The 144,179-nt window shown below is 44.7% G+C and overlaps 1 protein-coding gene across 1 annotated transcript; it reads right to left on the bottom strand.

Annotated features, from left to right (window-relative positions):
- Positions 1 to 37,851: 37,851 nt before the first annotated feature.
- Positions 37,852 to 132,313, bottom strand: LOC144820077 (uncharacterized). The gene is made up of 4 exons (XM_078677730.1): positions 132,259 to 132,313; positions 131,013 to 131,098; positions 53,860 to 54,357; positions 37,852 to 38,345 (listed from the first exon to the last, which is right to left on the bottom strand). The coding sequence occupies exons 2-4, from the start codon at positions 131,056 to 131,058 to the stop codon at positions 37,852 to 37,854; spliced, it is 1,038 nt and encodes a 345-aa protein (XP_078533856.1). The 5' UTR covers positions 131,059 to 131,098; positions 132,259 to 132,313.
- Between the last annotated feature and the right edge of the window lie 11,866 nt (positions 132,314 to 144,179).

Raw genomic sequence — 144,179 nt, 5'->3', positions numbered from 1 at the left:
AAGTGACATTTCAACTTGTCCTGAGGTGGTGGGTGCAGTGGTTGTCTCAGGTGTCGGGTTTTGTCAGTTCCAAAGGCCTCAGAGTTTTCTCTGTTTGGAGTTCTTTGGAACAGGTCAGCTGTTCATGGGAGGTCTTGAATCTTTTTTGAAGGCTGGCAGTCCTCCCAAGTTACTCGAGTCAAAGCTGAAGGACAAGTTGACTCTAGCACAGTTTTTGATGAGAGCTGCTTACAGACCGACAGGGCTTCGGCAAAGTCAGGTGTTCTCTTTAGGCTTTTCTACTTTTGCAGCTCTTCAGTGTATTCTTTCTTCATAGGTGCCAGTCTCTCCCCTAAGTACTGGATTTAGGGATGTTAGAGTAATGTAGGGTAGTGGAGTATGGGCTACTGACCCTTGGGTTCACTACAAACCCTCTTAAAGAACACTTTTTTTGTGGGAAATGGGCATAACCCAGACCTAGAATTCCTAACTATGCATTTGCAAAGATGGCTACCTCTGAAAAACAATTCCACTTTTCAGCAGCCCACCTCAGGGGTGGTTCTAATCTGGAGGTGGCACACTGTTGGACTTGGCCCTTTTTCCTGGTTTTGCTTGCCCCCCCTTTAGAGGATATCTCCCCAATTGTAGAGGAATGTATAGGCATGTGTGGTGAGAGATGCAGTGATACATGCTGGGCAATGACGTGCGCAGAGTTATTTTCACCTTTTCAGAACCGATACTTTTAAAATGGACGCCATTGTTGTGTGCTTGTGCCAGTCTCCCGAAGCTGGGTTGCCAGTTTAGTTGTTTGTTTCCCAGCAACCCCAGCTTTTGGAGGGAAACCTGGCTGACAGGGTGCTGGACACCTCCCCCTAGACCAGTTAGGATCAGTTTCCCCAGACACACCTAGAAGCTTCTGGCACTGTCTGGTAGGTGGGGTGAGGGGCGTATAAATAGCGGAGCTGGGATTCCATGTGCTCAGTCTGAGCGGGGACTTGACTGAGAGGGGACATACTGCCAGGAGGTACCGCCGAAAGGGCCTGTGTGCTGGTCCCTGGGCCTATCTGTTCCCCCTCTGCTGTCCACAGGGCCAGTGAGAGCCTGTACTGGATTGCAGACTGTATGCCAGGAGGAGTGCCACGCCATGAGGTTTGCCTGGTTCCTGGAACAGCTGTCCTGTACTGATGAGGGCCCCCTGACTGCTGATCAGACCCAGCATTACCTGCCTGCTCTCCCTCCCTAGCGCCTCCTGACCTCTCTACTTTGTCCGCTCCGCCTGACTGGCCAGGAGGTGAGGAGCGTGGGCACTACACTTAAAAAACTGTACTCCCTGCCTGCACCCTAGCGCCTCGTTGTACCCTGACTGCATGCCCCGCGTAAGGAGAGCGCTATAGTCAAGTTGCCAGGGGTAGGTGAGCGGTATATTTGGGGGGCGCTATACTTTAATTGACTGTTTCCTGCCTGCTCCCTTAGTGCCTCGTGGGTTCTGCCTCCAGCGCTGTGCTGACCAGGCGCTATATTTGAGTTCCCTCCTTATCCCTGCATCAGGAGAGTGCTTTGGAGGCACTGCCCAGGAGAAGAAAGAAGCTAGTGCCTGCAGCTTGGGGCTGTGAAGGAATCCCCAGTGAGTGGGATCCCCTCCTGAGCTCTTGGAATTAGCTGGAGTGTTGCCTGGTGGAACTGCCTTCTTAAAAATACAGCGGGAGACTACCCTGCATGTGCCCTAGAAGAGCGGGAGCCCAACCTATTTCATGGTTAAAGCGTAACGGGAGCCTACCCCGTATGTGTTTCTTCAAGGGTGCCCACCCCGCAAGTGTTCATTCACGCGGGTGCCCACCCCGCAAGTGTTGCATCACGCAGGTGCCTACCCCGCAAGTGTTTTTAGTTGAAGGCAGGAGCCCACCCCGCACTTCAAAACTGCCACGGAATCACACCACAACCCGGGTTGCACAGAAGAGCAGGGCCGCCGCGCTGCCCGCGGCAACCCGAAAGAAGACAGGACCTCGCCCGAGCCGGCTGGATGTGGGTGGGGGCTCTCCGTGAGCAGAGGAGGGCCCCGAGAGGAAGCAGGATCGTTGTAGAAGTCCCGGGTCCCAGGATGGGGCCTGGGTGAAGTCTGGTGAAGTGCTGCTGGTGGCGGGGCTCTCATGCGCTGAGGAGAGCCCTGTGTCTGCTGAACCTGCAGGAGGAGACCGGAGCGGTAGAGGTGGAGCCGCCCGCCTGCCTCCTGGGCCTGCCTGGCAGGACTGCTGGTGAGTGGGGCGGGGATCCAGCTGCCACCCCAGAGTGGGGGTGTCAGTGCTGCATTCTTCTTCAACGGCAACACAGTTGCAGGCTGCTGCAATGAGGGTAGGATGACTTTTGCTTTGTAGAGCAGGGCTATTTTGCACCCCAAGGCACCAGTGCTCGTGGTTTCCACAGCGGTATGCTGGACAGTGACCGGTGCAACGGTGGGCATTTCGAACTTCTGAGTTTCAAAGGGGGAATTCAACGAACCAGTGGTCTTTTTGGGGCATATTTTGAGTAAAGAGAGGCCCAGAGCAGAGCCTCCAGAAGGGGAAGTACTGAGTTTGACAGCTGCACCCCGCAGGACAGTGGGGAGCTGCAGCGTTGGGGGCATTGGTGATCTAAGGGCTCCAGGAGGGGGGCTCCCTAGGCGCCGCAATGCCAGAGACTGGCCTGCAGTGTAGTGGGTAATTTATTATTTTTATTTTTATTTTTACAGATTTGTAGAGCGCATGGCTGCCCGTGAGCGTCCCAGCCCTAATTGACAAGAACCAGGTGGGAGGTGAGTCTTATGGGAACAGCCAGGTCTTAAGTACTCTGCGGAATGAGAGGAGGGTGGGTTGGTCTCTGATGTCTGGGGGTAGAGTGTTCCATAGTTTTGAGGCGTTGTATGAGAACATTCGACCACCCGAGCGGGCTTTTTTGATCCTGGGGACAGAGACTAGGTTAGAGTAAGAAGATCGGCGCGTTCTTTTGGTGATATGAGGTGAAATGAGGTTTTGTAGGATGGGAGGAGCCTTGCCATGTAGGATTTTGTAAGCTGTGCAAAGTGCCTTGAATTGTATTCTCTACTGAACAGGCAACCAGTGCAAGGTATTCAGGGCAGGTTTGGCTGAGCAGCGGCGATGAGTTCCTGTAAGGAGGCGGGCGGCGGTATTTTGTACTGTTTGGAGTTTTGACAGTACTTTTTTAGGGGCCCCCAGATAGAGGGCATTGCCGTAGTCCAAGCGCGACAACACAAGACCATGAATTAGGAGTTTTTGGGATTGTGCAGGGAGCAGGGGCAAAATCTTCCTAGCTGAGCATAGGAGGCCGTGGCACACCCCAGCCGTTTTCCTAGCTTGGGCGGAAAAATTGAGGCCCTCGTCCAGCCATATTCCAAGGCTCTTGATTTCAGACTTCGGAGTGGGTGGGGTGCCCATGCATGATGGCCATAGGGATTTAGGATGGTAGAGGGATTTGTTGCCCAGGATCATTATCTCTGTCTTATCGTTGTTAAGCTTGAGGTGCGAGAGATTCATCCATTTGGTTATTTCACCTAGACAGGTTTGAAGGTTGGGGAGAGAGTGGTCTTGCTGGCTTAGGGATACCACCAGTTGGGTGTCATCGGCGTATGTTAATAGCTTGATCCCGAAGGAGGTGACGATTTTTTCAAGGGGGGACATGTGAACATTAAAAAGGGTCGGGCTCAGGGATGAGCCCTGGGGGACCCCACAGCTGATGGCAGTGGGCTTGGATGTAAAATTGCCATCTGCTACCTGGAAGGATCTATTCTCAAGAAAGGACTCGAGCCAAGCCAAAGCCATTCCTGCGATTCCAAGCTCACTGAGCCTGAGTATCAGTGTCGAATGGTTGACGGTGTCGAAGGCCGCACTCAGGTCTAGGAGGATCACTGCCACTGATCCTCCAGAGTCTATGATTTTCCTTGCCTCTTCGACTACCGCCAACATCGCAGTTTCTGTGCTCTGGCCCGGTCTGAATCCCGTCTGGGAGGGCTCCAGGAGCCCATTGGTCTCAAGATGGTGGGATAGGCTGACGTTGACGTATTTCTCAGCTATTTTACTTACGCCAGGTAGCAAGGAGATCGGTCTGTAATTGCCTAACTCCGTTGGGTCTAGGTGAGGTTTTTTGATCAATGCTTTTACCGTGCCTTTTTTCCAGCTGGGAGGGACAATGCCGTGGGCAAGTGAGGTATTAATCAGTTTTGTGAGGTGTGGAAGGATAGTGGGCGCGACTAGTTTGAGGATATTGAGTGGTGCGGGATCAGTAGGGCTACCACTTTTGATGGAATTGAGTATGGGAAGGAGGGTGTCAGTTGTCAGAGGGGAGAAGTGTGTCAATAGACACCCGGTGGCATGTTGTGTGCTACTGGGCTGGTCGACGTCAGAGGATGCGTTCAACGCTGGCGGTGGAAGGGAGTTGATGATGCTTTTTATTTTCAGATTAAAAAAGTCTGCAAGTTCATTGCAACGGGTGACTGATGCTTCAATTAAGGGGGGAGGCTCCGGTACTTTAAGAAGTTTTTTAGCAATTTGGAATGTTCCCCGGGAGGAGTTGGTAGATGACCTTATTTTCTCCTGGAAATAGTTGGCTTGAGCGGTTTTAAGTGCTTTTTTGTAGTTGAGAAGAGTTTTTTTATAATCGATTTTTTTAGTGGGGTCAACATTTTTTCTCCAGTCTCTTTCTGATCTCTTGCATGCTTTCTTTAGAAGCCGCATTTCTTGGGTGAACCACGGGGAAGTAGCTTTAGTCCGGGGCTTGCCGGAGGGTTTTTTAGGAAGCGTACTTTCCAGTGTCTCTCCTATCCAGGTTGAAAACTCCGCGTCGGCGTGGATGGGGTTAGCGTCAAGTTTAGGGGAGGATCGTTCTAGCTGGAGTTTCCATTTTTCTGGATCGAGTTTAGACCAGGGACGTGTGGCCTTGTAAGGTGGAATAGTGAGACGTGGCGTGGGAGTCAGCTGTCAGTTAAGTGGGATTAAAAAATTATCCGTCCAAGGTACCGGGATGGGATCCAGGGTGGTTAGATTGTTAATGTTGGAAAAAATCGGATCCAGTAAATGGCCCAGTGAGTGGGTGGGTAGTCGACTTAGTAGTTTTAATTGAAGATTTTCGATGTCGGCTAAGAGGTCTGCGGCAGGTTTTGCTTCTATGTTATCGAAGTGAATGTTTAGATCGCCTAGGACCATACAGGTAGAGTGCGAGGCGGCCAGTGTGTAGGTGTGTTCCATGAGGGATTAGCAGAACTGGCCTAGGGGTCCTGGAGGGCGGTAGATGAGGAGGCCCGACATGGATTTGCATGGAGAGACTTGGATTGAGAACAAGACATTTTCGCAGTCTAAAAGGGGGCTGCCTTGCAATCGGCATGAGAGGTGGTCTTTATATATTATTGTGACACCTCCGCCTTTCCCTTTAGAACGATCCATATGGTGAATTAGAAAGCCCGGGGGTAGGGAATTAACAATGTCGGGGGCAGAGTCTGGTCCTAACCATGTTTCGGTTAGAAAGAGCGTGTCAAGCTCATAGTCTTCCAGCAGCTTGTATATTTCCACGGAGTGCTTGGGAAGGGATCTACAGTTGATCAGAGCCATGCGCAATGGAACAGCGGATGGGTTTACCGGCGGGGAGGGTGTAAATTTATACGGGCAGTGGGAGCAGCCGTTGAGGGGGTGATCCCCTGGAACGGAGTGGAGGCAGGAGGCCTCCAACTTACTATTGAGGTATAATAGTGCATCCCTCGGGTATCTGCGTGTGGGATAGATGACGTTGTGTAAAGTATCTGGCTCTGAGCTCTGCCTAGCGCGGACGAGCGCAGACGAGCTTGCCTTAAGCGCGCCTTCGGCGCGCCATCGTCGCACCCGCTGCGCTCGTCCGCTGCGCTTCCGGCAGAGACACATAGTTTATGGGAGATGGTATGGGCGTTGGAGGGGGGGCGTGGCCAGCCGAGGTGGGCGTTTCTCGTGGCTCCCTCGCAAGCAGGAAATGGCGGCAGAAATGGGGTTCTATCCGGAACAGCTTTAAAATCGGCTGCTCGGGAAGAATCAAGTAAGTGCCAGGGGAATTAGTGCAGCTTTAAAAACACAGTATTTCACAAGTTAAAAATTAGTAAAATCGGTGATTACAGCTCCCGGCTTTCCGCCTCAGGAGGTTCTCGGTCAATCAATGCAGCGCTAGCGTTCAGCGCGCTCTGTTTATACCTGGTGAGGGGGGGCGTGGCCAGCCGAGGTGGGCGTGTCTCGTGGCTCCCTCGCAAGCAGGAAATGGCGGCAGAAATGGGGTTCTATCCGGAACAGCGTTAAAATCGGCTGCTCGGGAAGAATCAAGTAAGTGCCAGGGGAATTAGTGCAGCTTTAAAAACACAGTATTTCACAAGTTAAAAATTAGTAAAATCGGTGATTACAGCTCCCGGCTTTCCGCCTCAGGAGGTTCTCGGTCAATCAATAATACGGTTTGGGGTTACAATGGATGCACCCCTACGCTAATTTTCTGCCCTAATGTTCGCAGTGGTGAGATGCACAATGTGTTAGGTGATGCCCAATGCCCATATCCATGAGTAATGTGATGTATGCTCACGTTTATGCCTGCTGATAATGTCTTTAGGCCCATAACATTACCTACTGCTTTCCCCTCGGGGTTGCCATGCTAATGTATTCCTAGGTTTAATCTATTCATGCCTAATGGCTTCCTTAATGGATGCAGTGCTGATTTGATGCCTGACATCTTGGTTATGTTCGGTGGCCCACTAGGATTCATGCATTGCTAGTTTCACTCGAGGCCTAATGCAATTGGGGCTTTTTTGCTAATGGCATGCATAATGTGTTGTTTATGCTGAGGGAATGCTCACACTGCTAATGCTTTTATGCATAATGTACTAGGCCTTATGGGTCCTGATGCATAATGGGTTTTCATGCCTGCTGTTATATGCCTACTGTTTACCTGCCTACTGATAAGGCCTGAGGTGTTCGGGCTCATGGCAATGCCTACTGCATGTAATGTTGCCTATTGTGATGCCATGATGTTTTCTTGCAGATGTTCCGGCCTAATGCTCTATGTTAATTATAATGTTTTTCCCCTAAGGCTGACTACTGATGTTTTTGCAGTCCATGTTAATGCTTTTTCCCCACGGCCTGACGATGTCTTTATGCCTAAGGTGAGGACTCCTGGCCTGCAAGCATGTTTTCCTTTCAGGTCTGATGCCGATGTGTGCTAATGCTGATGGACTTTCGGCATACGATACTTATCTTTGTACCTTGTGATGATGCTGGCAGTGGCACGATTGGCCCTGCCTTGTAAATAGTCCCCTTTGTAAATGGCTACCTGGTGCCAGTTGGCGCCGTGTTCACAACTGTGATTGCATCCTACTGTGTTTGGTTTAATACACAAGTTATTTTGATGCAACCTGGTGTGGAGTCTTTTTTTGTAGTGTGCCTTGTGGGTCGCCTGTGTGTGCTGCGCGGATTCTTTAAACATTTCCTCCAGAGTTTGGCCCGCCCACTCTGCACCACGCTAACCCGTTTCTAACACACACCTACTGGAATAGCTAATATTCCTGCCTGTCCAGGTGGCAAAGGGGCTTTGGACAGGGGGTGGCATCCTCTCTTGTGAGGGGAGCCATATATGCAGTCCAAAGGCAGCAGCTTCTTTGAAGCTTACCGGCACAAGAGGTTAATGAGTAGGTCATCCTGTGTGAGGCACTCACCCTAGAAGATCAGAACAGTGTTTCAGGTGGCAAGCTGGCAAAAACCAGTAGGCAAGGACACCAGAGGCTGGTAAGTTTTCAGGGGGCACATCTCAGGTACCATCTGGGTGTAGGTATTTGTAAATCCAACACTGGCATCAGTGTGAGTTTACCAACACGAGATGTTTGATACCAAACATCCCTAAGGTCAGTGAAATCATCATGTATCTGGGGTACTCATTTTCACCAGTGTCCAGCACATGTCTTAAGATGGCTTCCCTGGTCATTTAAATGGGCAATAATAGAATTGACCAGTACAGGGGCATATCTGCCCTCTCATGTAATATTGAGGCCTAGGCATAGTTGGCGGGGTTCTGCTGCATAGATCTCTGTAAAGTAACAAAAAAACTCTGCAGCGTTCTACAATTGGACATAGTGCAGTGCTAACTGCAGTTCGCACTGATCTTCCTGGAGCTCAAGTAGAAATTCTACCCGAGTGGCAGCTCTCGCTCTATAACATACTGTTGATGAGTACAAACAGGGAAAAAACTTCCCAGCACTATGGGGAGCAGAATTTTCTGCACTTTGCGAGCTCTGCAGAGCACGGAGTTCAGAAAACTACGCAAACTCCGTGAACGGAGTGGTGTTCACTGCCTAGGCCTAGTAATATTTAGCAACTTGACTTAGGGCCATCAGGCCGGATGTAGGGATGACTTACAAATAGTACATGCAGTGGTAGAGGACATGGCACATAGGGATGTATGATATATCATTTTTTCACTTTTGTCTACACCAAGACAAACAGTCTGAAATGGCAGTCTTGCCTGTGCTGAATAAGGGGTCCCTTATGGGTGGCACATTTTAAACTGCAGCCCTTAAGAACCTTCTTTAATATCTCAGACCCTCGGTACTAGGGTACCATTTACTAGGGACTTATAGAGAATGTTAAAGGTTTTGCCAATTGGGGGGACAATTGTACAGTTTGGGGGAAAGAGCTCTGGCAGGAACCCAGTGCACTTTCAGTCAAAATCACATCATGTACCACGTAACAGGTGGGGGTTACCATTCCAACAAGGGGCCCTTTCCTACACTGACGTTGACACTACTTTCTTTGTTTTACTTAGTTGCATATTCCTATGTCATTCTATGGGGGGGGGCTTCTTGTGATATAAGGTACTGAAAGCTGGGTCATTCAGTGTGCGTGGGGGAAGCGTATGGTTGGATTCACCTCTGGGGGACTTATTTGCAGCTTTGATGTTAAAGCTTGTTGTATATATATATTTTTGAGATTTGTAGAGCACCTGGTAATTCTCATCAGAGTACCCGGGTCTAGTTCGCACTGCATAAACCTATGCAAAAAAAAAAAGTTTGAATCTTTAGTTTAGTCGCATGGAGTGCCACAGCTTGGTGCCCATAGTCCGAAGGAGCTGCCCCCAGACACAGTCTGCAAACTCTAGAAATCTCTGCCATAGCTGCTTCACGGGATCTAAGATGTATGTAGGGAATATAGGATTGAATCAAGGGTAAAGGCTAACTAGTACCCCTCCCAGTCAGTATCCTGTTCATGCTTGTATTACCATTTCTTTTAGCTGAATCCGGTAGGAGCCCTAGAATCTTCCACAGTAGTCTCAGCACACCAAAACAAGTGCCCATCATCGCCTTGATCTGACCATCAAAGGCTAGCTGTGCATCAAAAAGGATGCAGATATTTTTCACTTTAGGTTTAGGTATTGGCGTAGGGCCCAGAACACAAGGTCACCATGTGGTAGCTCAAATTGAGGGTTACCTTCCCACCACCAACACCTCGGTCTTGTCTGCATTTAATTTCATACAACTGGGCTGCATCCAAACTGCTAGTTTGCTGCCACACTGCCATCATCTTGCACCAGTGTGATGATTAGCTGTGTGGCATCAGCATTCAACACCATTCTCACGCCATGGTGTTTCAATCACATCCGCTAGAGGATTAAGATACTAATTGAAAAGAGTAGGACTCAGTGCAGAGCCCTGTGATACTCCCTGTTGAAGGGGGATAATGAGAGGTATAGGGCTTCTGAATCAGCTGGAAAGAGCATTTATGAAGTAAATTTAAAAAACAGTCAAAAGCTTTTCCACCTAAACTCTGTGCCCACAGACAGTCCAAAAGCACAGCATGTGAGACAGTGTCACACGCTCCACTTAGTGTAGAACATAGAACCCTTCTCAGGGGTCTCACTGATAAACCTGGTTCTTTTAAACCAACAAAGAAGAGATTGGCGCAGAAGCTGTCATGTAAAATACATATTTTAATAAGCTCAGATGCGGAAGACTATGTCACACAGTACCCTCAGGAAACTGTATGAAGCAGTGTAAGGAGTACAGAAAACAGGGACCTTATATATGCTTAGGTAACATTAGTCAGCATAAACTCAAGGGGAGGTCCTGGCACATGTAAGCATGAAAAATGACTAATATGGGTATTCAAGATTTGCTTGCTCAACAAAATGGGAGGAGAGTTACTTCTCCTTACATCAGCAAGAATAGCCTGACAGTTCTATACTAGGAGCAGGTGCATTCTACTACCTATGCCCCTCTGAGCATGTGCCAGGCTCTGGAAGAAGGAAACAGCACATGGCGAGCACATGGCTACCTAAAATGGCTGCCAAGTACAAAATGGCTTTCAGCTCATGCTAACAAATACCTGCAATCTTCAACCGATAGTCCTTTTAGCATGAGCTAAAGACATTCCTATGATCCAGTAGGAACACAGAAAATATTTTGCACATTAATTTTTAATAAATTTATCAATATCCTAATTCATTGCTAGGTGTGCATTTTCCATTCTAAACATTTCATTAAGCGGCTATGTATGAGGTATAAGCAGGAATGCAAAGGGAATGGAGCATTGGGTCATAATTAACATACAGATAGTAGAAGGGAGTAATCACTTTTATCACAAACAGAATTATCATCATAAATCCCTAAGCAAAAAGCAAATCCTAGAACCATCTAGTAAAAACATTTTCAGGGCTCCTATGCAGTTCAGTGACCATCCATTTCAATTTCAGAATAGCCAACAGCACATATCTAATAAAAACATTTTCACTAGACTTTTCCTGTGTTCCCTTTATGAGGGCTAGAACATATATTTAATACATTCAAGGAAAGGGCAAAGTCACATTTTTCAATTGCACAGAAAAACTTTTTTCGTGCAGAATGAACAAAACTAATGCGAATATTAAAGCAGCTAAACAGATTATTACAAAAACAATCTTGGCTCCAAGGGACCAGGAGGACCAACACAGGGCCATAGGAATTAGGATGAAGAGCTGCAAAGGGCTGCTCCTCCTTAAAAACGTGAGTACCAAAGGGGTACGTTATTGATGAAAAAGAAGTCCTTGGGGAAATTGAAACCGCTGTAAACCAACCAGAGGGGAGTCTTCTCCCTGTGTCCGTTTGAGCCTCACAGGCAGGCTCTTGTTGTTTCCACGGTGGAGCTGCACAACTCGCAACTCAAGAATCACCGCCCAGTTCCAAGGAAAACGTTTCTTCTTTCAGGATAGGGCAATCCCCCGCCCCCCCATGCAAATGGCATCAGCGATCCTGTCCAGTGTCTCTGGCAGTGCACCAGTTTTCTTTACTTCAATCTAACAGGCAGCAGAGACACAGCACATGTACCCTAAACTCAAGTCCTTCCCTAACTCCTATATTGCTCTGCTGCCGCACTGCTCATTCGTTGGGGCCACACAATGCATCCAGTGTGCCCACACTGCCCAGGTACCTCTTGACGAACAAAAAAAGGAGCAAACTTGCACTCACTTTGGGACTAGGATTCAGAGGCCTGATGCTGGGATCTCTGAAGCAACACTTGTTTCAAAAGGGGTCACCTCAAGCAAAGCCTCCTCATCATTCTGGTCGGTCTGTGACTCTCAGCTGGGCATAAAAAACTTGATCCACGATCTCTCCTTTCTGGTTTGTGACCCCGTCTTTCACCCAAGACAGTGGCTGAGGTACACAATTCATCCCAGGGCTTCTGCCTTCACTGAAGTCCTAGTTGCCAGCCGCGCATGTGCTGGTGACCTTCACCTTGACTTCAAGCTGGACTGGTGCTGATTCCCCAAGCTGAATATGATGTCTGAGCCCCTCTGGCAATGGTTGTAAGGCAGCAAATATCTACTGTTGGACAGAACAAAAGGTCTTTAGACAAGGCACAGAAACAATCTATCAACAGAGAGGATAGTGTCAGAATACTTCCTAGTCTTGGGACGCCCCATATATTAGCAAGGCACCCAAGAACCACTTCATGAATCTATGTGAGAGTAAAAAAAAAACACGAGCCTGGACCTATTGGCAAGTATAAAAGGAACTCTTTGGTGAACTGACAAGATTAAGACATCACCCAATCCCAAGCAGCCAATACAATATGTGTACATTTACTAAATTCTGAGAAAAAGAGAAAAACAACTCAGACATACCCTAAATCCTTACATTGGTGTATTCCTGTGACCTAATATGAAAATCCTCAAGAAAAAATTAAATGTTCTACACTTTTACTCATAGATTTTAAACTACTTGTACAGGACTGCAGACACTTCTAAAATGATTCTTCTTAATAAAAGCACCTACATTGTACGCTTAGGACCATGCTCTCATTTTATTGGAGCAACAGGAAAATCTAAAACTGCTAATTTAACAGGGATTACATGTCAGTTTATTTACACAGACTAGCTAATAAAAACTAGCAATGCCCTTGCAAAACGATGTAGCATGAGAATAACATACAATAATGATGTTATCACCTAAGAATTTTAGAACAAAAACTACCCACATCTAGTTCCCCTTAAAGGTCAAATAAGGGAACAGCAATCTAGACTACTCACCCTTTCATAATTTCATCAAACAGGATGGGCAGTAACATAACATATATACTTATTCATTTTATTAATAATAACAATGTTTAAAACAGTATTACTGAATAGCCAATTAAATGTCTCATTGCTATTTCACAGACAGCTTAGACAGGCTAAAAACATGGACAAAAAGAGATACAAACATACATTTTGCCTACCCTTAACTTGTAGAGGAGCCAGCCTACTTCCCCCATTTTGACAGTAGGAAACCTGAAACAAGTTTCACTTCTGTCAACACTATCAAATCCCTATTTGTAGCAACTGGACATAAACAAAGCTATAGGAGGTACCTAGCACATTTGAGCGAGCTAAAAAACATGAATGACCAACCACCAATCCCTTTGGCAAGTATACTAATTATAACATGAGGGCACATGAATTCAAACTAAATTTCATTGCCTCAGCTTTTTACAGTAATCGCCAAACTGAAAGCATCAGTGCTGTATATATATCAAAGCTATCTCTTAATCAAAGTTCACATATACCATTATATTGCCTTTTGATCAATTGAGTGCATAACCTGCTTGCTTTTGCCAACAAAAGTAAGTACAACTTCTCCTTCTCTCCCCTGTCGTCTTTCAAAAAGTTTTAGAGGTCAAAATGTCAAAGCAAACCTTACTCTGGGAGCCCTGCCAGGCTTCTAAATATAGAACTCAACCATTAACCAATTAGCAGCTATCCCATTTTGTGTGCGAGGGTTTCCATGCGGTTCTCCTAATTCAAAGTCACCGTGGAGACAGAGAGCTGGACAGCAAACCTATTCCCCTATTTGCCAGTTTAGAGGTAAGAGAATAACCTCGGCTTTTTTCTTTATTTATTTTCAATTGTAAGCAGTGTGCAGTATACTTTTCTAGCAATATAGAAGTCAGCTGTTTGTGTTATACCTAAATGTGTGCATTTACTGAAGCCTAAGGCTTCAGTAAAAGCTAAAAACTCAGTTGTTTGACAACTAGAACAGGCTCCCCATGTTCCCTCATGTGCTTTTTGTCTGCAGCGCTAGGTCGCCTCAGGGTAGCTACCGTGATTTATAAATGTTCTTTTCATTTCATTTCATTTCATTTCCTAAGGCAGTTTAAAAGCTGCTCTGAGTGGCAACATTTGTTTTCAAAAAGTGAATTTTACCCAATTTCGACTTTGATTTGGGGCATTTAAAAATTAATATTCTACGATGTTTTTGCATAATAGTCATCCCCAGAATGTTCTCTACACATTCCAGAGATGGGGCATCAGAAATATATAAAGTATACCCTTATAAAAATGAGTTTTTTACACCTGCGCAGAGTGACATTTCACATGCAAGTTTCCTCATTACGCGGTACAACACTACTTAAATTTAATTTTAATGCTAGGAGTCACAGTATGATTATTAAGCTTTCCTCAGGTCTAGTTCCGCAATTTTTCAAATCTGCAATAGTTCGCCCCATCCTAAAAAAAACTGGCGCAGACCCCTCCCTTCCGTCCAATTTCAGACCCATCTCTATCCTCCCTTACCTTGGAAAGATACTGGGGAGCTATATTACCTCTTGTCTCTCCTCCTTCATTGAGGATAACCATCTCTAGGCCTCCCACCAAGCGGGTTTCCGCCCAGTTCACTCTACCGAGTCAGTGGTCCTGTCCGTCCTAGACGAGCTTAAAAGTAAGGCGGATTCCAACTTGCCTCAAGCCCTGGTGCTCCTTGATCTGTCCGCTCCGTTTGACACGGTCGACCATTCCATCCTTCTCGACCGTGTCAGCGCGGCGGGCGTTCGGGGCACCTCCCTCTCTTGGCTCGCCTCCTTTCTTAACGGGCGGACCCAGGCTGTCCATCTGTCTGGCCACATTGCACCTACCCGCCTAGTTCCCTGTGGGGTCCCCCAAGGTTCCTCCCTGTTCCCTCTTCTTTTTAATCTTTATATCCGTCCTCTTATCCTTTCTCTCCTTGACATGGGTGTCTCCGTATACAACTATGCGGATGACCTCCAGCTTGTCTTTGACCTTTCCTCCCCCCTGCACTCCCTACCTAAATTTCATTCCACTCTTGTTTTCATCTCGGAATGAATGAACTGCAACCAACTTAAGCTCAATCTGGACAAGACGGAATTGGTCCTGACTGGCCATTCCATCTCCCCTTGGTCGTCTGCCTTTTGGCCCTCCACCTTTGGCCCTTCGCCCATACCAGCGGCCTCTGCAAAGACCTTGGGTATTAAGGTCAGTGGAGACCTCTCCATGCATGCCCAGATTGGCTCTGTTGTCTCCTCATGTTTTTTTCCCTCCGTATCATTCAGAAAGTGTCCCGCTTCTTTTCCACCGATGCCCTCAAACTTATCATGTTAGCAATGATTCTTTCCCGTCTTGACTACGGGAATAGTCTCTACGTGGGCATCCTGGCCTACGAACTGCGCCGATTGCAGGCCATCCAGAACCAGGCTGCACGAATTATTCACCACCTGCCCAAATCTTCCCACATCACGCCTGTTTTGAAATCCCTTCACTGGCTTCCCATCTGCCAGAGATCTCTCTTTAAGATGGGATGCTTGGCCTTCATGGCCCGCACTCGTACTGCCCCTGCCTTCATCCATTCACTCATCATCCCTTACACTCCCATCCATGCCCTCCGTTCTTCCAACCAATTCCTTCTTAATGTCCCATGGTTTCGCAAATCTAAAACGGGAGGCACCAGATTCTCTGTACTAGCCCCCCGTTTCTGGAACAGCCTCCCTTTGTCAATCAGGTATATCCCAACCTTCCCCCAATTTCGTAAAGCCCTCAAGACACATCTGTTCTCCATAGCGTACTGCGGCTGATCTCCTCTTGGCATCTTCCATCTTCCATCCCCTTTTTTAGCTTCCACTCTCAGCGCCAGGAAGCCGCTTGGTCGCAGTGCGCTTTATCAAAAACGTTCTTCATTTCATTTCACTTCATTTCATTTAATTTCATTTCATTATAAAGATTAAAAAACTAATTTAATGCACATCTTTTTAAATATTTTTTTCATATAATTTTTTTATTTCTTATAAAACCAATCATTTTGATAATTCCACATATGAAAAGCAAGCTTCATTCCTTGCCTATCATATTTAGACGCATTAATTCATAAGCCTAAGCACATAAGCCTAACTTGAAACATGAAACATTTTGCGCCACTTTTTAAAGGACAGTCATTTTTCAACATCAGAACTACGAATGTGCTTATGTAAAAAGGCATTAAGAAAGGAAATCCTTACTTTAAATGTTTTCCTGTTATCCAAAAAGATGAACCTGATTTTTGTAACTTTTTAAAAGCATGCAAACCTCTATACCATTTTGACACTGACTTAAAAGCCTAGCTGAGTCAGCATACCTTTTTCTCCGTGGCCTACAGTCAAAAAGACAGCTGCTCCTCAGCGACAGTTAAAACACAGCTGTTGGAAAGCTTCTTTTTTAGTGTTGAAATGTAAGCATGGTGACAGTCTATTTAAAACTGAGGCATTTCAATGTTTCGTTCTATAATGTGTGTTTATTTCAGCAACAACCAATTTACTCAGATGATGTGAAATGCCTTTTAATATCTAATACAATGTATCTAAGGAAAATGCTGTAACATGTTATATTTTAATCATAATCATTACCAAATACACAATTTTGTTTTTGAGGGTTATTTTATTCCTATTGAATGTGAATTCTAATTTTATCTTTAGCAATTTACACACATGTATAGTGTCTTACTCTGTCAATTTAAAAGTAACATGTAGCTATTTAGCATGTTATATAATTTAATTCTGGATTTTTATTTAATATTAATTAAATGACATTTTGCATAACAGAATAACGACAGCAAAAAAAACCACAAACAAACACATTGAGCTCATTCCAGACATTTACAGAATGGGATCATACACTCAGAACACATAATACAGCGCGCTTAAGGCTAGCCATTCTTTCACAAAGAGCGCAATTGCTATTTACTCACATAAGTACCATCAATGTGAAATCACAAACCACATACACATTTAAACACACATTTAACCCACAGATCAACACTTGGGACAGAAACAAAGGACAGTGCACAGACTGTACCTAAACTAAACCATTTGTAAATAGTAGTTGTAAGTCATATTTACAAGAAGGACTTCTCATTAGTAGCCCAAAAAGATTGCACAAAAAACAGCCTGTTACATTTTCACAAAGCTAAAATACACCAAATTCACTAGTTTTGGCTGGCAGAACACCCCAAAAAATGCTCTGCATCATTACTAAGTGCACAGAGCAGGATCCTCGTAAACATTTTAATACCATGGGGTACTGAGTCACCAAGGAAGAAACACATTTTTTTTATACCTAAACCTATTTAGGTATCCCCTCTAGGGGAGCCGGCTAATTCAATTCACATCACATTATGGTACCTCCAAAAAGCAACACATTCTTTGATGTGTGCTTGAAAAAGGGATGCCAAAAATATTGTAAAATCTACAATACTATACGCAAAGTAGCACTTACGTAATGTGGCGTTCAAATTTTATCAAAAGTGGAGAAAAGTCTCCTCTTTACCTGCCTACACAAATTGCAATTTATATATTTCCAAATCCCAAAATTGGCCAAGGCAAATACCAAACCAAACAGCAAGCGTCACATCAAACGACCTTACCAATCCCAAATGTTCAGATTCCAACTGCCAAGTTCTGAATGACCTAGCGGTAATTTTTAGAATACTCATGCCAAAAAAAGGTCCTCAGTCAGGAGTGGTAAACATGTGGAGGATCAAAATCAGGAAGACCAGAAATATACTGGGCTGCAGAGACATAGAATCCCCAGAATCTCTGTGTACAGAGTACCTCTTTAGTAGAGTCCTGTCCTGTCCTCCTCAGTAGATTCCTGTCTCCTGTCAAGATCACTCCTTCAGGTAGCCACTACTCTGATGAGGTACACATTGGAGCGCCATTTGTAGAACATGGAAACCTTCTCAGGGATCTCACTGATAAACCTGGTTCTTTTAAACCAACAAAGAAGAGACTTTGCACAGAAGCTGTAATATAAAATACATATTTTAATAACCTCAGATGAGGGAGACTACGTCACATAGTACCCTCAGAAAACTGTATGAGGCAGTCTAAGTACAGAAAGCAGGGACCTTGTATATGCTAAGCTTACATTAGTCAGCATAAAACCAAGGGGAGGTCCTGGAACAGGTAAGCATGCCAAATGAATAATATGGATATACACGATTTGCTTGCTCAATAATGTGGGAGGAGAGTTACTTACATTAGCAAGAATAGCCTGACAGTTCTATACTAGGAGCAGGTGCATTCTACTAGCTAGGTCCCTCTGAACATGAGCAAGGCTCTGGAAGAGGGAAACAGCACATGGCGAGCACATGGCTACCTAAAATGGATGCCAATTACAAAATGGCTTTTAGCTCATGCTAACAAATCCCTACAATCTTCAACATTAGGTCCAGCATAACAAGAGCAGCAGTTCTCCCTTCATCTGCCACTCTTTGCAGTGCCTCAGAGGCTAGAAGCAAGGTGCAGTCAGTGCTATAGTAGGGCCTAAATGCAGATTGAGTCTCATGAAGGAGACTATTCTCACCAATGAATTTCATAATCTGAGAAGTAACATGCTTTTCTGACATTTTCACCATGATTGGAAGCAGGGAGATTGGGCGAAAGTACTCCGGTTTAGAGGGGTCCAGAGTTGTTTTTTTTTATCTTGTTTCCACTTAACTGGACTTAGACCAGCTTTAAATGATAAAGTAAGGACTGTACCTAGAGTGGGAGCAAGGGCAGTAAGAAAAAGCTGCACAATAGCCAGGGCGCCTGGTCTAATGGAGATCCAGATTTGATTTTAGCAGCCAGTGAGCATAGGTTTTCCACTAAGATGCTCTTAATCATAAAGGAACCATCTAGAGCGTTTTCTCTAGTCCTTATTGGTGGGGTAAAATTGTAATTGTTATGTTATGTTAAGCTCCATTTATAACGCGCACGGATACTTGGAAGTGTTCCGGCGCGGAAGCCAAATAGCGGAGACAGAGGGGCGCTTGCCAGGGCTATATGGTTACGTGAAAAGCAAGGTTTTAAGCTGCTTTTCTAACAGCCTGAGGTCGCCGATGTTCCAAAGCTCAATGGGCAGGACATTCCAGGCCTTGGCTGCTCTGACAAAGAGGGAGCTACCTCCCATTCTGACAAGACGGTACCTGGGTATAACAGCGAGGCATTGTCCCTTGGAGAAGAGATTCTTAGCAGATTTAGGAAAGGAAGAATAAAGGGATGAGATATCCTATAAAAAATAGTCAATCCCATTTCAACTACTTGGCAGCCTGGGGGCATTTTATAGGCATTGGGAGAGTTTCCTCAAGGCTGATGATAATGCTTCCTTGCTGACCTTGGTCCTATTCATAGTTTTGACAGAATGAGCAGGTAGCAATTTCAGCTGGGGATGGATGTCAAGAATATGAAACGGGATAAGAAAGTGGTTGGACCAGACAATAGGGACCAGGGAAGCTACTTTAACTGGGGCAGAATTGGCAGAAATGGGGTCCAGTATATGCCCCAGAGTGTGTGAGGGTTCCTGAACTAGCTGTTGGAAACTAAGCAACTTTAAGCCCTCCATTAGGCCTGTACCAGTGTGCGAGGAAGGATTATCAAAAATATGCACATATGCTGCCTGAATTATACATAGTCTGTACATTTCTGTGTTTCCTTGGCACCATGTCCCACCTTAGGAAGTCAATGACTTGGATTAAATGGCATATTTGGGGTTGTAACAATCGTCCAATGGCTAACAGGGTATTATCTTATTTAGATAGACACCAAATTGACAGCATTTTTGCAAGAAACCCACCTTTTCCCAACATCCAAAAGCACATTTTCCCTCGGATGGGCCCTACATAGGTATGTCTCATCATACAATTCCAGAAGGGTCTATATATTGATAGGAACACACTTTCTGTTTAATTGCAATCGAAATATGAAGAGACAGAGGGTACTACATCCTTTTGCTAGGTACCCTGAATTCACTTTGATTTGCGTTGGTTGATGTCTGTACTCCCAATATTGATGACCCAGTCTTCTTACCAACTATATTTACCAAATTGAGAAATCTTAAAATCTTAGCATAGACATGGAGAGGAGACATAAATCAGGTCTCGGCTGCCTTGCTCGGCTGCTTTGGGACCAGTTGTTCCCACCACATGCAAACTGCAAAGGCACTACATGACATCTTTTTTTTTAGAATCTTTTTATTTAACAGTTGCTCAGTGGACAGAGATTGATAGTCATGAGTGAGTCATTTGAAATATCGTGAATACATTTATTGCATTCCCAATTAATAATGAACAGCAGCATAGATCATTTATTTGTAATTCAAATCCAAAGCCATTACTATCCCGCTAGTCACACTCCTAGTCCCCAAATTCCCCCCAGCCTCTCCATGGTAACCATTCATGTTTCCCTGTAGGCATACCATTGGTTCATGTTTCCTTGTAGTCACACCATTGGTTGCAAACTTTCCTATATTTTTGGGACAGCCCAGACTTTGAAAGCTTAGCTGCTGTGCTCTCTGGCACCAATCTCAGTCATCTTCCCAATCTTGGTCACTCTGCCCGCTCGATATTCCTCTTAGCCACTCCGGCCACTACTACTTTTGGTATTCACAGAAGTTAGGTTTTTGTCTTAAGTTTGTCTTAAGACAAACTTAAGACAGCCTTAAGACAGACTTAAGACAAACTTAAGACTGTCTTAAGTCTGTCTTAAGTCTCTCTTAAGTTTGTCTGTCTTAAGAGTGTCTTAAGTTTGTCTTAAGACAAACTTAAGACAAAATCCTAACTTCTGTGAATATCAAAAGTAGTAAGTTTAGGATTTTGTCTTAAGTTAGTTCTGTGAATCGGCCCCTAAGACTCTGGAGTGCCTCATCCAAATCGGTGTCTACAATAGGTTTATGTCGCCCTCTCATGCTTCTCACAGGGAATGCAGGGGGTCAGAGGAGTAGTTCATTTATTTTTTATATGCCAGGGTGGTCGGTTTGACTGGCATACGGCCTAACTGTAGTCAGTCTTCCAATGGGGTAGACTCTGCTAATTGCTCTCCTACCGTCACATGGCATTTTAAGACATGTCCAAACTGTAAATGCCTAAACTGTTCCATTTTTGCCATCTCGTGTTCCTCTTTAGTTCATAGGTTAGGTCAACAAGGACTTTACACAGTTCACTACTGATCTTGCGAAAAAAGTTGGGCGGTAGATTAGGGGGGCTATTTTGGAGGACATGTAGGAGCTGAGAGAGTGCCATCATTTTAAAAATGATGGTCCATACCATCAGGGTCACCAGAAGCATCTGTCAATGTGCCACATCACTGTGGAGGCATTCCAGCTGAGTAAGAAGATACCACCCAGACGTTCCTAAGCTATTCGCGCTACATAAATGCCAATATATTGGAAATCATTTGTCACGACCAGGGCCACACACCTTTAAGACAAGGAAAGACTACCCCCACAAACAGGAAAATAAGGGACTGGTATCCAGAATAACTCCCAAAAATCTGAAAAATATGAAGTATTCTGTCTACTGTAAAACAAGGCCATGTAGCATACAACAGGATGTCATCAGTATATAGGGAGGTTCATTCCTCCTAGTCTCTGCTCAATTGGATATCCCACAGAAGAGGGTCCTATTGAATCTAGGCAGCCTGTAGCTCTAATGCCTGAGCAAATATCTTTGGACAGTAAGGACATCCCTGTCTTCTGCTCTTATGAAGGGTGAAAGAATGGGATAGCACATCATTTACCCTTAGCAGAGTTTTGGGTCTTGGAACAGAAGTTTAATCCAGTTATTCTATTGAATGCCATCCTGGCCTCTCAGTAGAGCAGAACGGCATCCTCAGTATGTGGAGTCCCTGTCATGTGTTAGACTCCATAGAGTCATCCCAGATTCAATCTAGTAGCTGTATGTGTGGTTAAATCCAGATTGGTCAGGATCGATCATTTTAGTCATCACTGTCTGAAGTCAATTATCCAGCACCTTCACTAGTACATAGGCCTCCAGGTTCAAGAGAGATATAGGCCTATAGGAACTGCAGGCCGAAGGCACCCTGTCTTTTTGGGGAATTACCTCAATAGTAGCCACTGTTTGTTCTATTGGGAGTGTACCTTCCTTCATAGCTGCCTGGAACATATCAAGCATGTGCATTGCAACTTTGTCAGCTGTTCATTTTTATAATTCTGCAGGTAGATTGTTAGGCCCAGCAGCCTTTCCAGATTGCAACTCTTGGACCGCCTCTTCCAACCCTTCTACAGTCAAGTCCTGGTCTAGTGAATCCCTATCTCCATTGGAAAGGACCCAGAGAAAGATCTTTAAGGAGATCTACACAGTTAATAATAATAATAATAATAAAACCATTTTTAAAGCGCCTGGTTACACTCAAGACAGTGCGTCCCCGCGCTAGGATTACTGCTACCGCCCAGGAGACAGAAGACCAGAAGAATGGCCTAGGTCAAAGGGACTTTAGAGGCTTTATTCGCGTGGAAAAAGATGAGTTTTCAGTTTCAGTCTGAATCTAGTTTCAGAGTGTTCCATGCGTAGATCAAGAGGAAGCTTGTTCCAATGTTTACTTGCTAAAAGTCTGAAGGAACGACCTCACATCCTGGCTTTGCGAATGCGGGGAAGTTGAAACAGCATCGCTCCGGCAGATCTTAAATTGCGGATAGGGCGATGGATGGTAAGAAGTTTTCACAAGTAACCTGGACCTTTTCCCTGGGCAATGCGATGTGCAAAACAAAGCGCTTTAAACTTAATACGTTCCTCAATAGGGAGCCGGTGAAGTTTAGCTAGTGCTGTCTTTCCTGATGCTCTACGTGGAAGGTTCAGTACCAGGCGAGCGGCAGCATTTTGAACGCACTGTAGTTGATGTATACCTTTTTTGCTTAAACCTAAAAGTAGGGCATTACCGTAGTCCAGATGTGGTGTAACTAAGGCATGGATAAGTGTCTTCCTGGCATTAATGGGGAGGAGGTCAAGATCTTTGCGAAGGGTTTTGAGCATGCCAAAACATCTTCCCGAGATTTTGCTGACATGTTGTTTGAATGAAAGCTGCGCATCAAGCAGGATTCCCAGATTTCTGACGGATTCCGCCGGGGAGGGAATCGTGCCCAGTTCTTTGGGCCACCATGCATGTGACCAGGCAGAGGGAGATTTGCCAACCACCAACAGTTCAGTTTTCTCACCGTTTAGGCGCAGGCAGTTGTTGTTCATCCATCTTGCCACCGCTAGCATACAGTTGGAAAAATTGGTGGCATCTTCGATCTGATTGTGCGTAAGTTTGATTATCAGCTGGGTATCGTCAGCAGATGTGACGATATCCACTCCGAAAGCTTCCACAATGTGGGCTAGGGGTTCCATATAAAGATTAAACAGGGTAGGGCTCAGACTAGAGCCCTGTGGAACCCCGTGTCTCTGCTTACGGGGGGAGGATTTATAAGGAGGGCAATACATTCGAAAACTTCTGTTTTCTAGAAAAGATTTTATCTATTCATAGGCAGATCCCTCCACTCCCATATCTGGGAGGCGAGACAGCAGCGTCGCGTGCAGCACGGTGTCGAAAGCTGCACTAAGATCTAGTAAAACCAACGCTGCTGTCTGCCCTTCATCCACTAATTGTCTAAGGCATTCTGTGGAAAAGAGAACAGCCGACTCCGTCGAGTAGCCTGCTCTAAACCCTGACTGTGTATGATGGAGAAGGGATTCCTCCTCCAAGTATTTTTAATGAGTTGGCTGTTATTACCAGATTGCTTTGTTGTGGAGGGGCACGTATGTTCAAAGTATGTTGCTAAGGCCTCCGCTATGGCCTCCCCAGTGGTATGTAGTACCCCCTCAGAGTCTAGAATTTCAACTACCCAGTTCCTACACCTGTCTCTCTTTTCCAGACAAGCTACAAGCTTATTGGGCTCATCACTAATATCATAGAGGCACCTCTGTGTTGTCAGCACGTAACCATCTGCGACATCATGTAGCTTCTGTGGCCGGAATCTGAGTCTGTGGCACTGGGGAGAGTAAGGTGTCGCTTCCCCCAGCACCTCCAATTTCAAAGAGACGATTTCCTTTTCTAGTGTTGTATTTTTGATAATTTGTTCCTTTCTCAACCCCCATTTTGGAAATGGGCATGGCCATGCAGTACTGTCTTTAACACACCCCAAAGGGTGCAAGCGGAGTGTACTGTCCATATATTTTCCTGAAAGTATTGGTTAGTCCAATCTTGTATTTTGTCTTGGAAGTTTCTGTCTTTTAGATGGCAAAAATCTATCCTAGGGAGCTGTGTTGAGTGCCTGGTAGGTCCAGTATGCATACAAAGTGTTGTGCACTGAAAAAATGACAAACATGCCTGTGGTGGGTAAATATGCATTTAAAGCAGGAGAAACTACCATGTATACCCAATAAATATTGAAACTTTTGCAGTTGGGTTATGTTCGCACCAGAAGTCCACTAAACTTAATGAATCTGCAAAAGCCCTGAGCGGACAAGCGTTTGTGCGGCCCATGATGTTAGACATCCTATCCTGCTCCCAATCCTTTGTGGCGTGCATATTCCCCTGAGTATCAGAGTGCCACATGATATCTCCAGCAACAATGCACTAAGTGTTAGAAACACTTCGGCGTGTAGTCTCAACAGAACATAGAACAAACAAAAGTTAAGTGTACAACCCTCCCAGGTGTCGGTCCTTGTCACAAACCTAGCAAATGGGTCAGTCCATGTTTGGCTTGGCATGTAGAGCATTGCAGATTTAATGAAAATGCTTCTACCTCTGAAATTAAAAGGGAAACCTGCTTGTGCTAATAGGGAGTATCCCAATCAGCCTAGTATTCTATACTGCTTGTCTTTCAAATTGGTTTCATATAGGAGGACAAAGTTGGGGCATGTCAATGGATATATTGCAAGACAGTGCATTTGATTTTGTTGCCCATACTATTGACATTCCTTGTCATGACCTTCAATTCAGAGTGATTGTGCATCCCCATGCAGTGTCGCGCTGTGTGTCCATCCCACTTAGTGTGCAAGAATGCAAAGGTTGCATCCCCTTCTAAGCAATCCACATTCCTGTCTTGCATCACACAATTTTGCAGGGCAAGAACACATCACACTATGGAATACCATGCAAATATAACAAAACTGTTGATCCAAAGAAAATTTTCTACACCTTGCTATCCTGCACAGTAGGTTTCAAACCCCAACTTACAGAGTGCCTGTTGTGAGAAGGTGGCCTGGTATATCCTGTCCACTAATTAGAGTGGGCACCTTGTACCAGTCCACACAACCCTTATGATGTATGAGGTCAAAGATAACCTTTAGAAATCTATCCTAGTGGTAGCTGTGGAGAGCAGCCTTCAGGCTTAATCTTGAAGGAATGTAAAGCAGCTTGTTTTACCAGAATATCACCTCCTAAGTGACTAAATGAAAGGAGAACTACACAGTAGTTATATAAAATATGTATGTATTACAATACCACTGTCTACTAACCTCTACATGAGATTAGAACATAAAGCACACAATACTGCATTAATAGAACATTCGTAAGTAGCACTATGCACAGCGGGCTCAAGGGGTGACCAAATAATATACAAAAAAAATGGTATAACAATCACAACTTGATTAGACACAGGACATAGAGCACGTAGAATTGCTGGGACCCCAAGGAACCACCCAAAGTAGTGACACAGGGAGCCCACGGATGACGGGTGCAGTGTGGAAACACGACCGCATGCATTGTACAATGCTACGGGAAAGTCGCGTTGCAAAGTTACAGTTTAAGGACACGCAGGGTCACCCTCTCACGTAAAACCCAGCACCCTGCCTTCGGGATTGATAAGGCCTGCCATTGCGGTGACGGATAGGTTTTTAAGTCTAGTCATTTAGATAGATATAGTGAACCTATATCTAAGTAAGTGGTGCAAGCGCCCGCTTACACAGGTTGCTGCTGCGGGCCTGTTGTGTCATTTTGAATGGACTCTCATGGGTGGTGCTTCAGCCCATGGGAGGCCTCTGAGATACCTATGCCCTAGGCAGATGGTGTACCATATATTATGGACAGATAAGGGTACCCCAGTATACCAATATGGAGTGTACCTAAAGTACATACATAGCAATTTAAGGGAGAAAGCAGATAGCCCGGGGTCATGGATAGCAGGATCCCAGTCAGACTAGTCCAAAAACAGTGAGACATCAACAAAAAGTGGGGGTAGCTATAAAAAGCAGATGCTAATTTTCCTACACCTGTCTCCCAAACTTTAGCACATACTCCGTTAAGGGTTACCCAGCACCACTAAGACCAATCAAATAACTGTATTCAGTATGCATAACCCCATATCACTAGAAAAAGTTAATCACATCAGTAAAGTTTGAAGCATGCAAGATCTGTACTGCTCCTCCTTCCTAGGAGCCACCACAGGGTTTATACATTTACTAGGGGTACCCAGGCTTATACATGCTCACAGTTGCATGTTGTAATATTCATGGGGTTAAAGCTTGCAGGGTGATAAAAATGTGCTATCAGACACCAGTTGCATCACCCTCAGTGATTTGTTTCAGGGATTGCACAAGCAGATCATCTTCTTGCCGGGCCAGAGGCACGTCTTCCCCTCACCTCCCTGTGGGCCCCCTATCCAGGAGTGCACTAGCCACCAATTAAATCCCACACCTCTGCTGGTGTTGTGAGGTAGCAGGATTTATCTTTTGCCACCACACATAGTTTTGCTGGATAGATCATGTATTTGTGTTCTTTAGTGTAGAGTACTCTCTTAACTTCATCAAAGATAGGGCGCTGGCGCAGTACCTGCAGGGTGAGATCTGGGGAACATTGTATCACGTTATTTATGTTGGTCAGTTTCCATTGGGTGTGAGTCACTTGTAGAATAGCATCCCAATCCTGGTGATTAAAAATCCTGGCGATAGTAATCTGTGGAGGAGACTAATACTTTGGTGGCAGTGCTGGTGCCCTATGTGCCTGCTCAACAGAGACGAAATTTAAAAATTGCTTGAGACAGAGGCTGCTGACAGTAAGATTTTCGCTAAGGGATCCATACTAGATGCCTGTGCCCCCTCAGGGACCCCAACAACTTCTATGTTGTTTCTGCGTGCCCTGCCTTCTTGATTTAAGAGTTTAGCCACCATAGCCATGTGTTTTCTCTTACATTACTGGAACTGTTCCTCTAGCTTTTTGGATGTGGATGGCAAGATTTTCTTGAAATGAGGCCTTGAAAGATTAACGTCCTTGGTTGCAGCATCTATTTTAGGTTCAAGAGCAGTCTTAAAGACACAAATGTCTGCCATAATGGCTCCAAGGGAGGGTTACACTGACTGTGATGTCCCTTCCCCTTCCCCAGCCATATCAGGGGACTGTTTGGTCATGGCATATTCATCCTTATGTTTCATCACAGCCACAGGAGAAAACAGTGAAAGAGAGGTTGGGGCATCCCTTCCCCAGGGGAATCACTGGTAGACCTCAAGTACCCAACAACACACAGCAGAATAGTGCAGAACCAGTTTGGGAACAACCAGGTCCTCACTGTACAGCTGGCTATGACAGAGGCCCATGCGCTGAGACACGCCATGGTGAATGTGCCCTCTTCCTCCAAGCCACCTTTAAGGAGCACTCACACAGCACCGCCATGATCAGGAGGCCCACTGAGAAGTATCTGGCTGTGACCCAACAGTAGATGAACACATTCAAGAAGGGCCTGCAAAGTTTCAGTTCTCAATGTATGGGTCAGGTTTCTGTCACATAAGTGAATGGAGATCATAGCCCCGGCTGTTGAAGCCTATTTGCACTTGCTCTCCTGCTGCCCAAAATAGATACGTGCTGTCAAGCGCCCACCTAGTCAGACTCAGGTGGTATAGGCCACACCCAGGGCAGTGTCCACAATGCTAGAAGAACCAGTGGGCAGCATTCATTCAGAGGGTGGGAACTGACCCCTTATTATCCGTCTCAGGTCACTGTTCCCAGGCACCCCCAAGATCCCAAGTCTCAAACTGTCTCTAAGGCCCAGGAATAGTGACCCAGGGTGGTTGATGTGGACTCGGAAGAGGCTCTGAAAGCTTCCATTCGGCATTTCCGAAGGCTTCTTATCGGAGTATCCAGTCGGATTCAGAGTAACTGAGACGGTCAGTAAGCAATGTTTTTTTGGCATCATAATACGTTGGTCGTGAAAAGCGAATCCGTGTTGGTCGGAAGGTTCGACTCCGAAAGGCTCTTAGATGGTCTTCCTATAAACATCATAATAGGCCCCAAAGTATGTGTATTATGTCCCTGGGTGTATTGAGGGTGTTGAGTTATTGGGGGGCAATTGACATCCACTTCAGGTGATGTTCACGGACAAGTGAAAAAAAAATTAAATATATATAGAGATAGATATATAAATTTACTGTAAAAACATAGGTTTCAGGGATGTTACAGTGAGAAAGTAGCATTTAAAAAACCTTAGAAATTCACTGAAAAAAACACAGGTTTCAGGGACATTATAGTTAGTTGGACATTTTACTTGTACAAAACCAGAGAAATTTGGCAGTTATAGTTAGTTGAGCTAACTGTAACTCGTGGCCCCGTAATACACTGCTGATTATGTCACATATTATATCACTCAAGACATGCTCAGTGACATCACTGATGACATCAATGATGACATCTCAAATGACATCACTGATGACATCATCCAGCAACTGTGTTTCTCTAAAGATTAAATATGTTTTGCAAACACTTTTATCAATGTATATTAATGAATTCAATGAAATTTGTATTGGGATTCGGTATTTGATAATGATGTGTATATATATAATGAAATATTGGCCCTGATTTTACATTTGATATAGCGTTAAATGAAAAAAGGTATTATTTAATATTTGTTATTGTATTATATATATGTGTATTTATCTATTTATTGCAAAGTTTGCACATCGAATGACTGTCGCATTTAATCTGGGTTGACAAACTGGGGAGCATTACAAGTGAAAAAGATGCAATGTATATATTTTAGCAATGTTGCTGAGTATGCTTTGTGACGCTGTGCACATAATTTTGTAGTTTGTGGAGTAGGCAGTAGTCTGTTGTTTAGTTCTACAGGCCCAGGGTCAGGTGACCCATGTATGCACTTTAAAATCACGAGGTGTAAATGACTATGTCATGTGATCAAGGGCTTTAGGGCCCGAAACACGTCATGGCGGACGAGAAGTTGCACTAATAAAAATCAGCAAATTTACCTGATTGGGTCCGGTTCGTTCTTGATATCTAGCAAAACGGTATGCAGATGCAGTTCCTGGCATGGTGATTCATCAAGCGGGGGCCGAAAAAAAGGGGGGCACAAAATGTGTTTTTCCCATGCAATTTTCCATAGGGACATTTAGCCGCGGCTACAGCCCGAACTGCTGAACGGAATTACACCAAATTTGGCAAAAAGGTGAAGTTTGGTTCACAGATCACGCTTTTTGTTAAATGTTGTAGATCCATGCAGTAGTTCCTGAGGAAATCAAAAGTAAAATCATAGCATAGATATATCTATGGCCGGAGTAGGGTACACGTATCCTAGGAGGATCATGCGCGTACCCTTACGAGCACGAGCTGCATGTTAATTGGCTGTCAACTGTCTGTCAAATTTATTTATTTATTTATTTATTTATTTATATTGTCAACACTCCGAACCAGGAAGTGTTGGCAGCCATCTTGTGTCTCGGTTGAACTGAGGCATGCGTATCGCGTGAATAAAATAAAACCCCAAAGGTCGCGTTGGTGCTAATTGTAAATGTAAATGTAAATGTCCATGTATTTATATAGCGCAAATCACCGACACGGTATCTAAGCGCTTGCTTAGGGAACCCGTCCTGGTATTCCCCTGTGAGATTCCCCGGCAGGGTGTCCACAAGGTGAAAGCCAGGCATCCTGCCGCAAGGGGCCATAGTGGAGATTAAGCAAGCTATTGCCCAGAGTCGCAGAGTGTGACCCCATGAGTCGAGTAGGCACCGGAACAAGAATTATCGAGTCCGTGGAATTTTTGAGCCCGAGACCCGCCGAGGCGGGGAATCGAACCCTGGTCCACGGCCGATCTCAGCTTCCGGGTCTGCCGCCTCTAACCACTGAGCCACGCTTCTCCACGGAGGGGCCAAGTCCCGTGGGCAATGTGGTTTATTATAATGGGGGGCCAGAGGGCCCCCCCAGCCCCGAGGACCGCCACTCCATGGGGATTTTTTAAAAATATATGTGGGGGGCTCACGGCCCCCCTGCAGCCCCGGGGACCCCCTGGACTTTGGTTGAATAGGTGTGGGGGCTCAAGGCACCCCGCAGCATTTGTAAATGCCCCCCAAGCCCCACGGACATCCACCCCCCGGGGATTTTTTAAAATGTATATGGGGGGGCTCATGAGCTTCCCCGCAGATTGGGGACAGCCATCCCCGGGGCTTTAGTTGAATGTGTGCAGGGGGCTCACTGCCTCCCGCAGCATATGTAAATGTGTGGGGGGCTTAAAGGCCCCTCTAGCCCCCAGGACCGCCACCCCCTGGGGATTTCATAAAAAATATATGTTGGGGGGCTCACGGGCCCCCCCACAGCCCCGGGGATCGCCAACCCCAGGGCTTTAGTTGAATATGTGCGGGGGCTCATGGCCCCCCACAGCAAATGTAAATGTGTGGGGGGCTGCAAGGCCCCCCCCAAGCCCCGGGGTCCGCCACCTCCTCGGGGCACTAAATATTTAAATTAAGGGCAGATTATTTATTTTTATTTTTGTTACGGTAAAATTAGAATGCGCGTACCCAGAGCCGCGCTCAGAGCGACCTCTGGTGTGCACACATTGGGTACGTATATCGTACGACGTATGTTACGAGATTTCTAAGGTGTTGGGTACGCGTACCTAAGCAAGAAATACAAAATATATATCTTTTTCAGATATCTATCAAGCTTATGTGTTTTATGTTGGTTGGTTCTAAAAAGAGCCTTTGTGTTTAATGGTACTTATAAGTAAGTACCTATGCAGAGTCTAAACTTGTTGAGGAGGATTGTTTTAGAGTGTGCTGAACTTTTGACCTCTGTGGTCAGTTGAGTTTTGCATGATTTGTTACTATGGCTATAGGAATTCCACATCCCTGTACTTTTAACCAGAGCATCTCTCATCCATTACCCTTAGCGATATGTAATGAGGGTTTCTTGGCACTTCTGGACCAAGTACATGGCCTGAGTCAATAATGTGTCAATGTTTCAAGATAAGGACTCTCAATGTTTTGTCCTGTTAGCTATACGGAGTAGTTAATCTGATCCCACTATTTTTATTTTTGCTTGGTCTCTGTGCAAATATAACTGCATCCCTTTCTTTTTTGTTAATAACTTGTGTGCAAGCTAATAGCTTACTATGGTATCCTCTTTTGCTTAATCTAGCTACGATATAATTCTGGCAAATTAGTGCATCTGCATTTATGCTACAAATTCTTTTTTCACAGAGCATCTCTCCATAGGGTATATTGGCTATCAAATGCTCGGGTGAAAGCTTGAAGCATGCAAAACTGTGTTACCAGCGGTTTCCTTTCCTAATAGTTTTGATTATAACTTGTTGTCTCTAACAAAAACTTCCAAATCTAGAATATTTAATCTGGTTTTGCTAATTTGGCTCTCAAAGTGCTCAGTGATAGTGATTTCATTCACTAATCTACAATTACTCAAACTAGAGCCTCTTTACACAAAAAATAAATAGTCAGTGAACCATATCCTTATCACAACATGTTCATTGCAAGCAATCTTATAGGCATTATGGAGCACCTGTTCCTTGTGGGAGCTCAATAGTGATGTGAGAAGTCTCATGTGGGCTCATAAGCGGTCTGAGAGCCTTGGCGCTCAACAGCAAAAGAAAACTAGAGTGAGCAAGCGGAAAAAAAAACTTTGCGGCCAAATGATGGAATTCAGGAACTTCAAGTTCCTCCATGGAGCGTGGTGTACCGTAATTCAGCAGACTCCACAAGCAGAGTGGAGATTACTGCCCAGGCCTTATTGTGGTGTAAGGACGCACATACATGCACAAGTTGTTTTTAATGGAGTTGATCTGGGACATGAGCACGTTGCACATGGTACTCTTGATCTGTACAAATGTTCAGAACATTGATTTGTTTGTAATTACTCCTGATTAAGGAGTACCCGGAATGCATTGGGTGGGGAATGAAACTGGATGCAATTGAAGAAAATGGGTAAATAGCAAAGGTTGTGCATCCAAGCAAAGAATTTGGGTATTGTGGATATTTACATTTGGAATCCAATGGATCACAACAAAGCATTACAAATTGGAACATTGTTAGATATCAGCTCCTTTATTCATTGATAAATTGTTTGAGCCCTTGGGCCATTAGTTGTGCATCTTAGGAGTGCGTCTAATGAGACAGGAACCTTTAAAATAAACCCATAACTTTCACAATTCTAACATATAGATGTAACTGCAGGAATTCAAAAATTCTGTTTAACTCTGATGACCTACTGTAAAGGTATTAAACAACTTCACACAGTGGCAAATCTCACGCAGTCCCTCGTCACAAAGTTTTTGGTGCACGCACTATCCTCAGCATATTAATTGGGGCTTTAAATCAAACAAAAAAAATATGACAATACCTGTACATATATCTTCGAAGAAAGCCCCAAATTTTGAAAGAAGATACATATTCTGATACTAATATATTTCTCCATGTTGTTGGCATAACATTGCTTCTGCTCACTGGCAACAAGAACTTAGCCTTTGGCACAATGCAGCCCTAGTCACTCACTCAACTAGCCATCGTCTAATAGAAAGAATTTCATAGTGCATATTACTATGCGAACCAAGGCAAAGCAACATAAAGACTCAGAATTCCTGATACAAGCATTAAAATTTAACAGGCATTGAGCCCTCAAAGATTTTTGCAAGAAATCATCAGATCCATTTATAGCCTATCTCAGTGCAGTGGAATTGCAGATAAGGATCAAATGGCAATAGTTAAGTATTCTGGGATGAGAAACGGTCCCTAATGGTCTTTAGCAATATTTATAAAACCATAACATTTTAGACACAAAGTCTAAATTCAATAGCTTCATGTAAATATCATTTTAGTTTAAAAAATAAACAAAAGGTTCGTTTTCACAATTTTTTTTAAAATGAATACAGGATTGTGCATCTTTCCCTTTGAAATGTCTGCCCTTGCTGCAGCTAGCATGTGTATCTGATGAGCAAAGTGAGTTTAAAATATAAACAACCTGGATGAAACTTAGGTCCTTACAAGGCAATTAGAGAAGTTTAAAATAAAATTGACACATGTTCTTGAAGTAATTTTTTATAATTTTAAAGATGTTGTCTTGTGGGGGCCTAAGCTATCAAACCCGCACAGTGGGAGTGTTTCATCATACACAAGTCCTGACAAGGAGAGTATCACAAACAAGCAAACGCACATACATGCACATAGATGTCATTTTTTACAACCACAGTTTCAGTATCAATCTACTGCATGGGAAACTTTAGTCCTAGTATAACACAATTGTTTTCTCATTACAGTTGATGCCATAAATACAGATTAAAATCAGTTCATGGTGCATCAGAGAATGTGCAATTTAAACAATAACTGTTTTTGTTTAATAAACAATGGCCAGCAGAAAGAAGATCGTCATGGTACTACTCATTTTAAGCTCCAACATTTTCTGTAATCTGATTTATATTAAACCAATTCTAATATGTTTTGAAACATACTACTAACTGTTTTGATGGGTTTTGTTCATAGAACAGATTCTGCTTTTATTCATCATCTCTACACCATACTTTCACTTTCACATAAAGGAGCCTGATTAAACTAAGGTACACAATTTGTGAAACGATGATTGTGTGACCTAGAATTATAAGGAATAAAATACATTATGTCATATGTTGAAATTATATTGCATGTCACATCTGCCTTTGGCCTCCTTGCTTTATTGGTAACAAAACTCATCAGTGACCTGCTATAGCCTAATAATGTACAGCAGACATTATTTTAATCCATCTATAATTCATCTCCATTCATATGCATGTATAAGAATCTTTGTCTCATACGCATTCTGGCTTCTCTTTATAGCACTGTATATCACACTAGCCCCTCAACTCCGCCATCTTCAACCCTTCAATTACAACCAATAACCAAGGTTGTTTTATTGTTGATGGGACAGATTTGAAGTGAGGTATAAATTATTTATCCATACCACATTTTTAAGGAAAGAGAGAGTTTAATCTGATGGTGTCAGATAATTCTTTGCATCTGGCCTTTGACACATGTTGCAGCTGCATGCCATCTCAGCCTTTGGAGTCACCAAAGATGAATTGCCCAGTTTATTACTGGCAAAAGTTAAATCATATGCATTATTTTAAAAGTTTGATATTACCCTATGGGAGGCATTTCATACACAGTCTGTTATTTTATCATGTATTCTTTCTACTTTTCGCTAATTATTCGTCCATTTCAGGTATTTTCTTCATTGTTATGTTATGTTAAAAGTACTTATTGTGCCCATGTACACCAAGCGGTTTATTTTCTTCATAAGATTGGTTCTTCAATTTTGTCAATGTCAGAGATTAGTTCTGGACTTTGAAGCTTATCTTTTGTCATTTTTGTACAGCATGACCAATTTTTAGGAATGTGCTTCTTTGCTTCATTATTGTTTTTATCTTTCTATGGAAACAATCATTTAAACCAGAGACTACTTATCTTTGTGTAATTACAAGGAAGTAAATCCTCCCTAGGACCCATCGTAGACACTTTTTCCAGGTCAAAGGGAAGTTCTGTGCAAATAATGTGAAGAATATGTTTTTATTTATTTTTCTTCAGTAAGAAGCTTGTGGACTCTTGATATTTTCAAAACCATTCACGTTCCCATGTGTAATACATGGTCCCCTTGCGAGTTGCAGAAAAACAGCATGTTTTCATACTACCAAAATAATATCTTATTTTTTATTTAAGGCTTTCATGTTGCTCATGTTGACAAAATGAATGCTATGCAGTATATCGATATTAGAATAATAAAGGGCTGAGTAGGAGCTGCACTGACTTTATAGTTTATGAGTGAAGGAACAGTGTGGGTTAATATGCTATTTTATAACAGTGAAAATTAGTTACCAAAGTTATAGAAGAGACATTAGATAGTATACAGTCAATTATAAGACAGAAAAGTGCTAGTCACATTGGGGGCAGATATTCTGTGAAGAAACTCAATGGCATCATCATCAAGAGGTATAAATTACATAACAAGAAAAAAACATGTGCCACATTTAATTTGGATGTATTGGATCATTAATTAAGGTAAACGTCCATGTGTTTATATTAGGAAAGTGGCCATGTGCAGTGCATCATACAGCTAATATGAGATTCTAATACATTGAAAAATACAAGTTAGTGTGTGAAAAAGTCTAAATACCTTCACACTAGTAGGGTAAGAATTACATACCTTCCCTGGTCCCTATCAAGGTTAGTGGATGTCTTTCAGGTTGGAATCCTAAGAAAGCTTAACAAGGATCATTGAATTCACAGACTTTGCTCAAGTGGATCACCAACACAAAAACCCTTTCCTACTACTACATCTGTGAAACTTCAATCTTACAACATACCTGCTTATAGGCTGATCACAGTATAAAAACAATCCATCTGTACGTGGCTATTGTCTTTAAAACACAATACACATAGTTTGGGCCTGCTGACTTTGTCACATTGTTTCATGATAAACAGATGAAACCTATGATATCTGTCATGACGTTTACCTTTACCCTTTGTGATTGCTTTGCACCTTAACCTTGACATTCTTATTCAAGTGCTCGTAAACTTGCAACCATAATCCATACAGATATAAAATTGCAAATATGTTAAGAAACACAGATGCAAAACAAGAAACAATCCCTAGGCAGGGTCTATAAAGGATCATCACCTCAACATTTGCCAGACTGGGCGGCCAATGCCATAACCCCTACCCACTATGGTAATCGGTGAGATTACATGGAACTAAAAATCAGTCTATAGCCTGTAACACCATGTGATAACCAACTACTAAAAGCTTCCTGGCGTAAACATATGCTTTTCACAATTAATAAGCTAGACCAACTACCTTTGGCCTAATGTTTCATAATAAGAAGATCAGACCCAAGTCATTCGACATATAATTTCCAGTGCACCCAACTGCTGTATAGTTTGTCGTCACCCTAACCATTTTAGGCTTACAGCATTGAAAGTAAGCTTTCCCACAATATAAACATTGGACACAGTCCTAAAACTGGGAAGGTATGCAAAATAATGTCTGTCCAAAAAACTGCTAATAATGATTCTGACACAGCGAGCCTTCTATATCAACAGTTTCTTACAGCGAGTGATCAGCACAAAAACCATTGCCTACTATGGCACGTATGTCAGATTCCATATTATATCCCTAACTGCAGGCTTTAAAAGAGAATAATACCATTCCAACCTTAAATGTCTATCAACCTAAACGAATGCTTTTCACAATATATATGTCAGGCCTAGTGCCTTCATCATTATTTTTATTCATAAGCAGCAGTAGTGAGTATAGATTTTGGAATACCAGTAGTGTTTTAGTGGAAGCACACATATTTGGCCCATTCAAATCCACAAGTTATGAGTACTATGATGTGGGTGGAGCCTATGCCCTACTCTCAGTAAGACTTCCAAAGCTCTTTTACGATGATCATATAAGTTCAGGTAACAGGTGCACTTTCACGCTGGAAAAATTAATCCATGTAGATTAGTGAAGCCTTGGGTCTCAAACACAAAACAGAAGTCAGACGGGCAAATGTAATAACCACACTCCTCCTCTGTGCTGCTGCCCATGAAAAACACTGCAAATTATCTTGTTATCTAAAACAATGTCATTTGTGTGTCCATGAACGTTTAAGCTCAAGCAATTGTCTTCATAAACAATTATCACAGCTCTTTGTACTGCAAGCAGTTTTTATTGTAAAAGCACATATCTTTTGCCTATACAAAATAAGTCCTCCAGACTACCAACATAAGGACGGAGTCAAAGCCTCTCACCTGTTAGTGCTCCTGAAAGTCTGTTTTTTAGATTGACAGCATAATGTCTTGCAACAGCTGCAATATCAGCCAGATCCAATGATCTTGCAGATGAATACAGATGTGATGGATTGAAAGTTGGTGAGGTCATCAGTGTCCAATGTAGGATTCATTACGAGTGAGAGTCCTGTATTGAGAGCTTCTGAAAAGATACCTTGAGTGAGGGAAGCATCGGTAATGGAGAGTATGGGTAAGAGGGTGTTCCCAGAGTGAGTTTTGATGAAGGGTGAGGGTAAGACATTATAGGCTTCATTTACAAGGTCCCTGCACTGCCAGAACGTCACTTTTATTGATGTTCCAGTGGCACACTTTTCAGGCCATAGCTACAAGGTCATGTAAATCCACCCTTCTTGGCTTTTCATGGCATTGTAGATATGGTGTCAGGCAACGCAGCGCAAGTTACTGAGTTTTCTCGCACTGGGATAGGGAGGCTTAGCATCGGCGTTACTGTGGGTGTTCCCAGGTAACACCTACGGCACTTGACAGATTCCCAGATTTACAATCTTCTGTAAACTTGGGAATGCGCCCGAAGCATACGCATGGTGAGGGGTAGGAGAGGCGTAACAAGGAGAAATAACTTTTCTCCACATTTTTTTCCACTGCATTAAGCAGATCACAGAGGAGGAAATTGCCTCCATGGATTGCTTTTGTACAGGATGATGTCCTTTCCTGCATAATAACAATTCCCACAACGCAGACACCCTTACACCACGGCGCATGGCAGTCACCTTAGCACCAGTACAGAGAAAGAGGAAAGGAATGAGCTACATCTGATCAACAAGGCACATTCCTGCCCTTTTCTTTTGCTGTAAGGCAGTGTAGCAGGAAGACCTGCAGTGCTGCCTTTCAGCAAAATATTGTAAATGCATCCCTATTTTCATAAGGAGTGCCTTTGAGGGAATATGATGGTGAGATAGGAATTTGAAGATTTATTGTTGCTGGATTTCATGGCAAGGTGCAGTTTCCAGAGATGAAGCAGGGTTGGTGTTGGTGATGTGCTGTTGGATGTTCAGGATGCATTGACTGAAGACGAGGTTCATGGGATTTCACTTTTCTGAGCAACAAGGAAAAGGTGAGTCTGACAGGGGGTTGATGCTGAGCTTGATTTTATGCCTTCATTAGGCAAGAAGACCTGGTCAGCCAGCAGCCCATTCGCATATAAGGAGAGGAGCTTAGGAGATGTGAGAGCTCCACCCAAAGGTATTGCGTGGCAAAATGCATGAAAAGAAGCAGATTACAGGGATTGCCACACACTGCAGTGCTAGGAACACATTGATTTAGGACGCTGCAGCTTTCTTCAACCTGCTGTTCGCCTCTTCCAGCTTATGTATAATGTTTGGTAATCTAGCCGTGACCAGGAGTGAGTACTCTGTGCTACTTTCAACCAGGGGGCGTAAAGTCTCTGTGATTTCATTCAAGGCTCCCAGCACACCATCAAGCACTCCACTGAGATCCAGGTACATGTTGTCAACACGGGTCTTGCCAGCACCAGTGCTGAGGAAACTGGTGCATTTCCTCAACGAAATGAGGAATGCATTAAAATTTTCATGCTGTGCCCTTTCTGAGCTTAGATCCGTTTCGGTGACTTGAATTTTTTGTGTGTTAGCTGCAATGGCCTGTTCCGTGGAAGCGATTGCATTCTCATAGTTTCGATACAGAGATTCATAGCTCTCCACAGTTTTCGTGTTTTTCGTTCTCATCGCTATAGCATAATTTGCGTCCTCTAATGCCTGTTTTATAGCTTCTGTGGCCTTAGTGATCATGATAGCACCTAACAGAAAGCAAAAAAGTAGTACATGTTTATTGGTACACTGTAACACTGAAGTGCATGAATACATATAAATTAAGAGATTATTCAAACAATTCACTTACCAGTGGACAAAGCATATCATTGCAAATGTTTAAAATTTGGATATGAGGCACCTTTTTAAGAGGATTTCCTGTTTTGCTACTAGGATAACATGCTTACTATTAATACTAGCTCCGGACGGATCTTTAGGTTACTCTTGTTATGCTTAATTACTGATAAATTCTGCCACTCCACTGGCTGAAATAATCTGCAGTGGTTGATTTCTAAACTGGGCAGGTAGAAGAAGCAGTCTCTCTATGGTTAAGGTCGAAATTTAATCTGCTATGTTTTTAAACAGAGGGACTGATCCCTCTTCCAGCCCTGTTTGGATGCAAGGGTGTTTTTTGCATTACGAAAATATGCCAAACGCCCACTCTGCCCTGCCCGAATTCCAAAGAATCTCACCGAATTGTAATGGAATTCTGCAGAATCAAACTCTGCCAGTTCTGCCCGCTGCTTGTTATTATATGGAAAAAATCTATCAGGTCCTTGAAAATAGTGATGTTGTCCCGGTCTAGTTTTATTCAGCCTGCCATCACCAGACATGTTTCTGGATCCCTAGGAAGAGAGCTAGAGTTCTTCAGATCCAGAGACAAGGGCTGCTTTGGGAAGAGGTGGTCACACCTACTCCCTGAAGGATCTGCCTCCGCAGAAGAGGGTACTTCAAGGGACATGCTACCTTTGAACCCTTCCCACGGACCTCTTCTGTTTGAAGTAGATGGTGACTCCCAGTCTTGCTCCACTGTTGGTGAGAAAATTAGGCACAGTAGGGGGTGGGTATATCTTCACCCTGTAAAACCCCTTAGGTCGGGCAGGCAAGGTAGATCCTACTTTTCAGTACCCGTCATCTTAATATTGGGGATTATAGCTTATTAGGAGTTGGGTAATGACAACCCCTTACTGGGGAGAGCATAAAGAGGGTGTAGGCACCCTATAGTTAGGCGGCCCATTAGCTACTACCTGGCCCACCCTAAAAATACCCTCAAATTCATTATTCAGGTGGCTCCCCGAGAACTAGACTTCAAATTTGACTGACCTATAAAAGACAATAGAAGAATACCGCTGGCGGACCAGGAACTGAGCCCTACTGCGGAAGAAACTGGAGCAAATGCCTGCCAACTTTAAGCAGACTTGACAACTGGGAATTGCTCTCCTTCCTGAAGCTTGCAAGGCTTCCAAGAAACCCTAGAGCCCCTGCAGACGTTGTAAATTGCCAAGATCCTCCTTTTAGGCTAAAGACCATCCAAATCTACACCAGCCATCCAGCAACCACGACCGCTGAGATGGCGGTGTTCCGTATCCACAGACCTACAGTATGCATTGACCTGCTGCCAGCGACCACAATGGTAACTGTGTTGATGGTTGTGAGAAAGTGCCCTCTTTCTTGCATGGTATGCCCCTACTTTTTGCTGAATTGATGATGTGCTTTGACTGAGAGTGCCCTGGACTCCTGCTAATTAGGTACCTAGGGCCTCTGTTCCTTCCCTAAACCTGCATTGAAGCCTAAATCCAATTGGCATCTCTGGCCACAGGTAAGCCCTTGGAAAATGATACCATAGGTACCCAGGGCACTGTGACCAGAGAAGGCCCCTAAGGGCTGCAACACTTATTGTGCCACCCTTAGAGGCCCTGTACCCTGACACACACACACTGCCTTTGCAGGCTGCATGTCTTTGTGCAGAACAAAGTGAAGAGTCGACATGGCACACATCCCTGTGTGTTTGAACTGCAGCTTCTGGTGCCAGCCGGAAACCGCAAATCCAGCCCACTCTGCACCCGCCGAGCCCGGCCCGTGTGTGAGTGAACAAACACCAATAGGAGGTCCCCCCAGCGATCCTGAAACAAGATCCGGTGACCCCTGACCTGCCTCAAGCCTCCAGATGCCACCTGCAGCCTCAATCTAGTAGACCCCCTCTACCGCAACCCTAGAGGGTAAGAAAATCCGACGTCCCAAGGCACCCCTGCACCCAACGCCCCACGGCCTTGTGTGCCCAACCCAGCAGTGCCTAACCAGTCCTCTAACTTCCCTACTTTCCCCTCAAAGTGTTAGTCACTCCAGGAAGATGCTCGTCCCAGGGCCTGCAGTGTTTCTTTGTCCCAGAGAATCTCCATTGAAATCAACAGGGCTCCCAACCTCAAAACAGCACCTTTTGAAATGCAATAATATTCTTTAAAAATCGTGCCTTTAACCTTATTCCTTAAATATCAGCCGAATAACAAAACTTATTTACTCACCTGTTTTCAGAATATGTCCGAGGGCTGAATCTAGGATTCAGTCCTGTGTTAGCAAAAGTAATCTGAAAAGTAATTAACTGCATTTTACTTAAAAAGCCCATTCATTCGAATGTGCAATACCTGCAATGCGTTGCAAACTGCTTACTTAAAATTGTAACCAAAACCCATACAAGTTACACTGCAATTTTGAACTGTGTTCATACAAGTAATTTACTACTGAGAAGTATTTTTATGCTTACCTGTACCAGGCTTGCTTAGTTCTAGAAATAAAACAACAGTATATTTTTTTATACAAAACAATTGGCCTAGAGTTCAGTTCTTAAGTGTGTGAATCCATTTGCTGACTGTGTGTGTACATCAAATGCTTTGCACAGTCCTCTGATACTGCCTTACTTCTCGACCCAGCTACCACTTTAGAGAATAAGGTTCTATCTAACTTTAACCCCCACAAACCTTTGGAGACCCTTGGACTCTATACACACTGTACCTCACTTTGGTACAGTATATGTAGAGCCAGTTTCTTACAATGGTCTACTGAACTCCATTCAAGCTCTACTCTTCGATTGCTTTCTCTGACAGCAGCAATGATAAATATCTGATGGTATCAACCACCGAGTGCCTAGATACTGAAAGTACTGCATATTTTGAACTACACTGCATAAGTCTCCATAATTAAAAGTCTACACATATTTATTCAAGTTACTGGAATTGTATACAATAGATTTCTTATTTGAAGTCTTGTGTTTCAAAAACATATATAAAGAATCTTGTTATTTATCCTTCAGTATGTGTCTCATTTATTGCCTCTGTGACTACAAAAAATGCTTAACACTGTTCTCTGATGAGAATAACTGCTCGCCCACATTACCACAAAAAGAGAGTTCATATTAGTTGATTGTTTTCTCCATCTTCCTCTTAGAATCTCTCACGCACTCTACATAGTTTACTTAATTTGAGTAAACTGTACAGAGAGGCAGTATCTTACATTGGTGGCTCAGCGGTGGGGTGTACAACTTCTCATTTATTGGACTACTTTGTCAATGAGTGAACATGTGGGTAAAACCAAAAATTGCATTTAGATACATTAACTTGAAATTGGCTTATTTTTTCTAAATTTCTGAAATATACTGCTATGGCCTTTGTTAAGTCCCTGAAACAAGCATTTAGAAATGTAAACGTCTGTACTTTATTTAGGAGAAAGTAATTTAGCTATTTTTTGGTAAATCTCTAAAAAGGTCAGAACGTTAGTGAAATAATGCCTGAAGCCAGTAGCCATGATCAGGAGCTTGACAAGACCCCTTACCTGGACCTGAATGATGTACATTGCTGAAACATCTGTAAGGGCTATGGTATCAGAATGGGCCCAAGTCCTAAAACTGAATATCCCAGACAACTGTTAGCTCAATTTGAGAAAGATCACCCAGGTGTAGTAGCCCAATCTAAGGATGATGACACTATCACTGATAATGATAATGAGAGCGGACATGAGGCAGTCCCCTCAGAAACAGCTGAGGTCCCCTCAGAAGAGGACCTCCAGCTTAAATGATTGGCCAAGAGACTGTGGGTCATTGATAACAGCAATGCATCCCTTCTCAGTGCGCCCTCCTTGCAACATGATGAATGCGTCATTTACTGTATGACGCATCATATTGCATGGAATGACAGATAGGTCAGTATTACTGAAGTGTCTGTCGGTGCAAAACTGACGCATTGCTGGAGTTGTGTCAGAAGCGTGACACAACTCCAGTAATGTGGCAGCCATGAGGCAGGCGTAATTTTTTCAAACAATGGCGTCTTAGAAGTTGGCGCACTAAAATCTTATAGAGTACAATTCGCCACTTTTTTGAGGATTGGATGTGGGGGAACACCCACCCTGCATCCATTATACCTGACACACGTATAATGTAGATCAGGGGTTTACAAAGTGACGCATCTATCTATATATGTCACTTTGTAAATAGGGCGCAATATGGTGCATTTTTTACGCCACCGGTGCATCACACAAAGTGCTGCACCCGTGGCGCAAAAGTGTTGCAAAGGCTCATAAATGAGCCCCCGAGTTTAGAAACCTAGCTCCTCAAAATAGAAAGACAGAAGGAAAAATTGGCATATGACCTATCGCTGGTGATAGCATACAAGTAAACACTGAGAAAAATATTTGAACATAAAACTCCCCAAAGAAGATATCCCTCAATATGCAGAGCTTTGATGTTATCACCAAAATGCTGGAGATGTGTGGCTCAATGGCTAGAGTGGCAGACCCTGATGCAGAAGTCTGGCCCGGGACCAGGGTTCAATTCCCCGCCTCGGCGGGTCTTGGGCTAAAAAATTACCACGGACCTGATAATTCTCGCCTCGTGCCTATTCCAATCATGGAGACCCACTCTGCAACTCTGGGCAATAGCTTGCTTAATCTCCACAACGGCTCCCACAACGCTAAGGATGCCTGGCCTCCACCTTGGGGGTGCCCAGGATTGGACACCTCACAGGGAAAGCCAGGATGGGTTCCACAGCGGTATTTGTACAAGCGCCTTGAGACCCTTGCGGGTGAGTAGTGCGCTATACAAGTATCCATTTACATTTTACATTTACAATGCTTCACTGCTTTTAAGAGAGCTTGTGTAGCTAGGGAAGTAGAAAAGAAACATTGAAACTCTCTCTTATTGGAACTGTTCTCAGGAAAATATCAGGATAGACTCTTGACATTGAATGAGGCAGATGTTAAGACATATGAACTCCTGAAGTGTACCCTGACAAAGGGCTTTGGTCTTACCACTGTAGTGTACAGAATACATTTCTGGGAGAATCTACCAACCCAGAGTCAGTTCTGGGTCAAATTTGTTGACTTTTCAGTAAACACACTAGATGGTTGGTAACAGGTAACAATGTGAAAGACTACGAAGGAACATTTTTTTAGTAATTGTTACAATGAGAAGTTACATCAGCATCTGGTAGACCTGGGTCTACTTACTGCTCTAGAGCTGGGGAATAAATCAAACTACTGGTTCAAAACTAGCATGACCAGAACTACCATTGGTAGGGGGAGACCAAGAGCCAGAAAGCCCCACCCAGGAAAAGAGGGTAATCTTAAGAACAAACAGTCTTCATCAGGCTTCAAAAAATATGTTCAGAAGGTTGCGCCCTGAGACAATTCACAGCAAATTGTATTGTATTGTATATGTGCTTATATAGCGCTACTGCCACCCAAAGGGGTGTACCAGGGGAATAATTAGGATCCTTAGCAGGCTTGGTGTAGGACTGTTGTCCCTTTGGGTACCAATACGGACACCCTGGCTGTAAAAACACGAAAAATGCCTCTAGTTTTTCTGCAGCAAATGCAGTGGCCAGTCTCCAGGTGGGATATCAGGAGGGCCCTGACCATGTCAGAAAGCTCACTGAGGTGACTCTCATGGGGTATGTGGACTTAGCCACCTTAGTATTCTGTCCTAAAACATTCTTAAATACAGACAGTATCCTGTTGTTAATGGGGTTAGGGTGGAAGGATTGAGAAACACTGGGGCTCGTGTCACCATCCTGACTCAGAATCTAGTGTCCCCTGATCAGGGCATGCCTGGAAGGTCCTATCCAGTCGCAAATGTTGACAATTTGATGAGAAACCATCCCATGGCAATGGTGTCATTTGACTAGGCGGGGTTGCTGGTGAGTAAGAGAAAGCACTCTACGACACACACAGTTGAATGTTTGCTTGGTAATGATTTAGAGACCTCACCATGGGCTGAGGCAGCACTAAGGATTCATAACAGAATCATTGGAATCACACACTGGGCGTGTGCAAAAACCTGAGCAAAGAGCAGAGATAGAGTGCAAAATAGGTGCTGGAGTGTGGAAGAATGGCCTAGCTCTCCAAGAGGGAAGGTAGGAACACAGGGGAACCAGCTTCTGAACAGACAAAGGACCTCTTTCCTCAGGAAGAAGAAGAGTCAGCCCCAGAGTGAACTTAGCCACAGGAGTTGGAGCCTTACCTGCCTGAGCTCCTGGGCCCAGGGGGACCCTCCAGGAAAGATCTGTGCCAGGGCAGAGGACCTGTCCCACTCTTGAAAGCCTGCAACAGCAAGCTGCTGCACAGGAAAGTGGTGATGTCAGTGGTTCCCACAAAACCTGGTAAGAGAAGGGGACAATTTACACTGAGGCCAGAGACCCAAAGCTTCCACAGCCTTCAGCAGTAACAGTGGCATGACTGCTTATTCCATGATAGTCTGCTCTGTATCACACCTGTGGGCTGTCCGCTGACTGTGAATTTCAAAACTCCTTCGTCAAGCCCTCCTTCCAGTGACTGTGAGGACATCTGAGTCGGTGGTCCTCCACCATCTAAATTACACCAGCTGTCCAGTCACCAAGACGGCCGGGTTGGCATCCATAGACCTAGAGAGACCTGCTGCCGGCACCCACAACAGTAACTGTGTTGTTGGTCTACTGCATTCAAGCTATACATTTCCATCTTTTTCTCTAATGACCGCAATAGTAAATATCTGATAGTATCGACTGCCATGTGCCTAGATACTGAAAGAGCTGCATATTTTGAACTGCACTGCATTTATCTCTGTAATTAAAAGTCTTCAAAGTATTTATTCAAGTAATTGATACTGTATAAAGTATATTTCTGGTTTGAAGTCTTGTTTCTCAAAAAACATGAATAAAGCATAGCGATAATTTTGTACTAAATTGATTTTGGACTTATTCTTGAGTGTTTGTCTCGATGAGTACAACAAATGATTAACACTGTCCACTAATGAGCCTAACTGCTTGCCCACACTACCTGAACAACACAGTTAGTATTATCTGCTTGTAGCCTCTTTCTTTCTATGAGGATATCTTGCACTCTCTATATGGTGTACTTCATTTTAGTTCCATTTACAAAGAAGCAGTATATTACAATTAACAAAGCTACTATGCAAATCAGGACAGCAAGCAAAGATGGTGCAATGCACTGCATCTCGTAAAATGGATAGAGCAGAAATGCCTCATATTTACAAAGATACAGATCCTTCATGCTCTCTTCTTGAGCTGGTTCACTGTATGCAGCTTAGTGCAAGGGGAACATCCTTTTCAACGCAACTTTTACCACGCAGTGCCTTTACGACGCAACTATTACAACGCATGTAATTACAACACATAGCGCTGAGGGGCGCTCTAGGATAGGGAGTAGATTTAATTTACTATCCAACACCTTCCCTACTATCCACGGGGACTGGAGTTGGAATAGTAAATTAAACTATTCACTATCCAGCACCCCTTAACGCTATGCGTTGTAACAGCATGCGTTGTAAAAACTGCGATGTAAAGGCATGCATGGTAAAAGCATGCGTTGTAATGTCATACATACTAGTGCAAGGGTGCCTGCATTACAGGCAGGATTGTTTTGTGCAGAAAGGGTAACCTTCATGCACAAAAGCAATGTTTAGAGGTATTCTCCTCTTTCTCCTTGTCACAACTAAATTGGGAAAGTGAATTATTCAGATGCAATCCCAGTAAATATGGGATAGTGTAAAAATTCATAGTTGGATCCATGGAATAATAATAATAATAATAATAATAATAATATTAATATGAACATTTATAAAGCGCCTGGTTACACCCACTGGTGTGTCCCAGCGCTATGATGGGGAGCTGACTGCAGAAGAACCTGGACAAATCAAAAGACCCTAAAGGCGCTGAAATAGATGAGTTTTCAGGTCTTTCCTGAACCTAGCCTCTGAGACCTCTCAATTCTGAGTATTTATTGAAAGGAAGTGATTTAGGCTATGACCTTTTTGTCTTTCTGTAATTATGCCTAGAGAGTTGGTATTTATCCACTTTGTATGTGTGTGTTTGTTAGTGAGTTATGTCTTTCCAACTGAGCCTCTTTAAATGTATGTATGTGTGTGAGCATGGTGAGATTTTGTTAATAGGTCTTCCAGAGTGATGTACCTGTTCATGTGAATATGTACGTGTTAGAAACCAGGGCCAGATTTGCACAGGTTTTGCAGTAGCTTGTGTTGCTTTTCAAACACAAACCTGGATCAAAATCCAGGATGGCATTTATAAACTAATGCAAATGGTGAGTTGTGTTGACATATGACCAAAAGTAATTCATCAATGAGAGTTCAATAGATGATGCACTGGCACTCCTGTGGCTCCACCCTTGGATCCTGAAGCAAATGTATATCTATCAAGACTTGCATACATGAGTTTACACCTCCCAGAGGCTGGCACAATGAGAACCTTGTTTTTATGTAACCTCCTTTCTTCCTCTCTGCATGTGTGCCGTATTCTGCAGCACCCGTTCGTTGTGTTTATTATATATTTATTTGGCATATATAGCCATAAAAAGAAAGAGCTACAATACATACTATTAAAATCTGCTTTGTACAAGCCCTATAACGTTAAAACAGAATAAAACACAATAAAATCTAGATAAAATTGAACAAATAATCTCATGCAAACCATAGGTGGTACCTAATTCATCATCGGCGAGGGGATCACTTATATTGGGTATACATTTGTGCATCCGATATAGGAAACACGGTCCCGGAATTTCCCCTAGCATAGGTAACGTCACGTTTCAACCCCACTCCTTTTAAATTATACAACCAGGTCCTTCAATGACTCCTGTATGGCAATTGAAAATCTTCCTATTGCACATGTTACATTTAAAAATCTCATTTTTATCATCAAGCTAAGCGCTTGATCCATACTAAAAAATTCATAGACAATAAAAAGAGGTTTCAAAAATGTTTTCTGTTCTTCTAAGAACCACAAGCAGTCCAACAAAATGAGTGGGCCATTGCATTTGACTTGCAATCCACATGTACATAGACCTTGCTAATTCGTCATTGCAGATTTTATCATCCGATCCGTGTTGCATGGGTTCAGGCCCACTCTAAATCTCAAGATTGTATTTCTAAGTGTTGGATTGGGCATGGCCTCGATATAGGGTTATGTTTGGTCATTGGTCCACCCGTTTATCAAAAACCGGGAGGACGATTTGCTCCTCAAATAACGCAAAATCTTCCTCTTGGGCCTTCAAGTTAACTTAGGGATCTGCTGCCCCGACCTCCATTGGTCTGAATGTAAGGGTAGTGTCACACACAACTTATCTTGCCTGGTTCTACCTTGGGATGCCCAATTTAGTTCGCTAGCCTCTATTTCTTTTTTGCAGAGTTTTGCTATTCTGGCAGGCCCCTCCCCATTCCTTCTCTGCCAAAAATTCAATACTGCTTGCATCCACCGGAAGTTCCAGGATGTAAGGTGGCATTCCACTCGTACAGCCTGGATCATTGTTGCCGCGGGGAGTGGTAGCAGCTGTTTGACACATTTACTAACTATGTGCAGGAAAATCAGTTCAGCTCGTGGAATGTGCGGGTTTTCGGCAATTTCGCGATCCGCGAATCTCGCGAAATTGCCCAAAAATCCGCACTTTCGCTCGCGGGCAGATTTCAGTTAAGGCGGGTGCAGGAGTTGAAGAAAGCTAACTTTGCAATCATTTTAGAATGGTGCCGGCAAGCTGCCAGATTTGCAACTTGCAAGTAAGCCACTCTGGCAGTAGGCGGCGCCATTCTAAAATGACTACAAAGTTAGCTTCAACTCGGGCACCTGCCTTAATGAACTCTGTAAGTGCTTCCTGTAGGCCAAAAATTAAACCTCAACAGGAAGCACTTACAGATATAAATAAAGCAGGTGCCCGAGTTGAAGCTCAAATTCAGTAACATTTTAATCAGCCCAAAACATTAGTTAGCACGGTCGATGCTGGACAAGTGTGCTTTAACCCCATAACTTATTAGGCGGTAGTACTGGGGTAGTGTTGCATCCTCTTTTTTATAAATTGGCCTCACAATCGCCCCTTCCAACTTTCTGGAAAACCCCCCGAAGTTATAACATGTTGAAAGGTCGTATTTAGAAACCTTTCCCACCAATCTGTACTATTTTTTAAAATAATTGCAGGAAGGTTATCTGGCCCAGCTGCTTTAGTTAGTTTTAAGGACTGGATATTTTTTTAAATATTTTGAATGGAGAAGTTCAACCCTTGCAGTTCTGACTCCTCATACCTTATTTCCAGGGTCTTCTCCCTTGGCTGGCCCAGTTGTCTTCACCCTCTAAATACCGCATTTCCTCCTGTATGTTTCCCTCTTTTACCAGGCGCCAGAATGATCTTATATTATTTGTGTTAATCACATCAAACATTGTATTCCAATTTCTGGCCATATATTCGAATTTACTGTCCCTCGACTTATTTTTGTATTCCTGTTTTGTCCCTCAAAGGCTCTCTAGCGTTCCATTATCTGGCCTTTTCCTTAACTGTCTTTCCCATTTTCGTACCCTCAACTTTAGCTTCCTACACTCGTTATTGAACCACCCATTTGTTCTTGCTTTCTTCTTGAAGACTGGCCCTGCCTTTATCTGTATCCTTAGGCAGTTTACGATCTGCTCTATTGTGTGCTCGTACTTGGTTAAAAATGTATCGTCTTGCACTGCTTCCCCCACAGCCTTATAATCGATCATTACAATATTAACCAATTCCAGGCTGTCCTCTGTTATGCGTGTAGTTATACGTCTGGGGTATTCAATCTGTAAAGGAATCACTTTCTCTCTTCCCAACTCTTGTTCAATCTTTATTAATATTTGTAAAGGTCAGTGGTCACTACCTTCGTACTGCAGTACTCAAATCCTTATATTTCCTTGATGTACCATGCATTGATAAAAGCGTAATCAATTGGGCAGTTCTGATTTCCAATACGGAAAGTCTTCCTTGCAGGCCGGTTGGAATTATACCATCCATTAGCAGTGAATAGACCTATGGATCCTAGAAATTTTACTAAATGTTTGTCTCGTACCGAATTACCTATGCCACTTGCTGCAGGTATTTGTGCGGTAGTTAAAAGATCTTTAAAGTCTTTATCACTATGGGAGGGAACTAATTTATGATTAAAATCACCTAAGATTATTATCAGATATGCTGCTTTTGTTGTGCTAATAGCCTCTAGATCCTTCTCTAACAGATCCAGTTGCTTTTCATAGTCTATTAATGCGCCTGGCTGAATATATACATTGATCACGACTATTAGTTCCCTTGTTTGCATACCCCTATACAATTCTACCTGGCAGGCTAATAGCCACCTATATTTGACTTTTAAATTGGTTATTTTATTTGCTCTTTTTGATGATACCAATGTTAGCAGCCCCCCTGAAGGTCGCCCTAGATTCATTCGTACTGCCTCTTTAGTAAGCATAAAAAATCCATCAATGGGTTCTGGTATTTCACACAGCCAGGACTCTTGAAGACACAAAATATCATAACTACCCAGCATTTCTCTAAAGGTGTCTTGGGTTAGCTGCCTTCTGTACCCCCCTATATTCCATGAAAGTGTCCGTAGCTGTGTGAAAACCCCAATTCCTAACCCAGCTCACTCAACCCTTCGTCCATACTATTCCCCCAACTTATTGCAGATTCAGGCAAAAGATCAAATCGATTGCTCAGGGCAGGTCCCTGTGTGCTATTTGTTATCGTTACTTTTAGCCCACTTTGGTTTTTATCTGTGCATATTCTTCTATATTGAGCGCCTAGTGTATCATATTGTATTTGCTCTGGATGTAAACCTGCGTGATAGGTGAGGGTCCCAGGACTCCGCATTTACTCTCATCTCTACCAAGTTGGTCATCATACACAAGACTTATTCCCTCCTTTTCCAGGTCTCCCTCTGCCGTTATCACTATCTGCTTTACAAATTCAGTATAAAAATGCACATTTGTTACCTCATTTCCATCAGGAGTAGTTATAAAACCTATTTGTCTAATATCATCAGAGATAACACCACCCAGTGTTGGGCATTTAGCTAGTTTTTCTAAAAGGTTGGAGCGATTTAAGGGGTTAATTTTCCTTTATCGCTTACTCCCTACCCTTTGCCCCCATGGTTCCATATACACAAAATGTGCTTGTTATTCTTGTATTTCCTGGAGTTCCTACTGCCCCTCCCACCTTCAGTTGCAAGCTTTGGCTTTGGGTTGGTTCCTATCCCTAGTTGTTCTAGGGAGGGCTCTCTCCTTATTCCCCTATTGGTTAGACCACGCTCCACTCCATGCCCCGTTCTCCTCTGACTCTCCAGTCCTTGGGGTTGCGAGCTTCCACCGAGGGTGTTCGTACTCGTTACTATCCTTGTAATTTTTATATGTTGGTTTCCTCCTACCCTCGTTTTATTTCTTACTCCACCTCTTGGTGACTTCTTTTGAGCCTGAATTATCATAACTTATTTATTGCTCTTTCCAGACTGTAGACCCCTTACCCTTTTCAACTTTGGCTCGGGCTTCCTTCTTTTCATATGTTTGGGTCTATGCCTCTGAAAACCCGTATGATCTCCCTTTAATTACTAACATAGGGCATTTTGAGATATATTCTGTCGGGGGATTTTCGCTCTGTGTTACCTCATCCTCTCTCCCAGTAAGTGTTACACATGACTCTTGATCCCTCTTCTCTGCTACTGGGCGGACTATAGTTGGCATGCAGTTATTGATTTGTTTTAATTCGTCTGCTATCTGTTGTAGTTGGGTTTTATGGGTTTTCCCTTGCCCATTATTCTCGACTAGAGCTTCTAGTATGCCTGCAGAGTCTTTTGCATTAGAAACATCTCCTCTAATAATGATGAGGCCGGGGTAGCTGTCATTTCAAATGCTACGGATGACTGGGGAGAATCTAATAAGATAGGTCCCCGTGGGGTAGTATCATGTCCCTTCCTCCCCTGATTAGCTGTCTGTTGTAATACTTCATTATCTACAGAGGGACTAACCCTTCCACTATGGGAAAGGCGGGGTGATGACGATAACCTAGGTTCCAATGGGGACAGCTCCCCTTTGATAACCCCCCCCCCCTTTGCTCACCCAGGTCTTGGTTCAACGCTGGGAGTAAAGAGTCATTTGTTTCATTCATTACAGTCCTTTGGCTCCTGATGTGGTCCTTATTATGAGACCCACCTAGCACAGAGAAATTGTCACTAATGTCCAGATTTAAAAAAAAAAATCCCTACAATTTTTTTTATAGATTGGCCCAAGGAAGTTCCACTTGTTTCTTCTACCATGAGTAACAGTCTCTCTTGCCTGCTAGGTGTTGTCACTTCTTCTAAAAATTCAGTGCTAATATCGGCCGATGTTTTTTGAAACTGGTCCTTTTTGCGTTTTCTTAAGACATCGACTTTCAATCCCTTTTTTACCCTCCATGCTGTTGTTTTTGGTGGCATTTCCCTTATGCCCTTATTGCCTGGCGTAGCTGTGGAAGAGCAAATACGGATTCCAATGATAGATTTCTCTAATCCTCCACACTTTGCAACTCTCACTTTCACTTGGATCTCCCTTCTGTCGTATCAAAAGCAGGATTCAAGTTCAAAAGTCTAGGTCTAGAAGGAGGAGAGCCAGTGGCAAAGCAGCTCAGCGCTTCAACCTGAACAAGCCAGGCCAAGACTGCTGATGGACTCCAGTAATGGCTGAATGGCTAAATAACTAGATGGCCAATTGGCAAAGAGCAGGCCCGCAAACCCACAGAACCACAGCCCCCGCTTACCGCATACTGCTACTGCCTTACGCTCATTCTTTACACTACCTACTGTAACTCGGTGGTCCGTCGGTCTAGGGTGTATGACCACAGGTAGCAGAAGTGTTTAGGCTGCAGGCAGCTAGTTGCGGATAGCAAGGTGATGAAGTGGTGATGGCGGCTGTGGAGCATGAAGGTCAGGTATGGAAGTCAGGGGTTGCTCAGCTCGACTGGCAAACTCCGAGCAGCTAATCAAGATGATTAGGTAATTAGGCAAATTAAAGAGTGGCGGACCCACTCAGCGGTGGTAGACCGCGGCCAGTTTCCGTTATAGGGCCCCTAGTGCACTGAAAACCACTGATAGCCAATGGGGATATCGGCCCCCGGAGTGGGGGGGAAGTCAGTTGAGAAATCAGCAGGGGAGCGGGAGCGGGGTCCGGAGCATTCAGCAGTTTTTGGTGTCCTCCCGCTCACTCGCATCCTCCTCCTTCTGCTCTTGCCCTGCTCCGCACTGCTGCTGGTCTCCGCAAAGACATGGCATCTGGATTCAGGACCCATAAATAGAGGACGTTGCATTAAAACATAGTTTTTGTGCAGGAAGGAAAGCGTTTCTGCACAAAACTATCCTGCCCACAGCTCACTTACCCTTGTCCTAGGGTGCAAGAGTACTTGCCTTGATTCATGGCCACAGAAAGCATGCCAGAGATAGCATTATTGTGCCAATCCTTTGTAGCTATGGCACATTTCAGCTCTCGCGGGTTGAAGAAAACAGCGCAGCAACTGATTTTGCTGCGCTGCATAAAATCTTTTACATTTTGGCCCTAGGTGTTCATCTGGGTTCTGTCTGGGACTAAGTGAAATAAATGTGGGTGTGTTACTTCTTTCCAACTTCGTGCATAGCTACGGCACACTCAAGACATTTTTCCAGATCGGGTCAAGACGACTATTTCATTCAATGTGATTTTCGTCTGCCACGCTACAAAAGATTTCAAACAACTAGTTTTCTGGGAAATTGTGATAAGCGGTGGAGTTTTACACTACATATGGAATCGGATTTACACGAGAACTACTGACGCTGCCTGCCCGTGGTTACCAAGCCCTTCATTTTTATGACAGAGGACGGCCGCCAAAGAAACTCATATTGGAAATAAAATCCTTCTGTACCAGTGATCAGTCTGCCACTCTGGTGGTAAACATATAAAGGGCTTTACAAATATTAATTGATCCATCCTGAAGATGGTCTCAAAGAAACATCCGTAGGAGACCGAAACGTCAACCTTCACCCTTATCCTATGATAGTTAATAATATTTTAAAATAGGATAGGTGTGTTCAGGTTTTACAGAGAAGAAAATTGAGATTGTGTGGTTCTTCCTGTATTCCTGTCTGTATATTTGTATTTTAAATCCCTTTTGACTTACTTTTTGATAAAATTCAATTTTTGCATATGCACCTAGTATTATTGTTGTTTTTGTTTATTGTTTATTGTTAAATGTCTTTACGTGTCAAACATTCATTGATGATCAAATACATATGATTGACTAAAGTAATTTTGATTAGGACCATTGAACCGTCAAAATTTTGATTTAAATATTGAAATACTTTTGAAACAAACTCCCTTGGAGGCACTTTCTATCCCTTGTTTATTTCTTTTATGACATTTAATATGAGGCAAGAGCAATATTTACCTAATTTTGGTCCAGGTACAGGATAAATTTGCATGGCAATACCTTTCTTCCTTTCTGCATGTGCATCTTGCCATTTTTTCTTTGCTCTGTCTATTCCATCAATTGCATTCTTGAGATTTTTCTTTGCTATTTTTAGTTCTACGGACTCCTGGTCTCGATGTCCATAGAGTTGCACATTAAGAAATTGTTCCTTATCTTGTAGCATCTTCTTATCGTTATTCAAACGGTTTAAGTTGTTTGAGAGCGAGTTCACATTTGCGCTCAATGACTTCACTTGTAGCGCGGATGACTGCTCTGCCTCTGACAGGCTTTGGTGGGACGAATCTAGGAGTTGGCGAACATTTGGAATGACTTGCGGAAGGTTGGTGCTGGTCAGCACGGTATCAGCAACATACGCCAAGGAATTTAAGCCATCCACAAAGGGTGGCAGAATTTTCTGTTCAAAACTATTTTCTGTAACAGTAAGGACTCCCAAAATGTGACCTGGAAACACTGTACCTTAAAGGTGAGAAGAGAAAAAAAAAGGTTAGACATGTATTCAGGAGGAGGCAGTCATGTTTTTCAATATTTTTAGACAGGGAGAATGTCAGAATACAAAAGGTACTGCTTCAAGCTCTAAAGCTTGACAATATTTTACAACTAACAAAGCTAAGACCTTTTAGGCTTCAAAACAGCGCTGGAAATGCAGTTAATCCATATGAATCTTGGATCTGGCTGCTAATCAATCGATCATGGGTTTGTAAAGCACAGCTACTCATGCATCTCAAGGCGATGGTGGCGGCTCTGTTGGATGCTGGGTCATCTGAAGAGCCAGGTCTTGAGGTCGTTCTTGAACTGGAGCCGTGTAGGGCGTTGCCGAAGGTGGGGTTAATTTCAGGTCTTAACTTCGAGGTAGGAGAAGGACTTTCCACCTGTTCAGCTCTTATGGACGGGAGGGATGGCGGCCAGTAAGAGTGCGACTGATGGGAGGTTATCTTGGTGGCGTGGAAGGAGAGGCTGTGTTTAAGTATGCTGGTCCGATGTTGTGGAGAGTCTTGTATGTGTGCTTGAGAAGCTTGAAGGTTATTCTTCTTTCAATGGGGAGCCAGTGGAGATCACAGCGGTGTTGGGTGATGTGGTTGTGACGGAGCTGTCTAGGATCAGTCTGGCTGCAGCCTTCTGTCATGTCTGGAGCTTGCAAAGGAATTTGTTGTTGATTCCGGCGTTGAGGGCAGTGCCATAGTCCAGTCTGCTAGTGATGAGGGTGTGTGGACCATTTTTCTGGATTCTGCGGGATCCATCTGAAAGTTTTTCGGAATATGAGGAGGGTGGAGAAGCTGTCCTAGGATACAGTGTTGATCTGGCAATTTATCATGTGAGAGGAGTCCGGTATGATGCCAAGGTTTTGTGCATGTTGGTAGGGGTGGAGGTGGGGTTTCATAAGGCAAGGGGCCACCATGTGTAATCCCCTGCTGAGGGGCTGGACCCAACGATATGGACTTCAGTCAGCTCTTCTCCATTCAGGTGGTGATGCCTTTCATCACTTCTTGGAAGGGTGCCTGGTGATGTTGGATTCCTTGGTGAGGGAGAGGATGAGCTGGTTGTCTTTGGCTTAGGAGACTATGTTGAGCCCAAGGTTTCTGACAATGACTGCAAGGGGGTCCATGTAGATGTTCAAGAGGGTGGGGCTGAGGGAGGATCCCTGGCATACTCCACATCTAGTCTCTGTTGTTTCTGAGTAGTAGGTCAGGAGTCCAATTCAGTGAGCTCAGCCTGTGAGAAATTAGCATGTCCAGTTGAAGGCCTTTCCTTGGATGCGTTGTAGTGTCTGGTGGTTAGTGTGTGGTGGGAGACGGCATCAATGGCAGCTGAGAGGACCAGTAGGTTGATGCCTTATCGATGACCTTGGCTGCAATTAGAAGCAATGAAATGGGTCTCAAGTTCTTGAGGTCTGTCGGGTCTGCAGAGGGTTTCTTTAGGAGGGAGTTGACTTCAGTGTGATTCCAGTAATCGGGGAATGTGGTGGTCTTGAGGGAGAAGTTGATTGTCTGGCATAGTTAGGGTGCAATGGACGTGGTGGCCCTGTGGAAGATGTGATGGAGGAGGTCAGGGTTGTGAGGGTGCTCTAGAGAAGATGCTCTTCATGGTCTTTAAGTTGTCTTCTATCCTGAGCAGGGTCAAAGTGAGAAGAGTCTGTTGGGTGGGGTCACTGGGAGCTGAAGCGGTGCAGAAGTCTTGGTTGTCGATGTGGTTATAAGCATCTCAATCTGGAGGTGAAAAAAGGTACAAAGTCTGTTGCAGAGGTCTTGGGAGGGTGGGACATCTTGTTTGACTGCCGGGTTTGGCAAATTCCTGGATGATGGAGAAGAGTTCTTTGGAGTTGTGGGTGTTGGGGAGGATTCTGTCTTGGAGGAAGTTCTTTGTGGATTTGAGAAGTTAGTGGTATGTTGTGCAGGCTGTTCTGTAGGTGGTGCATGTGTCAGGAGTTTTGTGGTTTCTCCATGTCTTTTCAAGTCGTTGGCAGGAGCGCTTGGATTCTTGGAGTGCATAGGTGAACCAGCTTGCTTTCTTTTTGTGTTGTCCTGTAGCTTCTTGAGGGGGCAAGGTTGTTGGCGCAGTTAGTGATCCAGCAGCGGAGGTTACTTACTGCGGTGTTGGTGTCTTGCGTCGTTGGAGGTGAAGTGCTGGTGAGGGTGGAGGTGAGCTGTTCTTCAGTGACTTTGTTCCAGTTTCTGTAGGGGAGGCAGAGCGCACTTGTGTACGGTGAGTTTTCTGGTGGAGAAGTGGATGCAGTGATGGTCTGTCCAAAGAGGTTCCATGGTGTGGCTGTAGGAAACACTGTTTCCTCCTGCGAAGACAGGATCGAGTTTGTGTCCTGCTGTGAGCAGGGGGCGGTAACAAGTTGCTCCAGTCCTATGTTGGCGAGGTTCTCTAGGAGGGCGGTGGGATTGGGGTTGTCCAGGTGGAAAGTTAGGTCTCCGAGTTCTATGTAGTCTATGGAGGTGAGAGCATGGGGTGCAATGAAGCCGGTGATGGTGTCCGTGGCAGGAGTGAGGGGGCAAGGTAACCTGAACATGAGGTTTCCGCGGAGAGTCTTTTAAGGTTGGTCTGGATCTGGAAGTGAAGATGTTTCATGGGGGTAGTAGTGTCGTCTGGGGCTGAGGTTGTCATGTGGAGGGAGCTTTTGTGAACAATGTTGATGCCTCCTCCTTAGCTGATCTTGTATCCACCAGGAATAGCAGTTGCGATGTCGGGCACAAAGCTGGCGTCGGTCCAGGTTTCTGTGAGGAAGGTGATGTGGGGCGTGTGGTTGTTGAGAAGGTCCCACATCTCTGTGGCGTGCCTGTGTAGGGAGCGCACATTGAGGCGGATGTAGTTTAGTGGTTTGTTTTCAGTGGTGTCCGGTAGCTGGGGGCTGCTGCTTAGGTTCAGAGGTGGGGGAACATGCAGTGAGAGTGTCGGCAGGAGATCAAGCCTTGGGTGTTGCTGGGTGTTGAGAATTGGCATTTGGTGCTGCGTCTGGGGTTTAAAGCATGGAGGGTGCTGGGGTCATGATAGAGATGGGTCAGGAGGACCAGGGTCCCTGGCACTGGTCACAGACAGGCACAGATAGGCACCATTAAGTAGAGGTCGGGAGGAGTCTAGTCAGCTGGACGGTGGGAGTGGGAAAAATATTTGTAGAGTAATATAATTGCACACAAATTATTGAATACACGTTTTCCCTCCTTTGCATAAACCAGAGATCTGAAATATGAAACTCTGGCATACACCACAACCACACCATTACTGCCTCAAGGTGCGTACCTCTATGATCTCCTACAAAACGTCCTCTCTTCCCCACTGGTAGCTGAGTCAGCGGGAACATGTTGTTTATATAGTTGCCGCTTGTTTAGTAAACGAGGGTAAATTGGGCTTAATTTGCAGCATGCATTGCCTAATTAAGCAGCTCAAGATACGGTGTCCTCATTATTACCAAGATGCTACGTGAGATTTTGATCAACTGCTGCTTTTGTTAGCAGGACATGTGACCGCATAGGACAGAAGCCTACCGAGAATGCAACCCAGACCTGCAGGCTGCGTCACTGCCACAGATGATTAACGCTCGGGTGTCCCGTTTTGGAAATACTGTACAGGAGACCCAGGGAGTGGTTCAGGTTTGTGCATGTGTGTTACAGCACTAACTGAACTACGGGGTTCAGAAATAATTATTAGGGTGATTCAGCTGTGGGAAAAGCAGGTGAAGAATGCACACTGTGGGGCATATTATCAAGGGGGTTTATCTCCGCTTTTTTGGCTTTAAAAGCCAAGAAAGAGGAGATAAAATTATCTCCCTATTACCTAGCTGTCGCTAACCCCAGTTAGCGACAGCTGGTAGGAGATAGCGACCATCTTGGGCCCCACTTTGCATGCCAGTGATATTTATCACTAATGACATGCAAAGTGGGCGTGCCAAGATGTTAGCGACTGGAAACAGTCGCTAACATCGCTATCTCCTATCTTTTGGAGATATTCGCGCTAAGCGCGAATATCTCCAAAAGCTAACACCTGCCCCTGAGCATTTCTTAGCCATGTTATCCAATGGGAGATGGATAACATGGCTAAGAGCATTTTTCAGCGATATTCATGCATTGCGGCCGTTTTTTATCGCATTTGCGATAAACCTTGGTAATACCAAGGTTTATCTGCGGTAAAAATCGCCGCAGCTTAGCGATAAAATGTTCTCTCTAACCAAGCAATAGCGATAATTATCGCTATTGCTTGATAATATGCACCTGTGTTCTTAATTTTTTACAGCATTTACACAGTACAGTCAACTGAGAGATATCCGATTTTTGGTATGCACTTGATGGATTTAAGCACAAACCTTTGTAAATGGTTTTGAATGCCGCTGCTGAAAATAAACAATGATATTTTATTTATTAAAGAATTGAAGGGCATTATAAAGGATATAAATGAAGGAGCCATGTTGATGGACATTGATGGCTTACCAAACTGAACACCCCATGTTGAAGTTGCCACCTCTGCGTGACGGAGGCGCCTGTGGTCCCATTGACGCTCCTGGCTATGTCCTTAAGCTTTAACTGTGTTCTTGATGTATGTGCTATGTCAGTAAAGTCATCGATAAACATCATGTTTGTATCATTGCCAACAAATTAAAATAAAATAATTATATTAAAAATAAATGTAAGCCTTACACTGCTATGTTAGGTTTTATCTATGCGAGACTGCGTGCAGCAATCAGGGCAATGTACCGAAATGAGACGGTATGATTGGGGGACATGTTGTGCATTGACTGGACACATCGCGGCAAATTGCAATCTCAGGATAATTAACTTTATGTTTTTTCATCAGATGTACTATACCCCAGAGCAGCTACACCGATATGGGCTGTGGGATTCGAGTTGTGCAATGTGTGGGGTAGTGGGAGCAGACTTTATGGGCCTCATTTATGAAAAGTGACGCATCGCTGCGTGAAAACAGCGATGCGTCACTTTTCACTGCGACCTCCTTGCGACACCAATGATGCGTCATATTTACAGTATGACGCATCATGTCGCAAGGAGTTACAGATACGTCAGTATTTCTGACGTATCTGTAAGCCCAAAAGTCACGCATTGCTGGGGTGTGTCACAAAAGTGACGCAACTCCAGCAATGCGTCCTTTGCACCTGCCCTGTGAGGCAGGTGCAAGATTCTGACATAACAGCGTCCTAAAAGTGTCATAGATTTCACTGCGTCACTATTACGAGGTTTTTTGCGGGGGAACGTCCCCTCTGCATACATTATACCTGACGTTGGTATAATGTAGCACAGGGGTTTACAAAGTCACTTTGTAAATAGTGCGCAACAGGAGGCATGTTTTACGCCGCCGATGCGTCACAAAAAGTGACGCATCGGAAGCGCAAAACTGACGCAAGGCCTCATAAATGAGGCCCTATGCATCTTGCCTGGGACTGCAAGTCACTATACTGGGTCAGAGTAATGCAACATCTTTCTCAGGTGATTACGGAAGTGGTTGAATGTGCTTCGTAAGTATATTTGCTGGTACTGCTTAATGCTTAAATCAATACAAATTGGTAGCTATCACGTTATTACTGGCCAAAAGACTAGTAGCAAAGAATTGGGGTGGTAAGGCTAAACCCAGAGTGACTGCCTGGTTTAGAGTTGTTTTGTACTGCAGAGAACAGCTAGACACATATGCTGAGGCATTCCCGGTCTCCTTTAGGACAAAAGATATTTGGAGCCCTGTAACTTTATACTTTATGGAACACCCTGATGTGTTAAGATAAGTCAAGAACTAGGCTTGTTTTTGAGGATGGGAGAAAAGACGCTAGGTGATGGTATGAATGCTGAAATGGTCACTGATACCCCAGAAGAGTAGTTCAAGGCCCAATCTCAATTTAATGTACTGTAATATATGTTTGCCTTATGTACTGTAGGATGTTACTCATGTTGCAATTGTTGTATTGAGTAGTTATACTAAATACATATGTAATATGCAATGATGGAATGAAAACACTCACTATTAATTTGTTTTTAACCATCTAGCAGGCACATCTCCATCCTGGGTATGGGTAGAGGTCAAATGCAAGACTAAGGGAAATGGGGCAGGAGAATTACCAGCCGTGGTGGGTCTGAAGGGACCAAGAGATAGAACAGATCGAGGAAATGTGTTCTGCGTGATATTCAGGTGTCGAGATTGTGAACAGTGTTTGTATCTGCTGTGTCTACTAAAATGAGGTTGAATGGATAATTCAAAATTTGTGAACATACGTGACAAGAATTATGAATTCTATTAAGGTCACAGAGGCAATGATTATGCTTCTCATTTCTTTACTAGAAAAAACTCAGCAGCCAATCAGATTACAGTAAAATAAAATAACACTACAATACCCATGAACACACTGGGTATCACCTGACAACCATAGAGTATCCCCTATAAATGGTCCACAAGAAAATACTACATCCTCTTTCTTTGACAATCACAACAGCTAAAGTGAAGAAACACAGTCCAACATTTGTGAAGAACTTGAAAAACAAAGCAGCTCGAACACTGGAACAGCAGACCAACGGGCTGGAAACATAAAACTTAATGCTTGCATCGTCAGAAAAAACTGGAACCTGCAGGTATCCATAAGACAGTCCATGGAGACAGAGCAACGCACCCACTTAGGATTTGAACCTGCAAGGAAATATAGAGTCGTAATACACCATTCTCTCATGGGAAGGGAAAAAACAAGAAATATATCCATAGTATTTAATAAACATATGTAATAAAGGCAGATAATGTAAACAACCATATGAAATACAGAAAAAGGGTGGGATAATGCTTGCCTCCGTGTCCTTAACAGAATTGAAAATTCTTGTCACGTATGTTCGCAAATTTTGTATTCTATTTCAGGATCGGAGGCTCCGATAATGCTTGTTCAAAGCTGCTCCACCACTACAGATGCAATATCCACAATCGGTTTATAATAAAAAGTATTAAACATAGAATAAGTTGACCAATCAGCTGCCATCATAATGTCCATTAAACTCACTCCCATAGAAAAAGCATTGGAAGCCATAGCTCCATGAGCTGAATGTGCACCAAATGTTGTAACATCAATACCTGTCTCACCCATGAGCCATCTCACCCATCTAGCTATGGTAGCCGAGGTGTCCAGACGAAAAGGTTTTTGCAGAGCAATCAACAATTGACCATGCATATCCTGTCCAAAACCAGCAGTACTTACCTCATAATCCTCGATACATTGTACTACACAAAGTTTTAGATTATTAGGAAAACTTGGGTAAGTAATAGTGGCAGTATTTCATTCAGATAGCAAAAGTGACACCTTCTGGTGGAAATCTACGACCTGCAAGATCCAGAGCATGGATATCAGAAGCTCGCTTACAAGAGACCAAACATAATAACATAGTTAATTTTGCCGAAAGCAGTTTGATGGATAGATTATTATTGGTGGGCCAAGCGTCCAAGAATTGCAAAACAGTGGAAACATCCCATGAATCCATGTATTTAGGGTGAGGCAATTTTACCAACCTGATACCCCCGAGTTACTTCCACACCAAGAGGTGCTCAGCAGCAAGTTTGTCATTGATGGTTATATGGCAGAGATGGCAGATCGAAAATTATTAACCGTTCTCTAAGTGAGACTAAGTAAGAAGCAATTGAAGCAAGAAAATTCACAATCAAAGAGATATCTGGCAAAGCGGGATCCACCTCCCGTTGTTCACACTGTTGGACTTGGCCCGTCTGGCCGGTTCGCCCCTGAACTTTTTGCCTGGTTTTATTAAATAATTAATAGTGATGTCTTGGTTTCTGCGCACTTTCACTGTGTCCCAGTGGAAGGTGCGTGCGCACTCTGAGTGCGCGGAGTATGGCTGGCCTGCCCTCCCATAGGAATGCATGGGGAATGTGTGTGTCCCTGGTAGTTCCTGATGTGTGGGGAGTGCAGGCTCGAGTTTAGTATGTGTGAACTCGTGAGGATGAATGCTGCGCAATGGTATGTGCGGCTTGTATGTGTCTAGTTGGGAAGTGCTACTTCTGGACATTGATATGTGTGTGCAGAGAAGGTGCTGGAGCGTGATTGGCTGGAGCTGGCTGGCATGCCAGGCTCCAGGAAGTCTGGATGGGTCTGCCCGGTGGTGAGTGTGAGATTAGCATGAGTGATGTGTGGGAGGAGTGTACCTGGGTCCTGGATGGGCTGGGTTTTCCCCACACAATGCTGGCTCCGCCCCCCTGTGGTGTGTCTAACGACCCTAGCCTCCCCAGTGAAAGAAATGGGTGGTTGGGCCATCAAGAGTGCTCCCAAGCCAGCTGCAACTGATTTTCCCCCCACCCTGCACCTTGAAACAAAGGGTTTCACAGTATAAGAAGGGGCTGTGTCCCCATGAATGTTGTTCTCTGTTCTGCTTCTGTTCCTGCCAGAGTGGGCTGTTGCTGCTGCTGGGCCAGAGGACCGCCACTTGGATTGTCTCCCTGCCTGGAGACCCAGTGTGCTGGCTCTGGGCCCAGCCTTGCCCCCCCTGCCTGCCTCCAGCCCTTGCTGGAGCCTTGTGCTGTCCTCCAGTGCTGGGGAGCACTGAGGATTCCTTGCCTATGGTCCTGAGAGCGCTGCTCTCTGCCCTTCAGCGCTGGGGAACGCTGAAATCTCCTGCCTAGCGCTTGAAAGCACTTTATTTTTCCCATAGCGCTGTGAGCGCTGTATTTTGTCCTGTGGCGCTTGGGAGCGCCTGTCCTTTGTTGCTAGCGCTGCTAGCGCTTGGTGTGCCCAGCCGGTGCCCACCCGGCATCCTTTCACCCCGTGAGGTGACCGAGCGGCGCGGGTGCCACCCCGCTCATTTGCCGCTTTATTTTGCCCGTTGTCGTGATCTAAGCACGGAGGGAGCCCACCCCTCATGAAAGTCCAGAGATCACCGCCGCAGCACCGGGCCGAGACGCATGAGCCGCCCGCGTCATTGCCAGGCCACGCTGGGATTGGCCCAGCCAGCCGAGCCTCTGCCGCGTCATCGGGAGGAGGAGCGGAGGAGCCGGAGAAGCAGGCAGCAGCCTGCGCCGACTGTCCCGAGGCTCCTGAGATCAGGAGGAGCCCCGGGGAAGGAGATCAGCCCAGCGGCAGTCCCGGAGAGTCCCCAGGAGCAGGAGCTCTCCTAGAGCCGTCGCGAGACACCCGGTGAGTGCCGAGGTGGGAGAGGGGCCGCGGGACACATTGCCGGTGTCCGCCCCTCCCCCGTAGCGCGATCTCGCGCGCGCTGCTGTGTGGAGCCTCGATAGGCTCCTGGGGGCATTTTTCCAAGTTCAGAGTCCCCAGGGGGGGACTTCACCATAACGGTCGCATTGTCTGTCGAGTCCGGAGAGGCTCGTGGGGAATCTGTTGATTCTGAGTACCTAGAGAGGGGACTCCACCGACGGCCATAGTTGTTGCAGAGCCCTGAGAGGCTCAAGGGGCGCATCTTGCTTTCAGAGCTCAGGAGAGGCTCCGACCCGGCCCCATTGTTCTTTGAGCCACCAGTGCCGGGGCCAGCGCGGAGGTGGGCATTCCAGGGTCGGATGCGGTGCAAGAGCCATCAGGAACTGCTGTGGGGGATGCCACGGGAGTGGCAGGCAGTGGTAAGCAAAGCTATTATATTCCGTTACTTATTGAGATTGCAGACTGCAGAGTGGGCTCTCTGCAGGGGTGTATATGTTGTACAATACAAGTACACTGTACTGTTAAGAAGACTGACAAATTTAGAACTAGGGGGCATATTATCAAGGACCGGTGTTAAAATTATTGCCGTTTTATCAGCAGGAAACTGCCGATAAAACGGCGATAATGGGCTTGATAATACGCCCTTGTTAATTCCCATAGAAGCCCATGTTAACACAAGAACATGGACTTCTATGGGAATTAACAAAGGCGTATTATCAAGCCCATTATCGCTGTTTTATCGGCAGTTTCCTGCCGATAAAACTGCGATAATTTTAACACCGGTCCTTGATAATATGCCTCTAAGTATTTGTCAACCAGGTAGAAGACATTCACCCTTGACTTCTCATTAGCAATAGCATTAGTGGCGGGAGTTGACGAGTAACCAATGGCCTCCTCTAAATTTGACTTCAACTCAGCTGTGAAAGTTTTATTGAGTAGCCAAGTCAGATCAGAGATGAACTTGATGGATGGGATGATGCGAAAAGGGAAAGAAGGGTGTAAGGAAGGACGAGCGAGTTAAAAGTAATGACTGGCAAAGAATGATACGTGTTTTTGAATGTTGCCCGAGGTGGCTGGGAATATGATGCATGGCCGGTTGAAGGCTGAAGTAAGGATGGGTGGAAGGAGAAAGGAAAGAGGACTGCCTGGGTGGGTGAAACAGAAACTGGATGTGTGCGCATGATATCCTTTGGTTCAAATTCAAATGGTAATCAAGCATGGATGCATGGATGGCGGTTTCCAAAATAAAATAAAAAGATTGTTTTTCCGTGAGAAAAAGTAAGGTTTGTCCAGTTGAGACATTAAGAAGAATGATTGACATTTACTTTGAATGGATGGATGCCTGGATCATGGTACTCGGGTGCAATCGGGTGTAGATCCTATCTTCTCTAACCTCACCACCGTCTCATGTAAACCTGCTATCCCCATTCTTTAGTCCGATCATTTTGTGGTCGAATTCCAAATTAAATGTGAGCAAAATTCAAAGAATCCTTTATACCCACCTGGGTCTAGGAATGGCAGAAACTGGAAAAACCTGGATGTAAATAAATGTAACCTTTTTCTAGCAAACGCCAGACCGGTAGCCTCCATTACTACCCTGGATGATGATGCGCTCATCCAACATTGGCTTACCTCTTCTATTGACGCATGTCTACCCCCGTCTAATAAGAAATACAACCACCACTACCCTCCCGCCCCATGGTTCTCTGAAGCACTCAAACAAGAAAAAAACAAATGCAAAAACTTAGAGAGACGCTGGCGCAAATATTACGATCCTAGAACTAAATCATTGTACAAATCAGTCCTAAGCAAATATCACTTACAATGTAACAACGCTCGGGCGGAGCACACTAATATAACCATTTTAGGTGCACAAAACTGCCCCAAAGTACTTTTTAAAGTTGTCAAAGAACTCTCAGGTGCCACCTGTCAGCCAAAACCCCCTTGCCTTGACTCTAAACAATGTGATTATCTAGCTGATTTCTTTGTCGACAAAATTGTTAATATCTATGCTGATTTTGATAAACAGATGCCTACTTTAACAAATTCACATGCCAACAGCTTCCTAAATCAACATCCCCCTCAGGAAATCACTCTAGCCAATAATGGCACCGGCTTAGATGAATGGACTCTACTTGACATCACTACGTTTCGCAATATCCTTAGCAGTATTAAATCAGGGTCCCCAAACGATCTATTTCCCCCCTCGGTCCTTCAAACTTTGAACTATCCCACACTTAATCTAATTATGGAGTTACTTAATACTTCTTTACTTGCAGCTAAGATCCCTGCAGCCAGGAAACATGCCATGGTTGTGCCCCTGTTGAAAAAAGCTAATTCTGTTCCAGAGGTACCATCAAACTTCCGCCCCATCTCCCTTCACCCAGTCTTTTCGAAAATTCTGGAGAAACATATCAATGTTCAGCTCACCAACTTTATGGAGACTCATAATTCCCTTCACACTTCCCAGTCCGGCTTTAGGGAAGGTTTTTCCACGGAATCAACACTGTTGGGTGTCACTGAAAACTTCCGTCTACAGGTTGATAAAGGAGAAACCGTGGCACTTATTTTACTAGATCTAAGTGCTGTGTGCTGTGTTTGACACTGTTTCCCATACCATCCTCCTAAACACCCTTCACTCCTGTGGTATCACCGGCCTAGCACTCAAATGGCTATCCAGCTTCCTATAGAACAGGACTTTCCAAGTCTTTTCCCCTACTGCTAATTCCAAAACTCATGTATCTCAGTATGGAGTCCCTCAAGGCTCCATTCTGAGTCCCTTGCTCTTTAAACTTATATGTCAGCCCTCTGGCTAGAATAGCTGAGCAAGCTGGGCTCACGATATATTCCTACGCCGATGACACCCAGATAATTTTCTCACTTTCTTCCAAAACAACTTTCAATACCTCAGTGCTCTGATCTGGGCTAATAAACATTGCCGACTGGATGCATGCCAATAAATTAAAACTTAATGGTGGAAAAACTGAACTTCTTCAGTAACAATAAAAGCCTCTGGGGCCCCCAACATTGGCCCGAAACCTTGGCGTCATTTTCGATGACCAACTGACAATGAGGCAACAAGTGGTCAAAGTAGCCTCCAATTGCTTTGCCATTTTAAAATGGCTTAGGAAAATCCTGTGGATGCTTCATTTGTCCACGCAAAAAACTGTAATCCAAGCCCTCATAACATCAAGACTGGATTATGGTAATGTTCTGTACCTGGGTGCAAGCAAGGAAGTGCTGCACAGGTTACAGGTCATACAGAACTCTGCTGCTAGATTACTCTGCAAACTTCCCAATAGAACTGCTACTTCAGCTTCACTACGTGACCTTCACTGGCTCCGGATTGACAATTGTGTCAAATTCAAAGCATTGTGCTACATGAATAAGATTAACTCTGGTGATGCACCTCATTATCTAAAGGCCTTAGTACACCATTATCGCCCACTCCACCTTCTTCGATCCTCCAACCAACACAAATTCCAAGTCCCTAGGATCAGACGAGCCAGAATGGGTGGACGCTCCTTTTCCTATCTGGCTCCTGCACTCTAGAACTCTCTCCCCTATCATTTACGTACTGAACAACACTATCTCAAATTCCGTAAATATTTAATAACCTGGCTCTTCAATCAATAGTCCCCTTACCTCTTCTATTGCCTAGCCTTACATCCTTCTGGGTTCTCTAGCGCCGGGAAACCTTCGGGTAGCTGAGCGCTGTACAAATGTAATAATAATAATAATAAAAAAAGTTGACTGCGCTGGCATTATGCCGGCTTCCACAAGATTACGTACCAATTTTGCTAAACAAGAGTGAAGAAGAAGAAGACTGGTGTACTGTCTAATGTAGTGATTCCATATAGTGCTAGTAGAATTCCTGAAACTCCCACTAATGTTAGAGCAGAGGCAGATGAAGTGGGAGGTTAGATAGATACAGACCACGAATGTTATGTACTGTGCTTGAAAGTGGCTAGTACTACTGTGACACAACTTTCTGCTGAATTATTTTGTGTTAATCTTAAAGAGCATTGGTTACAGTATGTTTTTCTTTCTTCATATAGATGCTCCTTCCAAACTAACATGGAAGGAGCTGGCTAGATGGGCACGGCAACGGAAGCTGGAGGACATGCAGTCTCAGTCGACATCTACAACATCCACGACAGCTGCATCCTCCTCTGCTCACCCTGGGTCATCCAGTCAGCTCAAGCCTTCAGCGGTACGGAGCCGTGGTACCGCAGCCACCCGCCACCGCCAAGCATTAAACAAATCAGCTGCCCCCCACAGTAAGTGCAAGGCTCGTCTGCACCGCTTGACCCTCAGGGTGTCCAACCTTGAGCAGGAGGTGGAGAGACTAAAAACCCTGCTCAAGGACCTCCGCAGGGAGCATCGGGACCAGCTGGCCAAGGATCACCGCCGGTGGCAGTAGAGGAGGAGAGACTGTCCCTTGCCCCTTTTTTAAAGACTTTTGGGGGGGTGGGCATTGGGCGTTGGGGTTTTGGAACTTTTCTTCGGGACATTTCATGGACATTGGTTGGGGTTAGGGAGGGGTGTGGGCCGGGTCTTGTGGGTTAGTTTATTTTTGTTAGGGTGTAAACAATTATTTATTTTCAACTTAAACATAGAATATGCGTTTTTACTGTTTTGTGGGGGAGGCAGGGGGTTAACTCAACTGTAAGTTTGTTTTCCTGAAACTTAACTGGCTGGTTGATTCAAATTGTCTAATCGCCCAAATTTTTAGAAAGTGCCACTGACAGAGTTAGTGAATTCAATTGTCCTACTACTTTACTAGTACTACCGTCAGTCTCTCCTCTCCTCCTACTCCATTATTCTTCCTCCCCCAAAATGCTTATCTTACCTGTGATTCTTGTTTAAGAATAGGGCAAGGCACAGGGCTGGGTGCATGGCAAATGGTGATTGAGGTTGAATCCTGGACAGATGAATTGTCATCACTGTGGTGGTGTAGGAGTAGTGGTACACTACACACTGGCAGTAGCAGCATATGAAAAAAAAGGAAATGAAACATTGAGTGGCCCGAGCATAGCTTTAGAACAGTACGATAGATAGTACAGTACGCAGTAAGAACATATCCTCGGATTCCTTCACCATCCTTGAAATTTATTTTCTGTTGCTTTGTCCTTATCCTCCCCAGCAAGTGTGTGGAATTATTGTTGTCATTTATTCACACCTCAATGAAAACCACACAGCCCGGGGGAAGAAGGTTAGGGTTTGAAAATTGGATGAGAATGGGGGTTTTTGGGAACGTTTTGTGGAGAGAGGAAAAAAACAACAAATGAAGAAAAATAAATCTTTGGATACGAAGATATCCATAAATCTTTTAAGGGACATAAAGAAAGTGCAGGCACTACTGCATGCATGTAGTTGTTTGCTAAATGGATTGTTAGGTTACTGAAAAGTAGTACTACAACTTACTAACTGTGAAGAAACAATGTGACAGTATAGGTGTTAGAAGCGGCTGTCTCTAGTTGGCAGAGGTATACACTTCTGACAAATAGGGACACACCTTTTCTAGTCAGGGCAAGGGGATCACACACTTAGATAACCCCTGCTCACCCCCTTGGTAGCTTGGCAAAGCAGACAGGCTTATCTCAGAGGCAGTGCGTTAAGCATTTATGACCACATACAGTAATAAAGTGAATACACTACAAATGGACACGACACAGTAGTATTATAAATATAAGGATTTTTATATAAGGCTTAGCACAAGACCAAATAACGACAAAAATATACCACAGTCTTAATAAATACTCTTGGAAGGAAAAATAATAGTTCAAGCACGGTTTCTTCTTAGCACAAAGTCTTTAGTATCAAAAGCAACTCTTCTTCTCTAAAACACAGTTCTTGGCAACAATGTAACCCACACTGGAGTCACACGACGTCGAGGCAAAGTTGATCCAAAGGTTCGGCGTCGACCGCGAGGAGCGCTACGTCGAGCCCGGAGTCGCACAGACCCCAACAACACAGTACCTTGGAAAAGTGAAGCACTCGATGATCAGCGGCGTCGAGATGTCCGGCGTCGCGTCTTCGATCGGGCCTCGGAGTCGGGGCGATCTGCAGCGGCGTCGACCGAAGTCAGGCAGGAGCAGCGCTCACGAGATGAAGCAGGATACGGCGTCGTCGATGTCGATGTTGCAAGAGTGAGCAGCGCTCACGGCGTCGAGAGGGCTCGAAGTCGATGCGATCAGCAGCGGTGCAGACACGAGGTCACTTGGAGCTGGAGCCGAACTCACTACTCACTGGCGTTGTTGCTGGCGTCGATCGGGCCCGGCGGCCGGCGTCGGGGAAGCTGGACACTGGAGCCGTTACTCACGATGTCGAGCTGTATTCGGCGGCGTCCGTCGGCGTCGAGATTGCTGGATTCTTTCAGAGGTGCTGGATTCACAAATTCCAGCAAACAGCACTTTAAGCAGATGAAGTCCTTTAGCCCTGTGACTTCAACAGGAGACTGGCACTCTTCCAGCCCTTGGAGATTTTCTTAGCAAAGATTGAGAGTACACACACAGTTCCTCTCTCCTGGTTCCTTGGCAAAAATAAAGAAGCAATACAGGATTCCCCCAACAAACAGCACTCTGGCAGAAGGGGTAGGCAGTCCTTAGATCAGCAGGCTTCTTGTCCTTGGTTCAGGTTTCCTTGTCAGAAGTGATCTAAAATCTTGGTTCAGGGGTCCTTCTCTTATACCCCTTTTTGGCTTTGATCCCTTTGTCCATGCAGGGGAATTTCCCCCCATCTTGGGTTTGTTGTGGGTGTTGCCAGGCCGAAGCACCTGGCCTATTCACTGTGCAGGGCAGAGTCTTCAGCCGCCCAGCAGGAGCGGAGCCAGCATTGTCACAGGCAGGGCAGGCTATCAGGAGCTACTCTTTCCCTACTCTCAATGCAAATGCCCCACTCACCCCACACTGACTCATTCAGACCTCTGGAGCCACCCAGCTCCTGTCACACGCACACCAGAACCAGCAGAGACCGGTAGACAGTTAGACAAGAAAATAGCTACTTTCTAAAAGTGCTATTTTCAAACACAGAGTCCAAAAACCATCCACCCAAACGGATGCGTTATTAAACCCTGAGTTCAGGGATACCAAACTCGACATTGCACCATGTTTCCCGAGCCCGCTAGGATTATAGCATTAATAATCCTGGCAGCCCATTCTAACTGATGGAGAGCAGGTTACCTTACACTAGTGAAAAACGAATATGGCTGTAATTCACTATTAGGACATGCCAACCTTGTCAGGCTTGTCCTACCTTATGCTTACAATGCACCCTGCCCGTGGGCCTACCATAGGGGTGACTAACATGAAGTTAAGGGAAGGTTTAGGGACTGGCAAGTAGGTGTACTTGCGCAGTCTGCGTGACAGTACCAGACTGCACGTGGTCTAGCAATGGTAGACCTTCAGACATACTTTTACTAGGCCGCTCTTGTGGGTGGCACAACACGTGCTGCAGGCCCACTAGCAGCATTTGTATTTACAAGCCCTGGCACTCCTGGTGCACTCTACTAGGGACTGACAGTAAACCAAATAAGCCAAACATGGAATTCAATCAATACAGCAATTTCACATAGGGAGCACTTGCACTGTGGCACTGATCAGCAGTGGCACAGTGCCCAAAGCATATACCAGCAAAAACATCATAAACAGAGGAGGCAAACAGAAAAAATGGAGGAGAGACTCATGCCAATGATGCCAGGTCTAACACGTGTCCCCTCCAGCTGAAATGTGGGGAGAACTACCCTTACCCTAGGGAGTCCTCATCACTAAGGCGGAAAAATCTGGACAGACCGTCAGCATTGGCGTGATCTGTGCCAGGGCGGTGTTCCACCGTGAAGTCCATCCCCTGTAGGGAAATGGACCACCTCAACAGCTTTGGATTCTCACCCCTCATCTGCATCAACCATCTGAGGGGCCTGTGGTCTGTCTGAACCCGGAAGTGAGTCCCAAACAGGTAGGGTCTTAGCTTCTTCAGCGCCCAGACCACAGCAAATGCTTCTCTTTCTATCGCACTCCACCTCTGTTCCCTGGGAAGTAACCTCCTACTGATGAAGGCTACAGGTAAGTCTCGGCCCTCTTCATTCACCTGAGCTAGAACAGCCCCCACGCCATGCTCTGAAGCGTCCGTCTGGACAACAAATTCTTTAGAAAAGTCGGGTGCCTGGAGTATGGGTGCTGTGCACATTGCAGTTTTCAGGGTGTCAAAGGCCGTCTGACAGGCGTCAGTCCAGATCACAAGTCGTGGCTGCTTCCTGGAAGTCAGCGAAGTCAAGGGGTGCACAATGTTACCATAATCCTTGACGAACCTCCTGTAATAACCCGTGAGACCCAAGAAGGCTCTCACCTGAGTCTGGGTTTTGGGCGGTGCCCATGCCAGGATGGTATCAATCTTGGGTTGCAGGGGGGCCACCTTGCCGCTCCCTACTTGGTTCCCCAAGTACACCACTGAACCCTGCCCAATCTGGCACTTACTGGCTTTGATTGTGAGGCCTGCTCTGCGCAGGGCCAACAACACTTCCTGGAGGTGGCGCAAGTGTTCCTCCCAGCTGGCGCTGAACACTGCGATGTCGTCCAGGTAGGCGGCACTGAAATCCTCCAGTCCAGCCAAGACCTGGTTGACCAACCTCTGGAAGGTGGCAGGGGCATTCTTCATCCCAAAGGGCATAACCCGGAACTGGTAGTGCCCATCTGGTGTGGAGATTGCTGACCTCTCTCTTGCCCCATCAGTCAAGGCGATCTGCCAGTACCCAGACGTTAGATCAAACGTACTAAGGTACCGGGCAGCCCCCAACCGATCTATGAGCTCATCAGCTCTGGGGATGGGGTGCGCGTCAGTCTTGGTGACTGAATTGAGTCCTCGGTAATCCACACAGAACCGAAGTTCCGGTGAAGCACCAGGCGCTGCAGCCTTTGGGACCAAGACCACTGGGCTGGCCCAAGGACTGCTAGAGGACTCAACCACCCCTAAGGCAAACATTTTGGAGACCTCCTCCTTGATGTATGCTCTGACCTTGTCAGTCACTCTGTAAGCCTTGTGCTTCACAGGAGTGCTGTCCCCGGTGTCCACATCATGGACACACCACTGAGTGACACCAGGAATCAAGGAAAACAGATCAGGGAATTGTCCCAACAATTGGCGACAATCCTGCTGCTATTCAGGGGTCAGTGTGTCAGAGAGGACAACACCATCCACTGACCCATCTTGCTCTTTTGCAGACGGGAGGTCAGGAAAAGGCTCCCTCTCCTCCTCCATTCCAGCATCTGTAGCTAGGAGCATGCCCACTTCGGACCTTTCTAAGTGGGGCTTTAAACGGTTGACATGCAGGACCCGCAAGGGGTTCCTGGGAGATTCCAAGTCCACCATGTAGGTGACATCGCTCTTTTTCTCCACAACCTTAAATGGTCCAGTCCATCTGTCCTTGAGCGCACAAGGTTCCACAGGGGACATGACCCAAACTTTTTGTCCAGGCTGAAGCTCTACCAGAGTGGCCTTCTGGTCGTACCACCGCTTCATCTCCTCCTGGCTGGCCTCCAGATTTGCCTGAGCAAGATCTCTGAAGCGCCTAGTCTGGTTCCTAAAGGCCAGCATGTAACTGTATACATCCTGGGGAGGTTTCCTGGGAGATTGCTCCCAGCCTTCTTTGACCAGACTCAAAGGTCCTCTTACCGGGTGACCATACAAAAGCTCAAAGGGGCTGAACCCTAGAGACTTCTGTGGCACCTCACGGTAAGCAAACAACAGGCATGGCAAGAGGACGTCCCATTTACGCCTCATTGGTTCTTCAAGACCCATAATCATGCCTTTAAGGGTACGGTTGAATCTTTCAACCAACCCATTACCTTAAGGGTGGTAAGGAGTGGTGAACTTGTAAGTTACCCTACACTCCTTCCACAGAGACTTCATATAGTTGGAAATGAAGTTGGTGCCCCGGTCTGACACCACCTCTCTGGGGAACCCCATTCGGGAAAAAACACCCATCAGTGCCCGTCCCACCACGGGGGCCGTCACTGTTCTGAGAGGGATGGCTTCCGGGTACCGTGTGGCATGGTCCACCAAGACCAGGATGAACCTGTTGCCCAGGGCTGTCTTGGGGTCCAGGGGCCCAACAATGTCAATCCCCACTCGGTCAAAGGGGGTATTACCACGGGAAAAGGTTGGAGGGGAGCCTTCTGCTTCCGCCCGCTTTTCCCACTTGCCTGGCAAGTTTGACAGGTCTTGCAATGGATATCTGTATCCCTTCTCATCTGAGGCCAATAAAAATGGGTGACAAGCCTGTCATAGGTCTTGTCCTGCCCCAGATGTCCAGCTAACGGAACGTCATGAGCCAAACCCAGTAGGAAGGCTCTGAAGCGCTGGGGTACCACCAGCACACGGGCTGACCCAGGCTCAGCAGCCTTAGGCTCGCTATACAGGAGGTCGTTCTCCCAGTAAACAAAATGTGACCCTGACTGATCTCCTGAGGTTTGGGCTGAGGCCTGCTGCCTCATACCCACAAGAGAAGGGCACACTTTCTGTTCTGCACAGAATTCCTCCCTGGAGGGACCACCATCCTGCTGCCAATGGGTCAGCTCGGGCAGGTCTCCCAGTTCAGCAACTTGTTCACCTGTGGGTTCCAGGGCATACCCCTCAAGGTCTGCCTCCTCCTGGACCACGGGAACTACGGGGGACGGTTTCCCGCGCCCCCTGCCTCTTCTCTTCACAGCTGGGTCCTGGGCCATACTTTCAGGCTCCAGAACCCCATCAACACCCTTACTTGCTGTCATGGATCGAGTGGTTGCACACACCCACTCTGGCACACCCAACATTTTCAAATGTGTCTCCCTCTCCACCTTAGCCCAAGGGGAGTCTTCCAAATCATTGCCCAGGAGACAATCAACAGGCAGGGCGGGCCTTACAGCAACTTGAAGAGTACCTGAAACTCCCCCCCATTCAAAGGAAACTTGAGCTACCTCACACTCTCTCTGGGAGTTGTCAGCAGCTATCACAGGGTAGAATGCGTGGGGAACAACCTGCTCTCTGGACACCAAGTGACACTTGACAGCTGTCACACTCGCTCCGGTGTCTCTAAGAGCTTCCACTCTATGGCCATTAATGGTCACCCACTGCCTATATTTCTTAGTGTTACTAGGCAGAGGGGGTGGAGGGACCAATTCCATGTCTCCTAGAGAGACCAGGGACATCTCTGCGGGACCCTCCCCACCATGGGCAACCATCTCCTCCCCTCCCAGGGCTACACTCGCCAACTGACGGGGGGCGGCACGTGGTGGTGCACTGGGTGGTGCACTAGAGTTCTTCAAGGGACACTGAGGATCATAAAAACGGTGTCCCACCTGCTTACAAGCGAAGCAGGTCATGGGGCCCCTACGAACAGGTTTACCTGTCGGGGCCTCTGATTTCTTATCTGGGGGAGGCTGGGAACCCTTCCCTTGGTTCCCTTGGGGATTACTTTGGGGCCCTTTCTGGAACTCCCTCTGTTTACCCTTGTCCCCCCCACTCTTCTGCTGGGGACCCTGCCCACCTTTGGCTGAGTCTCCCACTGGACCCTTGTGGACCCTGGTACTGACCCAGCGGTCCGCCTCTTCAGCAAGTTTTCTAGGGTTAGATATCTTGCTATCAATAAGGTGCTGGCGCAGCTCTGGAAAACAGTTATTAGACAAGTGCTCCCAAGCAAACAAATCATAAAGAGCATCATAACTTTCCACTTTGCTGCCCTTTACCCAACCATCCATGGCTCTGCAAAAATATGACACATATTCCACCCACGTCGTACCAGGCAACTTCTTACATTCTCTAAAGGCCTGTCTGTACTTTTCTGGGGTTAGGCCATACCTTAACATTAAATCATCTTTCATATGAGCATAAGACATCCTATCCTCAACAGGCATGTCTAACAGGGTATCTCTTCCCTCATTCACAAAGCGACCCCACAACCCCGCTCCCCAATCCTTCTCAGGGACCCGGTGGGCCAACAATGCTAACTCATATGCTTTAAACCATTGACCAATATCCTCATTCTTCTGAAAATCTTTGATCACATCTTTGGGAAAATAAAACCTACTTTCTGCAGGCACAGATGGGATGCTGCCACCAGAGGGATTCAATTCTAACTTTTTAGCTTGGAGCTCCAACTCCCTCAACTTGGTATCACGCTCAAAAGCTAACTTCTCTCTTTCAAACTCTAACCTTTTGATCTCCATATCAGCTTCTCTCCTGCCTCTTGCATTCTCTATTTCCAACTGCCCATCTATCTTAAGTTTTGCCATCTCCATGTTGTATGCTCGCTCCTTCGCCCTTTCTTCTCTTTCTTCAGGAGAAAGACCTTTGGAGGAAACACTGCTGCCAGGAGGGGATGGGGGCCTATTCACCGGCACCCTCTCCTCCCCTTCCCCTTCCTCTGTCGGTACCACCACCGGATCAGAGGGATCTCTGGCCTCTAACCAGGCCATCAATGCTTTAAGGTAATCTTCTTTCCTTGAGATGCCTGGAGTAGGAACTTTAAACTGCTTGCAAAAGAATTTCAGCTTCTTTAACGGATAGTCGTTGATCTTACTCCTATCAAATTCCTCCTCCACAACAGGGGTAGTGCTTCCAGCATCACTCATGGTCAAAACTGGCAGTTTCAAAAATCAAGTTCCAGGAAAGCGGAGAACAAAAATAGGATATCCAACCAAAACAGATTGTGGTTGCGCTATGGTCTGCTTTCACTATGTAGCGCACACTATTCACTGCACATGGGTCATAAATGCAAAGTTCAAATCCCACCGCTCCCACCAATGTTAGAAGCGGCTGTCTCTAGTTGGCAGAGGTATACACTTCTGAAAAATAGGGACACACCTTTTCTAGTCAGGGCAAGGGGATCACACACTTAGATAACCCCTGCTCACCCCCTTGGTAGCTTGGCAAAGCAGACAGGCTTATCTCAGAGGCAGTGCGTTAAGCATTTATGACCACATACAGTAATAAAGTGAATACACTACAAATGGACACGACACAGTAGTATTATAAAAATAAGGATTTTTATATAAGGCTTAGCACAAGACCAAATAACAACAAAAATATACCACAGTCTTAATAAATACTCTTGGAAGGAAAAATAATAGTTCAAGCACGGTTTCTTCTTAGCACAAAGTCTTTAGTATCAAAAGCAACTCTTCTTCTCTAAAACACAGTTCTTGGCAACAATGTAACCCACACGGGAGTCACACGACGTCGAGGCAAAGTTGATCCAAAGGTTCGGCGTCGACCGCGAGGAGCGCTACGTCGAGCCCGGAGTCGCACAGACCCCAACAACACAGTACCTTGGAAAAGTGAAGCACTCGATGATCAGCGGCGTCGAGATGTCCGGCGTCGCGTCTTCGGCGTCGATCGGGCCTCGGAGTCGGGGCGATCTGCAGCGGCGTCGACCGAAGTCAGGCAGGAGCAGCGCTCACGAGATGAAGCAGGATACGGCGTCGTCGATGTCGATGTTGCAAGAGTGAGCAGCGCTCACGGCGTCCAGAGGGCTCGAAGTCGATGCGATCAGCAGCGGTGCAAATGTGAGTAAATTACCCAGGCAAATAACCTAAACCAACTAACACATGAAAAAGTAAATCAGTACGTATTTAGAGAATGACACTACAACATTGCATGTATATCTAAAGATACAAATTTAATAACATAATATTTGATAAAATTGATGCATAATTATACAAAAAGGATAAAAAGATTTTTTAGTAGCATATAACCATATGCATATTTTCAAACAGGTAAATAGATCATTTAATATAAAAAGTTAGATGGTTTCCTGCTTTTTTGTCAACGCGTTTCGACACTTTTGTGCCTTCCTCAGGACTGTACCATCACACTGTAAAAGATTTTAAAAGAACGATTTTACAATATTGAATTACTGTGTACATAACAATTAGTGTCAAGACTTTTCTAACATGTGCTCATAGTTGGTTATTTTCAAAATTGATAATACCGCTTTTCCAGATATCCTAATCAGCTAGATACGACTGCCCAAAAACTGAGTATAATGTATCATTAGAGACAAAATCCATTAAAACAAGTCTCTAATGATACATTATACTCAGTTTTTGGGCAGTCGTATCTAGCTGATTAGGATATCTGGAAAAGCGGTATTATCAATTTTGAAAATAACCAACTATGAGCACATGTTAGAAAAGTCTTGACACTAATTGTTATGTACACAGTAATTCAATATTGTAAAATCGTTCTTTTAAAATCTTTTACAGTGTGATGGTACAGTCCTGAGGAAGGCACAAAAGTGTCGAAACGCGTTGACAAAAAAGCAGGAAACCATCTAACTTTTTATATTAAATGATCTATTTACCTGTTTGAAAATATGCATATGGTTATATGCTACTAAAAAATCTTTTTATCCTTTTTGTATAATTATGCATCAATTTTATCAAATATAATGTTATTAAATTTGTATCTTTAGATATACATGCAATGTTGTAGTGTCATTCTCTAAATACGTACTGATTTACTTTTTCATGTGTTAGTTGGTTTAGGTTATTTGCCTGGGTAATTTACTCACATTTGTTCTATGCCCTGACCCAGGAAATTTATCCGTATCAGGGGGTCCTTTGTTACTTCACATTATCAGCAGCGGTGCAGACACGAGGTCACTTGGAGCTGGAGCCGAACTCACTACTCACTGGCGTTGTTGCTGGCGTCGATCGGGCCCGGCGGCCGGCGGCCGGCGTCGAGGAAGCGGGACACTGGAGCCGTTACTCACGATGTCGAGCTGGATTCGGCGGCGTCCGTCGGCGTCGAGATTGCTGGATTCTTTCAGAGGTGCTGGATTCACAAGTTCCAGCAAACAGCACTTTAAGCAGATGAAGTCCTTTAGCCCTGTGACTTCAACAGGAGACTGGCACTCTTCCAGCCCTTGGAGATTTTCTTAGCAAAGATTGAGAGTACACACACAGTTCCTCTCTCCTGGTTCCTTGGCAAAAATAAAGAAGCAATGCAGGATTCCCCCAACAAACAGCACTCTGGCAGAAGGGGTAGGCAGTCCTTAGATCAGCAGGCTTCTTGTCCTTGGTTCAGGTTTCCTTGTCAGAAGTGATCTAAAATCTTGGTTCAGGGGTCCTTCTCTTATACCCTTTTTTGGCTTTGATCCCTTTGTCCATGCAGGGGAATTTCCCCCCATCTTGGGTTTGTTGTGGGTGTTGCCAGGCCGAAGCACCTGGCCTATTCACTGTGCAGGGCAAAGTCTTCAGCCGCCCAGCAGGAGCGGAGCCAGCATTGTCACAGGCAGGGCAGGCTATCAGGAGCTACTCTTTCCCTACTCTCAATGCAAATGCCCCACTCACCCCACACTGACTCATTCAGACCTCTGGAGCCACCCAACTCCTGTCACACGCACACCAGAACCAGCAGAGACCGGTAGACAGTTAGACAAGAAAATAGCTACTTTCTAAAAGTGCTATTTTCAAACACAGAGTCCAAAAACCATCCACCCAAACGGATGCGTTATTAAACCCTGAGTTCAGGGATACCAAACTCGACATTGCACCATGTTTCCCGAGCCCGCTAGGATTATAGCATTAATAATCCTGGCAGCCCATTCTAACTGATGGAGAGCAGGTTACCTTACACTAGTGAAAAACGAATATGGCTGTAATTCACTATTAGGACATGCCAACCTTGTCAGGCTTGTCCTACCTTATGCTTACAATGCACCCTGCCCGTGGGCCTACCATAGGGGTGACTAACATGAAGTTAAGGGAAGGTTTAGGGACTGGCAAGTAGGTGTACTTGCGCAGTCTGCGTGACAGTACCAGACTGCACGTGGTCTAGCAATGGTAGACCTTCAGACATACTTTTACTAGGCCGCTCTTGTGGGTGGCACAACACGTGCTGCAGGCCCACTAGCAGCATTTGAATTTACACGCCCTGGCACTCCTGGTGCACTCTACTAGGGACTGACAGTAAACCAAATAAGCCAAACATGGAATTCAATCAATACAGCAATTTCACATAGGGAGCACTTGCACTGTGGCACTGATCAGCAGTGGCACAGTGCCCAAAGCATATACCAGCAAAAACATCGTAAACAGAGGAGGCAAACAGAAATAATGGAGGAGAGACTCATGCCAATGATGCCAATCTCTGCCCCTTCCACTTCGGGGAGCCACTAGCTTATTAGCCTTCAGAAAGGACCTTAAAACCTGGTTGTTCCCCCAGTAGGCCTCCTGTGTTTGTTGTTTTCTTTTTATCTGTGACTCTTTCTCTTTTAATGTGTTATGTTAGTTTACTGCAGCCTTATTCAATTAAAAGCGCCGGGACACTCTTTTTGAGTAGCCGTGCGCGCTACAAAAGCCATTTTAACATAACATAATATAACAGGTCTAACAATAGGGCTTCAGTAATTACGCAATTTCACTTGCCTATCTACCCTCAGAGAGAATAAACACTAAGTAGTACATTAAATTAGTTTTAAAAATAGCAAAGAAAAACTTATCAAATAGCTGGAGGGATGTATTTGAAGCAGAGAGCAAACAAATGCAAAGAGTCACACTCATAGAAGTTCACAACAATAACAATATTTAAAAGATAAGGAGAAGTGAAGAGGATAATGTAACTGTATCTTGTAGTTGTCCTGTTCAATTTGGGAAGTTGCATGCATCCAGCCATTCCTCTTCTTTGTGGTACTCCTCCATTCCATCTGATGCTCCGTCGATCAATCTTGGTGACCGGACACACTGTCCACTGCCTGCCTGGCGGATGCGGAATTGCGGATCGCTAATGGTAAGCCTGAGTTAATCGTTTTTCCATCGCACAGGGTAAAAGCCAGCCTGTAATTCTTGATGGAAAAACAGGAAGTGAAATTAAAACACCACGGAGAAAAAAATATAAGGTATGGTGTGCTGTAGTGCAAAAATAACACTTTCAGTTTCAGAACACTGCACTGGCTCGACCACTCCATACCACGACTAGACAGACATGTAGTTCTGCTGTAGTTGTTGTTGACTGGTTTACCTGTTTGCCACTCATGAAATGGCCATAGTTCTTCCGTAAACTGACGATGATGATCCATCCATCCCAGTGAGTGACTGTAAAGAAAAAAGATATTATGTAACTTTGATCATCAAGACTCATCAAGACTCATCATCATCATGGTATATTGGCAAACTCATTGTTGTTCATGCAGTCGCAGTCTACACACACAGTGAGTCCAAAGACATTTTGCATATTAAAAAATGCAACGTAGTGGCCCCTGCAGTAGAAGAATTTGAATTAAACAAGGTAAAATAACACAGAGTAGACTTGAGTTACATTTAGTGTGTGAAGGATTAAATAATAACAAAAGACATATGATTCATTTCATGCACAGCAAACAAACACCAATTGCTTTTATCAGAGCCAGACAGCCAGTGCCATCTCATTATTCATTACCTGTTCCACTTTTTGTCCGCATCTTGTTGTTCTAAAAGTGGAGGGCCACAGGGCAGCCTCTCGTGTGTGTCAATCAATTTCAGAACTAACTGTCAGCAATCAGCATATAGTCAGTAATTCCAGTCCCACTTCTTTTGAGGAGACTCGTCTACCAAGTGAAAGTTTCTTCATTCTGCGTAATCCAGCCATCTGCCTTGAGGGAAATTAATAGTGGGAGTCTGGAGGAGGGGGATAGAGTAGCATGACTGAGTTGTGAACTTGTGAACTTCAGGATTGCAGACAGCGGCACCTTCAATAAGGAAATAAGATGAAAACAGTGCTGCTGATGGATTTGTTGTGATTAGAGTTTTGTTGTGGTAAAAGTTGCAAAACAAAGAAAGACACTAAGGAGTAAAAGTAAATAAGGAGTCAGGACGGAAAAAAAGGAAGTCAGTTTCAGGCCTAGGTGTCAGGGAAGTAGAGATTGTCCTCAAACTCTGTGAATTGAGACGGGAGTAGGTCAGCTAACAGAGAAGAACTTCCTTCACCTAAGTCGATGTCCTCTTCGTCTTGCGAGCGTTCACATATTTTTTAATCTGGTGGTATGAAGTGCTGATTCACCTTGATCATTGTTAAACTCTCCGCATTTTTGGGCAAGAGGCAGGTCCTTTTGAAGTTACAATGGCACCAGCAGCACTGAAAACACGTTCAGAAGACACGCTTGCGAGTGGGTAAGACAAATAATTTAGTGCCAGGTTGGTGATCAGTGGCCATATGTGCCTTTTGCCATACCAATATAGCAATGGGTTCTGATTAACGAACACCTCTGTTGGGTCATCCAGATAGGCCTGCACCATCCACTCAAGGTTCTCCAGGGGTGCTCCACTTTGCGTACCATCTGTGACCTTTGCATTACTGGAACGAGCAAACCCTTGATGAGTTAGCCAATCCGCTTCCGACAATATTATGGCTGGGCCTGGTGCAGGTGAGGATGATGATACGGTTGCTGGTGTCGTTAACGGCTGTGAGGGAGAGTGACTGCCTTTGGCCTCAGATTCAGAAGTGGACCTTGACGCCAGATGGCCTGCTGATTCAGTAGTACTTGAGGTGGTTCCTTCAATTTTCTGCTGCTCTTTTTTTAACCGAGTGGCTGACAGAGCAAGCCAATGTTTGTACTTTGAAACATCTGCTTCATTAAAAGGAATGAATGATTTGCTGACCACAGCCTTTTTGTACCGTGGATCCAGAATAGTGGCACAAATGTAATGTTGTTCTGTATGTATCTTTTTTACGCCTTTCATTGTCACAGACAAATGATATGCGTCTTGCTTGTCAGTCTCACCTTTGAACTTGAAGACACCGCCTTCAGTTGGTGCTCTAGCATGCGCAAAAATGGGATAGCTTTGCCCAAAGTACAGTACTCCCTGCTGACTTCACGCGTGAAGACCTCAAAAGGACGAAGCATGTCTGTCATGCTTTTAACTAGCTTCCATTCCCCCAACTCTAGCCTCATGTCTTTCATAGTAGAACCCTGTGCAAAGACATACTCATTGATTACCAAGCACTGCTCAGACAGATGCTCAAGCATGTAGAAGGTTGAGTTCCAACATGTTACCACCTCCTGGATGAGTCCTCTGACTGGCAGTCTACGTTCACGGTGCATGTTCCTCAGCTGCTTCCGGGCTTTAAAAGGATGGCTCAAATGTGTGCAGATTCTTCGGCTGGTGGTCAGTATTTTGCTGACTGTGTTTTCATTTTTTCAAGAAATCTTGCACAACAATGTTAATACTGTGCGCCAAATATGGTACTCTGAAATAGCCACCATCATGCATGGCCTTTACTATATTACTGCCATTATCCGTGGAAACATAACCAATTATGCGCTTTCTTGGATGCAGCCATTCATAGACCTTACTCTGAAACTCATCCAAAAGGTTTAGTGCAGTATGAGATTTCTCCATGTCAAACATGGTTACTGTTGCATGTTTCCGAGTAGCTTGAAAAACTGTGTCCGGGCAACACCTGCATATAACTTGTCTCTAACCCCTGCAAAAGAGACCCAATGTGCGGTTATGCACATGTCATCAAGGGCTTGGCAACTGGTCCACATGTCTGTTGTCAGGGGGATAGTGTGAACAGCACTCTTCTGCAAAGGTGCCCCAATCACCTCCAGCACATCTTGATGTATTGCTGGAACCGCAACTCTGGCAAAATAGGACCGGCTAGGAACCTTCCATTTAGGGCAGACTGTTGCCATAAATTCTAGAAAACCCACCCCTTGCATGAAAGAAAAAGGGAGAAGGTCCAACGCTAACATTTTAGCCAGCATTGCATTATAAAGACGTGCTGTAGGGTGGTTGCGTTCAAATGGTGCATCCGACCAAAACATGCTTTAAGGTGGCCCTGACCGTTTTCATACATGATGATGATGATGTTGCAGACCCAGTTAGGCTCATTGATGTACTTTTTCACATTGGTGTCTCTCCCAGACTCTTAGTGTGCCTCATACATGTTGCTGGGGTGGAGGGTGTGGGCGCAACCACTGCAGTGCTGCTGCCAGGGGTACTGGGTGTACCAGAAAAAATGTCTGTCGCATCTTCACTTCCCCCCTGCACGATCAGCCCTCGCCATCATCATCAGATGCAATATGAATGGATACGTTTGGATTTGTTGTACTTTTGGCTTCCCGGATCTTCCTTAGGTGCGCTTCCCAAATGATAGTCTAGTGTTTTTGGAGATGACCTCTCTGGCCTCCGGTACCATAGTTGGTACAAGCTTACCCCGATTAACTACAGTTTTACAAATCGAACAAACGACCACGTTTTCCGCCTTTTTGCTAACATTAAAGAAGTCCCAAACTGGGGACTGGAGATGTCTGCTGGTGGTGGAGGTGCTACTTTCAATGGCAGATGAAGTGGAGGATGGGCGTGGCTGAATTTGACTCTGTTGTGCACTTACAGCATCATTACTTGCGGTAATGGAGGTTGAGCTGTATGGAGGTCCCTGCCGGCCCTTCTGTGGAGAAAATATGGAAGCTGTAGGTCATGTTGGTGTAGTAGTTAACTGCGTTGGTGGTGGTAACAGTGCCATGCTGCCCATATCCCGCTCAGTAGCAATTCGGGATAGGGTAAAAATGTCTGTCTGCTGCATGCTCGCTGGTGCTGGAGTGACGACTGTGATGACTGGGTCATTGTCAGACTGTTCATCAGCAGCAGAATACACCACTTCTTGTTCGTCGTCATCACCCATAAGTGAAAGCCTTGCGGAAACCTTCCTTTTAGGCTTGGGTACCTTTTTCGGCTCATGGCGCACTTCACTCTCAGACTGCATTGGTGGGTTCCAATCAACATCAAGATCATGAGAAGGAAGGGGGCTTGAAGAAGAACTTGTAGTAGCCCTCGTTGACCTTTATGTTCCCGGGGATCTGGAAGACAATGGATCATCATCAGGAGGAGTGGCTTCCTCGGATGATACCTCCGCTTGAATCTCGATTTCCTGATGTGCCCCTACTTCTGGAGGAACAAGCATTGTGGGCAGTTGTGCCGCTCCATGCACCTCTAGTTGTGCCTCTCCATGTGCCTCTCCATGCGCCTCTCCTTGCGCTTCTTCTTGCGCCTCTCCTTGTGCCTCTACTTGCGCCTCTACTTGCGCCTCTACTTGTGCCTCTACTTGCGCCTCTCCTTGCGCATGTACTTGCGCTTGTACTAGTTGCACCTGTGGTTGTCGTTGCGGCTGTGGTTGTTGAACACTCGTCAGATGAGTAACACCCTGCGTTGATTGGATGCTACTTTCTTGCGATGAGCCAACATCACTGGTCGATGGTGATTGAGCAATTAAAGTGGCTGCCTCTGCAGCACTCATGGTCTTGGACCTAACTTGGCATGGTGGCACTGAGCCCAATGAAGCGGAGGTGCTGCTCCCAGCTTGGTCCGCGGCGGACCCCGCTGATGCAGGCGTAGTTATTTTTTTCCTGAAAAAAGTGTCTTTTGGCACACCAGTCTCCTTGGTAAGTGGAGCCACTTGCTTCTTCTGCTCCTTCTTACTGGCAGTGGCACTGGCAACGTTCTTGGTAGAGGAGCTACGGCCACCTTTTTTTGGGCCCATCTTCTACAGATGTCCGAACAGCAGGCCACAGTTGCACGAGTTGCAGAGTTTTCTGTGGCCACACGTGACGTCATGTGACGTTGTGCTGCACACTCTGCTGCAGGACTTCTTCCTGGCAGTGATGAATGATAATTGATGACTGATGTAATTCTCTTGTGCACCTAAAAGCAAAGGAAGCCAGAGGAACATCAGTTAAATAAATGTTGCATATGTCGTGCTTCAATTAATATTTGCAACTAGGCATTTATTATTATTATTACACACCCAAAGACCCAAAATAAAAATTGCAATTCTAATCAAAAATGGATGTTTACATAAAAAGAAGAGAGACCACACAGAGAGAGTTGTTTCATGCACCACTCACTACCCCTGGGCATAATGGATGAAAGCAAGTCAAACTGGTTGCAGGTCTGAGCACACTGCCTGGCTTCAAAATGGCCCCTTGACCCCCAGCCACATGGCCAGGCCCTGCCTGGACCAGGCCTCAAAATGGCCCCCACCCACATGGCCAGGCCCCAACAAAACCCCAAAAAGTTAAAAAAACACACACAAATCATCACAATCCAATGCCATCCATGCCCTCAATGATGTTTAAATTCAAGACACCCCACAGAGAGACTTGGTCCATGCACCACTGAGTACCCCCGGGCATAATGGATGAAAGCAAGTCAAACTGGGTGCAGGCCTGAGCACACTGCCTGGTTTCAAATTTGCCCCTTGACCCCCAGCCACATGGCCAGGCCCTGCCTGTACCAGGCCTCAAAATGGCCCCCACCCACATGGCCAGGCCCCAACACCACCCCAAAAAGTAGAAAAACACACAAAAATCACCACAATCCATTGCCATCCATGCCCTCAATGAGGTTTAAAATCAAGACACCCCGCAGAGAAAGTTGTTTCATGCACCACTGAGTACCCGTGGGCATAATGGATGAAAACAAGTCGTACTGGGTGCAGGCCTGAGCACACTGCCTGGCTTCAAAATGGCCCCTTGACCCCCAGCCACATGGCCAGGCCCTACCTGTACCAGGCCTCAAAATGGCCCCCACCCACATGGCCAGGCCCCAACAACAACCCAAAAAGTAAAAAAAACACACACAAATTACCACAATCCAATGCCATCCATGCCCTCAATGATGTTTACATTCAAGACACCCCACAGACAGACTTGGTCCATGCACCACTCACTACCCCTGGGCCCACTAACCCCAAAATTATTTTTTAAAAATCCACATATAACAGTGAGGTAAAATTCCATGACATAAATGAAATTTAAGTTCAACAAAACTCAAAGAAACAGTTGTATCATGTACCCATGACTAACCCTGGCCCTACTACTGATACTGTGGCTACCCACAATATATTTCTTTTAAAGTTGTGAAAAAGTTTTAAAATTGTACTTCAATGCCCAAAACAAACAACACCAACGTACTTGTAAAATGAAATCTCAAATCCAAAAGTGATCCAAAGTCCAAAAAGTCCTCAAATACAAATATCCAGCAGCAGCCACAAAAAGTAATCCTTCCTGCTCCAGATCCAAATGAATAGTGACCAGGACATGGACAAAGCAAAGGGAGGAGCCTGCTGGACGAGAACAGGAAGTGGGAGACTCTGGGGCACTTTGTGCAGCCAAATGTCAATCTGAGGAGTTATTCTGATCCAAATGATCATTTTCAGAAGGTTTATGCTGCCTGCGGTAGATTTCCTGTGCAGAATTGCAATTTTTGCTAGTTCTGGAAAGCGAGCTGTTCAAATCTCCCGCCGGAAGTCAGCTGTGCTGCGCATCTACATGTTCGCAATTCTTAACTCCCACGATGCGTGATCGCAGGCCCTTATGAAGTAGTCGCATTCTTAAACTCTCGCAGTGCAAGATGGCGGATCGCTATGATGTACTCGCGGTCGACTAGTCTCACGCGATCACACTGCAAAATCCAAAATGGCACAGCGCAAGCAAAACGGGAGGAAAAACAACTCGGCGAACTCAGAATCATGGTAAGTCAACGCCGCGCACGCGATATTGTATTTTTGAAGCGCGACCAAGCAAAAAAATACGCCAGTTCGAGAATTGCGGATTTTTGAGCAAGTTCACGAGATTCGTGGACCGCGAATTTGCCAAAAATCTGCAAATTCCGCAAACGGTACGGATTTTCAGCCCATACTTAGGTAAGACCCTAGGCAAGCCAATAACACAGTCACAAAGTAACCAGTATACACAAATTAAATTTGGAGGGAAGGCTTGCCAGAAAATCTACTCTAGGCAGCGCCTATGCACTATTATGCAGCCCAAACTGCTACTTTGTACAATTGGGTATAAATTGGGGCTTGAACAGGCTTTTGGGCAAAGAGCATTAGAAGCGCTGCTCCCACGCTATATTTACGATATGTGTCGCCGATAATAACAAAGAAAATGGCCGCTGCGCATGCGCGGTAAAGGCCACCTATCCACAATAGAAGAAGGACTAGGCGAACAGTACGCATGTAGTCCTTCCAGCTCCACACTCCCACTCCACCAAACAGAAGCACGGGCGCGAGCGCCCGAACCGGGGAGGTGACACATGCTCCCTGCCAAGAGAAACTTGCCAAATGAAGACTGCAATGCTTGCAGAGCGCCACACGGCGAACAATGCTGAAAGCAGAAAGAATCAAGCACCAATCGCAACGTGATGTATATAAACCCAATAGGACAATGGTCAGTCAAAAACACTTTATTAGATTTATTAAAATCATAAAAGTACACAAAACACACAATACAAAACACTAAGGGGCATATGCATCAAAAATCGGTATTACGTGTCCTTAATAGCGAAAAATAAGGAATCGCTATTAAGGACATGCAAACCGCGATGCATCAATGAATTCGGTATTAATTACCGAATCGGTAAAAATCGGTATTAAATAGCGAAACACCGTCAGCGAGACTAGCAAATACCGAATTAGCAAATACCGAATCGGTATTAGTGAATCCGGTATTTGCGAAATCGGTAATAGCGAAAACGGCAAAAATACGCGACGCATCGGAAGCAGGCTGATGACATCACAACCAGGAAGTAGGACAGTCCATGCTCCATACTGTGCCCGAGGAGCTCAGAGGAGGAGGCAGAGCACAGGAGCTGAGGAGCCAGACTGAACCAGCAGCAACCACGACTAGGCAAGCAGGTCAAGATGGAGAAGGAGGCCCCTCAGCAGGGAAAGGACACACACAGAAAGAGGAAGCGCAAGTTCTCAGACAAGGAACTCGAATCCTGATAGAGTGTGTGACCAACAACAATGACAAACTGTTTGGGAAGTTGTCGCTGAAGATGCCTGAGGCTGAAAAACTAAAGATGTGGCTGCGCATCAAGGACAAGGTCAATGCCTGCGGAGTCACCCACCGCAGCATCGACGATTTAAAAAAACGCTGGTATGACCTGCGTAAAAGGGCCAAGGAAAGGATTGCGCAGATGGTCAAGGATGCTGCAGGCACACAGGTGGGGGCACATCCAATGTGACACCCAACACAGCCCTGGAGGACCTAGTGGAGTCTACCATAGAGCCGGAAGCTGTTGTGAGGGTCACCCATCTGGACACCTGGGTGCTGCGGAAGGAGGACAAGGTAAGATGCCTGGCAGCGTAGCAATGCAGCGTGTAGTCAATCCCTGCCCACTCCCCTATGCCAGACCCAGTGCACATGTAGCCGTGCCTCATACACATAGCCTCACCAAAGTGTTGCACCATGGGAGTTGTAGTCAATACATGAATGAGTGCATGTCTGACCCCAGAGGTGAATGAAATGAATACAGCAGCAAAGGGCCAAATCTCTGTCCAAAAAACAGCTTTATTTAGAGACAACAATGCTATATCCACATACAATACATTTATATTAACTATGCACTGTTTCACACACAGATGCATCCCCCATGGATTCTGATAGCAGTGACCGCCTCGTCATCTCGGAGTCACCAGTGCTGACCGATGCGGAGTGCTCACAGGGACATGAAGCCATGTCCTCCCCTTCACCACCACCGCAGACAACACCTACACCATCCATGCGGAAAAAGACACCACCGTCATCCTCACGGAAAAAGACACCACCACCACCACCACCATCCTCGCGGGCAAAGACACCACCACCACCACCACCACCACCACCAGTGCGGTCAACTCCGCAGAGCCGCAGGGCAGATGTTCCCTCCCTGGTCGAGATGGAGTCGGAGCAGAGTTCAGCACCCCAAAATGTCCCACGCCAGGCTGTCGTCACTCCAACCACCCAAACTGCAGCACGTCAGCGGGTCAGACAGAGGGCTGTGCCCCTGGTCAGGGCAGCAGCAAGACAAGTGGATCCGTCCGAAGGGTACGGAGTTGTGGAGGCCCGGATGCTGCATGTCCATCGCCTGCAGGGGAGACACATGGGTGCTATGAAACTCTCCATGACAAAACTGTGCAACAAAATAGGCAACATGACTGACGCTGTGCGTGAACACACCACTGCCGTTGCTGCGGGCAACAATGAGATCAAGCTTTGCCTGCAGGAAATGACACGTGCCATAGTCGCAGGCCAACAAAGTGAGCGCCGGCGTCACAAGCAGGTTATGCTCGCTTTGAATTCCACCAACAAGGCCATCAATAAGCTGTGCAACAGCACAGCTGTGCTGTCCTGCAGGTCCGTGTCCTTGCAAGTGGACCTAGGGCATTATTGTGTGGATGTGGCAAAGGCCCTTGAGAGGGTGACAACTGCAGTGGAGCAACTGCAGCCTGGGTCAGCCAGTGTTAGCAGTGTGGGAGTGGATGAGGGGAGTGAGGCAGCCTCCAGTGTGAGCAGCGTCTCCCTGCCGGAGACTAGCGGGAGGAGGCGCAGTGTGCGCAGCGCAACTGCCACTGACACCCATCGTGGAGAAGCAGAGGAGTCACAGGACAAGAGACTGGGGGTACGCGGCAAAAGCCAGTAGACAAGTGGCAAAGTCAGACTATTCATGGTGACGTAACCATGGCCCAATTATAGTGCCACATGCATCACTCGTGTTGAGAAGGGACAATTTAAGTTTAACTTCTACTGCAGCTGCATCATGTTTGAGTTACATATTCCTGCATCTGTCAGGTGTTCATTTCCATTAAACCCTTCCAAATCAAATACTGTTGTCAAGGCACTCTCTTACCTGTGTCAGAAATGATGCTGTGTGATGTATGTCCGCCTCCGTTGCCCTTCTGCTGTGTTGGGCACATGCACCTGTTGGTGTTGGGGGGGGGCTTGCTGTGCACGTAGTTCATCCTCTCCGTCCACCTCTATGGGTATCCCCCTGCGGATGGCGATGTTGTGCAGGATGGCACAGACTGCTATGAACTGACAGCAGGTCACTGGGTCGTACTGCAAGGCACCTGTCCAGTCTTGTACAGTATTCGGAAGCGACTTTTGAGGATGCCGAAAGTACGCTCGACCACATTTCGTGTGCTGATGTGTGCTCTGTTGTAGCGCTGCTCTTGCGGTGTAGCTGGGTTGAGGTAGGGAGTCAGTAGATATTCACGCAATGCGTAAGCGCTGTCACCTGCAGGATGGGGAGAGAAAGGTCATCAGCATGAATGCAATGATACATGCGGGGATGGAGTGGACGATGATGCATCAATATGTACCTAGTAGGTGTCCCTCTCCAAATTCACCGTTGATCAGGCGCCTGTGGAGACCACAGTGATGGAATATGTAAGCGTCGTGTGTGCTTTCGGGGATTTGGGCTACAAGGTCCGTAATTATGTACTTAGCATTGCACATAACCTGCACATTAATAGAATGATATGACTTCCGGTTGCGGTATATGTATTCGGTGGCTGATGGAGGACAGATGGGGACATGCATGCAGTCAACACACCCTATCACATGGGGGAATTGTGCCACCTGATAGAATTCCCGTTTGGTGCAGGTCAGCTGCTGGGGGGTTGTGGGGAAGGTGATGTGGCGATTCACGAAAGTCAGCATGGCTTCTATGAACCGGTGTAAGAAGCGTGATAATGCGCTTTGCGACAGGCCTCCAGTCTCAGCTATTACCCCCTGGAAGCTTCCAGACGCCAGCAGGTGCAGGCAGCATAGGACCTGGACATGGGCTGGTATAGCGTTGGTCCTCCGGGTCTCATGCTGCAGTAATGTTTCCAGATCTGCTATTAGGCGCATGATCATGGCACGGTTGAGTCTGTACTTATCATACACCTGTTCTTTGGTCTGCCCCAGCAAAGTGATGCGCACCCTGAAGACCCTGTCCTGTATCATCCTCCTGCGCTGAGCCTGGGCGTTGATCCTCCTCCTCCTAGCAAGCACGTAGAGGGCAGCCATTTTGGAAGACTTGTGGGGTTTCCCAGGGCATATGTGAAGGGCTACTGATTGTCAGCACCTGCTGAGATAAAAATGTTTTTCTATCCTTCAAAAAACTTCACCTCCTGATTCAGATTCCCCTTATTTTACTAAATATGATTTTAGCGTTTTTCGGTATTAGCGATTGTTCATGCATTCCATTGCGATTCTTTAATAGCGATTCGGTATTACCGAGGTCAGCTTTGATGTTCGTTATTTCCGAATGTCTGATTAGCGAATCGGTAATTTACCGAGGGGATGTTGTTAGCGATTCTTTATTTTTTTCCGATTTTCGGTTGATGCATGGCATTTTCTGGTTTAGCGTTCGGTAACGGCCTGTTTTACCGATTCGGTAATTTACCGGGAGGTATTTTGCTTGATGCATCTGCCAGTAAGTTACATAAAAAGAATCAATTTTTTTTAAACTATGTAGTTTTTATATGGGTGAGAGAATTTCATGTAGTGATAAAAACTGCGAGAATACGGGCAACAATTAATCATTAGGATATGTAAAATCAGGCAACATTAATCGGTAACGAAAATCTCCTGCATTTAAGGCGTACAGCAGCGACTAAAAAACTAGCAATATAGAAAATATCCCTAGCTGAGTTAAGCATTTGCAAATACAAAAGGGCTGGCTTGACTTGTAAAAAACCCTTGTCCCTCAACAAGGGAATAAAAAATGTCTTTCGATTATCAGAGTAGAAATCACAAAACATGATAAAATGCATAGTGTCTTTTGATGAAAAGTTATCGCACTGACAGGGACCTAGATTCACAGGATTGCGTTCCCAATTTATGATAGATTAGATTAAAACGAAATCTAGTTACAAGCCAACGATGGAAGGGCTTAGTCACCAATCGCAAGTAGGGCTCCATAGAGGCTGAGGTTAATGTTAAAAAATAAGCCCTAACTAATGGTTTCTTTAACTCCTGTTCTTCCTGTTCCATCATTAAAAAATTCAGAAAATGGGAGTTTTTTCCATTTTACATCCTTCCGCTTAATACAGCACGTAAGATGAAATGATTCAGGGTAATTTCCGGGTTAAGCCAGGTCTTTAACCAGCAAGCCAACGGGGCAACTTTCAATAATCTATCAGGAAGATAGCCCAACCCCACTTCTGTATGAATAACAAGGGTGGGTGTAGATTGGGGCACGGACAGAAGAGTTCTTAAAAATCTGTTTTCTGCCATCCGGATTCCATCCTGTTGGGTATAACCCCAAATGGAGGAACCATAGGTAGCAATAGTCAAGCATTTGGATGTATTTATACTCAGCAAAGCCTCAAATGGTATCGCGCCCAGTCTTTGGGCAAACCCCATTAGAGCAGTCATTGACCTAACCACAGCGTTTCTTTTCATTTTCTGTTGGGGAGCCCAAGAGCCTCTTTCATTGAAAAGTACCCCCAGATATGTAAAAGAGGGGACTCTGGTTACCTCTACCCTGTTACAGTAAAAGGTTTTAGGGTTCCCACTATTTTTACCTGCTATCTTGACATGGGACTTCTGAGTATTCACCAAAAGGTCCAAGGACAACATAAAATTGCCGAAGGCATTCAAAAGTCTCTGAAGGCCTATACCAGTACGAGCCAACAATACTGCATCATCCGCGTATAGGAGAACCGGAATAGCGGTTTCTCCTACACGCGGGATATCTAAGCATGCCTCAGCTAGAGATTTCTCTAATGCATTAATATAAAGTATAAAAATAAGGGGAGCCATAATACATCCTTGTCTGACTCCCCTCTCAGATTTAAAATGTCTAGAACATCTACCATCCTGCGCGACCCTGACTGTTGCAGAAAGACCCTGGTGAAGGCCTGATAGAAAGTGAACTAAACATGGGTTAATGCCCATATCCAATAATATGGTCCACTGCTTTGACCTCTTAACCAGGTCAAAAGCTGAGGAGAGGTCCATAAAACCCATGTAAAGAGAACCTTCCTTCGCCACCGTATATTTACTTATTAGAAGATGTAAATTCAGGCACTGATCCAGAGTGCTTCTTCCCTGTCTAAAACCATATTGGAGGTTAGAGAGGACCTCGCTACCATTTACCCAATCCATAAGCTCAACCAGGATGACTCTGCCCAAGATTTTCACGGCTGAGTCAATCAAGGAGATGGGTCTGTAGCAGCGAGGATCCCCTCTATGCCCTTTTTTAAAGACAGGAATGATTGTTGACAGAGCCCACGATCTGGGGTACCCCTGGGTTCCTGAGACATTAAAAACATTTGTTAAAATCCTGGCCCAAAAAGTGGGGTCCCTCCTATACAGGTCCTCTGGCACACCGTCTTGCCCTGGCGCTTTATTTTTTGGAGGTTTTGGTAATAGCCCTTTCCACCTCTCACTCCTCAAAAGTTAGCAAAGGCACGGCACCCCAGGGCACTTCACTTAGTAAAGAATTATTGATTCCCTTAGAACCGTAAATTGCCTAAAAATGGGCAAACCACTGGTCCTCTGGGATATTACACTCCAAAGGAGTGTTATATGTGCTGGAGAAAAAAGGAGTGTTAATTATCGCCCACATTTTTGAGCTATCTTTCAAAACCTCTACTGACAGGAGGTTATCCCATACTGCGTCCTTAATCTCTTGTTTTTGCCGGGTAATCGCCTTTTTATAATTTCTCCTCAAACATGCTATACGTACCCTGTCAATAGGTTTACTTTTCAGAGCTAGAAGAAGATTTTCATGTGCCCGGGTACAATCGCCATTAAATCATCTTTCACCCTTATGACCTTTAAACTTACTTTTAATAGTTAGGTCAGTTGCAATCTGATTACAGATTCCTTCAAAAGCTTTAAAAGTATCCCACAGAGAGTTGGAGCTATCCAGACATATGACTATTCTATCCTGAACTTTAACTAAGAGTCCAGCAAAGAATGTCTCAGGGACTACTTTAGTCCATTTAATCCCCCTCCCCTGATGTCTAGTTGCAATAGAGCTACCTCCCACACTCTTAACCGCTGTTGTTGTAGAACCACAATCCAACTCTATCACTAGAATAACTGGGTTGTGGTCACTAAAAATAGAAAAACTGGCGTTGTAAGCCACTACCTTTGAGGATATTGCCATTGACAAAAAGATAATATCAATGATAGTATCCCTATCCTTAGCTTTGAAAGCGGGCATCCTTTCCTTCCTGTCAATAAAGCTAGGTTCAAAGAGGTTAGCACTAGCTAAGAGGTCCTCTAGGGCCTCTCCCTGTTTTGAATGCTCAAAGTGTGGGGTTATTTCCACAATAAGACAGTTACAAGATCCCACCTCCATCAACCTGAGAGCCCCCTCAAGTTTTAAAGAAAAAAGTAGAACAAGGACTCCCTTAGCTCTACCGGCCCGGCCTGGAAAAGCTGGTATGCCAAAATATTTAAACCCATCCTAGCAGAAGTTGTTTGCACTATCCCACGTTTCCTGTAAGGCAATGACATCATGTAGCTTAAGAAACGACAACCACAATGGGTCATCTTTTTTAGATCTAATACCTGCAACATTCCAACTAATAATTTTACAGGTGGTAACAGAGTTCATTTTCAAATCCTGAACAACAGTTGGGCGTAGATCTAAAAAAAGAATCAGATGGAACCTCTAGTCAGTCATGAATGAAGTGGAATTTATACATGCGCGGCTTAGCCCCATGGGCGTCAAGGCGTCATTCTCATCTAACTGGGAAAGAGGGGAGAATCTGTTAGCTAGGGCTAAACCTTCACTTGGGTTATTCAATACTGGGGGATGAGGTTGTAGAGCTTTCTCCGTACTCAATTGTTCCCATTCTGGGCTATGCATCAGCAGTTGGTTATCGGTTCGGCTAAAAGACCCCAGGGGCCTCCCCTGCGCCAACCTTGCATGGGAATTAAAATGTCTTTTTAGAGTGGTGTTGGGGGGGTAAAAATAACCCAATGGTAAAGGCCTTATTCCTCCGTTCACTATATCTGAGGCATCCCAAAACAGCCTGTCCACCACACCAATCCTGTTGAAATTTACAATAACACAATCACCCTCTATATACTTTGGGCGCTTTCCAATCCACCCCTCCCTCCTAGCCATTATTATATTAGCTGAAATAACAGCATCCCCACAGCTATATTGGCTACACCAACTTCTGGTTTTCCGTAGAAGGTCCTGGGTAGTTTCTGAATGCCGAGCTCAAGATGAGGGACGCTCACAAGGACTGCTAACAGGGGGGTTGCTTCAGGGGGATATCAATCCTGCAACAATTGGAATTTACAGGCTCCCTTTCTTTAATAGTGGGACCACTGGGGTTATAAATTACTCCCTCTGGGCATGCATTTAAATAATTTCTAAAGTCATTTAGGGTTGTCCCTCCCTCAACTTGAGAGCCCTTAGCTGCATCAGGTCTAGTATTAATAATGACTTTTGTTTCGCCCAGGTCTTGTACGAGGGGTAAACTAACGCGTTGAGGTACTTCCTCACAGGGCCTAATCGCATTACCGGGAACTACATTCTCCATGCTATTAGCTACATCCTGCGAGGATCTAAAATCCCTAATAAAGGAATCAATGCGGTCACATCTCTTAAATATACCTGTAACACAAGTATTTAGCGTATCAATAATGTCTTTGGCAATACCAGTGATAATAGGTTCCAGCCGAGCACTAAAAATGTCCTCCACTACATCCCCCAGTGTGTGTTGAAGGGTCATGTTTACTGCATCCCCCGTTAATGTGGTAGGTTTACTTAATCTTTTGTTCCGCTTATCAGTTCTCTTGGGTGCTCTTTTCTTCCCTGAGCATCCAGATGACATAGCTTTAAGGGGGCCTTCAGCGGATTCCACCGGATCTGAGGTTGCAGCAGTTGCAGCTTCCAGTGGCGCAGGCTCTATATGCATAACTTCCATCCCTTTATTCCCTACTTTTAAGACAGCCGTGGGTTCCATTAGCACAAGAATAGAGGACAATGTGGTATTCATCACAGGTCCTTCAGTAAGTGATCAGGTAGTGCCAATACCAAGTTCTTTTTCTACATTGGCTATTTCTTTACTCAACTCCCCCACAGCAGATGTCAAGTAGGATATTATGGTCTTTCCTGGCATTTTTCCTTTAAGACTACCCTTGCTCACCACCACTCACAAATTTACGCTTACCCATAAATGATGTTAGAGGGGTGGCCCAGCCCTGCCTCCTCTGGCCCCTGATGGCCACAGACAGACCCACCCTTGGCCCGGGCTTCACCCGGGCTCGGCCCGCGCGCGTCCCACGCTGCAGGGGCCCGGAAGCTCATTTTGCGCCTCCCGGCGCTGCCAATGACGTCCCAAGCAGGCGACCACCCAGGCTTGCTGGGAGATGTAGTATGCAATGGCTGTTCCCCTCACGGCGGGTCTGGAATATCTCCAAAAGCTAACACCTGCCCCATAGCAGTTCTTAGCCATGTTATCCAATGGTAGGTGGATAACATGGCTAAGAGCATTAGCTTGGTAATGCATGAATATCGCTGACTTTTCAGCGCTATTCATGCATTTCGGCCGATTTTTATCGCTTAGGAGATATACCTTGATAATAGCAAGGTTCATAAGCGATAAAAATCGCCGCAGCTCGGCGGTAAAAATATCGCCGCTAAACCAACATAGCGATAATTATCGCTAAATGTTGATAATATGCCCCAACAGTCCGTTTAATAGTTAAAGCTTACTTTGCTGTCCCCTTGCTCGAAAGGAGAAAGGGCGAAAACTGTACGTTGAGTTCCTTCGGGAGAAACCATTAAAAGGGAAGAAGATGGGCCACTGTCAATGCCCCCTCTGCCACCCACCCAGGGCTCACATGGACCCGGAGGCCATACTGGAAAGGGGGAATTTCGAAGGTGTCTAACTTGTGTACTAAAAAGAAGCGATGCATTAATGATCTTAGAGAGAAATGGTCCGGATAGTTTTTTTTTATTTTTTTATTCAAATCTTTTTTATTGAAGATTGGAGAAAATGAAGCAAAGACAATACAATAAATCCTTCAGTACATAGATGGATGCATTATTGGCACAATGACGCCTAAAATAATGAACTGAACAGAAAAAAAATAGGGAAAGGAAAGGAGGAATAAGAGAAAAAAAGAGGAAGAAGAGAAGAGAAAGAGGACAGATGTATCAATATATCAGTAGCAATCGGTTTACAGAAGCACGGGACGCATTACAGGTAACAATAAGTATACAGTAAGCATTCAGGCCTGGAGAGCATTGAAACGTGGAAATATGGGGTCAAACAGAGATACTGTAGTCTATGAAAGCAGACAGTCCGTTGAAATTTGTATCACGGAGGCTCAAAGTGGGAGGATGACGCGTCCAAGGAGGACCACAATTTTTTGTTGGAAGGCTTCCATGTGGCTGACTGCAGTGCCGGATTGTCTGCCCCTCTCAAGAAAGAGAGCCATTCCAGCCATATTTTAAAGTTGACTTCAGCAAAATTCTTCCATTTACAGAGAACGACCTTGCACGCCAATGTCAACATGATATCTAGCAGTTGTCGGTCATGAATGTCAGGTAGTTGTGCTTCTAAAGGAGCCAAAATGACATATACAAATTCCTGAACGGGTGTGATTCCAAGTACTTGTTGAATGTATGCAAATATTTTTTTCCAAAATGATCTCAATAGGGAACAATCAAAGAGCATGTGCGCCAGGTCTCCAGGTGCAGCCTGGCAGTTCCAGCAATTAGGCGTATCCTTCAGATTACATTTAAACAGCCTCTGAGGAGTCCAAAACACTCTGTTCAACAACATGTATTTCGTTTGACATAGAATTGGGGACACCTTATTTGACAATGCAGTTTTGTGTATTACCTCCCAATCAATCGAAATACCTGTCGAATTATGGTCCGACTCCCACTTGCTTTCAGTCAATTTATGTGCTTTCTTGGGCAGGGGGAGGAGCAATTTATATATTCTGGATACAAAATGGTCAGCATTATACAGTATCCGGAGACGTGTCGATAGCCATAGTGAACCAGTAGTGAGGGCACGCTTAGAGATGGCGACTTTCAGTTTCAAGAATTGGTGGAATTCTATGGGTGGCAAATTAAATTTCTCTTGCAGCGTCGAAAAAGGTATGGGCATACCGTTTTCATAGAGGTCATTCACCATATGGATACCATGTTTAGCCCACAACTCCCAGTAAAGGGTTTTTCCCTCTATCCGAAACATAGGGTTATGCCATATCGAGACTAGGGTAGATTTCTTAATCACCGAATCAGTTTTATGGGACTGGTCAAGCCTGAGGAGCGCCCTTCTAGTATTTAATAAGATATATTTGGAGTGAGGTAAATGGGTTAAGTCCATGCTGAGGAGAGCCGAGAGGGGTGCATGAGCCATTAACGATCGCTCAATAGATAGCCATACTGGAGTATAGGATGGAGAGTCAATAAGCCAAAGAGCCCCTTGCTTACAAAGGAAAGCCGTCTGGTAGTTCCTGAACGAGGGTAGGCCCAGGCCGCCCTTTTCTTTTGCCAACTGCAACTTTTTCAATGATATCCTGGCTTTTTTCCCTCGCCACAGAAACTCTCCAAATAGTCTTTCCACTTTTTTGATAAATTCGTCGGAAAAAGTCATTGGGAGCATGCTAGCCAGATAATTAACCAGAGGCGTGCACATCATTTTGAGGGTCTCAGCCCTACCCCACCAGGACAAAAACTTGGGCGACCAGCTATCTAGTAACGTAGAGATCTTTGTTAATGTTAGGCCCTCATTTACCTTTAAGGTTGTTATTAAGTCTTTCTCAAAGTCTAAGCCTAGATATTTAAAAGCTTTTGGCTGCCAGGTGAGGCCAGATGAACCAAGTATTTATCTACTTCCGATGTTATTTAGCAGCTTGACTTCCGTTTTGTCCTTATTCAGCTTGTACCCTGAAACTTTAGAGTACTCGCCAATTACGTCCATTAAAGCCGGGATAGCCTCGTCAGCTTTCTCCGTTAAGATGAGCACATCATCAGCGTAGGCTATTAATTTCACAGTGCAGTCATCAAACGGAACACCAGCAATGGCCTCGTTATTCCGGATATGGTATAGGAAAGGTTCTATCGCTAGTAAAAACAGAGACGGTGATAGTGGGCATCCTTGTCTCGTTCCCTGTTTCAAGCAGAAGGATGAAGAAAAGGAGCCACCCGCTCTAACCCTAGCTGTAGGTCCGGCATACAAGGCCATTACAAGTTTAGTGAATGTCGTCCCCAAATTAAATTTGTGTAAAACTGCCTCAAGGAAGGTCCAATCTACCTTGTCGAAGGCTTTCTCAGCGTCTAATGTGATTGCCACTGTGGGGGTATTCAAAAGTTTTGCTTTTTCTAAGGCGTGGGCTAATACTCTGGTGTTATCGCTAGACAGTCTGTGTTTTAAAAAGCCTGCTTGGGATGGATGTACGAGGGTAGGGAGAACTTTTTGTAATCGGGTTGACATAATCTTCGCTAGTAACTTACAATCTAAATTAATCATGGAAATTGGTCTATAATTTTTTGGTAACGATGGGTCCTTGCCATCCTTTGGCAGAACTGCGATAGTCGCCTCTGCCAGGGTCCCCCTTACTTCACCTGACTCCGTGAATTCATGGAAAAGATGCAGAAGAGGTTCAACTAGATCTGCTGCAAAACTTTTGTAAAATTTAGCTGTAAAGCCATCAGGGCCAGGTGCCTTTCCACATTTCAACCCTCTGATTGCTTTCTCCACCTCCCCGATTGAGATCGGTTCGTTAAGGCTGTGTTGTTCTTCCGGACTTAGCTTTGGCAGATCACACTCCTGCAAGTACCCCTGAATTTTATCCTCATCAACCAAGTCATTTTTAGCATACAGGTCCTCATAAAAGTCTTTAAAGACCTCAGTTATTTTTTGGGGATCAGAGTGGTTTACTCCCGTAGAGTCCTTTATGACATTGATAGAATTTCTCTGTACTTTGAATTTTAGGTATGCCGCCAGGCTTTTACCGGCCTTGTTAGATTTGCAGAGTTTAAAATTTCACCTTTTGGTCAGCCACACTCCCGCCCTTTCGCTTACTAGCTTATTATATTCGTACTTTTTATTAGTCATGGTATTAAGTGTCTCCCGATCCCTTGTTAATTGGTGCCTGTTTTCTAGATTAGCTATTTCTGTTTCCAACGTCTCCAGTTGTGCATTACAATCTCTGTTCATTCCAGAGCGGATTTTGATGCACACACCCCTTAAGGTACTTTTCAATGCCTCCCATCTCGTCAGGTCTGAGGTGTCCCCTCTCCTGTTTATATCCAGATATGATCGGATGGCTTTTTGGATAGTGGCCTTATTTTGTTCTTTGTTTAAAATTTCCTCATTAAGTCTCCACGATGTCTGTTTAGGGGAGGGTTTAATGTTGCTGATGGAGAGGGAAATGCAGGAATGGTCCGACAGTACTCTCGGCTCTATTGAAGTATCCTCTATCCTCGCAACTCCATTCTGTGTAAGAAGGAGGTAGTCAATGCGAGAGTACGAATCGTGAGGGGAAGAATAAAAAGTGTAGTCTCTGTCAGTAGGGTTTTGTATTCTCCACGTATCAACCAGATTAAAGCGTTGACACAGTTTAACGAAAGCATTATGTGATTTGTTCGGTTTAAACACACACTTCGAGTCTCTGTCCAGGGCAGGATCAATTGGAAGGTTAATGTCACCCCCTAGTATATGTACCGCCGTGTCAGGTATTGTTTCAATCTGTTTGACTAAATCTTGCCAAAAATTGAGATCATTAGTGTTAGGTGCGTAGATATTCGTGACAAAGAATTCTGTGTGGTCTTTGGCAAGCTTTACTGTAACCCAGCGTCCCTTTTCGTCTGATGATGAAGACAATAGTTCTATCTTGGATCCTTTCGATAATAATACCAGAACCCCATTCTTTTTACCAAGCGCACTTGACCCAACAACCTCCGAAAAAAACGTATTACGTAAAGTATAAAACTGTTTAGTGTCTAGTTTAGTCTCCTGCATCAGACCAATGTCCCCTCTCTGTCTACATACATAGTCTAATATATTTTGTTTTTTTATGGGTTGGTTCAATCCTTTAACATTCATAGACAGAATTTTTAGCTGGTCAAGGGAGGTCGTTCCAAGCGGAGTGTTGAGCGTAGGGTGTAACATTTATATTATTACATGTGTCATGAGTACATTATAAATCCAAAGCAGTAGCGTGCCATACAACATCTTATATGAGGAGTACCCTGCTTTAACCACTATGTGGCTACATTGACTGAAGCCATGAGGAGGCGTTTGGGCATACAGGTACGATACATGAGTAATCCATGTCCGGATATACAAATACAGCATGTGAATGATACAACTTGTCCAGTCAAGAGAAAAGGGATAGATTGGAAGAGAAAGGAAAAGCAAAGAGAGAAGAGGAAGTAAAAGTAAAAATGCAAACCATAACATACAACACACACCCCCCCTTCCCTCCCCATCCCCCCACCCCACCCACCCCAGCTGTCGTACAGAAGCATGGCGACGCGAGGAAAACCGCAGTAACCCTCCCGTCCATAACAATCTTGCATAAACATTGGAACAACTATGTAAAGTGTATATGACCATTCACATAAGCAATGAGAACATTGAAATTGTATGATGTAACCAATAAAGTACCAATAAAGTACCAGTAGAGAACATTCCTGACAACCTTATTTAAACTGAAACATTTCACGAGGTTGCAGCAGTAGAACGGTAAGTAGAAGCAGTATAGAGATCCATGAGGACCTTTGTAAGACATTATAGCATCATATCCTTCATCAAGGGCATCCTAAGAGCTAGTAGCTTCTAGGCCTATTCAATATTGATAAGTAGCATAAACAAGAGCAACAAACTGTCAACGGGCGCTCGCTTAGTGTTCACTTAATCAAAGAGTCAATGAGTCTCAACACGGCCGTGCTGAGACCTGATCAGCGCAGACGGAACACGCCAATGAGCTGAGACATGGACATATTCAGATCATTACGGATTATACCCACTCTGAACTAACAACAATATGAACCAGAGAAGGCAAAGCAACTCAAGTCATAAGGGTAGGATCAGCCACAGCAGGCTGATGTCAATTCTAAAACAAGGAGTGAAGAGCAAGGAGATTTCTACAGTTTCCCTACTGTAATCTTGAGAGATATAGATCTTTGCGTCTCTCCACAGGATATGATTGTGTTTCCGAACAAATGCAAGTATTTGCTCCACATGTTGATAGCGCAATGGCTTACAGACGATGGGCCTTGGACCTTTTTGCGTCTTAGTGATTCTTCCTGGCACTCTATGTGCTCTGTCGAATTCCAGAGGGTTGGCAAAAGTTAGGTTTGTGGCTTTAGCAAACCATGATTCTAAGAACTGAATACACGATCCTTCTGAATCCTCGGACCCCTCCGGAACCCCAAAAATGCGCAGGTTCCCTCTTCTATTTCTATCCTCCAATTCGGCTAGTTTCCTAGTAGTTTGGTCAGAGGAGATGTGCAGGTGTTTCAATGCCGTTGAGGTCCTAACCTCTATATCTTCCAAACGACTAATCCTGGACTCCGTTTCTGTCAAGCGCGCATTAGTGTCTCTGATATCTTGACGGATTGCCACCACTTCCTCTTTAGTGACCTTGGCTAGTTCCTTCACTTCATCTAGCCTATTCAATATCATATCAAGTGCGTCCGGAGTGACTTTCTTTGGTTTATTCGGCGATCCCGGGTTCGAGTGATCCGATTTAAGTCTTTTAAGGGTGCTCTGATCTTTGGTCTCCATCGTGACTGCTTAGATCCTAGAACGGAGCCCTGAAAGTCCCTCTTGGCAAGTACGTGGGGTAGATTAGCCAACCCAGATCTATAGAAGAGAGTGGTCGGTTAGATCTCGGTTCACTGGTGGCTATATCCCTTCAACAAATGGGACCGGAGGTACAGGCGTCTCAAACACACATTCCGGACGTGCACGTGGAAGATGTAGTGTTATTGGAAAGATCACTATGAAGAGACCACTGTCATTGGAGAGAATACTATGGAGAGGTCGCTGTGTCTGATGTCAGGTGCCCCAGGCACTAATTATCATTGGGAATAGCACTGCTGCTTTGGGGAGCTTACTGTGATCTTATGTCAGGCAATCCAAGCGCTCAGCGCAGCAACATTAAGCCCCCATGACCAGGTTGGGAATCATTTGGAGAGATCACTATGACATTGGAGAGCTCCTCGTGGTCTTATGTCAGGCAGTCCAGGCATTCAGCGCACACATGAAGCCCCCATGGCCAGATTGGAAATGTGCACCTATTTTCCCCAGTTTATTTGCCAGCATTGCTCGCCTGGCGTTTTAATCAGGCTAATTTGTGCAGAAAGCAATGTGGAAGTCACTTCTTCTCGAACTTTCAGGCACTACCGAGTGGCGGCCGCCATCTTGGTAAAGGTGAAGGAAGCCCCGACATGGCCGATCGCGCTTCACTCACGCGATCATTCCTCGTTCTGCAGCTCAAAAACATTGCAGAGCGCTGCTGCTTTCACTTATCTGAATTTCCTTCGTGGCGGCGGATTTCACCACTTTGCTGGGGATTATTCCGTGCCTCGTCTCCTCTCCTCTGCTTGCGCTGCCGCCGCCATGCACGTCCGGAGCCTCTTGCGGTATAACTCCCGATCTGTTGCAGGTACGGCTACGCAGGACAGCTCACCCCATACAGGAAGCGATCCGGTGTTCGGATCTCTGGTCACATCACTGCTGCAGGCACAAAGAAGCGTCCCAATTCCCGATGGAAAGGCTCGTGACGGGACGAGAGACGCTCTAGACCGCCATCTTCCTCTGCGTCCAAGCCACGCCCCCTGGTCCGGATAGTTTTTAAAGTCCAAATGAAAATGTTCAAAAGCTTCTCTACATACAGTTTAGAAACATGTCTGTTATTATACATTATTGAAGAAAATAAATGCGAACAAAACATTTGGGTATTTGAACCTTGCCCTGTTAGCATACTCGTCTGAAACAAAAAAACTGCAGTTTTCGTAAAACCTAAAATCAGACTACCTAAAGAAATATAGTGAAAATGCACAATGTGTACACTGCATAGAACCCAAACATGAGCGTATGGAAAGCATTTTGTCTGCAGCGCATCAGTCTGTGCCGAGAATGTCGCTGCCGCGCGACACGCCGGGGAGCATGGGCGGGACAGCGCCCTAGTCCCACACGACAGGCGAGCAGAGCTCGTAGCACGTCATCCCCTTTGAGCCGCCCTCCTCGCCAACAGCCAATAGGGAGGGCTCGCCTGGGGAAAGGGGCGTTCCTTCAAGTATAAATCAGGCCCAACTATGCTCGGCCTCTTTTCCCGCGCCTGGGTCCTAGGCTCTGCGCTGCGCTGTTTCACCCGCGACTATGCGCTGTCTGCCTGCCTGCCTGTTGCACGTCTTCGTTCGGTTCGGATCGGTTCGGTTTCGTCGTCTGTAGGTGAGTGCCATGCTCTTTACTCCACCCCGCCCCGTCCCTGGGTCAAGCCCAGGTTGCACAGGGGCCTGTGGTTGCGTTACCACGGGGGAGTGAGACGTGGCCAAATTGCGGCCTGGCCGCATGGGCAGGCGGGCGGATGAGCCGTGGGGCATTGTGCGTGGCATCGGTGGAGCTGCACGTGCACGCTTTCCACTCTCTGGGAGCACACCTGTTGGCAGAATAATCTTCGTGCGTCGGCGGCGTTATTTTCAGGCCAATTTGTGTTTGATAACGGCAGCTAAATGTGGTAGGAAGAGGCCGTTTGTTCCGGGGTAAACAGCTTCCTTCCCAGACAAATGCGCACGTGTTATTTGTGTTCATTTGCTATCAGCCCACGGGGGCAGGTGGGAAAAATGGTTTCATATCAGCCCTTAAATGCATACTTTTATCCTGCCTCGATAATAAATGATGTGTGGGCCATTGTTGTGTAGTGCGCCCTGTCGCCTTCCTTCTATGCTTGTGTCGAACTGAAGCCGGTACGGCGGCTGCTCCGGAGTCAGTCGGGCGAGCTCTTGCGACTTGATAAGGGCTCTGCGCGTTGCTCGTATACACTTCCGGTCTCACGCTCGCCATGTTTTCTAGAAAATAAATGGCGTCTGTTCTAGTATAGGTATTTGGGCATCTACCGTATCTGTAATCGTGTCGCGCAGACAGCGGAAAACAATCACCAAGGCGCAAAGATTAAACTAGGATGCACATTTTGTGGTTCGCATCCGGGCGTTCAGCAGGGCCCACATTACAATGTCGAGAACCTTCGAAGAGAGTCTGATTGGTAAAGCGAGTATTTATTCAGTCCCTGCGTGCAATCTAGCCTTGAAGGGATGCACGCGGCAGCCTCCTTCGCGCGCGTTGAGTATTGCTAAAGTGATGTGAATAGAAAAAATGCCCGTCGTAAAGCGCGTGTTTCAGGCCAGAACAGACTACGCAAATGATGCGCGTCTGCAGATCAATGCGAAATACGATATTTTAAAATGAAGGATGCAGTTCGTTCCCTTCACCATTGCTCCATATCGTCAATTTTGTGAGCGACGCAGGCAACCGGCTATTCAGTGCATGCCCGGATAGTAGTTCTGGAAGGGTTTACAAGCATTTCGCAGCCCCTAGATATCGGCACAGATGCTCAGGGAGCCCCTTTTGGCAGAGAATAAAAGTGATATGTGGTAATGGCTGCAACTAAAATTCGACGTTGTGTGTTGTTTACCCACCTTTAAGTATTAAATAAGTCACTTGACTCTTTGAACTAAACTTTACATACTAGCGGGAACAAAGCTGCAGCATCTTCCCAATGTCGCGTTCAATGTTAAAGACCCCCGTACCTCGGTTTACTCGAGATGTCTGCACGAGTTGCGCTATGATATTTATTCCTTGTATTATTTTGTTCATATGACCAGCGTGGATTGTTCGTGTGAATCCAATAAACATAGATGTGTATGTATATGATACACAATGAACTTTCCGTCTCTCCTCGGTGCGACACCTTGAATACATTTTTCTCTTCTCCGACGGCCTGCCCATCCGTGTTGTCTCGATATCTCAGCACCTCTTCTTGGGCTCCTCAACTCAGGGCCGTATTTATTGTACATACGCACAAAGACATGTGAAAGGATCCCAGGCCCACAATGTCTTTCCCGCTGTCCAACCGGTACCCTTTTAGAAACGCTGCGACGCAAATATTACGTCAGATTTTGAAGCCAAGTGCTTTATGGGGTTCAGGAAGGTGACTTTCGGTTAGTATTAATGTGCCATCAAACGTTACAGAGGGCGTTGGTGGGCCTAAATACATAAATAAACTATAACGAGTTCTACGATTAATTGGCGCATATAGGTCCGTGGGTGCACTGCGCAGCTGCGAGGCACGACCCCCTCAAATCGCAATGCCGTCGAGACAGGAATGTCCTTTGAGGTAACACAAAACCTAGTGTGGAAGTGCGTTTATCATCTCCAGATGTTTGCAGTTCTAATGCAGTGACCACAGCGAGCAGGGCAGTCCTGTAGCTGTGCGTTGGAATCACAGCTCCGGGCGCTGGGTGTGAATCATAGGCCGCGCGGCCTTTAATTCTCAGGGTTAAGAGTAGTTGGCCTCTTAGTGAGTCCCCACGCGCTGAGTGTGATTGATTAACACTTAAGCGGCCGCGTTGTAGGCTGCCCGGTGTACTCAGACACCATTCTGAGCTCGTGAACAAGCCACGGTAACTCGTAATTTGCAGCATAGCAGTGTGGGTGTCTCCGTTGGCTGCCATTGATACATTTTATAATCTATTATTGAAATACATTAAGGGTGGTGAGGGTAGCACCATGTTCTTTGAGATTTATAAAGCGCGAAGGTTTTAATGTGCTTTATTTGCACAAGGACACGTTTATTTTGTTGGTCGTGGGAGATTGGGTGATTTGCCAGAATAGCAGGATGCTGGCGTCCCTGCAGAGACTCGAACCCGGTGACCCAGTTCGCGGACGACCGATATTGGGCGGGCTGTTGCCCGGAGTCACATGGTGCTGGGCTGGCCTGCCGCCGGCGCCGGGGATCGAACCGTGTGTGCTTTTCGTATATTTCTATACTCGTTCTAAACAACGTGTTATTGGGCTACACTTATTTTCACTGGCATTGCATGTATGTACAAGATAACTCACGAATGCAATTCTTCCGGTGAACGCACCTTTACAGTTTGTAGAAGTGCACGCGACTCGGTTAGTTCTAAGTCCCTGGGAGAGAGCAGTTTAGTTGGATCATTTGGAGGAGAATGCATTTCAGAGTGCCGGTTCTTCTTTGCCCGTGACTCACAAAGCTTCATTCATTGTAATATAATCTAACTTTAAGCTGATCTTTAGCACGTTTATATAATTAAAAGCAGCAACAACGCTTCCCCAGTACTCAATTGCTGGATTTATCTTTAGAACCGTATCCTTATTATGATCTACTTTAATGCTCTGTTGTCCTATTTTTATGTTTTTTTTTTTTTAATGTATGACTTCCACCCTGCTCATGAAGTGAATGTGCAGGATGTTGTTAAATAGGTAGGGAAGCCCTTTAAAAAATTGCATAAGCCCTTTGATAAAAGCGCAGTAATAAATACCCATCCTGCTCATGAAAGGATGAGGCGATGCAAACTAGTGGAGTCTCGATGAGCGCAACATCTAACGTGTTGCACTTGTGAACAGCTATTGAGCACTGAAATATCCTTACTAAACAATATTGCTCAGTGAGCCGTTGTCTCATACTTTTGGTTTCCCTTAAATGTGAATCCATGCAAGTGTCATGTCATTATGTTGCCCCAACATCTAATGTGTTGCACTTGTGAACAGCTATTGAGCACTGAAATATCCTTACTAAACAATATTGCTCAGTGAGCCGTTGTCTCATACTTTTGGTTTCCCTTAAATGTGAATCCATGCAAGTGTCATGTCATTATGTTGCCCATTGAACAACCAATCACCTTTTCACACACCTTCAATTCATAAAAAGTGATATTGACCCTCAAGTTGTTCTGTTTCTTCATTGACTTATATTTAAGCAGGATGTGCTTAACTGATGTCGAAGGCCCATGTCTTAGCACCCAGTCACACTGAAAAAGAATGGAATTTTAAGTTCGTACATGACTGGCCTCCATTCAACAGAGACTTGAAGATCATATCCTTCAAGAAGCCCATGCAAGATGTCAACCTTTATTGTAGAAAGAGGGCTTTATCATGATAATCAACAAAAGAATATCTACTGCAGTATTTTCCTCACAAACCACAAAGTGGAAGACTGCACAATTTACTGTGTAAGTGCAGTGTAGTTGTAGCAACTTATGAGGGTAGAGCAGACCGTTGCGTTTACAATCTACATGTTTGACATGCTGTTTAATGTACAGTGTCTTTTGGAGGGTAAGGTGAATGTGTCCTTTTACGTTTAAATGAAGTCGAGCTACAGCTTACGCATTGTGGGTATTGTTTCTGAAAGACATTGTCAAGAAGGTCATAACCGGACCATGTTTAGTATCAGAGGCTGGAACCCCAGCCTTAGCAGCGAACGCCAGCCTTAGCAGCGGCGGTACTTTTAGCCTCCGAAAGGCAGTGGAAGGGTTTACCAGTCAACGTTTTTCTTAATTCAGCCCCAGTCCTGCAAAGCTGCTTTGCTTCATTTTTATCCCTCACCAAATGAAGACAGAGTGGTAAGCGTATTGCAAGTGTAGGAGGAATAATTTTAGACTGCTTTATCTGATATCTCAACCGGTGTGCTCTTTACTGTTTCTCCCTTGTCCCTTCCAGTCCCCTCTCAGGAACTTCTGACATGCTTGTCCATAATCGCAAGGAGTTGCAGCTGCACCTCTGGAGCAGGGACGCGAAGGTCCTCTCGCAAGCGGAAACACACCCGCCAACGATGATAGTTAGTTTAGGTCCTGAACACTAAGGGCTCCAGCAGGAGTCACAGCCACTTGCGCGCAGGGTCGGCGAACATGCACCCTAATGGGGCAGTCTTTCAATTTCTTGAGGTCACCGGCGTTCATTTATTTATTTAGGCGTTTTTATATAGCGCAGACTCTACCCGAAGGCGTGAGAGCGCTCCACAGTAGGAACAGTAGACGACAGGTGAAAAACTGATAAATGCAGACGTTAAGTTCATGAGGCAAAGCGACAATTGTGAAGAAACATAATAGGCACTTGTTCAAGTAGCAAAGGCAAACGGCATTGAGAAGTAGCATACAGTGTTACAAGTGGGAAGTGATGCGGGCAAATACAAAAAGAGTACCACACACAGGTGCAAGGATAATACTGCTATAAATGGCAAATACTTCACAGGGACCACTACTCTTCCAGAGCAGGATGGGAGCGCTTGGAGGTAGCATGCACACGATAGATGGACATACAGTGCGTAAGTGGGTAATGCAGCAGTATACATGAGAGGTTACATGAGTTGGCGAGGGTTACAAGGGATAGGAGTACCACCATCTGTTAGGTGTACCTGCCAGGCTATGCTATAAACATTCCTGGTAATGACCTTGCAGTGTTTAGCCAGGTCAGACATTGTCATAATTGTTGCGGCTACTATGTTCACACAGCAAGTATTTATACTGATCACAGGGTGATGTCCATAATGCTTTCGCATTGCTTGGTCACATAAAACAGCATACGCTGGCTCATCAAGCAGATAGTAAGAAAGGTGTACCAATATCACAATTTAATTTGGCCAAAGACAGCATACGCTTGCTCATTAAGCAGATAGAAAGAAAGATGTACTAATAGGACATTTTGTAATAACACCCTTAAGTTCACTGAGGGGAAGGATAGAGCCTGGAAGAGATGTCATGGCGCTGAGGCCTTTTAGCAATTATATCGTATTTACAACATTAAACGGGAAGGACGATTTGACGGTAAATTCTCTGTCATAAAGACTACCATGCCGTGCCCGCATTACGGTTACATGTTACAAAAGAGTACTAAACACAAGCACAAGGATAATACTGCAGCGAAACGGCAGGGACTTGGGAGAGACATGCCTTGACTTTGTTCAACCTACATATAAGTACAGGCACTGTAAGATTGCCAGATGTCTTTCTCTGTCCTTCTACTTACCCAAATAATGTTTGATGAAGCACTATTCATTCCCTATAGCACTACTCTCCCATTGCAGGCTGGTAGAGCGCTTTTAGTAACATGCACATTACATGTACAATACATTGCATGAGTGGGTAATGACAGCAGTATACATAGTGTTTCATGTGACGGCGAGGGTCACAAGGTACAGGAGTCCCATATCCTTCACAGTCCACGGTGGGACGTTAGAAGGATTCTAGTTTATGAGCTGCAAGTAACAAGCTACAACAATTACTAATCAGTCTTCTGCATGATACATGAGGGCTTTTCACTGCAGGCATTAACGTTATACCTGCCATACCCATCTCTTTGGTTCCTGGGACCAATATCACCGGTCTTCCATTAGCATCCATAAAATATTGCAAATAACATGCAGAATGCAACAGAGAAGCAGGGCTAAGCAAGGATGTGCGGCTCCTCTTGTAGATATTGGCAGGTAAACAGCCTAATCAAACTGTAGGATTCACAAGAGGTGGAGGGCCCTGGGCCAGGTACACTATTAAGAGGGCGCCCCGAGTCAGTGAATTATGGGTTATTCAGGTCCCAAGGTGGCAAGGTCAATGTTGTGGTAACTAGTCCTGTGAGAGTGAGACCTGCCCTTGTAGCACAATTAAGTGCGGGCAGGTTCAGATGGGGCGTTACCATACGATAACCGGGTATCCATTATGTAATAAAGCACTTTGAGGCTAAAACCAGAACAGCACCCTGTGTACAAAGGTGTGTTTTTAACCAAGGGCGTGGCCTAAGAACAGTATCTACGCAATCCCCATTAGAGGTGCGGCTTATGTAACTAAGGGCGTGTCTACGCAATCCTCATTGAGGTGCGGCTTATGTAACTAAGGGCGTGTCCTAAGAACGGTTTTAAGATATCTCCATAGTGGCAAAGGGGACTGTGATAGAGGTGCACGAAACAGCGTCAGAAAGTAGCTAGGTGGGTGGGGGGGCTCTGTCATCGACGGGGGCCTCCTCCAGAGCTGTGGCGGAGTACAGGGCGATCCGGAAGCAGATGGACAGTAGGGGTACCTCTGCGGCAGAAGGATACAGTCTAAATACCTCTGCCTGGCACAGTAAGGGTGCCTGAGCCAAGAACCTGGAGCCGAAGGGGTTCCAGGAAACAGCGTCGGCGTCCCGTTAGTCCTTCGGGCGGTCGGGGGGCCTGAACCAACCGGGGGTGTGCCTCATCGCTCCGCCCTGACAGGGAGGGCGGGGTGTAATGAAATAAAATGGTAATTTACTGCACCGTCTGAGCATCTACTCGCCGTGCAAGATGGCTCCTTAGGCATGCGGGTCAGCGAGGGGCTGCCGCATTGGATTGCCTGTAAGATGACCCACCTTATGCTACCTGTTGTACGAAATAAACCTGCAACAGTGCTTTCCCACAAATATGTCTCGTGAGTTTTCCTTGGTATATAAGTGTTAATGTGCGCAGAGCGGAGCGAGCACTGGCGGTGTGGGCACTAGGGGAGCTGTAGCCGGGCCCTTACCTCCATATACAGGGAGCACCGGTGCAGGGCGGGTTGTGCTTCAAGGCATGGGCGGAGGAGATGGAGGTAGACAGGGACAGTCTCTGCTGCGGCTGCAGCCAGGCTCTAGCTTCATCCAGCGCCCCTGCTATTACAAACCAAGAGCTCTGATAACAGCAAGGGAAGTGTGTGATAATGAAGGAGGGCTAGGGAGATGGGAGGCCTGGACAGGAGAGCGAGTTAAATGCAGAAATAATAGCAAAACTGCAGGGGGTAAGAAACAAGTAGCTGCACCGCTCCAGTGACCCATTGCCCCCACCCTTCGCCCATGCAGATCGAAGGTAGCTGGCTAAAAAGAAACAGGCATCGACCTTGGAGGGTTGGGGCGGGTGGTACACAATGATACATCCCACAAAGCAAGCCAGAAGAACCTAGCCTAGCCTTCCCTTAGGTCTAACTTTCAGACAATAGAGAGCCCTTCTGGCTTAGGCATCCAATGATAATTTCATAAAATAATGGAAAAATCGGTGCCATCAGGAACTTGAGTGGGCTGATCTGCAGAATAATCAAAGAACGTAAACAGTGCCTTGCTAGAAGGCCAGTACCTCAATGAAAAAGGAATCAAGAGCAGAAGAAACACAGCAAGTTCATTCTCATTCCCCATAGGACAAGCTCTGCCACCTAAATACCACTGGCTGTACAGAGGGAAAACAGAGTAAGTATGGAGGCAGGGGGAGAAGACTGCTGTTATGTCACTTCCTTTCAACTAAAGCTTTCCAAAAATGTAGTGGTCTTGAAAGTTGACAGCAAGTATTAGACGCCACTTGAACCAATAGCGCATTTAACTAGGTACCCTCTGAGGTAAATGTTTAATCATGAAGGTCACAACCTTAACTAATAGGGCAAAAGAAGTGGTTTACAGCACTCAATCGCTTATTGCCAATGTCTTAAGGAAGGCTTTTCATTTTAGTCAGCTCCTCGTTATCCATACAACAGGGGATAAAGAGAACAAAAAGATCCCTGCTCTTGTTGAGAGTTCAAGTCAAATGGTTATCATGGGGGATAGCTTCAAAGAACAGGGGGGCATATTACCAAGCAATAGCGATAATTATCGTTATTGCTTGGTTAGAGACAAAATTTTACCGCAGAGCTGCGGCGAGTTTTATCGCAGATAAACCTTGGTATTACCAAGGTTTATCGCAAATGCGATAAAAAACGGCCGCAATGCATGAATATCGCTGAAAAGTCAGCGATATTCATGCATTACCGAGCTAATGCTCTTAGCCATGTTATCCACCTCCCATTGGATAACATGGCTAAGAACTGCTCAGGGGCAGGTGTTAGCATTTGGAGATATTCGCGCTTAGCGCGAATATCTCCAAAAGTTGGTAATAGGAGATAGCGATGTTAGCGACTGTTTCCAGTCGCTAACATCTTGGCACGCCCACTTTGCATGTCATTAGTGATAAATATCACTGACATGCAAAGTGGGGCCCAAGATGGTCGCTATCTCCTACTAGCTGTTGCTAACTGGTGTTAGCGACAGCTAGGTAATAGGGAGATAATTTTATTTCCGCTTTCTTGGCTTTTAAAGTCAAAAAAGCGGAGCTAAACCCCCTTGATAATATGCCCCAGGGTTTTTTAGAATAGGGGTGTAGGTGGGCGCTCTGCTAGTGTTTAACGCAAGGGTTATTTAAGGTTATAACATGGGTGAAGGTGCTCGTTGGTGAGAGGATACGCCCTTTAACCTCTCTGGAGGCGTGCAGTTCATAGAACTGTACGCTAGGAAATACTAACACGTACCAACTGCACACAACAATAGAATGACACAATTGTTTTCAATGTCCTGGTTGACACATGTACACTTGAATCACAGCTGTCAGAGAAACCTCAGTGTCGTAAAAGAAGTATCTTCATTTAATGTCTTTTTGCAGCCAGCTGACACGTGTTTTGTCGCAACAATAAGCGACTTATCAGGGCTGGGAAAGATACAAACAAATAACTTTGGAACATAAGGTATAATATAATAACAATCAGATCATTGGTCGCATGATGTGACTCTTGTGAGGGTGATAATTTGCTCAAAACCACAAAGAATAGGTGAATGGAACACTATCAAACCGAAGTGGAAACCAAGGATGCGTACCAGTGCGCGGTTAAAGTACGTGATGGACAAAGAAGACGGAAGTGCGTTCGACATGTTCACTGAGGGGGGGGGGGGGGGGGGGGGAGAAGAACGAACAAGTATAGCCATGTGAAAAGTTGTTCATGTATGTGCGGCCAAGTAGAAGACCAGATATACGGAAAGAGCAAAAGTGGGAATTGATATGTTGAAACCCCCCGTTCATACACGTAGGAAGGTGATCTCTACGAGGGCACATCGTGTGCCATGGGTGCAACTGTAAGATTATGCTGGTACTAGTGCAAAGGTGATTAGGTACTGCAAAAAGGATGCATGTCATACCTGTGTTTCTAGAAGAAAGACAAAAAAGGTCTGAAATACAAGAACGAAAAAAGCACAGAAGGAGTCAGGGATTGAACAAACGAGAGTTCAGAGAAGATACTGAAAACCATAAAAAGTTCATCGGAGTGCTCACCGCTTAGCTGGTGATATTTCCGACACGGCCGGGCTCAAGACCATGTCGAGTCCCAAAGTCCCAGTGGAAGACTTTCTCTTGCCTGGATATACGGACCCGTAAACGTGGGAGAAACAAAGGGGGTAAAAAGAAATTAGCTTCTGTTAGCTAGTGCTATGCCAAAAAGTAATCTTGGGGAGAAGGTGAGGGAGGTCTCACCCAATAAAAGCTGCTCGAGTCCGAGTAGTTCATAAAATGCAGGGATATTGAATTATGAAGGTGACTGCGTGGGTAAATAAGGCGGGAGATGCGAGCTCGGTAAAGCTGTAATACACAAAATTGCACACCAGGTAAAGGAGGGGGGTCCCAACAAGGTCTTAATTTCAACCCTTATGCCAACACAGATATTTGTAAATTAAAGATTGATGTGTTTAAGTTTATCCGCAGTCTGAAACTGAAAAAACATTTTGCAGATAACATATCTACCAATAAAGCATTGAAAAACATCCCGACTCATTTTGATTCTGACGCACTCTCATTCGATGATATAGAGGCAACTCAGCTACTGCTTTCTCTTACAGATCAGGACCACACACCATATGAAATGGAGAAACTTTTGGAAGAACTCAACATAGAATCCGACTTCAGCATTGTCAGTGGACTCTGGTCCAAGTCTAAATGGATTCCCACCTTACCAGGAGGGAATGCCATTGATAATTTCCACAAACGAATCCTGGAGGATATTGAGAGACTTGATAATAAAAGAGATCTCAATAAAGACAATCTCACTGCAGGCGAACGGGTGGCACTTGGTCTCCTCACGGAGGACCATGAGATCACCATAAGGTTAGCTGATAAGGGTGGCAACGTGGTAGTTATGAATAAGGATGACTGCCATGGTGAGATCCTTAACCAGCTTCAGGACACCACGTGCTACGAGCGTCTTGATCACAACCCTATGGGCCCCTTAACCATCCAGATAAACAAAAAATTAGGCACATGGAAGGAGGCGGGGTTACTCAGTGATGAAGAATTTTTCTACCTCAAAGTATTCTGACCCTCTCATCCATGGCTTTACACACTTCCTAAGGTACATAAACACATGCACTTTCCTCCTGGGAGGCCAATTCTATCGGGTATAGGTGAACCCACGGAGAGACTTGCGGAGTATGTGGATCTCTTCCTGGGACCCCTAGTGTGCAATCTTTCATCCTATATTCAAGACACCAAACACATACTCAACACACTACTGACTTACAATGGCAGACTGGGACAATTCTAGCAACATTGGATGTTGTACTGCTATACACTAGTATTACTCCTAATCTGGGCATGGAAGTGATCACAAAGATGCTACAGAACAGACCTGCCACCATGTGGCAGCATACAAATATGCTAGTGGCCATGATGAGGCTCATCCTTGATGACAACTTTTTATGATCGACAATTCATGGTATAGACAGAAAAAGGGCGTAGCCATGAGCTCGAAATTCTCCCCTTCTTTTGCTAATTTATTTATGGGCGCACTAGAGAAAGATCTTATTTGGGGACCCAAAGGCGCACCTTTTGTAGACTCCTAATATTTTGGGGGAGATATATAGATGATTGTATTCTCCTCTGGTCGGTCACTCAGGAACGTCTACAGAACTTCTACATGCATCTGAACAATAACACATGGGAAATGAGTTTTACTATGGATTCTAGCACCACCAGGGTGGAATTCCTTGATCTAGAGATCTACGTCCAAAATTAAACTCTGCAGAGCAGACTGTACAGGAAAAGTACTGCCTGCAATGTGATTTTACACGCCACCAGCTCACACCCACCTCATCAAATAGGGGCTATACCGTATGGTGAATTTTTGAGAGCATGCAGAAACTGCAGTGAAGATGCAGTGTTTACACAAAACCTGCAAGAGATGCGGAACAGATTCCGCAGGAGAGGCTACTGTGAGAGCATTTTACAGAAAGCCACCCAGAGAATCAGAAAGGTCACGAGGCCAGAAACACTGAAATCATTAGTCAAAACACAAACAGGTGCTTCACAAGTACAAATGATAACTGATTTCAACAGCCTACATCATTCCATTTGCAAAAGCTTCAAAAAACACTGGGGCATATTGAAAGCCTGAAGGAACATATTTCTGAGTATCCCCAGATTACGTTCAGGAGGGGCGGACACTTAAAAACAGACTTAGCCCAACAATTCCACCGAACACTTTAGCCACTACTTGGCTTACACCTAGAAACCTGGGCTTCTACAAATGTGGTTTCTGTTCAATGTGCCGTTGGGCTAAACACTGCACGAAACAGTTTCAATGCCCTAAAAAATAAATTTACACCATGAGGACCAATATAAATTGCACCACACGATTCGTGGTATACATTATCGAATGTAACTGTGGCAAGTTCTATGTAATAATTTAATTTAATTTAATTTAATTTAATTTAATTTAATTGCGGGTTTATATAGCGCTAGGAATCGACTCCCGGAGGAGTATCTCCACGCTTCGACCGCTGGGGAACCCGTCCTGGCTCACCCTGAGACATGGTCCCTGATGGGTATCTCTAAGGTGCGACCAAGCATCCCCGGCGGTCTGGGAGGGCCGTTGTGAAGATGAGGCAAGCTGATGCCCAGAGTTGCCGAGTGTGGTTTCTGACTAGAGTAGGCACCGAGGCGAGAATTATCGAGTCCGCTGACCCTGGTCCACGACCCTGCCGCGTCGGGAATCGAACCCTGGTCCCGGGCCGTTCTCTGCTTACGGGTCTGACGCCTCTAACCAGTGAGCCACACTTCTCCTTCACCGCCACAAAAGGGGGTGGTGATGGACGGAGCATCTGAAACAATCAAACACTCACACCCAGTCAAAAGATCTGGGTTTGATCCATCACCGTTCTTTAGCCCACTCTGCCACCCCAGTTCAGACATGGCTATATGCAAATCAGTCTGACCCTGTGCCTCATGGGAACAGTCCAGCCCGAACCACCAAGCCATGTCCTCCCTGGACCGGGAACAAGCTTCCGAGGACCGGTTTCTTTCATTCCAGCCGTCTTCAACCCGGCTTGCTTGAATCCAGTGGCAAAGTAAGCAAGGGACTCACGTCTGAGCATACCCTGCCACACTTATGGCCGCCAAAAGCGGTACAAAAGGGGGTGGTGATGGACGGAGCATCTGAATCAATCAAACACTCACACCCAGTCAAAAGATCTGGGTTTAATCCATCACCGTTCTTTAGCCCACTCTGCCACCCCAGTTCAGACATGGCTATATGGAAATCAGTCTGACCCTGTGCCTCATGGGAACAGTCCAGCCCGAACCGCCAAGCCAAGTCCTCCCTGGACCGGAAACAAGCATCCGAGGACCGGTTTCTGGCATTCCAGCCGTCTTCAGCCCGGCTTGTTTGAATCCAGTGGCAACGTAAGCAAGGGACTCACTGCTGAGCATACCCTGCCACACTTATGGCGGCCAAAAGCGGTACAAAAGGGGGTTCTATGTAGGCAGCACAATTCGTCCACTCAAGGACCGTATTTCTGAACACATGAGGGCCATACATAAGCAGGATCCCAAATATCCGGTCGCATTGCACACTGCGGCATGCCACACTCAAGGCATTGATAAACGTGTCACTTTCTTCGGAATTAACACCATGCCAACCAGCCCACATGGTGGGAATAGAGAACTCAGGCTGCGACGCCTGGAAGCGACCTGGATACTACGTCTTCGTACGGTGGAACAGGGCCTTAATTTCGACCAGGATTGGAATACTTTTTGGGAGACCTGCCTCTCCAATGTTATGTGATGTCAGATGGTATGTACCCATGTCTCAATTTACAAATGTATATTCGAACATTGGAATGTTGGGAGCTCCATTGAAAACAATGGAGTGCTCCAGGCTTATAATGGCTGGTATAAGCCCGGAGCTCCAACATTCCAATGATTCTTTGTTCACAGCTCTGGCTGTGAACAGAGGCTTCAAGGAGCCTGAGGGGATTCCAATTCCCTCATGCTCCCATAAGGCTTTGTTCTTTTTTGTTGGAACATTCTTCCCTCTAGTGGCAGAATGTTCTAATAGCCTTATAGCCCTTCGTAGCTGGACTATACCGGCTATTAAAGTCCCTCTCCCTTGTTAGAGGCCCTCGCCTTCGGCTCAGGCCTTTAACCCTGGAGGGGGCCTTTAATAGCCGGTATAGCCCTCTACGGTGGGCTATAAGGCTATATTAGGCCTCATTGAATATATACATCCAGGCTAGGATGTATCTCAGAAACATCTGGGTATAGTATTAATGCATTTTATCCAGAGCCTCTTTTTGACTGTAAACTACATGCATAAGCATGATCGTACACATGCATAATGTGCTGCTTTTTCGGTAGCTGTGACACTATCATTTTTGCAATTTCTGATTGCAATATGTAACAATGTCTTTTCCTTTTTCAAAAATCTGTCAAACCTACCATAGAGACAATACCATGCCATATTTGCTGAATACTGATTGTTTGCTGTACAATTATCGGGCATGACATTGCCATTTTTGCATACAATTTTTTTGCCTTTATGAACAAACTGATTGTTTGCTATACAATTATCGGGTGCGACATTGCCACTTTTGGATCAATGTATTCTTGTCTTAATGAACTAAACTGCAACCGGACGACTGAGAGTCTGTTAAGGAAATTGAAGCAAGTAACTAATTTGTTCTCACATGATTACTCCGATGTTAACTGTCTACCCCTTTTTTCGTGATATTATAGTAGACACCCAATTGAACACAATGTCACTGCATGTCACAGACCTAACATGTTTTAGTGGCATGTTTCTTTTCTTTTTTCCTGTCTTAACTAAACATTGCACATTCTTCTGATTGTCGATCCATGGCTTTCTTCCGTTGTTTTCCTTTTTTATTCCTTATCTTTATTTTTATTCACGTTGCCCGGGGAATGTATATACTCAACAAGCTTAACCGCTTCAGCGCGGCGCAGATTCCTGCGCTGTGCTGAACGTTCCATTGGGCTTATGGAACCATGACGGAACGGTTCCGTCATGAGAACAGCTCAACCGACGCTCATGACGGAACTGTTCCGTCATGAGCATGGAAGGGGTTAATACTTGTCATTATAATTTCTTTTAACTTAACGTTCTAGTTGCCCATATCCGGGTCCTAGACGCTTTTGCGGAGTCAACTACTTCCGCGAGGGAGTTTCCATTCCGCTTGGGGAGGTTCGTTATAGTTGTGCAGCTTGAACTGCGCATTTCAGTTGCCCCAATCCGGGTCCAACATGGAGTTTGAAATATATTGACTTCTGGGATACAAGTCACGTGTCCTTACTTGGAACACGACTCGCGCATGGCCGCACAGGAGCTCGTCTGTGTGATAATTCACCTATACTGGGTAAGTACCTCCGAACCCATGCCTGAACTTGGTATTTTGATTTCGTGAACTTGTCATTGCTGACCTTGGTCAGAATAGAGCAATTCTTACACACGGTATGCTTTTATTGTATCGTGTCTTAGGATATCCTACTTACGGGGATCTACACGCAACCTCAATACCTCTTCACAATCATACAGCCCGTGGAATATCCTGTTCATATCAACTCTGTGCTAGGTAAACGTTCCCTCTTACCTGTTCGCTGTACCCGAGTGGTACGCTAGTACTACACTAAGAGATACCCACCTCTGGCAGAGCATCCAAAACTTTCGTGTTCATTATACTCATTGTTATGACAGTATGACACGATTGAGGGACACATTGATGGCACGACCTCCAATTTATTATGCTCACGTACTGTTATGCTAAACGCTTGGGAGACTCATTGTCTAAACAACCTTATACTGGTGTGCTTGCGTATTGTTGGTACCCCCTCCTTTACCTGGTGTGCAATTTTGTGTATTACAGTTTTACCGAGATTGCATCTCCCGCCTTATTTACCCACGCAGTCTCCTTCATAATTCAATCACCCTGAATTTTATAAACTACTCGGACTCGAGCAGCTTTTATTGGGTGAGACCTCCCTCTCCTTCTCCCCAAGATGACTTTTTGGCATAGCACTAGCTAACAGATGCTAATTTCTTTTTACCCCCTTTGTTTCTCCCCCGTTTACGGGTCCGTATATCCAGGCAAAAGAAAGTCTACCACAGGGACTTTGGGACTCAACATGGTCTTTTGCCCGGCCGGGTCGGAAATATCACCGGCTAAGCGGTGAGCACTCCGAATAACTTTTTCTGGTTTTCTGTATCTTCTCTTAACTCCCGTTTGTTCAATCCCTGACTCCTTCTGTGCTTTTTTGTTCTTGTATTTCAGACCTTTTTTGTCTTTCTTCTAGAAACACAGGTATGACATGCATCCTTTTTGAAGTACCTAATCACCTTTGCACTAGTACCAGCATAATCTTACCATTGCACCCATGGTACACGATGTGCACTCGTAGAGATCACCTTCCTACGTGTATGAACTGGGGGGTTTCAACATATCAATGCCCACTTTTGCTCTTTCCGTATATCTGGTCTTCTCCTTGGCCGCACATACAAGAAAAACTTTTCACATGGCTATACTTGTTCGTTCTTCTTCCTCCCCCCCCAGTGAACATGTCAAACCCACTTCTGTCTTCTTTGTCCTTCATGTACTTTAACTGCGCACTGGTACGCATCCTTGGTTTCCACTTCGGTTTGATAGTGTTCCATTCACCCATTCTTCGTGGTTTTGAGCAAATTATCACCCTCACAAAAGTCACATAATGCGACCAATGATCTGATTGTTATTATGTTATACCTTACGTTCCAAAGTTATTTGTTTGTATCTTTCCCAGCCCTGATGAGTCGATTATTGTTTCGACTAAACACGTGTCGGCTGGCTGCCAAAATACATTAAGCGAAGATACTTCTTTTACGACACTGTGGTTTCTGTGACAGCTGTGATTCAAGTGTACATGTGTCAACCAGGACATTGAAAACAATTGTGTCATTCTATTGTTGGTTGCAGTTGGTACTTGTTAGGGTTATCATGGGGGAGGTGATGAACTAACAACACTGTTATATGAGGCGTCCCATTGCCATTGAAGTCATGAACGTTTGCCCTACATTCTCTTTCATCGCTTCCGTCTCTCCCTAAAAGCCTAATTTGAGGCCCAAAGCGACGTTTCTCGGCAGAGCACAGATTGATATCCCTCACCATTTGCCACAAAGGCGCGCTAGCCCATTGTCAATGTTTTCTAAAGCAGAAATCGCGCTAGGTTTAATAACACCATCCAGATGTTCCAAAAGTGGGAGTCCCGAGTACAAATGTGCAGTATCCTTCTCCTGTTGTTCCTTCATCCAAGACACTGCAACAGTTTTTAATTAGCAGTGTCTGGGAGAGTTTCAATAGCAAGAGTTGGAAAGCTTTTTATTATTATCACTTAATATGCCGAGCATATGGTCGTACTAATAGCCCTAGAAGCAGAGGAAGAGAAATTGACACTGTTGTTCATGAAAAAACATGCAACATCTTGAGCATTCGAAGAATTTGAGTTTCTACCCAAAAGTAAACCTCTCAGTTCTTGTGCTTTAAATATTTTGATGCATTCAAAATACTTTGCACAAAAAAACACAAAACCCAACATGAGGAATGCATTTCACAATGTATGCTGGAGTGTGCAAGAATCTATCTTCTGACCATACTTTCTTGTTGCACAGTCGGAATTGTTCCTCCTACCGTGCCTCACAAAGTAATTATACTGCTGGCTTTTAACAACAAAACCAAAACAATTGCAAGATAACATCTAAAGAAAAGCAACCATCGTCAGGAGTCACTCATGCACAATAAAGGTGTACTTTGGAGGAATAAATGAAAGTGTGACATTGGGCCAGGTTTCAGTGTGACCTTCCTTGTGTTTTTGTTTTTCTATCTAAATATGTTCACTGCTTCAAGAGATGTGGCGGAATCAAATCAGCACTGAGATTAAAAAGGCCACCCACTCACGCACATTAGTCACAGCTGTAGAGGTGCGAGTTGGATCAATATCCAACAGAGTGTGTCGCCTGGCCCATATCTAACAATTATGTATACTTGCCTTTGACCCTTTAGAGAGCTCCTCTGCCATTTTTCTAGGCTCGGCCAATATAAATCATGCATACAATTAGCTGTGTATGCCTTGAACAACTAAGCATCTGCCATCACAATTGGGAAAGGTGCTGCCCTCAACAAATCCTGCATAAGATCTTGATGGGTGAGAGGAGTTCAGTAGCCTACTGAAGGCTGGCATCCTTATGGTAAAGCAAGGAATCTGGAACTCTGCGACTGACAATTCTCGCCTGCCGTCAAATACAAGGCCTCCTTCAGAAGTGCCTCTAATGGAGTGGAACATGGTTGGTAGATTTGTACCAATTGTACACATTGGGTCTCAAGCCGAACATGAAGGGTGACGAGGCACAACCCTCCCTCTGATGCTTGACCCCTGGACTGACGATGTTTGACTGACTGTGTGTGGATGTGGGGAGCAATCTGTGCACTGGCAACACCTCGTGTTATCTTCGCCCACTCTCCCCCTAGATCTGCAAAAGCCGGTACAAGCCCTTGCAGCCCTTTAGAGGAATTCACATTTCTTGTCTGAAAGCACGAAGCACTGTTAAGGGATCAGACCAGACTGAACAATGGATCACTCTCTGAAACTACTCTTCACTGGAAGCCTGGTTCCCAGTTGAACTGTTGACCTAGTCTGGTTAAGTATGTTCTACTCGTATTATTAGATTTAAATCATCTTAAAATTGTCCTGAACAAAAATTATTACAAATACATCTCTCTTCCCCCAAAATATTTTAAAAATAGGGTCTGCAGGTATATGTGTGGGTGCTGGGGTTCAATTGAGATAATAAAACAATGGGGGGGGCAGGTTAAGATATGCCCAGGTGTGGGCATGTTAGCGAAGAGCTTGTGACGTAATGAGAGCAGCTACCGCCAGAGCTATGAAGTTTGTTAAAAAGTGAAACACAATCACCTCTGTGGACACTCCCTAGTACAACCAGAAGAAAGAGCAGAAAAGGCTACAAAATGTAATGACCACTGATGTCAAACGGCAAGTGAAAGTTCACGACAGGACACTGAGGTTCAGGCCACAAAAACCACAAGATGTCAACATACAAATTAGCCCGCTCACTGCCACCCCACCCACTCACCTCCCCAACACACAAAAAAAACCTTGACCGCATTTTCCGGAAGCCTCTGGAAAGGCGGTTAAAGAAGTGCATTAGCTATCTAACAAATCCTATATGTTAATATGCACATTGTTATAGCAGCAGGGGGCGAAGGACTGAGGAGAAAACATTTCCTGTCACCTGGCCCCACCCCGTACACCATCTCTGTCAGCGCTCCTTCCCAAACAGCCTGACTCCTCTACAGGGAGCATTGAGACCTTTTGTTATGAACGAGTGTCTGAACGGCTGCTCCCCACAACACCCTTCTGCTTGCCATTATCCATTCCCCCCTGCCCAAGTCAACTGCTGAGAGCTGATCCAAGCCCCCACCCTGTGATGTATTTCTACAAACAGGCACATGTATGTAGCTTCCAGGATAATATATATAAAACAAAATCCACATGTCTGCGTAACACACGTGCTGCAGGGGATCTAACTTCACGAATGCGTTCTGCCTGGCAGGACCCTAGCTTTCATCTAATGTAAACAGCACTATACAGAATTCCTGGGGAAGTAACATTTTTCCAAAGAAAACCGGCCTTGTTCTGGTCCAGCTGGGCGCTGCCAAAGACGAAGGGAGGCAAAGGGGGAGGATATGTGGACGACTCGTCGACTATTCATTTAAAATTCCATGGTGATTACCAGCACTAGCGCGTGCATTTCACGCGGCAGCAGGGGGAGGGGGCCTGCGCGGTTCCCTTGCGTGAGGGTGCAGCAAGGCGCGATGATTGTGACCATATGGCACCACCATATGGCGCCGCTCGCTTCCGCAAGGGAATCGCCAGATGTGCATGCGGTGCCATTGGAAGCAATGCAACGCATGCTCGTTTTTGCCCCCAGAGCTGTGCCGATGGCTTAAGGTCTCTTTCCTATGTAGCGCATGTGCGCTACGTAGGTGAGACCTAAAAAAGCTATGAAACAGGGCACCATGCTAGGGAGCGTGGCGCCCAAGCGCATTATTTAAGATATGAGGGTTTGAGGTCAGAGGGTGTGGCAAGATTTAAAAAGAAATATGAAACTGGGCATCTTGCTAGGCAGCATGAACACATGAATTAAAAAAAAAATCAGGAAACCGGACACCGTGCTAGGGACATTAATTGAAAGAATACCACGAAAGTGCGCACTGTGGTAGGCAGCGCAGCGTTTTACCGCACTATTTAAGATCCATAACAGGACAGTTTTAGTGAGGTGATGGTGAGAAGGAAAGCTAGGGAGCACGGTGCCCGAGAACATTAATTGAAAGAATTCCACGAAACTGAGCATGATGGTAGGCAGCACAGCGTTTTACCGCATTATTTAAGATCCATAACTGGACAGTTTTAGTGAAGTGATGGTGAAACGGAAAGCAGTCCACTCAATATGCACAGCTGTGGTTAATACTAATGCTGTGCAGTGGAACTCAAGGGGCTCTGCCAAGTGTGAAAAGTATTGAGGACACAGTATTATTTAATCTAAGGGTGCATGAGGGTTTCGAGGTCAAAGGGTGCAGCAAGATTAAAAAAATATATATATGAAAAGGGGCACCGTGATAGGAAGCTTAAACGCATGAATAAAAAAAAATAGGAAATCGGGCACCATGCTAGTGAGCACGGTGCCTGAGCATATTAATAGAAAGAATACCATGAAACCGGGCACCAGAGTGGCCTTTGGCCACATTATTTAAGAACCGAAGGTGCATGAGGGTCAGAGGTCAAAAGGTGCCATGGAATTCTGCATGGGTCCAGCATTTTAACCTCTTCCGTGCGGCACACGTTCAGCAGACATCACGTGCACTACCTCCGTAGTGCTGCGCACGTTCCGCTGAACGTTCTGGCCCCGCCCGCGCAATAGAATGTTCCGCACCAGCGCGGAACATTCGGCGCAGCGGAGGGGATTAATAGCGGCCAGCACCTTTCTTTCGGGGACCAGCATTTGTAAACTAAGTTGAGCATTACACAAAAACTTACAATGGCCGTTTGTTAAAAAACGAAGTGGCGTACCCGAGGACCCGCGTTTGTACACAAAGTTGCATTTTACACAATAGCGCACAACGGGCGCTTGTTAAAAAACAAAGTGGGGCGTCCGCCATTACATGAAAGCGCACAACAGGGCGCTTGGTAAACAAGGAAGGAGTCCCTAAATGCAAAGATAACAGCCCAAAAGCGTAACTAAATTGTAGTTGGTCAGTGCTGCTTGCTGCAAAACAGAAGTGACATATCGGATCGCAAGCCAACAATAAGCCAGATAACAAGAGCAATGCCATAATTAACCAATGGCAAATGGCAGGAAAAATTACCCTCATGTTGTGTTTACTAAAGGTCTTGCAACAGGGCATGCGCTGTTTACGCTCGACCTAAAAATTAGAATGTAGATGAAAGGGATAACAAAGAGTAATATAGATGCAAATGAAGGCCTGCCCATGCATACACTGACCATGAACATGTACCCGATCTAGATGATTTTAGTGTCTGATGTCACCTGTATTATAATAGCTTCAGGGTACGCTGACAGTGGATCCAGCATCCAATTTATGTAAAAGGTGGGAGGGAGTCACATCAGCCTCATACCCCCATTCATGCATCTTAAAGGCACTGTTAACAGATTGTTGTTCAGAGCACTGGAGGGGGCAATCACCCGGAAACTCGAAGGAGAGGGGGTGAGGAGGGTAGTTGGGAGAAAACAAAAATAAATGGGATAATATGCATTTGTGAATCAGGATGGATTTCTTCAGTATCTAAATCAACTTTGTGTACAATTATACTCTGGGGAAATGCCAGCCCAGGGAATAAGTCCTATGGATTGCAGGATAATATACCAGGAAATGCTTGTTTGGTATAACTTTCCAGGCTTACTACTAGTTCAAGCGGATGAATACATCTCTGAATGTAGGGGCTCATTTATGAGCTTTTGATGCCGTGCGGTGCAGCGAGTCACCTTGTTGTTCTGCGTGACAGCGAAATGGCAAGAATGTGCCCGATTTAAGGCAATATGGTGCAATCTCAACCATTCCCTTCCACCCTTTTGACATACTAGTGCCACTGCAGGCACCACAGCACGAGGATGCCTTTGTTACATTTAGGATTATTTTTGTGCAGGAAAGGACAAGTTCTTCTTGAAACACAATCCTGGGAGGCAGATTCCTTTTTTATGTGTTCTGCAGAATGCTGTTGGTGCAGCAGGGCGTGAGGGTGCAGAATGAAGCAAACATAGAAAGAGATAGAAATGAGAAGAAATAGAGATATTACTTCATCTTACGCCTCCCCTGGGAAAGTGTACAATTTTGATGCAGCCCCACATTTACAAGTTCTAGTTAATTCTGGGATGCATCAAAATATATGGGAGTTGCATGGGAACACCCACACAACACTTATGGAATACCTGTCCAGGGCAAAGTGACCCAAAGCAGGGATGTGGAATTCCTATAGCCCAGGATATATTGCTTGGGGTCATGGGCAACATGTTCTCATGTGAATTTTATCCTTGGGACAAGGAGGCCCAACCCTCTACAGTACAAACCCTTTGGCTGCCATTTTACAGTACCACATTATGGAACAGGGGAAGACATTGCCTGCAGTCTAGGTATTATTTGTGTCCATGTGTTAATGCTGTTAAAACTTGTATTTATGGTTCATTAATGCAAAGACTTTATTATTAGGGTGAGCGCCTAAAAGTTAAAAGCCTTACTCGACAGTACCCAGCCTACATTATCCACAGATCCCAACACAGCCACTAATCAATACAAGGATTGGTTAGGTCATGCTACGAATTCATTGGTTCCTCTCAAAACTGTCACTAGAAATAGAATGGCCCCTTCGGCACCATGGTTCACTGAAGAACTCAGGAATCAGAAACAACTCTGTAGAAATAGGGAGAGGCACTGGCAGAAATCCTACAATGAAGAAAATAAATCTCGCTACAAGGAGATGCTCGCTAAATACAAATCTATGATCACAGATGCTAAGAGGAAGTATTTTAGCGAACAAATAGAGAAAGCTAAGAATTCCAATAAACAACTCTACGATATTACTCAGCAAACCCCTGATTTAAACCCTCCTCCCTCTCAATCCCTTTGTGACGCACTGGCAAATTTCTTTTTCACAAAAGTTAACGATATCTATTCAGCTTTCTCCTCCAACACCAATAACCCCACACATACCATAAATCCCACTCCTCCCGATTCCTCATTCACCCAATTCAACGACATTACGGAGGCCCAAACAGCGGATATTATCACTTCCATTAAAACCGGTTCAGCCCTGGACCCTTGCCCTTTTAAAATTCTTCCCCCGGTCATGGACTCCTTGATTATGGTCATTACTCAAATCTGCAACTCTATGTTTAGATCAGGGATCTATCCTAACATACTCAAAAAAACTCTCCTAAAACCACTCTTAAAAAAACCGCATCTAGATAAGGACGACTTGAAAAACTATCGACCGATAGCCAGCCTCCGATTCTTGGCAAAAGTTGCAGAGAAAATGATGAATTTACAGTTATCAGAATTCATCGAGGAACATCACCAATTGGATAGCACCCAATTTGGGTTCCGCAAGTTCCACGGCACAGAAACCGCCTTGATCAAAGCCGCTGATGACATCAGAGTCATTCGAGATCAAGGAGGAACAGCAGTACTAGTGCTACTGGATCTATCTGCAGCTTTCAAAACGGTCGACCATTCAATCCTGGTCGATCGTGTCGAAAAATGGGCATTCGACAGGCAGCTAAGGACTTATTGGCCTCCTTTCTGTCCGAAAGAACACAGGCTGTCACCTTAGGAGCGTTCCAGTCGGCTAATCTGTCTGCCTTGCGGGGTCCCTCTAGGCTCATCCCTGAGTCCGACACTCTTTAATATCTACGTGTCGGACCTAGCTAAAGTCATCAAAGCGCATGGGATGAGCCTTACCTCATATGCAGATGATACTCAGTTAGTCCTGGCCATCAAAAATGATGGAGAAAGGGTGCCCGAGAGTTTTAAAGCAGGTATGCTGGCAATTGGAGACTGGATGTCTCCCAATTGTCTAAAGCTCAACTCCGAAAAGACGGAGGTTGTCATCTTTGGACAACTAGCCCCAAGCTGGTCGCCCGCTTGGTGGCCCTCGTCTTTCGGAACCCTTCCCAAACCCGTTCCTAAAGTAAGGAACCTGGGAGTTGTCTTCGACGAAAACCTTAACTTTGTTGCCCATGCCAACGAAATAGCGGCTACAGCTTTTCACAAGCTGCGACTAGTAAGGAAAATCATCCACTTCCTACCTGATAGTGCCGGCAAAACCCTGATAAGTTCCCTGGTGTTATCCTCACTGGACTACTGCAACGGCCTATTTGCCAATGCTCAGATCCCTGTAATCAATAAAAGGCAGACCATACAAAATGCGGCAGCAAGACTCCTTTCCAGAACCCCCAAACATAAGTCCATCGCTGACACAATCAGAAACTATCACTGGCTCCCGATCAGAAACCGGATCAAGTTTAAGACTCTATGCATCGTATACAAAGCATTGCATAAGCAAGGACCTCAGTTCCTCAAAGACCAGCTGACATCCTACTGCCCCCCAGACTACTTCGATCCACTACCTTCAACAAACTAGTGGTGCCACGCACCAAGACCGTCTCCTGGGGAGACCGCCGGTTCATGGTCACGGCACCAAGACTGTGGAACACCCTGCCTCAGTCGATCAGGACCAGACATTCCCTCAGTCATTCTGCAAAAAACTAAAAACTTGGCTGTTTAATGAGTAACCCTCCAATAAACCAGCTGTGGGGAATTTTGCAGAAGTCGCAGCGCCGTGACGCCCAAGGGCAATTGTTCGCGCTTAACCAAATGTCATAAATAAATAAATAAATAAATAAGCAAATGTGTAAGCTCAGACTGCACTACTGACTGTGGTTAGAGTATAAAAATGTGTACACGTATTTTCAATGTTTAGCAATATGAGGTAATTCATACTGCTCCAATGCAAATATTTGCAGAAGCTTGAAAGCCAGATTGATAATTCTCTGGTTTCAAAATAAAATGTTCACAAAAAAAGCAAAAAAAGATGTATCTAAACTACTAACAATGTGTAAGGTGCCATTTCTTTGCAGCATCATTTTGTAAAATGTGTTGATTTACACTAGTGTTTTAAAAAACATTCATAATGGAAAATCAGTGTAACCAGTTTTAATAAGAATATTGGAAACATACCGATAATCAAGCAGTGTTAAAGCCAGGTCTGAAACTTTTTGTCAGACTTTTGGTTTTGTCAATGCGCGACTTGTTTTGACATGGTTTTTTGTACAACCTTATTGGTGTGGAGCTGCCAGGTGCTCACCATTATAACAAACATTATTAAAAGCAAACATTGCTTTGGTTTCAAAAAGCACATATTGCACAGTAGTTCCTGGCACGGAACAAAACGACTGTGTGCCAATATGCTCCTTGTGAAGGAACGCCAAACCTAATTAGCAGACTAATTATTAAGTAAAGTGTACCCATGTCCATGGATTAAGTACAGATATATGACTTTCTTGAATCTACAAGACATTACAGAAGTAGGCCAAGTAATAGTACTCCTAGAAATTATTTGTGAACTGCATTTCAACCTGAACAAATATGCAGGTATAGAGATTTGCTCATGCAAACATCTGAGTGTTTGCAAGTTTACTTTCCCTCCAACCACTTTTTTCCCAACCCTGGAAGAAGTTATATGCCTGCCACTGTCAGGCATACATGGCCAACCTTTCTATGTATGGGAAAAGATTAGAGAAGAGTTGGTGAAAACCCTTCAAACATGCAAGTTAGTAGGTTTGCACAGACTCATAAGGGCATTCCAACCCTGAAACTGTTGCTTACCATAACTTTCAGCTGCAGTATGTAGATCTGCAGAAATGTGGCAACATAAGGGAATTGCTAGTATTCAAACCCTACTATGGAAGTAGCCTTGGCATATTCAGGGTGTCTATTTCAGAGCTCTTATATAATGAGATTGCAGCCATAATGTGTCGCTGCATTACATGGCACAAAATGGACATGTGATTTTGTTACAGGAAAAGTAGATTTATGAAGCAACCTGCCCATGGATAAGTAGATATTTTATTAAAATCCACACCCCCTGCCAAAGCATCTATTTGCACTGTGTGCGTTACTCCAGATTTCTGAAGCCACTACAAGCCACGCAAAGTTGCTTTGTGTGCTTTCAATTATCTCACTTAGAGGTTTGCATCTCACATCTGCCACATTGCATGGTGCAAACGTGGCAATTGTTTTCGGTAAATTTAAGCAGAGTATTTACGACTGACCATTTTTCAACTCCCTATATTCACCAAAATGTACTTTATTTACTAAATAAATCATTGCACTTTAAAGTGGTAACACAAGAGTACAAATATGTAGCAGATGGATTATGTGAAGCTTTGCAAGGGTCCATGATGCATAGGTTTGGAATGTCTATCTCACTTGTCCATGTAACATGATGAATTACCTGATATTCATAGTGTTCTTATGCACATTTGTGTGACATTTGTCATATGAGGTAACTTACCTGTGATCACTGTTAAAAGAAAGGAACAGAGTTGTGTGGAATCCATGGCGTTGATGTGTTTCACTCAAATGGAGTAATCCCAGCTTCTGAAAAATGTTAAGAAAATCTTTTTTGTCAATTAAGTCAAAGATTCAAGCGTTGGCATATTAGGGTGTTTATATATATATATATATATATATATATATATATATATATATATATATATATATATATATATATATACATATATAAAACACAGGTTTGAGGAAGATGTTATAGTTAGAATTTTGCATTTTAAAAACCTTAGCAATTCACTGAAAAAAAACACAGGTTACAGGAACGTCACACTTAGGTTGACATTTCACTTATACAAAACCAGAGAAATATAGCTGTTATAGTTAGCTTAGCTAACTCTTACTTGCGCCCCCGCAATGCACTGCTGATGACATCACAAAATACATCACTCATGACATGGTCCGTGGCATCACCCATGACATGGTCAGTGATATTACTCGTGACATCATTCGGTGACTGAGTGTTTCTGAAAAGTTTAAGAATGATATTTATAGCTATATCAAGAGTGCAAGTTATTCGAAACGCGCCGCCTGGAAGGTTTTCAATAAAAGCAACATCTTGCCTGAAGCCGTGGGGTCTGTCTCCTTTCGCCACGCCGTCGGTGTGGAGGTCTGGGGATTCTCATTGAATATATTTATATATATGTATATATATATGCGCCACCGTGTATTAGAAGAAAGAGTGTGTGCATGAGTGTCTGTATTGATGATTTAGTGGGTGTGTGACTGACTTATAAGAGAGTGATTAAACTTGTCTTAATGAATGTGCGGTTGAGTGACTAATCTTTGTGAATGTGTGCATCAGTCTGTCAGTTGGTGTGTAAGTGGCTGCACAGGTTGGTGAGTAGGGACATGAGTGTCTATATGGGTTATTGATTAGTTGTCTGAGTACCTGTAAGGGTGCCTGAGTGTCTGTGTGGGTGGGATGAGCATGCAAATAATCAAAGTATACTTTGTTTGGGAGAATTGCTACCTGGATCACCTAAGAACAGACACAACTATAACTCTTTCTTTATTTTCTAATAAACATTTTATCATAAACAATGAGAATCGAATGTAAATAAATCACAAGATAAGGATTAGGTCTGACCCCATTTTGCTTTGTTAACTTAGTCAGGGCCCTTACATATACTGATTTAGAACCTGCAGCAGGGGGCGCCGGTTTGGATTCTTGAAAATTGCTTGTCCCTCACCTGGTGTATAAAGAGGTCACTGCCAGTACTGGTGCTTCAGTCTGTGCTCAAAGGATCCTTCTGCACAGTGCACGCCTCTGCATGCAGACACTCTTCTTTTAAAGAGCCTGGAATGCAACCAGAGGAGGCAGAAGGTGGGAGGTCCTACTGCACAATGGCCACTCCCCTGCAACTATCTACCATGCATCCAAAATGTCTTCAACTGCTGCATCCCCAGCATGCTGATGCAACTTGAATTCCAGATTTTACAATGGTGTTAAGTGACGCAAAGTTGAGCGGAGTCTTTTAAAGGAGTTAGGGATTCGATGTAAAGACATACTATAACCTACCATTTCCACCTAAAACTTGGCAAGTAATCTTGCCCTTACACTGTACCCAAAAGAAGGGGACTGTCTACACACAAATTCCTACTCTAAAGGACTATGACACATTTGAGTGCACAGAATCGCAACAGTTGCACACTTGGTGCAAAAATATTGAATTTTGCAAGCAGTCCTTCTCGCTGTTCTATTGATATTGAAATCATGTGGACTGCAGGAGAATAAGGCAAAAATAAGCAGCCTTGTCCATAGCTGTACCCGCTAAAAAATACAGGCATAAACAAGCGCTGAAAATGCAATAGGTAACACCCTCGTTTAAGTTAAAGCAATTCTGTTTGTAATTAGGTGGCTTTTTAGCTTTGTTTCTATTAGTGTTTTTCAAACTTTCATGTACATAACATGCATATGTATGCATATATGTATATGTATGCATGCATTTATATTTGTATTTATATAGATATGCAGTAGCTATATGAGTGGCTATATGGGTTATTGATTGGTTGCCCAAGTATTTGAATGAGAGACTGAGTGTTTGTGTGGGTGGCTGGGAGGTGTGTGACTCTGTGCATAGATGTGTGAGCAGTTGATTCACTAGGTGTATGAGTTCAAGAGTGCATGTGGAAAGAGCTGTATGGGCGGTTGACTGTGTGCATGGTTGTGTTGGTGAGTGAATGGATATCTCAGTGCTACATGTCCAAGTAAGTACATATGTAAAGCACAATGCATGTGAGAGTTGGCATATATAAATGACTATACATGAGAGCCAGTGAATGTGCGAGTGGCTGTATGGATCATTGTGTACTTGTATCACTGATTGTATAAGAGAGTAAGTATGTGTTAGTATATGTTTGAATAAGTAAGGTGTTGTGTGTATAACTGTATAGTTGAGGAAATGGAAGTGTAATTGATTCTTTGCATGACTGACTAGGTGTGTGAGTAACTCCATGGATGAGTGGCAGTGTGTGAGTGTCTGTATAGGTGTATGAGTGCATATGATAGTGTTGTATTGATGAGTGACTGTATGTATGAGTGATTCTATGGGTGAATGAGTGAATGTGTGTGTAGACCTAGGAATCAGTGAGTGTGTATGTAGTAACTGGTATTGGTGTGTCAATGGTTTCAAGAATGGTAGTCTGTATTTAACACTGGGTGTATAAAAGGTTATATTAGAGTGTGAGGAGGTGCATCGTATTATCACATGAATGATATCATCAGTGATGTGATCAGTGATGTCAAATGAGATGTCATCAGTGATGTCATCAGTGATGTCATTTGAGATGTCATCAGTGACATCATCAGCAGTGGATTGCAGGTGCGCGAAATATAGTTAGTACAACTAACTATATAGGAGCAATTTCAATGGTTTTTTAAATGCTAATTCCTAACTATATAAGGCTTGAAACCTATGGATTTTTCAGTGAATTTGCAAGGTTTTTTAAATGCTAATTCCTAACTATATCAGGCGTGAAACCTATATTTTTTCAATAAATTTGAAAGGTTTTGTAAATGCTAATTCTATTAGTGGATAACGTTTATATATGTTATTACCCTTCAGGGACCACCTGAGCAGCCATCTTGTTTCTCAGGAGAAGTGAGGCACAAGAGAGCACAAAACAAGAGTGGAAAACGTGAAAAGGGGGCAGGGTTGAGACCCCCTGACCCCCTAGCCCTTCTCAGGGGGTCCCAGAAGGACCACCAAGTGCAAAAAAAAATGTGTTTTTTTTAAATCGTGGGGTACGCGCATGGTACACGCACCGTACACGTACGCGTACCGCTTGATTTTTTTGATTTTTTTTTTTTTGCCCTTGGGGGTCCTTTTGGGACCCCCTGAGAAGGGCTAGAGGGTTGGGGGGTCTCTACCCTGCCCCCTTTTCGTGTTTTCCACTCTTGTTTTAGGCTCTCTTGTGCCTCAGTTCTCCTGAAAAACAAGGTGGTGGCCAACACTTCCTGGTTTGGACAGTTTGGAATGTTGACAGTCGACTGCCAGCCAATCAGATACTCGCTCGCACACGTAAGGGTACGCGCACGTACACATACGGTAGGCGTACCGTACGTGTACGGTGCGCGAACGGTGAGCGCATACAGATATATAATTTGCTCAAATTCAATTTTCTCAACAACTACTGGAGGGATTTTCACCAAATATAGAAAAGGCATTACTGCATACCTGTCCCTACCATTTTGCCAAGTTTGGTGTAATTCTGTTCAGCCGTTCGGGCTGTAGCCGTGTCTAAAGGTCCCATCGAAAATGCCATTTGGAAAAATTTCAAATTCAATTTTCTCAAGAACTACTGGAGGGATTTTCACCAAACATAGCAAAGGCACATCTGCATACCAGGCCCTACCATTTTGCCAAGTTTGGTGTAATTCCATTCAGCCGTTTGGGCTCTAGCCATGTCTAAATGTCCCTATGGAAATTAACATGGGGAAAACATGTTTTGGGACCCCCCTTTCGGCCCCCGCTTGACGAATCCCCCCAAAACTTTCAGGGAAGGAGCGGAGCGGAGCTGGCCAAAATTCTAGAAAATTACACACAGATTCCTCAATCGGCGCCAAAGTTATTCCCAATAGAATGTTGAGTGAATATAGATATATAATTTGCTCAAATTCAAATTCTCAACAACTACTGGAGGGATTTTCACCAAATATAGAAAAGGCACTACTGCATACCTGTCCCTACCATTTTGCCAAGTTTGGTGTAATTCCGTTCAGCCGTTCGGGCTGTAGCCTTGTCAGAATGTCCATATGGAAATTAACATGGGGAAAACAAATTTTGGGACCCCCCTTTTTTCTCGGCCCCCGCTTGATGAATTCCCCCGAAACATTCAGGGAAGGAGCGGAGCGCAGTGAGGCAAATTTAAGGAAAATTACAGGCAGATCCCTCAATTGGCGCCAAAGTTATTCCCAATAGAATGTTCCGAATTTCCTATGGTACCTAGGTCCTAACTATATATACCTATTGGTGACCGCCAGTAGGTAATTACCTACTGGCGGTCGCCAGTAGGTATATATAGTTAGGATCGATTTCCATAGGGAAATCGCAACATTCTATTTGGAATAACTTTGGCACCGGTTGAGCAATCATGCTGAATCTTTCAGCAACTTTGCCTCGCGGCTCTCCGCTCCTTCCCTGAAAGTTTGGGGGGATTCGTCAAGTGGGGGCTGAGATAAAAGGGGGGTCCCAAAACGTGTTTTCCCCATGTTAATTTCCATAGGGCGGTCTGTCGCAGTTTTAGCTCGAACGGCTGAATGGATTTGCACCAAACTTGGCAAAATTGTAGGGACTCGTAGCCCGATGTGCCTTTGCTATGTCTCAAGATATGTGCTCCAGTGGATTTTGAGTAATTTAGGTTTAAAAAATGTTATATATCTGTAAGCGCACCCCGGTACGCGTACCGGGGAGCGCTCCGGCGCGCCACGCGACTTGCGCGCGGCAAGCTGATTGGTTCTCGGGTGTCTGTAAACATTCGAAACAGTCAGGAGTGGCCGCCATCTTGTGTCTCGGTAGGATTGAGATACAAGAGGTGGCAAAAATCAAAGGGGGAAATGAGCAAAAGGGGGCAGGGTACACCCCCCTGACCCTCTAGGTTTGATGTGGGGGCCATAAAAGGATTCCGTGGGACAAAAAAAAATATTATTTTTTTGATTTTCGCGGGGGGAGCGTCCGGTACGCGCACCGGGGAGCGTACCAGGGAGCGTACTTAGGTGAAAAATAGTGAAAATAATAGTGTAAAATAATAATTTTGAGTGATTACACATAGGGTAGCTCTGAAAAGAGCTTTTGGGTTCTGTGGCTGTTTTAGGTATCTACAAGTGTGTCTCACACACACCCACATGCACACAACCCCCACCCACACACCCACACACTCCCGACACACACTTCACACACGCACACTTCCACCCACACTCAAACACCCCACAGCCCCACATCGACACCTTACACATCCACACCCACACCCACATCCCACACACCCACACTCAAACACACACCTCACCCCCCTTCCACCACACACACACACACATGAACATACACACAAATATCTCACAGTCACACCCCACACATACCACACACACATCTCCCTCCCCCCCACACACCACAGAGACAACTCATAGACACATCCACACATCTCATACATACATACACGTCCTACACACATACCTCCCACACCCACACACACCCCACACGCACCTCACACACCCACACTCCCACCTACACTCAAACACCCCACACACTCACACCCACACACACACCTTACATACCAATATCCTCACCCACATCCATATACCCCACACACCTATACACCTCATCCCCCCTAGACACACACAACACACACATACACACCTCACAGACACCCCCCGCACATCCCCCACACACACCTCCCCCACGTCTACACATGGGGAAAACTAAGTGAAATACTAAAATAATAATTTCTCCCCACACACAGTTCACACATGCACACTTCCACCCACACTCACACACCCCACACACCCACATCGACACCTTACATATCCATACCCACACCCACATCCCACACACCCACACTCAAACACACACCTCACCCCCCTTCCACCACACACACACACACATGCACATACACACAAATATCTCACAGACATAACCCACACATCCCACACACACATCTCCCCCCCACACACACAACTCACAGACACATCTACACATCTCACACATCTCACACATACATACACATCCTACACATATACCTCCCACACACACCTCACACACCCACACTCCCACCTACACTCAAACACCCCACACACTCACACCCACACACACACCTTACATACCCATATCCCCACCCACATCCGCATACCCCACACACCTATACACCTCAGCCCCCCCAGACACAGACACACACACATACACACCACACCCCCCGCAAATCCCCCACACACACCTCCCCCACGCCTACACATGGGGAAAACTCAGTGAAACACTAAAATAATAATTTAAAGTGCTTAGAGGTAGGGTATCTCTGGATAGAGTTGTTTGGGTGTTGTAAGTACCAACATGTAGGTACCAATGCTGAGTCTTAAAGTCAATGTACACCGTCTCCTCTGTAGATAATTTGCATGTTGTTACAGAAGTTATTGTGGTATATGGAATCTATACCATAGTCTGTCAGGGAAAGCAGAAACAACATGGAGGCAGGAGATGAAAAAGAGATGTCAAATACACATTGGAGATAATATAGTGGGAGAAAGGAAGTAACTACGAGGAATATTATTATGTAACAGAAATACGTTGCACAGTATACTATAAGTCTGAGTTTATATTATAATCAATTTGGTACTAGTTTATGAATTACATATAATAATGAATAATGTCTAGAACAATTTTTGATTATTAAATATAAATGTATTTTTCTTTTTCAAAATTTAATAGTACGTCTAACATTTGACTGTCCGAAATGTCTTCTTTTTGACTTAACATAACTTCCAACATTTGACTGTCAGAAACGTCCTCATATTGAATTAACAAATCCACAGATTCTACACATTGTAGAAGTTCATGGTCCCGTGATTCATCCATGAATTCCAAGTCAATGGGTTCAATGCTTTGCTCATTGTTCATCTCTAGGACAATTTCAAAGGAAACTTTCTGTTCTCCTTCCATTTTTGTGCTGAAATTTGCATTAAAAAAAATCAGTAGAAATATGGCACTGTTGGGTTTAAGTTCAGACAGGTAGTTTTGATTTTTTAATAGTGAAGTTAACTTTGGGCAATGTATGGTAACAGGCAGGTAGTAGAAATATTAAAAAAGTGCCTGTGAAGAAGCGTAAGTAAATTCATAATTATAGCAGAGAAGCCTAAGTCAATCTATAAATATAACAGAGGAGCCTATCTCTATCTATTACTATAGCAGAGGGACAGTAAATAACTATCAGAAAATGTTTTTAAAAAATAACTTAGAGTGCCCCTTAGAAATTATCAACTTACTTTACAGAGAGGTGAAGAAGACAAAATGCGAAAATCCTTCCAAGATGTACCTCAGGTAGTTGTAGTCAAAATGGCCGTGTTTCCCTCTCATTTTTCATTTATATTCATGTACATAACCAATCAAATGTCAGGAAAAAAAATAGAAAATGAAAGTAACATTTTAATTGGTTGTCAATTCTAACACTTCAGATGTGTTTTTGTTATGTAATTTCCCTCAGGATATTTAGACAGGGCTACAGGCCAAATGGCTCAATGGAATTCCACCAAGTTTGGGAAAATGGTAGGGACTGGTGTGTAGTATTGCCTATTGTCTATTTGGTGAACTTCTCTACAGAGGTTTTTATGTAAATTAATTTTTACATTTTTTGGGGAGCGCTTGCCGGTGCGCGCCCCGGTACGCGTACCGGCAGCGCAACGGGAGTCCTCCATTTTGTGTTTCGGTAGAATTGAGACACAAGATGGAGGATAAACAACGTTGCGAATGGGTATAAGGGGGCATGGTAGACACCCCCTGACCCCCTAGGTTTTCTGAGGGGGTCTTAGGAGGCCCATATAGGTAAAAAAATATATATATTTTAGTGAAAAAAGTTAAAAAAAGATAATTATTTGGAGTGATCAGAGATAGGGTAGCCCTGAAAAGGGCTTTTGGGTTCTGTGGCTGATTTAGGTACCTACAAGTAGGTACCAATGCACAGTCTTAAATTCAGGAGGAATATTCTATTCCCCTCATCAGAAAAGTGCACACCATCTGCTCTGTAGATATCTTGCATGTTGTAACGCAAGTTATTGTCGTATATTGAACCCATTCCATAGTCTCTCATGTAAGCAGAAACAGATTTATTCACATGTTTCCGTGCTTTCTCAAATTGTGGACAAAATTGATTGGACTGCTTCCATTTCTGTCTTTGGCATATATTGGAATATACCAAGGCAGTTTGTGGAAAAAGTGCCATCAAATGATCAAAGGTGTCCTTTAAAAGCATTTCCAGACCTACCCCAGTCAAAGTGCCCAAGTCATTTCCTCCACAGACAGCACAGATCCTATGTACAACCATCTGCCTCACAGCAAGGATAAGACTAAGGCAAAAGCTTTCACATGAAGCTTCACAATTTTACAAATTACAATTCCTCTATGCAAACAAACTCAATATGCTTCCTACACTGAGTTACCACATGTAACATCATTGTAAAGAGTCAAATTCACACCTGTGTCTAACAGTGCAGTCAGGGATAGGCTTCATAAAGCCTAGTCCACTGCACTCTTTGACACAAGCCTCACCACCTACGCTCCCCAAGAAAGCCCAAACATGTACCTTTTTGCACCATATTTAAAAGAGACACATGTAATTAGATGCGTCACGTTTTAAACCTCTGCGCCACAATATACTCAAATATGTAAAAAACATTCATTTCCCCAAATTCGTTTTTGAAATCACATTTTGAAAACACAGCACAGATCCTATGTACAACCATCTGCCTCACAGCAGAGATAAGAGTAAGGCAAAAGCTTTCACATGAAGCTTCACAATTTTACAAATTACAATTCCTCTATGCAAACAAACTCAATATGCTTCCTACACTGAGTTAACACATGTAACATCATTGTAAAGAGTCAAATTCACACCTGTGTCTAACAGTGCAGTCAGGGATAGGCTTCATGAAGCCTAGTCTACTGCACTCTTAGACACAAGCCTCACCACCTACGCTCCCCAGGAAAGCCCAAACATGTACCTTTTTGCACCATATTTAAAAAGTGACACATGTAATTAGATGCGTCACTTTTTAAACCTCTGCGCCACAATATACTCAAATATGTAAAAAACATTCACTTTCCCAAAATCGTTTTTGACATCACATTTAGGAAACACAGCACAGATCCTATGTACAACCATCTGCCTCACAGCAGGGATAAGACTAAGGCAAAAGCTTTCACATGAAGCTTCACAATTTTACAAATTACAATTCCTCTATGCAAACAAACTCAATATGCTTCCTACACTGAGTTAACACATGCAACATCATTGTAAAGAGTCAAATTCACACCTGTGTCTAACAGTGCAGACAGGGATAGGCTTCATGAAGCCTAGTCCACTGCACTCTTAGACACAAGCCTCACCACCTACGCTCCCCAGGAAAGCCCAAACATGTTCCTTTTTGCACCATATTTAAAAAGAGACACATGTAATTAGATGCGTCACGTTTTAAACCTCTGCGTCACAATATACTCAAATATGTAATAAACATTAATTTCCCCAAAATCTATTTTGAAATCACGTTTAGGAAACACAGCACAGATCCTATGTACAACCATCTGCCTGACAGCAGGGATACGACTAAGGCAAAAGCTTTCACATGAAGCTTCACAATTTTACAAATTACAATTCCTCTATGCAAACAAACTCAATATGCTTCCTACACTGACTTAACACATGTAACATCATTGTAAAGAGTCAAATTCACACCTGTGTCTAACAGTGCAGTCAGGGATAGGCTTCATGAAGCCTAGTCCACTGCACTCTTAGACACAAGCCTCACCACCTACACTCCCCAAGAAAGCCCAAACATGTACTTTTTTGCACCATATTTAAAAAGAGACACATGTAATTAGATGCGTCACGTTTTAAACCTCTGCGCCACAATATACTCAAATATGTAAAAAACATTCATTTCCCCAAAATCGTTTTTGAAATCACATTTAGGAAACACAGCACAGATCCTATGTACAACCATCTGCTTCACAGCAGGGATAAGAGTAAGGCAAAAGCTTTCACATGAAGCTTCACAATTTTACAAATTACAATTCCTCTATGCAAACAAACTCAATATGCTTCCTACACTGAGTTAACACATGTAACATCATTGTAAAGAGTCAAATTCACACCTGTGTCTAACAGTGCAGTCAGGGATAGGCTTCATGAAGCCTAGTCCACTGCACTCTTAGACACAAGCCTCACCACCTACGCTCCCCAGGAAAGCCCAAACATGTACCTTTTTGCACCATATTTAAAAAGAGACACATGTAATTAGATGCGTCACTTTTTAAACCTCTGCGCCACATTATACTCAAAAATGTTTAAAAAAAAATAATTTATTTTTTAATTATTTTTTAATTATTATATATATATATATATATATATATATAGAAATGATTTATTAATAATGTATTAATTAATTAAATTAAAAATTAACAATAAATCTTCACCTTTAAAACTTCAGTAGCGCAAAACTGACGCATGGATTTATAAATGAGGATCAATTATGTCATCTGCGTTACCTGAGATTTGGAAGTAGATTGTGCAGATGAGGTGAGACATGTCCAGAGGGATAGAGGAGGTGAGGTTTATGATCAAGACTGTAGTGGGAGAGAGGCCTTTCTCGGGAAGCATAGGTGGTGAAGCCTGTGTATAAGAGTGCAGTGGACTTAGACATAGGTCTCATCTTCTTTGTACTTGTGGACAGAGCTGTCTTCCACTATACTCTTCAATACAGGCCTCACCTTTTGTGCACCCCTGGAGAATCCTCACCTGATCTGTAATTTTGAATAGATTGTTTGCTTTTTGTCATTGCTTTGTTGTTAGGTAATAATGGTCTATAATGTGCTATTTTTTTCTTTAACACAGATTGAAATCGTTATTTCAAGAATAAGGAAAGATGCCCACGAGGGAAAGGTCAATTAAACAACGTAACCGGGAAAAATCAAAAACAGCAACGGAATTACAGCATTCTTCCACAACAGATACTTCAAAAAACAGGAACAAAGCTCCTGGTAAGACAACTAAGTCTTTTTTACGGAACATATGTGCATCCAGAAAAAATGATGGACACCATGTACAAAAAGAAAATGAGTGAGTAAAATTGAAAAGGAAGGAGAGAACTTCAAAGAATCCTAAAACTGGAGCAGGAGAGAATAATATGTATAGGAATAGAAGGCAGAATCAGTTTAGAGACATTCGTAGATGAATGTTTTGCAATAGAGTGGTTTTAAATTTGTTAAAAACATTAGGAAAGGTAAACAGAGAGCTGTTTTCTATAAGAAAAAGAAAAGTGTAGAGAAGATGGTTGATCAGGCTTTTGAAGTTAAGAAAAAATTATTTAATTTAGTAATTAATAGAATTAGGACCCTTAACAAGACAATTGATGTTTTCAAATCAAACAGTAGATGGAAAAGAGTAATTAATCGGACACATTTTTGTAATGTTTTTTCTGGAGAATGGATGCACAGTTCAAGTTGTGAGCCATTTTTTAATGAGGAGAGTTACTTCCAGGAGAATGATTTAGTGCATGCAGTTGACACCAGTGGTCGAGCGTATGAAGTGAAAGATGGTTGTCCGATTGAAAAAGAGAAACTTGTGCCTATAGAACCAGAAGAGGTGTTATCTGATGGAGTTTTAGGGAGACGTACTAAGGATCCAGTGTACACTTGGAAGTGTAGTAGTATTTGTAGTGTGCGACAGGAATCAATTGATTTGTTTTGTAATTTCTTACGTACATATAGTAAATAAAGTATAAAGCAGAAAGTGAAGTTGTTGCAAGACTTAGCCTTGCAGAGTGAGAGGAATCACAGGTTTGCAAGGCCATTCACTGACTTGTCTTTCTAGAAAAGTCTGTCAGAGTGTTTTTCATCATTTTAGGATGTTAGCAGTGCATCATACCAAAATGAGGAAATTAGTGAGAATGATGTATTATGCAAAAAGTCCAGCACTTAAGCTTAAACAATTAAACAGTGCTCTTTTGCATGGAACAGAATTAGATGTGAAGAAGATTTGTGAAGAAATTGAGATTTGTTATTTTCGTGAGCAAGAGGACAGTGTAGAAATTGAGACAGCAATTCAAGGTAATGTGGAGGACAATGTACAGATTTCAAATACAGAAAAGTTTGAGCAGGAAATTACCAGGTTTAAAGTGAAATCAAGTGAAAGGCCGAATTTTACTTGTGCGTGTTGTCGACGGACTCATTATAAGATTCAGACTAGGTTAGTTGATTTATATGCAAAAAGTGAAAAGATGGATAATTATGAGTGGAAAGATTTAGCAACTTATTTGTGGGTGGAGAATTGTTTTGATTTGAGTTCTGATCAGCGTATGTGTAAATATTGTTATGATAAATTAAATCAAAACAGTACGCCTGCTAGAGCTGTTCATAATAATCTGGAGTTGTTAGACATTCCCCGTGAATTGATGGATTTAAATACATGAGTCTATTTTGATTCAATGTGTCCATCCTTTTCAGGCAATTGTTCGCATGGAGCCTAAGATAGGGAAATTGCCTCCTACAGATTTGCAGAGAGGATTAAAGGGAAGAGTTGTTTATTTGCCCCTAGATTTGAAAAAAAATATTGATACAATTGGTATAGAAAAAGTAGAAGAGGAACCTTTAGTTATTCTAGTTAATGGGGTTCCAACAAAGAGTAAAAAAATCTGGCAAGATTTAGTGGATGTTAGGACTGTCAAAAAGGCAACGTTGTATTTAGTCAAAAACAATGAGTACTACAAAGATGTATGTGTTGCAGCAGAGGAAAAAGCTACAGATGAAGACAGTGATTGTTCAGGCAGCCAAATTGAAAAAGTTGTCTAGAAGAGAAGAGATATATGAACATTATACTGTTCATCCTTTGCATTCCAAGGAAGTAATGGGGCATGCAA

This window comes from Lissotriton helveticus, chromosome 2_1 (genome assembly GCF_964261635.1).
Source record: "Lissotriton helveticus chromosome 2_1, aLisHel1.1, whole genome shotgun sequence".
Lineage (NCBI taxonomy): Eukaryota > Metazoa > Chordata > Amphibia > Caudata > Salamandridae > Lissotriton > Lissotriton helveticus.
The sequence above is the reverse complement of the archived record's forward strand: the minus strand, read 5'-3'. Positions and strand labels throughout refer to the sequence as shown.

Excerpts from the sequence above, each read along its gene's own strand:
- LOC144820077 (XM_078677730.1), bottom strand. The coding sequence starts at position 131,058 with ATGGATTCCACACAACTCTGTTCCTTTCTTTTAACAGTGATCACAG. Across the intron at positions 54,358-131,012 it reads TCTTTTAACAGTGATCACAG|GTACAGTGTTTCCAGGTCAC; the intron begins GTAAGTTACCTC and ends CTCACCTTTAAG. Across the intron at positions 38,346-53,859 it reads TGTACCTGGACCAAAATTAG|GTGCTATCATGATCACTAAG; the intron begins GTAAATATTGCT and ends GCTTTCTGTTAG.